This window comes from Pongo pygmaeus, chromosome 5 (genome assembly GCF_028885625.2).
Source record: "Pongo pygmaeus isolate AG05252 chromosome 5, NHGRI_mPonPyg2-v2.0_pri, whole genome shotgun sequence".
Taxonomy (NCBI): Eukaryota; Metazoa; Chordata; class Mammalia; order Primates; family Hominidae; genus Pongo; species Pongo pygmaeus.
The window spans coordinates 96,244,586-96,388,764 of NC_072378.2; the positions used below are offsets into that span (position 1 = coordinate 96,244,586).

The 144,179-nt window shown below is 37.1% G+C and overlaps 1 protein-coding gene, 1 non-coding gene and 1 pseudogene across 3 annotated transcripts; 1 reads left to right on the plus strand and 2 right to left on the minus strand.

Moving 5' to 3' along the window:
- The first annotated feature begins 6,873 nt into the window (after nt 1–6,873).
- Nucleotides 6,874–68,285, plus strand: FHL5 (four and a half LIM domains 5). Of its 2 annotated transcripts, none has more exons than XM_054490850.2 (7): nt 6,874–7,072; nt 7,473–7,698; nt 53,325–53,495; nt 54,462–54,636; nt 55,609–55,778; nt 60,273–60,459; nt 65,285–68,285. In XM_054490850.2, the coding sequence occupies exons 3-7, from the start codon at nt 53,337–53,339 to the stop codon at nt 65,446–65,448; spliced, it is 855 nt and encodes a 284-aa protein (XP_054346825.1). In that variant the 5' UTR covers nt 6,874–7,072; nt 7,473–7,698; nt 53,325–53,336; the 3' UTR covers nt 65,449–68,285. The 2 variants fall into 2 exon arrangements, with proteins under 2 accessions (XP_054346825.1, XP_054346823.1); XM_054490848.2 differs by having other exon boundaries at nt 7,476–7,698.
- A 29,908-nt stretch (nt 68,286–98,193) lies between these two features.
- On the minus strand, nt 98,194–99,348 carry LOC129039088 (small ribosomal subunit protein eS7-like; annotated as a pseudogene).
- On the minus strand, nt 99,155–99,293 carry LOC129039657 (U4 spliceosomal RNA). Its single transcript, XR_008503382.1, has one exon. It is a non-coding gene; the product is annotated as a U4 spliceosomal RNA (small nuclear RNA).
- Nucleotides 99,349–144,179: the final 44,831 nt, after the last annotated feature.

Consider the following 144,179-nt stretch of genomic DNA (forward strand, 5'->3'; position numbering starts at 1 on the left):
ATATAGGATCAAAATCACAGTGTATTTTGTAAAAAGACCTTGATGCTAAATTAGGACAATAAATGTAATAGTTGCTTAACCTGAATGTAGAGCCATCTTGAACTTTTATTAGAGAAATGCTTTAGTTAGACCAAAAAGCATCATGGATAAGGTCAGGGTGCAATGGTGATCTGAAGCTGGAATCAGATTGAAAAGGAATAGTTCATTCCTTCCTCAGAAATGCCACTAGAACCAGAGGGTATTAGTCCGTTTTCATGCTGCTAATAAAAACATAACCTGAGACTGGGCAACTTACAAAAGAAAGAGGTTTATTGGACTTAAATTTCCATGTGGCTGGAGAGGCCTCACAATCATGGCAGAAGGTGAAAGGCAATGTCTCACATGATGCCAGACAAGGGAAGAGGAGCTTGTGCAGGGAAACTCCCCCTTTTAAATTCATCAGATCTCATGAGACTCATTCACTATCACAAGAACAGAGCAGGAAAGACCTGCCCCCATAATTCAATCAATCACCTCCCACCCTGCCCATGACACGTAGAAATTGTGGGAGTCAGAATTCAAGATGAGATTTGAATGGGGACACAGCCAAAACATATCGTTCCATCCCTGGCCCCTCCCAAATCTCATGTCCTCACATTTCAAAACCAGTCAATCATGCCTTCCCGACAGTCCCCAAAATCTTAATTCATTTTAGCATTAACTCAAAAGTCCACAGTCCAATGTCTCATCTGAGACAAGTTAAGTCTCTTCCTCCCATGAAGCTATAAAATCAAAAGCAAGTTAGTTACTTCCTAAATACAATGGGGGTACAGGCATTGGGTAAATACAGCCATTCCAAATGGGATAAATTGGCCAAAACAAAGGGGCTACAATCCCTATGTCAAAGTCCAGCAGGCAGTCAAATCTTAATGCTCCCTTTGACTCCATGTTTTGCATCTGAGTCACACTGATGCTAGAGGTGAGTTCCCATGGTCTTGGGCAGCTCCCCCTCTGTGGCGTTGCAGGGTACAGTCTCCTCCTGGCTGCCTTCATGGGCTGGCATTGAGTGCAGCATTTCCAGGCACATGGTGCAAGCTGTCAGTGGATCTACCATTCTGGGGTCTGGAGGACAGAGGCCCTCTTCTCAGAGCTCCACTAGACAGTGCCCCAGTAGGGACTCTGTGTGGGGGCTCCCACCCCACATTTCCCTTCTGCACTGCTCTAGCAGAGGTTCTCCATGAGGATCCTGCAGCAAACGTCTGCAGGGGCATCCAGATGTTTCCATACATCTTCTGAAATACAGGCAGAGGTTTCCAAACCTCAATTCTTGACTTCCGTGCACTCGCAGACTCAACACCACGTGGAAGCTGCCAAGGCTTGGGCTTGCAACCTCTGAAGCCACGATTGGAGTGGTTGGGATGCAGGGCACCAAGTCCCTAGGCTGCACACAGCACGTGGACCTGGCCCACGAAACCATTTTCTCCTAGGCCTCTGGGCCTGAGATGGGAGAGGCTGCCGTGAAGATCTCTGATACGCCATGGAGACATTTTCCCCCATTGTCTTGGTGATTTAACATTTGGTTCCCTGTTACTTATGCAAATTTCTGCAGCTGGCTTGAGTTTCTCCTCAGAAAATGGGTTTTTCTTTTCTATCACATTGTCAGGCTGCAAATTTTCCAAACCTTTATGCTCTGCTTCCCTTATAAAACTGAATGTCTTTAATAGCACCCAAGTCACCTTGAATGCCTTGCTGCTTAGAAATTTCTTCCACCAGATACCCTAAATCATCTCTCTCAAGTTCAAAGTTGCACAGATCTCTAGGGCAGGGGAGAAATGCCGCCAGTTTCTTTGCTAAAACATAACAAGAGTCACCTTTGCTCCAGTTCCCAACAAGTTCCTTATCTCCATCTGAGATCACCTCAACCTGGACTTTATTGTCCATATTGCTCTCAGCATTTTGGGCAAAGCTATTCAAGTCTCTACGAAGTTTCAAACTTTCCCACATTTTCCTGTCTTCTTCTGAGCCCTCCAAACTGTTCCAACCTCTGCCTGCTACCCAGTTCCAAAGTCACTTCCACATTTTCAGGTATTTTTTCAGCTGCACCCAACTCTACTGGTACTAATTTACCATTTTCATGCTGCTGATAAAGACATACCCAAGACTGGGCAATTTACAAAAGAAAGAGGTTTATTGGACTTACAGTTCCACATGGCTCGGGAGGCCTCACAATCATGGCAGAAGGTGAAAGGCACATCTCACATGGCGGCAGACAAGAGAATTTGTGCAGGGAAACGCCCCTTTTTAAAACCATCAGATCTCGTGAAACTCATTCACTATCACGGGAAGAGCACAGAAAAGACCTGCCCCCATATTTCAATCGCCTCCCACCAGGTTCCTCTCATGACACATGGGAAATGTGGGAGTTCCAATTCAAGATGAGATTTGGGTGGAGGCACAGCCAAACCATTTCACAGAGACAAATGGGATTTTTTCTATCAAGAACTAACTGATGTGAGTTGGGAGGGAGTAGGAGGATGGAAGATTTACTTTCTTTCACTAAGACCAATGAAGAATTTCCCCCAATACATGGGAGATGTAATAAAAGCACACAAAAAAACTCCCCCGGGGTGTACATTTTCCACACAAATCTGGGAGCGCTCTTCAAGTGGCTATTTAAATGACCTGCAAATTCACACAAGTTGCTCTATCTTGAGGACCCTACTAAGCGTACAACAGAATAAACAGATCCAGAAGAGACTTCTTTCAAACCATCTAAGAATGAAACTGACTTTCAGGCTTTCAGAAAAACAATTTGTATTCCACTTACATCATAAAAAAGAAGGAATAACCACCGTAAACATGTATTCAATGTTTATAAGTTCCCAGTGTTGTATTATTTGTTTTATCAAACTTGCCCCTAGTTGCATCTCTATTTCTCTTAAGTGATTAGTAGTAAGACAATCTGGGTGTTTGTTTTAAGGAGCAGGAAAGAGGATTACATTGATGGTGAAATGGAAGAAACGGAGAACATGGTGAATTTATGGACTTGGCCTAATTTACTGGATCGTGTATGACAGCTAAATACTAGGAAGGCACATATCAACTTTAAAGGTATATTTTACTTTCAAAGAAATAACGAGTCAATAATTACAGTTAAATATAGTGTCTTGGTAGAGGTACACAGAGGGTGTTGTGACAAGAAATTTAGACTCTGTTGCACAATGGGGAGGCTGGAAATGACAACTGAACCAAGAGTCCAGAGAGAAAAAAAGAAGGATTAGCCTTGGTGAAAATGAGAGAAGGGAAGAAGAGCATACTGAAGCAGAGAAAAGGAGGTACAGAAGTACTATGATGCTAATTAGAATGAAATAATGAGATGTGGGGAGCCAAGAAGTCTGAGAAATATGATAACTGATCTGGGGAAGTAGTGTAAGATAAAGTAGAGAGAATAGGGGGATTGTGAAATGCCTTAAACACTAAGCTACAAAGTTCAACCACTATCTCAAAAACACGGAAGCCTTTAAAAGATTCAACTAACCAGGGAAATTGAGTAATTAGATTTGTCTTCTAAAAAAAATTATGTTCTGGAAAGCAATTTGGCAATTTACCAAAATTATTTAAAATGTACATATTATTTGTGAAATTAATGTCTTCCTTTTCTGAGAAGTTAAAATGACTAAAAAATGTATATGAGTCTTTTTTCCCAGCCTCTAGTAGAGAGGAACATGGACACCTTATCTTGCACAGAAACAGGCCAATCTTGGCTCTGAAGTAGTCTATTCAGATACTAGTCTGCCAAAGAAAAACTTTGATCTGATTAGTCAACCTAAGACAAAAGTCTCAAAGGTTGTCTCATGTTTTGTGTTATTCAATGTAAAGAAGTAAAAGTGCTTTGTCAAACTGTTTTACTACTGAGCCTGTCTTTACTCATCTAAAATGCAGTCTTTAACCTAATTCTATCATACAGCCTTCAGAGTTGGGTAAGAACTTGAAGACATGACACATAGAACATATAGTTGTTTAAATACAACCTAATAAATGTAAATGTACTTAAAGTCAATGTTCTAGATTTTTCTTCTTTCCTCTTTTCAATCTTAATCTCAGTCCTGTGATTTGTATGTTATAAATGCTGAGTGTATCTTTTGGTGTTGAAAACAGAGAGAAAAAAAAGGAGAGCTATTCCATTATGTATTTTATTATATCGCAACTATTTGTTATAGCCACTTTAAAAATATTTTTTTGGCTTGCCCATCAGTGATAGACTGGATAAAGAAAATGTGGCACATCTACACCATGGAATACTATGCAGCCATAAAAAAGGATGAGTTTGTGTCCTTTGCAGGGACATGGATGAAGCTGGAAACCATCATTCTCAGCAAAGTAACACAAGAAGAGAAAACCAAACACCACATGTTCTCACTGCTAAATGGGAGTTGAACAATGAGAACACATGGACACAGGGAGGGGAACATCACATACTGGGGCCTGTTGGAGGGTGAGGGGCTGGAGGAGGGATAGTATTAGGAGAAATATCTAATGTAAATGACGAGTTGATGGGTGCAGCAAACCAACATGGTACATGTATACATATGTAACAAACCTTTATGTTGTGCACATGTACCCCAGAACTTGAAGTATAATAATAAAATAAAAAATATTTTATTGGCTTGGAAAATTACAGTATATTAAGTGAAAACAAGGATACAGATCTATAATGGGGTTCAGGATGCACTATGCTAAAATATGGCACGTTGGTGTTTGAGAAAACTCCAGAAGCAGGAAGGTCATTCCCACCTTCCCTTTACCCTTCTGTCCCGAGGCAGGTCATAAGACCCTCATTCAAGAGGCCTCACTATGGCTGGAAGAAAGGAACACAAAGAAGAGTCTAAACAAGCAGGCCTTGCTAAGTTCCCCCAAGTGTATAATCATTAGACTATATCCCCTTTGTCCAGTCATACTTTTCCATGACTATCCACTCTTCATCAAATCTAAGCATAAAAATACACACGTTTATCTCTTGCTTTGAGTCTTCATTTCTGAAAGGCTCCCATGTCCCATAAAAACTTACATTAAATAATTTATATACTTTTATTAATTTGCCTTTTGTTATAGGGGCCTCAACCATAAACCTAGCAATGGAAAAGAAAAATATCTCGCACTTTCTACAAGTATATACAATGTGGTCTTGGTTTTCTAACTAAATATATTATAGTTAGAAAATAGTTATTGCATAACTATGTTATGCAATATATTTACAAAAAATGTTAGCATTTCTCTGTATCATTAATATATGAATGATACAAAGTCTAAAGAGGTACACAAAGATTTGGTCTGGGCTGTCTTGGATTGCAAATCATTTTACATTTTACATTTTCTTTATATGTTTTTCAGTTTCTGTTCCAGATTATCTACAAGAAGCATGTATTTTATAATTTGATAAACTTTTTTAAAAATAATTTTGTTCTATAGAGAAGGATAGAAAGGGATCAGGCTGAGGCAGATGCCAGTTATTTTATGGCTGACAGAATAATCTGAGTGAGACATGTGAGACATGGAATGCAGGGATGAGGATAAATTTGAGAAAGATCATTTAACAAACTAGAACCTACAGATGGTGGACAATGATGGGGATGGTGGAGAATAGATGAGGAAAGGGAATACTCTAACATAAGGGGTGGATGATTGTGCCATTCCCTGAAGTAGGAAATACAGCAAACTAACAAGTTTGGAATGGGGAGAAGACAATAAGGATATTTGGGACTGTTGAGTTTGAGATGGCTGGGGACCCCTAGACAAGGTTTTCTAATAGATAGCGGGATACAGGTCTGGAACCTTGAAGAGTGGTATCAGATGAAAGTATACATTTGGAAGTCATGTTGTATAATTGTTCATTGTTTTGATGAAGAACATGATGGAAAGCCTGCAGAGAAGCATATTGAACAGAAGATAAAGCTCTAGGGAAGAGTGAGGTGAATAGAGAGAAAGTGAGGGTGCTAAGAGCAAACAGAAAATCAGAAGAGTGTAACATAGCAAAACCAAGGGAAGATAATTTCAGAAAGAAATAGACATGGCCAGAGGATGAGAATTTTTTGGTAAGACTGAAGACCATACTCTTTGGGTTGCTAATCAAGGTTGTATATGATCTTAATGAAGCTTTTTTGGAGTGGTTCAAGTGAAAGACAGATTGCAATAAGTTGGGAGGCAGGAGGAGGCTCAGAATTTAGTAGGTTTGGAATGACTTGGTGGATGTAGATTACCCTCTCAGGAAGCATGGGAACAAATAAAGAGGGTGATGGTCCCAGGCACTTTTACATCTCAAGGACTGCTTTCCTTGCCCATAAAACAAGGAAAATACAGATAGTACCTGTTTAGCAATGGTGTCCTAAGGATTAAAATCTATTACTAATGAAATATACTTGGGTCCTTTTGCTGAATCCAAATTTATTGTTGTTAGTCGCCATATGTTCATTTTCATAATGTCTTAATCATTAAAGTCAAGTGAATAACAAAACATACAGTTAACTGGCTCTGCATTTCTCTAGCTCAAGTTCTTTGACTGTATATACCCAAGTTTGACCTTAGAAGATATTAACATTTCATTCCTTTAGCAGTTAGAACAAGGACAGTTTAAGTTTAGTCTGGAATTAAGGCAGAATTTCTTCTCTCACCCTGCCTTCCAAACTGAAGAAATGGCCTCAAATGGAGATTCTAAGAGAAAATGTCACTTGCTTTATGAATCAGTGTGCCCCACTGAGGATACCTACTGTGGATTGGTTTAATATCCAAAAATTTCTTCAGATCCAACTCTTGACATCTCTGTCTACTTTTTGTGTTTTGAAGATTTCAAAAGACTCAATGAGTTTATGCTTTATGAAGTCATAGAGCCATGGATGTGACATCACAATTGTGGCCAGCTCACCAGGAAGCAGGCAGAGCAGGGAAGGCTGCGTCCACACTGCAAGTCCAGAGAGCAGGGAACTACCTTGAGTATTCTACTCAAACTTATGTCTCAGAGTTCCCCAGTTTCCCAAGAAGGGAGTGATAGAGGCCACAATCCAGGGGGCCATCTCTCAAGGTACCAATAGCTTTGCAGGTAAGAGCGTGGGACCTCATCCCTTTCCAGATGGCCTCAAATGGAGATTCTAAGAGACAAAGTCCAAAAGAAAAGCTCAGCAGTTCAGACATTTCTAACCTAAAAGAAGGGTTCTGATCACCACCAGAAAACAAAGCCAAAAACAGATTGAGGAAACAGAAAATACATCATCCTTTTAGAGTATTATTTTTATAAATATGCCCTTAATTTAGCCTAGTTAGTGGAAATTTCTCAAGTGTGTATGCATCTGTGTGAACATTGTGTATTTTAAACTTTTTGGAGCTTAGCCAGATACTTCGAATGCTAATCCTGGCAGAATTTCCCTTTAAGGATGTCCTACAGAGAATTTGTTACTCATAGTTTTAAGTAAAAATTGACAAATAGTGCTTTTTCATCCCAGTAGGAGTCATGTACATGGTGTAAGACTTGGAGGAAATGCAGGGACCCTTCTGTTTTCTCCTGCAAAGTTGAAAAAGCTGCCTGCAGTTGGAAGGGATCTTCAGATGGTGCTGGTGACTTTCTGTTCCTTTTGGAGTTGACACGCATGTGGATTGGAGGAAAAATAATCAACATATATTCTCCTTTCGTACTGTTTAAATCACAGGAAGAAACGGCTTTAAGACAAAGTGAGTTCTTTCCCCCAATTGTTTCCTTTGTTTTGTTTTGTGGTATTTTGACTTCTCTAATTTTTTTTTAAGGATGAGAAATTTTTATAAACTTTCCAGTAACTGCTTAAAAGAAAACTTTTGCTTGGCAAAAGTGTATGCCTTTTGAAGTTTCTTAGCCATTTTAGCTAAAGGTTATCAAATTTTATATGCTGAGCTTTTCAGATTTCTCATTCTTATAACTTGCATGTGGAGGTAACACAGGGGCCAGATAACGCCTTGGAATTGCCTCTTGAGTTTTTCTAATGGTCTTAATGTGGGGTATAGCTTTATTGTTGTAAAAAGAGGAAGAAGAGGAGGGCTCTTGAGATTTTATTTGGCTTAATTTATTTGAATGAATAACATTATCACTGAGCATATTTTATGACTAGATTTATATTTCAAGAGCACATTTTGAAGTCACTTACAGGTTTTAAGTAAACGGAGTTAATGAGATTCCTGCTATTTTCAAGAAAAATCTGCCTACTTTCCAGAAGTGGGCATACAAAAATTCATAATCTTTAATTTTCTAAGGTTAAATTAAAATATCTGTGTTTCCAGCCCACAGAAATATATAATAGACTCTATCAATCTAAAGTGCTACTTCTTGAAACAGAGGTAGTGTTATTCAGGCAAAAAGCATACATCCCATATGTGTTAATGCTTTCTCTCTCACTATTTTAGTCATATCCTCTTTGGTACCTATCATTCATTTGAAAACCAAATGCAGCTCCTCAGCTGTCATTTCAGACTTTAGAAAATTGGAAACTAAAAAGAATTATTAACAAATGCATAGCTCTCATACATAAAATGTAAGGAAATCCTTGAGCCATTTTAGCCCTCATTTTATATCCACAATACCATCATGTGTAAATACTAGCATTTTTATTAGCAAAGCATATGGATTAAAATTTAACATAAGTATCGCAAACATATGTATCATACAAGATATTTCTTAGCATATGTGTTATGATATATGCTTAAAGCCATAATACACATTGCTTTAAGGGGAAGGTAAACTCTAGTGCCTGTTTTCTACACTTGTTCTATTTATTCTCACATTATTATTAGTTGCCAAATCTGGGACTGTTCTACCTAAGCAAGAGTAGTAGATTTGTGTTTTAATATAACACCACCTCACTGACAAATTTACCTCTTATTTTTATTACACTTACCAACATTTTAAGTAAAGCTAAATTAATTAGTGTTTCTTACATAAGACTGGGTACACTTTTCTACTATAATATTACAAATAAGAGTTTAGAATATTTAGAGATTTAGAGAATATTTAGAGACAGATATTTAATTTCTCTGTTTTTATTTTCTCAATCGAGGGAACATGATCTCTTTAGAAATGAAAGCTGAATACTTCGGTTCGCATGGGAAGCTCTGAATCAGATATTAGTTAAACCAGCTTGCATTTCCTTGTTCTTGTAATTATCTTTTTCCTCTCCAATTACCATCATTTTTCTTGGTTACTTTTTGGTACCCTGAAAGCTCATTGAAGGAGAGGAAGAGAAGAAAGAGGTAGAGGAAGAGGAGGAGAAGGAGGACTCCTTTTTGCCCAACATGCCTCAAATCCCTGCAAAATAATCAGCTTAAGGCCAGGCATGGTGGTTCACTTCTGTAATCCTAGCTTTGGGAGGCCAAGGTCGTGGGGATCACTTGAGCCCAGAGTTCAAGACCAGCCGGGGCAACATAGGGAGACTCCATTTAAAATAAAAATAAATAATAAGCTTATTGATGACATACCCTAGTATTTTATATGAACTAGTAAAGCATTCTTATGGGTTTGGATTTACCTTATCCTCACCATATGTCTAAACTTTCACATGGGCTAATTACCCTGATTAGAACATACTAGGATATGTCAACAACAAGGTTTACGTTCATTATATAAATAAAGCTAGAGAGTCTGTTTGAAAACAATAGTGTGATGTGGAGACGAGAGTCAAGGTTTTGAAGTGTCATTCATACTGAGTTTTCTATGAATGAGGGCAAGTGAGTTTGCCTCCCTACCTCAAAGATATAATTAAAACAGCTGTGTTATAGAATTTTATATTAGAATAATAATAACAGTAGTCATTTTTATTTTTTGTCTTCTCAAATTCTTCGGTTATACTTCCAGCACCAATGGACCTTAAATTTATCTCACTTGATTTTTAGCAAAGCTTTGAGCTATTCCATTGCATATTCATTTTGCCAAAGGAATACTCACCAAATGGATCCTGAGTAGATTATTTTGATATATTCAGGTTGTCTCCTCACATTTAAAAATATACCTTTTTGTATTTTTCCAATATCATTGCAATTATAATGCTCTAAAGATGGTGGTGTGGAAGTGGAGTGGAGAAATATGCTTCTCGGGCTTGTTCTTCAGCTTGATTTTGTTTAATTATCTCTTACAATAGTTCATAAAACAATTTAAGTAACATGTCATAAGTCACATGACTTCTCAGATTTTTTTCTTCTTAAATTTTTTCTTTTTTGCTTTTATTATTATTACTATAGACATATAACTGTACATATCCATCAGGTACAATGTGATATTTGTATACATGTATACAACAAATGATCAAATCAGGGTAATTAGCATATTTATTACCTTATTTTTCATTTCTTTATGTTGGGAACATTTAAAATCCACTCTTCTAGCTATTTGAAAATATACAATAAATTGCTAATTATAGTTACCCTATAGTGCTATAGAACACTCAAACTTATTCCTCCTATCTAGCTGTATTTTGTATTTCTTAGCCTACCTTTGGCTATCTCTTTCTTCCCCCTACCCTTTTCTGCTTCCAGTAAGCACTATTCTGCTCTCTCCTTCTATGAGATTGACTTTTTTTTAGCTTCTTCATATTCATGAGGACATGCAGTATTTATCTTTCTGTGTCTAGCTTATTTCACTTACAATAATGTCCTCCAAGCTCATTCATGTTGCCGTGAATGACAGAAATTTGTTCTTTTTTACAACTAAATAATATTCCATTGGGATATATAGCACTTTTTTTAATCCATTCACCTATTGATGGAAACTTAGGTAATTTCATATCTTGGCTATGTGTTGTGAGTAGTGCTGCAATAAACATGGGAATACAGATATCTCTTTAACATACTGATTTCCTTTCCTTTGGATATATACCCAGTAGTGGGATTGTTGGATCATATGGTAGTTCTATTTTTAATTTTTTGAGGAACCTTCATACTGTTTTCCATAATGGGCATATATATGTATATATTCCAAATAACATATAAGAGTTTGCTTTTCACCAAATCCTTGTCAGCATTTTTTTTTTTTTTTTGGTCTCTTTGGTAATAGCCATTCTAACTGGGGTGAGATTACATTTTCTTGTGGTTTTGATTTGCATTACCCTGATGATTAATGACATTGACCATTTTTCGTACCTACCTGTTGGCCATTTGCATGTCTTCTTTAGAGAGATGTCTATTCAGCTTATTTGTCTGCTTTCTAATGTGATTTTTTATTTGCTATTGAGCTCATTTTATATTACGAATATTAAACTCTTGTCAGATGAATAGTTTGCAAATACTTTCTCCTATCCTGCAGGTTGTCTTTTTACTCTGTTGACTGTTTCCTTTGCTGTGCACAAGCTCTTTAGTTTGACATAATTTCATTTGTCTATTTTTGCTTTGGTTGTCTGTGCTATTGAGGTCTTATCCATGAAATCTTTGCTCACACCAATATCCTTAAGTATTTCCCCTATGTTTGCTTCTAGTTGCTTCATATATTCAGGTCTTATATTTAAGTTTTTAATCCATTTTGAGTTGATTTTTACATGTTATGTGAGGTAGAAATACAGTTTCATTTTCCTGCATATGAATATTCAGTTTTCCCAGCATCATTTTTCAAAGAGACTGTTCCTTCCCCATTAAATGTTCTTGGCAGCTTTGTTGAAAATCATTTGGCTGTAAATATGTGAATTTATTTCTGGGTTCTCTATTATGTTCCATTGTTCTATGTCTCTATTTATATGCCAATATCATGCTATCTGGGTTACTATAGTTTTGAAATATATTTTGAAGTTCAACAATATGATTTCTCTGGCTTTGTTCATTTTGCTTAGGATTGCTTTGGCTATTCAGGGTCTTTTGTGCTTTCATATAAATTGTAGGAGATTTTTTTCTGTTTCTGTGAAGAACATCATTGGTATTTTGATAGCATTGCATTGAATTGGTAGATCACTTTTAGTAGTATTGTCTTTTTACAATATTAATGTCTACAATTCATGAACATGAGATATCTTTCCATTTTTTGTGTCTTCAATTTTTTTCATCAGTGTTTTGCAGTTTTAATTGTAGAGATCTTTCACCTCCTTGGTTAAATTTATTCCTACATGGCTTTTTTTGTAGCTATTATAAATGCAATTTGTTTCTTGATTTTTTTTCACTAGTTTGTTTTTGGTGTATAGAAAAGCTACTGGTTTTTGTATTTTTTTTTTTGTATCCTCCAACTTTACTGAATCTGTTTAACAGTTCTGAGATTTTTGGTGGAGCTTTTATGATTTTCTATATAAAAGCTCTTGTTATTTGCAAATAAGGACAATTTGACTTCCTTTTCAATTTAGATGCTCCTTATCTCTTTCTCTAGCCTAAGTGCTCTGTCTAGGGCTTCCAGTACTATTTTGAATAAAAGTGATGAAAGTGAGATCATTGTCTTGTTCCAAATCTTAGAAGAAAAGCTTTAAACTTTTTACCATTCAGTGTGATATTGGCTGTGGGTTTGTCATACATGGCTTTAATTATGTGGAAGTACATTCCTTCTATACCTAACTTGCTGAGAATTTTTATCATGAGGGCATGTTGAATTTTTCTCAAATACATTTTCTGTATCTTTTGAGAAGATCAAATGGTTTTTGCCCTTCATTTTGTTGATGTAATGTATCACATTTATTCATTTGTATATTACATCCCTGGGATAAATCTTACCTACATGGTGAATAATCTCTTTAATGTGCTGCCAGATTGGTTCCCAAGTATTCTATTGAGGATTTTTGCATCTATGCTTATCATGTTTATTGGCTTATTGTTTTCTTTTGTTGTTATTGCATCCTTGACTAGTTTTGGTATCAAGGTAACACTGGCCTCGTAGAATGAGTTTTAAAGAATTCCCTTATCTTCAATTTCTGGAAGAATTTGAGGATAATTTGTATTAGTTCTTCTATAAATCTTTGGTAGAATTCCAGAGTGAAGCTGTCATATTCTGAGCTTCTTTTTGATGAGACTTTTTATTACAGACTTAATGCCATTACTTGTAATTGGTGTGTTCAGGTGTTCTCTTTCTTGTTGGTTCACTTTTGATAGATTGTTTGTGTCCAGGAATTTACCCATTTCTGCCAGGTCTTCTAAAGTTTTTGGTATATAGCTGTTTATAATAGTCTCTGATAATTTTTTGTATTTCTATGGTATTAGTTGTAATGTCTCCTTTTCATTCCTGATTTTATTGGGACCTTTATGTTTTTCTTGGGTAGTCAAGCCAATGGAATGTTGATTTTGTTTATCTTTTCAAAAAAACTCAACTTTCCATTTTGTTGATATTTTGTATTTTTTAGTCTTAATTTTATTTATGTATGCTTTTCTTTCTTTCCTTCTAATTTTGGGCTTGGCTTACTCTTCCTTTTCTAGTTTCTTGAAGTGCATCATGAGCTTGTTTATTTGATATCTTTCTACTTTTTTGATATAGGTGTTTGTTGCTGCACACTTATCTTCTAATACTGCTTTTGCTATACCCCAGATGTTTTGGTATTTTGTGTTTCTATTTTCATTTGTTTGAAGATATTTAAAAATCTTCCTCTTAATTTCTTCATTGACTAATTTGTTATTCAGGAACATGTTGTATAATTTCTATGTATTTGTACAATTTTTAAAGTTCCTCTTGTTATTTTGATTTCTAGTTTTATTATATTGTGGTCAAAAATTGATATGATTTCTATTAAATTTGTTAAGATTTGTTTTGTGGTCTGACATGTGGTCTATCCTAAAGAATGTTTCATTTTCTAATGAAAAGAATATGTATTTTGCAGCTGTTGAATGAAATGTTCTGTAAATGTCTGGTAGGTTCATTTGGTCTAAAGTGCGGTTTAAATTAAATGTTTCTTTGTTAATTTTCTGCCTGAATGATCTGTCCAATGCTGAGTGGTGTTGAAGTCCCCAACAATTATTGTACTGAAATCTATTTCTCCTTTGGGTTTAATTATTTGCTTTATAAATCTGGATGTTTTGGTATTGGGTGTGTATGTTTACAATTGTTACATCTTCTTGCTGAAGTGACAATAACCTTGTCTCTTTTTATGGCTTTTTGTTTAAAGTCTGCTTTATCTGAAACAAGTATAGCTATTCTCCCTTGCTTTTGGTTTCCATTTGTATGGATTTCTTTTTCCATCCCTTATTTTTATTCTATATGTGTCTTTTTAAGTGAGGTGAGTTTCTTTTAGGCAGCATATAGTTAGGTCTCTTTTTTTTAATTCATTCAGCTAGTCTATATCTTTTCAGTTGGGAATTTAGTCTGTTTACAGTCAAGGTTATTATTGATAAGTGAGGACTTACACCCACCATTTTGTTGTTTTCCTGTTGTCTTGTATATCTTTTGTTCCTTTCTTTTTCTCTTATAGTTAATCATTGTGGTTTGGTGGTTTTCTGTAGTGACAAGGTTTGATTCTTTTCTCTTTCTCCTCATATATCTGCTCTACCAAGAGCTTTATACTTTTTGTGTGCTTTCATGACAGTGATTTTCACTTCCAGATGTAAGTGGAAATCACTTAAGCATTTCTGGTAAGGCCAGGTGAGTGGTGGTGAATTCCTTCAGTTTTGGGTTGCCTCGAGAAGGCTTTATTTCTTCCTAATTTCTGAAGGATAACTTTGCTGGGTATAGTATTCTTAGCTAGCAATTTTTTTTTTCTTCTTTCATCAATTTGAGTTTATAACTCTATTCTCTCCTCGCCTGTGAGGTTTCTGTAGCAAAATTTATTAGTCTAATGCAGTTCTCTTATGTGACTTGACAATTTTCTCTTGCTGTTTTTGGAACTCTCTGTCTTTGACTTGTGGCAATTTGCCTATAATGTACCTCTAAGAGGACCTTTTTGGGATTGAATCTATTTGGGGAAATTTGAGTTTCCTGGAGCTGGATGTTCAAATATCCCTCCTCCACAACCCCCACCACTAAATTGGGAAGTTTTCAGTTATCATTTTATTAAACAGGCTTTCTATACTTTTTCCTTATCTTCTCCTTCTGGAAATCCCATAATACAAATATCTGTTTGTTTAATGTTTTCCAATAAGTCTTACAGGATTTCTTCACTCATTTTCATTCTTATTTCTTTTTTTCTTTTCTCTGACTGGGTAATTTCAAAAGACCTAGCTTTAAGTTCAGAGATTCTTTTCCCTGCTTGATCAAGTCTGCTGCTGAAGCTCTCTATTGTATTTTATATTTTATTCATTGAATTATTCAACTGCAGGATTCTTGTTTTGTTCTTTTTATGATTTTTATCTCTTTATTGAATTTTTCACTTATATTGTGAATTGTTTTTCTTATTTAATTGTGTATCTGTATTTTCTTGTATCTAATTGAGTTTCCTTACAATCATTATTTTACATTTCTTTTTTTGGCAATTAATTGATTTCCTTTTCATTGGGGTCTGTTACTAGAGAGTTATTATATTCCTTTGTTGGTCTCTTATTTCCTTGCTTTTTCATGTTTCTTGTGTCTCTGCATTGATGTCTATGTATCTAGTGAAATAATCACCTTTTTCAAACTTTGTGGAGTGATTTTCATAAAGAAAGTCTTTCATCCTGCAGTTGAGTTTTACTGTGCAGTTAGAAAAGGTGTAGTGACTATGTTTCCAGATAGGTATAGAGATATAGTCTCTGTGCAGCTTCTTCAGTTGTATTCAAGGTCAGGAATAACTGTGGGTGTCTCATAGCCTATGCTTAGAGGTTTGTGGCAATGGCATTGGCAACATAGGTTTTTAATGTTCTTTGTGTTAAGGGCTTCTGGGATCCTCCTATTCTGGTTTTCTCTAAAATAAGGAGACTTAGCTGAGTGCATCCCATTTGGTTTCAAGTCTGACATGGCCTACAAGCAGCTGCAGTGGCATGGGTTCTACATGCAGTGATCAGGATTCTATGTGCAGTAGGAGTTTTCAGCTCAGTATCTCATAAAGCTATTGAGGCAACTGGGCTTGGGGTGCAGCTTCACCCCTTGTGGCAGGGTTGGATGTAGGTTACCCACAGAGCCAGGATCTATGATTCTGAGGCACCCCCTAGCAGCTCAGGCTCAGGGTGCCAGGTTGTAGCTGTGATTCTACCCCTGGGGGCAGGGCACAGCACTGGCCTGACTCCAGGAAATAAGGAGTGCTCTGGAAATTTGGCCTTGGGAGCACAGTATGGCTGCAATTCAGGAACCTGAGTCAATAGGGCTCAGTGGCAACTCAGGTTCCAAGGGATGAGACACTGGGTAGTAGTGATTGTAGACCCTGGGATGGTGGTGCTCAGCAGTATCCCAGAATGTGTGGGGCCAAGTGTATTTGCTTTCAGTACTCCAGAATGATGGAGGACAGCTGTTGTTTGTTCCCTGGATGACAGGTGGGTAAGAAAAAACACAGCAATGACTCCACTCCCTAGATAGAGGGGTACTTCTGCATCTGCGACTCTAGAGAGCTAGGCCAGCTCCAGGGAATCAAAGTCTAAAGTTGTTCAGTTTATAGAGCAGGCTGTCTCAGCTCAGTTTCTGCTCAGCTCAGCCAGAGCACTAATTCCCCAAGGGACAACGTGCCACTTCAGCTCAGGCTTGAAGGATGTGACTGTTCTGGGCTGCACAAGCACTGTTTTCTTGGGATGCAGGGCATCAGTTAAGCTTAAGTAATGGAGTGCATGACTGCTGTGGATGGCCAAGGCACCATTTCCTAGGATGCAGGGCACCACTTCAACTTAGACACCAGGGAGACATGACTGCTCTGAATAGCCAAGGTACTGTTTTCCCAAGAGACAGGGTGCTGCTTCAGCAGGGGCAGGGGGAGGAGTTGGTAGAGCAATTCCACTTCCACTTGACCCCACAGGAAAAAGTGTTAACAGCTGCTAACAGCACATATTGGGGATGTGGGGCTCTGGGGATGGGGTGGTTCAGGGGTGGTTTAGTCTCAGGGATGAAGGGGAGCCATGACTACTTACTCCTTGAGTAAGGCTCAGTCTAGCTGTAGTTCCTGTTCCAAGATGCCATAGCCAATAGTCACATGGGCCACAGCAGGTGGGGCACAGTGTCAACTCCTTCTCTGGCTAAGCACAGCTATATAGACTCCAGGCAGCTTCACCAGTTGGGCTTGGTGCCTGAGAAGACTGCAGAGAACACCAGTGGGAAGGTCTGTTGGTGTCCAAGGTGTTGATGGAGATTGTTGGAGTCATCCTGCTTACCTCCTCACCATAAGAAGTTCCTCCTGGCTCCCAGCTGATCCCACTTGGGGAAGGGATGGTGAAGGCCTGGCATTTCCTTATTCTCTATGTAGGCATCCTGAGTTTTTGTGCTCAACCAGGTTTCTATTAGTTTTAAAATGCAGCTGCTTTTCCATTGTTCTGGCTGTCTTTGACAGAGGCATAAGCACCAGGGGCTTCTAGTTGGCTATCTTGCTGCTACCTCTCTGACCCTTAATACTTTTAAAAAGAAGATTAACAGTTCTCCTGATCAAGGTATCAAACTATTTATTATTTTTGACAGTACCAAAGTCATACATCCATGTAATTCATTCATTCATATTTTCATTCATTTATTGATCAGTTAGATCAAGCCAGTATAAACCTACTGAAAAAGTCAAGGTGTTCAATTTTCTTTATATCATGAAACTCTCTATTGTGCTAATGAACATTAAAGAGGATCCTATTGACAGGGAACTGTCTATCATCAATTTTGACCAAATGCCTCTTAGTATAGAACTAAAATGCTTCCAATTTTCTTTAAGCTTTTTTGTCACATAAAGATCAACACTTCCTTAGTAGATTCATGGGTATAATTTGCATTTGAAAAAAATCTGACACCAAGCTGTCATGCTATCTAAATTAAGATTTCATTTATAAAAATGATTTCTAGTGTTGTAATTATATTCAGTCTATTCATTTGTTCCCTTGAACATTTTGACATTTTGATAGTTATACTATCACAAAATATTCTAATTTTTTTTTTTTTTTTTTTGAGACGGAGGCCCAGGCTGGAGTGCAGTGGCACAATCTCGGCTCACTGCAAGCTCCACCTCCCGGGTTCACGCCCTTCTCCTGCCTCAGCCTCCCTAGTAGCTGGGACTACAGGTGCCCGCCAACACACCCAACGAATTTTTTGTATTTTTAGTAGAGACGGGGTTTCACCATGTTAGCCAGGCTGGTCTCGATCTCCTGACCTCATGATCCGCCCAACTCAGCCTCCCAAAGTGCTGGGATTACAGGCATGAGCCACCGTGCCCAGCCCAAAATATTCTAATTTTTGACCTATAATTTTTTTTAATTAAACAATTATACTCCCATTTTTTTCAATATTTTTCTTATGTTTCATTATTACCAAAGTGATAGATTACAGTATACAATTTGAAAGGTACTGAAAAGTAAAATTTTAAATACTCCTTAACTTCAATTAAAAGGCTTAACATCTGAGTATATTTTCTTCTAAACTTGTTTCTACTTTTAAAAAAATTATATAATTGAGGTCATACTGATTATTCTATTTCACACTTTTTTCCCACTTAGAGAATTATAAGCATTTCACCATGCCATTAAATACTCTTCCAAACACCATGTTAATGACTTCTAATATTATTTTTTAAACCATTTAGTAAATATATATTCTTTAAAGTAGTGTACAGAAAGGTCTTTTCAAATCCTAATTAAACTTAAGCATACTTCAACAAACACCCAGCAAAATACAATTAAAAGCAGAAAACGTACTTTGAAACTTGAGATTAGGGATCAGCAAAATGTTTTCTACAAAGAGCCAGATAATACTTTAGTCTTCAAAATTACTCAGCTCTACTGTTGTACCTGGAAAGGAGCCATAGATAGTATGATAATGAATGAGTGTGGCTGTGTTCCAATAAAACTTTACTTATGAACATTGATATTTAAATTTCGTATGTCAAAAATATTCCTCTTTTGGTATTTATTTATCATTTAAAAATGTAAAAGCGATGCTTAGGTTTCAGACCATACAAAAACAGGCAGTGGCTAGATCTGGCCCTTGAGCTATATATAGTGGCAGATCTCTACTGTGGAGCCTGATTCAAGAACCCTGCCTTCCCAGGGTTTGAGAAATTTCTGTGAACATATGCATTCATATATATTTTTAAGAAGAGGTAAATAGCTTTTATTATATGCTAAATAGTTATTAAATATAAAATGGTTAAGAATCACTATTCTAAATAATATATATAAAGTCACTTTATAAACCATAATTTCTTATTAAAATATATACTAGTACTTCACTTATAATATTCTTCACTTAGATACCAAATGATCTGAAAAAGATTGATTAGTAGAAATAAATTTATGTTATTATCAGAATTCCACCTGGGAAAATAATATTCAGAATCCAAAAAGCTAATAAACTTTAAAGAGAAAATAGGTGACAAGTTAAATTTTCAAAAACACTTAAAATAGCAAGTAATGGTTATTTCAGTGAAGGTAGTTGGAATATTTATTGCTTTTGAATTTTAAGCTGAGCCAAGAGATTATTTTCATTTAAACTATAATAACTAGCATCATCAGAGAATAAGTCCTGCTGCCTAATTTAACATCTGGTTAACAAAAGTTAATATATGTATGCCTCTCTCATTCCTGTCCTCTCCCTGTATCTCAATACACATACACATACATACAACAAACAGGCCAAGAATAAAACTAGCTTTATTGTAACATTTGTTTAGATTGTAAAGTTCCACTTAATCACGTATGTCTCCTTTCAGAGTTCTAAAGCAAATGAGAAATAGATACAGAAATCACGTATGGATCAATTTATTATCAACCTCATTATTGTTAATGCGGGAGTAGAAAACAAAACATGCATGAGAGACCAAGCCCTTCCCTTCCCAGCCTGAATTGAGCTTCTTCCCAGAGGGAGTGGAGAGCCTGGATCTTACAGTGCTCCCTCATGAGCTGGGACTGAGCAGTTGGAGTGAACTCACTGCAGAGAGAGAACACAGGCCCATGCATTGGCAACTTCCAATGGAGTAAGGGAAAGAATGTGGCTCCACATGAAGTGCCCCTTTCCCCAGTTATTTATCAGTTAAGTCACTCCTCAAGTGGCATAGAATGAGTGAATACTTTCAAAAGAGAGAAACTCCTTTAAAGGGCAAGCACAGAAACCAGGGGGAATGAGAAGTTCTCTCTTACGATCTTTAACTCAAAAAAAATTCTTGATCTATTTTAAATTTAGGATGTCAGTGAAAATTGTTGAAATGCCAAGAGAGACTTTTAGTTAACAGAATACATCATAGATCTACCTTTTCAGTATGGTCTTTAGTTGGCCAAAAAGAAAACAGTGGGCCGAATAAATCCATAGCAATGTGTAGTTAAGTTTTTAAAGCTCTGACATGTAAAAAGAACTAGCTTTATACGTGACCTTTTTGTTATCCAAGTATGGATACCACCCTCCAGTTCTAGTGGTGCTTGTGAGCTTGCAGACCACTCCCCTGATCATGCTAAGTCACCACCTCCACAACTGTGTGGACGGCCCTCAGCTTAGGAACCTCCTCCTACTTTATCTTAGAGACTACCTTTTATTCAACCTTCAAGGCACAGCTCTAAAAAAGCTTTACCTGAAGTTTTCCAGAAACTTCCTAAAATACCCAGAGTACCCTGTGCATACCTTCACACTTTTCCACAGGACCTCTCTCATTCTTCTCTCACTCTCTTCCATCTGCAAATATTTACTGAGCCTTCAGCATATGCTGGTAATAAACTAGACACCAGGAGTCTGCTGGCAAACATAGTATCTTCCCTGTCTTTTCTGTTGAGCAGGAAACACAATTAGCCAGAGATAAAGCATACTATGGGTAGTAAAGTACCAAGAACCATACGAACACACGCAGCCAAGTCCTTATCTTGTAGAAGAGTGATGGAGTAAAGAGAATATTTGAATGTCTCTCTCCCAGGCCACCACGTCAGCTTTTCATAGGTAAAGACCTTTACTTGACTGCCAAACACCATGGATGGCCCAGAGTTGGCCCTCAAGAACTTTTTATGAAACCTACAGAACTAAAGTATATATATTCAGGGAGCTGTTTGAAACCATAGGGTATAAAGTGAAAAAGACAGACAGGATTCTAGAACCAAACATCTGACTTCTTCTTTTCTGCATTCATTCAGCACGTATTTATGCCCGGCTGTCTTGTAGGTGCCATGAACACAACCCTAAACAGATCAGGAAAGGTCTCTGCTCTGTGTGATGCATCGGCATGCCTTAAGAATTCACATATTAAGTGATGTTTAGGATGAAAATTAACACTAAATTGTAACCAATATTTAGCTACTAATACTGTGAACACTTTGGTTTCCAAGGGCATGGTAACAGATTTTCCCCCTTTCCTTACATACAGAATTAGCGTAAAAACCTGAGATCAACATGTTGTGTTTCCAAAGCCTCAAACATACAACTGCTGAGTGAAAGCTCAAAGTATTTTGGCTATAATCATTTTCCTTTGATGGATGCTGAGAATCAACTTTGCCTAAATCTCTGAGAGGGAGAACAGATAAAAATTAAATTAAATTAAAGCTGGCTTTAAATATCAAATGGCTAACCCCCACCACCAACATCATCAACACATTTTAAACTGTCAAAAGAATAGCTCGTAATTATTGATTAGTGTTATCACCAAAGCACAGGATACAGCTTTGCCTTGTACCTTTTAAAATCACATTCTGGCAAGAGGCAGATTATTTTGCTTCAGGTATAGATACTGGAAAAACTAGTTAATATCAACCTCCACGCCTCAACCCCGACTCAAACACCCTCCCAACACACATACACACACACATTCTCACAAATACATACACACAGATACACACATCCCACACAACACACATTCTCACAAATACATACCCATATACCACACATGTACACACATCACTAACCTCATTTTATCAGATGAGAATGCAGAAAATAAACCCAAATATGATTTTGGGCTTATCTTTCCAACTTTCACAGTGATCCAATAATAACTTGAGTTGCTCCGAATGTTACAGGGGATTTGTACTTCCTTTTGAAGATAGCTATTTCATTTTGTACAGCTAGAAGCAGCTTGGTTTTGAGAGGTGACAGCGTTCTGGCAGTCCTCATAGCCCTCGCTCCCTCTCGGCGCCTCCTCTGTCTGGGCTACCACTTTGGCGGCACTTGAGGAGCCCTTCAGCCCACCGCTGCACTGTGGGAGCCCCTTTCTGGGCTGGCCAAGGCTGGAGCCCACTCCCTCAGTTTGCAGGGAGGTGTGGAGGGAGAGGCGCGAGCGGGAACTGGGGTTGCATGCGGCGCTTGCGGGCCAGCTGGAGTTCTGGGTGGGTGTGAGCTTGGCGGGCCCCCGCACTCGGAGCAGCCGGCCGGCCCTGCCGGCCCGGGCAATGAGGGACTTAGCACCCGGGCCAGCGGCTGCGGAGGGTGTACTGGGTCCCCCAGCAGTGCCAGCCCACCGGCGCTGCACCTGCGCCTGCGCCTGCGCCGGGCCTTAGCTGCCTTCTCGCTGGGCAGGCCTCGGGACTGCAGTCCACCATGCCTGAGCCTTCCCCCACCTCTGTGGGTTCCTGTGCAGCCCGAGCCTCCCCGACGAGCGCCGCCCCCTGCTCCACAGCGCCCAGTCCCATCGACCACCCAAGGGCTGAGGAGTGCGAGCGCATGGCGCGGGACTGGCAGGCAGCTCCACCTGCAGCCCCCCTGCGGGATCCACTAGGTGAAGCCAGCTGGGCTCCTGAGTCTGGTGAGGACATGGAGAGTCTTTATATCTAGCTCAGGGATTGTAAACACAGCAATCAGCACTCTGTACTTAGCTCAAGGGTTGTGAGTGCACCAATCGACACTCTGTATCTAGCTGCTCTGGTGGCACCTTGGAGAACCTTTATATCTAGCTCAGGGACTGTAAACACACCAATCGGCACTCTGTGTTTGTAAATACACCAATCAGCACCCTGTGTTTAGCTCAAGGTTTGTGAGTGCACCAATCGACACTCTGTAGCTAGCTGCTCTGGTGGGGCCTTGGATAACCTTTATGTCTAGCTCAGGGATTGTAAATACACCAGTTGGCACTCTGTATCTAGCTCAAGGTTTGTAAACACACCAGTCATCACCCTGTGTTTAGCTCAAGGTTTGTGAGTGCACCACTCCACACTGTATCTAGCTGCTCTGGTGGGGCCTTGGAGAACCTGTATGTCCAAACTCTGTATCTAACTAATCTGATGGGGACATGGAGAACCTTTGTATCTAGCTCAGGGATTGTAAACGCACCAATCAGCACCCTGTCAAAACAGGCCACTCGGCTCTACCAATCAGCAGGATGTGGGTGGGGCCAGATAAGAGAATAAAAACAGGCTGCCGGAGCCAGCAGGGGCAACTACTGGGGTCCCCTTCCACACTGTGGAAGCTTTGTTCTTTCGCTCTTCTCAATAAATCTTGCTACTGCTCACTCTTTGGGTCCACGCTGCTTTTATGAGCTGTAACACCCGAAGATCTTCAGCTGTAATTCTGGTTGAAGCTTTTTTACTAGTTTGTCAGCTTTTTCTTTAAAAAAAAAAAAAAAAAGTCAATTCGCCTCTCTGAACTCAGTTTTTCTCATTTGTTAGATTAGAATAATAAATGAAACTAGAGAATTTCAAAATCCCTCCCAGCTGTTAGATTTAGTGGTTCTGTGAAAATGGACTTGGATCAGAAGTGTAGGAAGTATAACAAAATGACTGCAGCATTAAGAGGCTTTATCTTTAAATATCTTACACCATACCAATGAGGCATTTCTTTTTTCTGAGTTTTCCTACAATTCTCCTCTCTGCTCTTCCCCTCCTTTCCTCTTTCTCCATACTTCTCATTATTCTTGTTCCAATGATTGAGATTTGATTTTTAGTAAACTATTACAGAAAAGACTCATTGGTTGCACAATTAATTTACTGCAATTTTCTTCTTAAGAAAACAAGGTCATAAAGAGCAAAGCTGAGAGATAAATTGTACAAAATAATCAAAATGATAAATGTAAGTTGTCTTTAAATGAGTCACTAAACTGGCATCTAATTTTGGCTGATCTTCTCTTTTACTTCTGTTAACAACGTGGTCCTAAATAAGTCAATCATTGCAAACTGGCAATCTAGTCTAAAAAGAAACTTGTTAAAATTGATTTGGCACTGGGCGCAGTGGCTCACGCCTGTAATCCCAGCACTTTGGGGGGTCGAGGTGGGAGAATCACTTGAGGTCAGGAGTTCAAGACTACCCTGGCCAACATGTGGAAACCCCATCTCTACAAAAAATACAAAAATAAGCCAGGTGTAGTGGCATGCACCTGTAGTCCCAGCTACTCCGGAGGCTGAGACACAAGAATCGCTTGAACCTGGGAGGCAGAGGTTGCAGTGAGCCAAGATTGCACCACTGCACTTCAGCCTCAGCCACAGAGTGAGACCCTGTCTCAAGAAAATAAAAACAAAAATAAAATAAAAATTGATTTGGATTAGTTATGTGGGTATTTTCTACTAAGTATTTGCAAAATTTTATTTTGTAGATGTATTTCATTTTTTCTAATTTTTCTGAAAAGAGAGACTGGCTGTATTAGTACTTTCTTTGGAGCTTAGTTTTCAAACCTGTAAAAGGAGGACTTGAAACTAACCTTTTCTTCTACTTCTTGCATTCTATGATAAAGAACGGGAGACTCAAGTGGAATAAGTTCAGTCTTCTTGTGAAGGTTTTATTTAATATTTGAAATAGGCAACTCATTCATTTGGTACAAAATTCCAAAGGTACAAATTCTGTATCATGAAAAAAATGAATTTTGCTACCTCCCTTAATTGTCTGTTTATCACACTGTTTCATACACTTTCTTCAAGAATGCCTCTTGGTATTTTTACTTTTGATGTCAGTTGATAGGAAGCCACATTTGGTTTTGATCAGTATCAAATGTTATAGTACCATTATGATAACAAATTATATATACAACAAATTTAATAATATATTTTTGTATATTCTAGCTATCATTATTTCCTATACACTTTGTTGACATTTGTATAATTCACAATAGTTTTAAAGACATTTCAATATGTACTATCTAATTTGCTGTAAGGTACCATCTGTGTATATAATTTCCAACATTCGACCTTGCAAGGTAGATTATAAATGTCATGATTTTGCCATGTACCATGTGTGTATTTTGATATTGCCATAATGCCTAATACAATGCTAATAATGGAGTGGTTTTATGAACTGTTACTGTGACCTATGCCCAAAAAGTCATGAAAATTGTCAACTGGTAGTTAAGAATTGGGAGGTAAATTTGAAACTTCGTGTATATGACAAGGGATACATTATGCTTTATGACAAACTCTTAGTGACAGGCTGCTGGGCTCTACAAAAGTGTCTGGGGTTGAGGTCTCCCCAGGTCTGTGAAAGGACAGATAGGACTCCTGTTATCAAAGTCTAGCCCTTCCCTCCCCAGCCTTCTGCAGACTCACTGAGAGTCTAAAGTCTACAGGGACCACTATTTCTGAAAACGGAATAAAAAGGTTTAAAGAGGCACCCACCAGTGAAACTGCTGGTAGACTTACAAAGAGATAGGATACTTGTATCCTTCAACTTGGCCCACCAGTTCAGAGGAAAAGAAACTGGATATTATCTGGAGATTTCTCCTTATAAATCAAAGAAAGGATGCTTACCACACCCTTACCTAGACTGCTTGTAGTTACTATGGAATCATAATGATGTCTCCCAAAAGAAAGCTCTACCTCGTGCTGCAGCATATTTTCTTGGCCTTGAGCCATCATTACTTTCAATTAAGTAGAAATCCTTTACAAATTATCATCAGTTTTATCCAAGACCTTTTTAGAGATCACCCAGTATATGATGGCTATTGCTTGGCTCTAATTGAAGTATAGAAATGAGTAAGACATAATGGTTGCTCTCAATGAGTTTACAATTCAGTTAGAAGGGATACAACAAGCTCCATAACATTTATATGAGAAGGTAGAATATAAAAAATATCTAATAGAAACACAAAGGGCTTTCATTAAACATATCATAATAATACAACTTATAAATGTGCCCTTATGAACCTCAGAATTGAAAAAGGTTTAAGCCAGAAGTGGAACAGAACATGTTGACAGGCTGTTCTTTAAAAAGACCCAGAAATTAACTCTCCTTTTATCACTATGCTTTATACATTTTAAGGAGATCATAAACCAACAGAATCTATAATACACATTAATGTCAGGATAAATGAAAGCCAATATATTATATGGTTAATCTTGGCATAATCTCAGAAAAGAATTATGTGATTGATTTTGAAATCTTATTTATTGCTCTTAGTTGAATAGCTGAAAGCTCTTCCTAACTAATTTGTTTAACTGGAGTTGCTATTTAGGTAAATCATAGATTTTTTTAAACTGCTTTATAGGCTCTATTAGATAAAGAATATATAATCCCATCTATCATTTTGTATTGGCCACCTTCCAAATAAAGTACACTCTTCATTTTATTGGACAGTTTCCAACACTATGCATGTACTACTAGAAGAGAAACTGTTGATTGCTTATATTTGAAAACATATCTGTTTTAAAGAAAATCATAGAAAATAATTTCTTGATTCTCCTATATTATAGGGAGTATAAGTTTTTCAACATTATATAGGGTCAAGATGAACTGACTAGCTGTGGTGATTAGAGTTCCTCTAAATTCCTTGATCCAGGGTTATTAACTGAAACTTCCCTGAAGCCATTGAATTAAATTCAATATATTTGTCCTCCATTTAAGGTGACTTGATTGAATAAGGATTTATTTTTCTCATCACTCATTATTGACAGAAATTAAAATTTATAACATCTAGGGAAATAAAATAGCCATCTTGGCTTCATCGTAACCGATTAACAATCTTTTCATAAATCATGATATTAAACACATGAATGGAAAATAAAAGATGCAAAAGCCATTGTTCTTTCTTTCTGATAAAACACACTCTTCCAGACCATGGCCAAATGTTTATGTTATCTTATGCCACCTAAATACTTGGCTCTGTGGGAGTTATTCAGCTGATCAATGTGTGTTACAGATGGGGCCTGTGTTACAGGTTTCATCCTTCCTCAGGAGACTTAGTTTCTGCAATGGCAGATTATACTTCTTACTAGGTAAGCTTGCACTTGCCATTTCATGCAACAGGAAGCACTTCCCCATCAAATGGCAAGTGAAAGCTGGTAGAAACAATGTTAAGTAGGTGAATCAATGAGGGACCCTCTCTGCACTACTAAAAACAGCTACCAGAATTCAGAGGATAATGAAGGTGATCTTTAAATAGAAAAGCAAATGAAAGTAAAACATTTTTTTAAAACCCTGGCACAATTAATAGCCTTAAAAAAATGTTATAGAATACTTGTTGAATTTTCTAAGGAGCATGAAGAGGTGGAGGGGAACACTTGCTGATTTATATTAGATCTATAGCATCCATCTACAGACTCAATCTCCAGGAAACAGTGTTGATTTGAGGATTCATATACAAGAAACACCCTGCCCCAACCATGTGCTGAGCCTATGCTAAATACTTTTAGATAGATTGTATTTTTAGTCTTGTCCTTATCTGTACTAAACCTTGTCACTAAATCAGATCCTCAAACAAACCTTTGAGGAGACCCTGAGGCAACCCAGCAACTATATTTGCTCTTCCAGAACATCTTTAAAATGAATAACAGAGCAAGTTTGAAGGGAGTAGAAGGGAAGACTTATATCTGCTGAAATGATTGCGGTTTCTTTGGAATTAACATTGCAGAAGCAAGACTAATGATAGATTTAAAAGCACAAGGTTGGGCTCTGGATAGACAGAGTCCTAGACAATCCAATTTTATCTTCAAAGGCAATACTCTTATGGTCTTGAAAATTTTCTTATATCCCAGTGAGAAAAAAAAGGGTGATATTAAACCTACGTATGTTTAAAAAGCCCTTCATTTTTATTTCTTAAAGAATGTTTGTGTCGAGGAATTCATCCATTTCTTCTAGATTTTCTAGTTTATTTGTGTAGAGGTGTTTGTAGTATTCTCTGATGGTAGTTTGTATTTCTGTGGGATCGGTGGTAATATCCCCTTTATCATTTTTTATTGCATCTATTTGATTCTTCTCTCTTTTTTTCTTTATTAGTCTTGCTAGTGGTCTATCAATTTTGTTGATCCTTTCAAAAAACCAGCACCTGGATTCATTAATTTTTTGAAGGGTTTTTTGTGTCTCTATTTCCTTCAGTTCTGCTCTGATTTTAGTTATTTCTTGCCTTCTGCTAGCTTTTGAATGTGTTTGCTCTTGCTTTTCAAGTTCTTTTAATTGTGATGTTAGGGTGTCAATTTTGGATCTTTCCTGCTTTCTCTTGTGGGCATTTAGTGCTATAAATTTCCCTCTACACACTGCTTTGAATGTGTCCCAGAGATTCTGCTATGTTGTGTCTTTGTTCTCGTTGGTTTCAAAGAACATCTTTATTTCTGCCTTCATTTCATTATGTACCCAGTAGTCATTCAGGAGCAGGTTGTTCAGGTTCCATGTACAACTGGTTTTGAGTGAGTTTCTTAATCCTGAGTTCTAGTTTGATTGCACTGTGGTCTGAGAGACAGTTTGTTATAATTTCTGTTCTTTCACATTTGCTGAGGAGAGCTTTACTTCCAAGTATGTGGTCAATTTTGGAATAGGTGTGGTGTGGTGCTGAAAAAAATGTATATTCTGTTGATTTGGGGTGGAGAGTTCTGTAGATGTCTATTAGGTCCACTTGGTGCAGAGCTGAGTTCAATTCCTGGGTATCCTTGTTAACTTTCTGTCTCGTCGATCTGTCTAATGTTGACAGTGGGGTGTTAAAGTCTCCCATTATTATTGTGTGGGAGTCTAAGTCTCTTTGTAGGTCACTCAGGACTTGCTTTATGAATCTGGGTGCTCCTGTATTGGGTGCATATATATTTAGGATAGTTAGCTCTTCTTGTTGAATTGATCCCTTTACCATTATGTAATGGCCTTCTTTGTCTCTTTTGATCTTTGTTTGTTTAAAGTCTGTTTTATCAGAGACTAGGATTGCAACCCCTGCCTTTTTTGTTTTCCATTTGCTTGGTAGATCTTCCTCCATCCTTTTATTTTGAGCCTATGTGTGTCTCTGCACGTGAGATGGGTTTCCTGAATACAGCACACTGATGGGTCTTGACTCTTTATCCAATTTGCCAGTCTGTGTCTTTTAATTGGAGCATTTAGTCAATTTACATTTAAAGTTAATATTGTTATGTATGAATCTGATCCTGTCATTATGATGTTAGCTGGTTATTTTGCTCGTTAGTTGATGCAATTTCTTCCTAGCCTCGATGGTCTTTACAATTTTGCATGATTTTGCAGTGGCTGGTACTGGTTGTTCCTTTCGATGTTTACTGCTTCCCTCAAGAGCTCTTTTAGGGCAGGCCTGGTGGTGACAAAAATTTCTCGACACATACATCCTCCCAAGACTAAACCAGGAAGAAGTTGAATCTCTGAATAGACCAATAACAGGCTCTGAAATTGTGGCAATAATCAATAGCTTACCAACCAAAAAGAGTCCAGGACCAGATGGATTCACAGCCTAATTCTACCAGAGGTACAAGGAGGAACTGGTACCATTCCTTCTGAAACTATTCCAATCAATAGAAAAGAGGGAATCCTCCCTAACTCATTTTATGACACCAGCATCATCCTGATACCAAAGCAGGGAAGAGACACAATCAAAAAAGAGAATTTTAGACCAATATCCTTGATGAACATTGATGCAAAAATCCTCAATAAAATACTGGCAAACCAAATCCAGCAACACATCAAAAAGCTTATCCACCATGATCAAGTGGGCTTCATCCCTGGGATGCAAGGCTGGTTCAATATACGCAAATCAATAAATGTAATCCAGCATATAAATAGAACAAAAGACAAAAACCACATGATTATCTCAATAGATGCAGAAAAGGCCTTTGACAAAATTCAACAACTCTTCATGCTAAAAACTCTCAATAAATTAGGTATTGATGGGACGTATCTCAAAATAATAAGAGCTATCTATGACAAACCCACAGCCAATATCATACTGAATGGGCAAAAACTGGAAGCATTCCCTTTGAAAACTAACACAAGACAGGGATGCCCTCTCTCACCATTCCTATTCAACATAGTGTTGGAAGTTCTGGCCAGGGCAATCAGGCAGGAGAAGGAAATAATGGGTATTCAATTAGGAAAAGAGGAAATCAGATTGTCCCTGTTTGCAGATGACATGATTGCACATCTAGAAAACCCCATTGTCTCAGCCCAAAATCTCCTTAAGCTGATAAGCAACTTCAGCAAAGTCTCAGGATACAAAATCAACGTACAAAAATCACAAGCATTCTCATACAACAATGACAGACAAACAGAGAGCCAAATCATGAGTGAACTCCCATTCACAATTGCTTCAAAGAGAATAAAATACCTAGGAATCCAACTTACAAGGGATGTGAAGGACCTCTTCCAGGAGTACTACAAACCACTGCTCAAGGAAATAAAAGAGAATACAAACAAATGGAAGAACATTCCATGCTCATGGGTAGGAAGAATCAATATCGTGAAAATGGCCATACTGCCCAAGGTAATTTATAGATTCAATGCCATCCCCATCAAGCTACCAATGACTTTCTTCACAGAACTGGAAAAAACTACTTTAAAGTTCATATGGAACCAAAAAAGAGCCCGCATTGCCAAGTCAATCCTAAGCCAAAAGAACAAAGCTGGAGGCATCATGCTACCTGACTTCAAACTATACTACAAGGCTACAGTAACTAAAACAGCATGGTACTGGTACCAAAACAGAGACATAGATCAATGGAACAGAACAGAGCCCTCAGAAATAATGCTGCATATCTACAACTATCTGATCTTTGACAAACCTGAGAAAAACAGGCAATGGGGAAAGAATTCCCTATTTAATAAATGGTGCTGGGAAAACTGGCTAGCCATATGCAGAAAGCTGAAACTGGATTCCTTCCTTACACCTTATACAAAAATCAATTCAAGATGGATTAAAGACTTAAATGTTAGACCTAAAACCATAAAAACCCTAGAAGAAAACCTAGACATTACCATTCAGGACATAGGCATGGGCAAGGACTTCATGTCTAAAACACCAAAGGCAATGGCAACAAAAGCCAAAATTGACAAATGGGATCTCATTAAACTAAAGAGCTTCTGCACAGCAAAAGAAACTACCATCAGAGTGAACAGGCAACCTACAAAATGGGAGAAAATTTTCACAACCTACTCACCTGACAAAGGGTTAATATCCAGAATCTACAATGAATGCAAACAAATTTACAAGAAAAAAACAAACAACCCCATCAAAAAGTGGGCAGACGAGATGTACAGACACTTCTCAAAAGAAGACATTTATGCAGCCAAAAAACACATGAAAAAATGCTCACCATCACTGGCCATCAGAGAAATGCAAATCAAAACCACAATGAGATACCATCTCACACCAGTTAGAATGGCAATCATTAAAAAGTCAGGAAACAACAGGTGCTGGAGAGGATGTGGAGAAATAGGAACACTTTTACACTGTTGGTGGGACTGTAAACTAGTTCAACCATTGTGGAAGTCAGTGTGGCGATTCCTCAGGGATCTAGAACTAGAAATTCCATTTGACTCAGCCATCCCATTACTGGGTATATACCCAAAGGACTAGAAATCATGCTGCTATAAGGACACATGCACACGTATGTTTATTGTGGCACTATTCACAATAGCAAAGACTTGGAACCAACCCAAGTGTCCAACAATGATAGACTGGATTAAGAAAATGTGGTACATATACACCATGGAATACTATGCAGCCATAAAAAATGATGAGTTCATGTCCTTTGTAGGGACATGGATGAAATTGGAAATCATCATTCTCAGTAAACTATCGCAAGGACAAAAAACCAAACACTGCATGTTCACACTCAGGTGGGAACTGAACAATGAGAACACATGGACACAGGAAGGGGAACATCATACTCTGGGGACTGTTGTGGGGTGGGAAGAGTGGGGAGGGATAGCATTAGGAGATATACCTAATGCTAAATGATGAGTTAATGGGTGCAGCACACCAGCATGGCACATGTATACATATGTAACTAATCTGTACATTGTGCACATGTACCCTAAAACTTAAAGTATAATAATCATAAAATTAAAAAAGAATGTTTGATAAAACATTGTTATATGCTATTATATACTGTATTTTACTTCTATTTCAGTAATAGCTACCATAATTACATGATTCTAAATGTAAACTCTCCAAGAAAACCATACAAAGCACTTTTTTTTTCTTTGTTAGTGTTCACAGAACAAATTAGCCAAATGGAAAGCTCTAGTCAGCTGTTTTGTTTCATGGGAGAGTAGTTCATCAGCTCTCTGGAGAATTTGTTTTCAACCTTTCCACACAAGACATTCAGCTTCCAACAAACTGTGCTTGCAAATATGTCCCTAGAGACTAATATCAAACATTCCACCACAATTGTATGATGCTTGTTTTAGGTTATTTTTGATTGATGGCCTGAAGTTATGGCTTAAGTTATTTTTAAGATTGTTTGTTGAGTTTTTTTTAAGTAGCATTTGGGAGGGGGAATGGAAAGAGCCTCCTTCTTCAAAATGCAAATTACAGTTATAATTTAATTGCACATTTTCCATCAAGCCAAGTACACCTACAACCGACTTACCCATGACTTTTCCATTCTTACATCTCACTTGATCCTTGAGTGGGATCATAAGCAATTAATATAATTCTCATTTCAGAGGTAAAGAAAGGGCCAGAAAAGTTACATGGCTTTCATAACTGTGGACAAACTGTATGCTAGGGCTAAAACAACCAGCACGAGAATCTGTAGCTTTTGATTTTTAACCCAATGCTCTTCTTGGTATTTATGTCTTTGGTTTCAAGCAAAAAACAAATAAGGAAGTACACACAGATCTGTTCTACTTGACCCTTAGAAGCAAGTGGAAAAAAATAAAATGAAATTCTAAAAGTAGAGCCTATTTACTAATTATTCTAACTTTTTCGTAGTTTTAAAATATGTGAATTTTAAATTTTTCTACTGTAGAATGTGCACGTATCCCATGTGGCCTAGTTTACACAGACTAATAATAAATGTAGAGGATTTATTTTTCTCATAAAACTAATTTAACTCCCCTAAATTTTGTCAAATTCAGCCACTCATTGCACCAACATTTCAGTTAACATCATAGATGTCAATGGACAATGACTTTGCAGTCCTGTCACGATACAGTAGTGTCCAAAGTTTTACACATAGACCAGAAAGGCTCATGCAGCTCCCAACAGAGAACTGAAGTGTCTGATCGAACAGTTTAAACTGTTAGTGGAAGCTCATTGGTGCCCCAAGTTTAGAGAAAAGCCCTTTAATCTTGTCTACAGATTAACCACCTACTTTTGCTGTTTCTTTGATATCTTCCTTGGCTGATATTCAAAGGGCAATTGAATATCAAAGGCTGCCTTCTTCGGTCACCCTCACAGAAAAAGTAAAAAACTCTCCCTGCCATGGCAGGACCTTAGGGCTTTAACTTTTGTTCCCTAGCTGTTATGCTCCGTCCTTTGACATATTTGCTATACGTATAACAGATATGAATTAATTCACAATTCAAGTAAATATATAACATGCAAATTCTTAACTGTTTTATACTCAAGTTTTTATCCTTTATTCTATTGATAGAATTCTCTTTGTATATGTGTTTTCATTAGTGCTTGCTTTGGATTCCAAGTTCTTAGAGAACAAGAAGTTTCTATTTGTTCAATTATTCAGTCCTAAAACATTTACTGAGATCATGCTACACCTCCTGAGATACAGAGATAAAGTAAGCAGCATCCTTAGCCTTGAGGAGCTAATAGTGGTGTGAGAAAGACATACATAGGACAAAACAACTGTTACAAAATGTGGCAAAAAAAAGATAGACATAAATATGAACTAATGAGAACAACCACTCTGCCCTGAAATATATGAAAATGCTACAGAGAGAAGGATTTTTCACTGGACCTTGACCAATGAGGATAGTCATCAGGTTGGATGGATGAGGTAGACGGGGAGCAAAGAGAAGTGCATTAGAAATAGAAGAGTCATGTGTGATAACTGAAAGGCATAACGGAACAGAGTGTATTTGAAGAATAGGGAGTCACTGGAAGTGGCTGAAGCACAGGTGGGATGTGTATGTGCATGTGTGTGTGTGTGTGTGTGTGTGTGTGTGTGTGTGTTGGAAAGTCTGGGGCTGGGAAAGGGCTGGAGATAGTGAGACAAGTAGAAATGAGAAGATAATCAAAGATCTCTATGCTAAGTAGTTGAGTTTAGATTTTATAGTCGAAGAAGAGCTGTTGGAAGTTTTTCACCAGAGAAAGATGATCAGATGAGGCTGCGCGCAATTTTTATCAAGCATCATGGAGGATGTTCTGGAATTCCCCAGGAAAATTGAATTTATCATTAGAGAACAAAGTCATGTAGTAGACATGTGCTTAGTTCCTCTAAATAAAGAAATATGTAATATTTTCAGTTCAATGTAAGCCAATATGGTCCACCAGATATGTGAGGAAAGCTTAAACTAATATTTAAATAATGCTTCTGAGGTAGAATCAATAAGATGTGGTAACCCATAAATGTGTGGGGAGTGTAGGGAGGAAAAGATAATGAAACATTTGCCTTAGGAGACTAGGTGTATTGTATAACTATGCACTGCAGATGTTTTCTACAACCTTTATAGAGAATAGAGCAGTATACCTTGCTCAATCAGGCTTCAAAAATCCTACTGACTGCCCATCAGTCACCTTTGGCCCTTAAGAGCAATGATTCAAATTAAAACCCTGAACAAGAAAACGACCACAGGTAAATACAGTTAATTGTAGATTAAACTTAGATTCTTCATCCAGTTTCTCTCTCTATTCAAGTTTTGTATGTCAATCACACAAGTTTCAAAGACTTCAACAGTTTGCATTAGCTCTTCCCAAGAGCATTTTAATATTCTTTACACCATTTAAATTTAAATTCTTCCAAGTAATTCCCTAAAGAAAAAAGAAAAAATCTACTTTACAGAATCAAATAAAGACCTGAATAGGCAATTGGGATAAGCATGCGGCAATCCCAGCTGAGCATAGATATATTTATACAGGTAAAACTACTTTGAATAACCAGATGAAAATTAAACCAGAAAGCCCAGCAGACTTTACATTAAAGGGTAGTGCACTTTTGCGTATATGCAAAAGTAATAATTATGGTGCTATTTGCATTTATTTAGTAAAATTTACAGATCATATATTAGAGAAAAAAGTAATCTTAAAAAAAAAACCCTACTGTATATCCTGTATTTTAAGACACATATCAATGTGATTATTTTATATGGTGTTACCTATCTCCATGGGGAACAAAAAGCTGCAATCAAATCAATGCAGTAACTTCTAATTGGTATTTAGAATAAGAATATATGGTAATTCACCTCCCTCAAATTATAGCACAAAAGTAAAATTCCTCAAAAACGCATGAACAGAGAGTCATTATTGGAAACCAGAACACGGTAAATATGTCCTACTGCACTTCAACTTTACCATAAGAAAGTAAAAGCCCTCTTTAAAAACATGTAATGTATAGCAGGAAAGTAATAAGACACATATAAGTAGGATATTTATTTGCACAATGCTGTGTTAACTGAAACTTGTGCATATTGTAAACATATTCTTGCTTTGCACAGTTCCATGGTAGCTGAGTATTGAGAAAGGGAAGAGAAATGAGAGGGGAGAGGGAAGAAAGGAAAAAAAATAAATAACTTCATTGTCTTCCTCTTCCCTCTCTTGCGTCTACAATGGTCTTCCTCACAATTCACTCATCTGCTCAGTTCACAAGCATCCCAGCTCTTCGTGAGCACAACTTCCATGACCACTATGAGCACACAAAGCCCTTTCTTGTTTTATTAAAAATAATCCAAATGGATGTAGAAATATAAAGGCTGGTTTAATACATACTATTACTTATTCATGATCCATTCATTTTTTAAAAAACATTGAATCTGTGAGAGGACTTCAAAGAGTTCATGGAAAATACATATTATTTAAAAACTAAGCATGTGTTTAAAAATTTTTTACACCAAAATAAACTCATACTCATTTGTTATAACATGTCTGAAAAAGATCTAGTTTGAGGCACCAAGAAGGATAAGACATCAGTTTGAGGAGTCTCTATAAGAGCAACATAAATTCTCCTAAAATTGAAGCATGAGCAAACATCAAATTTACAGTGAAGCTTGGGAGGAAGAAAGCTGAAATAATTTATACTTTATGGAAAGATAGTAGGGACAATGCCCCAAAGAAATTAGCAGTTTACAAATGGATAACTTGTCTTAAGAAAGGATGAGATTATGTTAAAAATGAAGCCTGCAGCAGCAGACCATTCACATAAATCTGCAAGGAAAAAATTAATCCCTTGTGCCTTAATTGGAGAGGACTGACAATTAACAGCAGAAACAATAGCCAACACCATAGACATCTCAATTGGTTCAGCTTACACAATTCTGACTAAAAAAAAAAAAAAATAAGGTGAGCAAACTTAACACTTGTGTGCCAAAACTATTGCACAGATCAGCTGCAGACAAGAGTAGAGCTTTCAATGGAAATTTTAGACAAGTGAGATCAAGATCTTGAAGCATTTATTTGAAGAACTGTGACAAGAGATGAAACATGGCTTTGCCAGTCTGATCCTGAAGACAAAGCACAGTCAAAGGAATGGACTCCAAGAGACGGAAGTGGTCCAATCAAAGCCAAAGGAGAACATTCAGGAGCAAAGGTCATGGCAACAGCTTTTTGGGATGCTCAGTGCATTTTGCTTGTTGACTTTCTGGAGGGCCAAAGAACAATAACATCTGCTTATTATCAGAGTGTTTGGAGAAAGTTAGCCAAAGCTTTAGCTGAAAAACGCACAAGAAAACTTCACCAGAGAATTCTTCACAATGCCCCTGCTCATTTCTCTCATCAAACAAGAGCAATTTTGTGAGAATTTCTATGGAAAATTATTAGGCATCCATCTTATGGTCCTAACTTGGCTCCTTCTGACTTATTTTTGTTTCCTAATCTTAAAAAAGTCCTTAAAGGGCACCTGTTTTTCTTCAGTTAATTATGTAAAAAGACTACATTGACATGGTTAAATTCCCAGGATCCTCAGTTCTTTAGGAATGGATTATATGGCTGATATCATCACTTACAAAAGTGTCAAACTTGATGGAGCTTATGTTGAGAAATAAAATTTATATTTTTAATTTTTATCTCTTAATTCCATTTCTGTTAACTTTTTGAAGTCTCCTTATATTGAAAAGAGTATTCATAACATATACACAAACTGTAAGAAATAACAAATTGGCTTAACAAACAAAACATCCCCTTTATATTTGAAACCCATTGTGCAACATCCCAATTCATTTTTATAACTATGAAAATTAGATAATCTTATATTGCATCCTGAATTTTGTGTTAATCATCACCATGCTTTTTAAAAATAACAGCACATATTCGTAATTCCTAATAATAAAGTTTGGCTGTTCTAAACTTTATATAAATGTCATTCTGGTATATTTACTCTCTACAACTTGCTTGTTTACTCAATATTGTAAAGTTCTTCTGCATTAAGGAGGGTACCTGTAAGTCATCTGTTTTTGTGGCCATATGACAATATGTTGTGTGACCTCTCGTCTATTTATTTATCCATTTTTCCCTTGATGGACATTCAGACTTTTTTGCTATGGCTAGTATAAACTATGCGGCTGTGAGCATTGTTCCACATCATCGCTGAAAGTTTCTCTCAAATTTACACACTTAGGGGTGAAATTGTTGAGTTACATGAAAGGTATATGTTCAATTTTACAATGTAATGAAAAATTGTTTTTCAAAGTGATTTTATCCATTCATTTTTGCATTCTTATTTTCAACATGTAAGAGTTCCCGTTATTTCTTTCTTTCTTTTTTTTTTGAGATGAAGTGTCACTCTATTGCCCAGGCTGGAGTGTGATGGCACAATCTTGGCTCACTGCAACCTCCACCTCCTAGGTTCAAGCAATTCTCCTGCCTCAGCCTCCCAAGTGGCTGGGATTACAGGCATGCACCACCACGCCCGGCTAATTTTGTATTTTCAGTAGAGATGGGGTTTCACCATGTTGGTCAGGCTGGTCCTGACCTCGGGTGATCCACCTGCCTCGACCTCCCAAGTGCTGGGATTACAGGCATCAGCCACCGTGTCTGGCCTCCCGTTACTACTTTATCCTCACCAACATTTGATATTGTCAGCATTCTTTTCATATTTTGTGAGTATAAATGCAGTTCATTTTGGTTTGTTGAACAGATCAATTTAAATTTCACTGATTAAGAGTAGGTTGTGCTTTCTTTAAAATAAATATTTTCCAGTTACAAAAGAAAACATTTGCTCACAATAAGTGAATTAAAAACAAGCTAATGGAAAAACACTCTCCATTAGCTTGTTTTTAATTCACTTATTGATTCATAGGAATGTTTTATATATTTTGTATTCTAACTCTCTTTCAGTTACTTGTGTGGCAAATATCATCTGTTATATTGTGGCTTGTCTTTTCCCTCTTTAAATAGTGTCTCTTAATGAGCAATTCTTTTAAAAAAACTAACAACCTTTTCATTTATGGTTTGTGTTTTTCATATTTTTTTAAAAATTTTTCCTAACATACGATCATAAGATCATAGAAATTTACTTCCATATTTTAAAGACTTGCCTTTCATATTGATGATGTTATTGTTTTGAGTACGGTATGAGGTATGGATTCAATTTAATTTTTCCCATGTAAATAACCAATTATTTCAGTATCATTTCTTAAATAATTATTTCCCCCACTAAACTACCATTTTTGATATATCACATTTTCATATATGCATAGATCTGATTTGATTCTCTCCTCTCCTCCATTGGTCTTTGGTTTATCCTGTTTTAATACTATACTGCCTTAATGATGACAAGTTCTTATATTGTTTACAATAAATTCTTCCACTATATTAAAGTTTTAGATACATCTTGTTACATTTAAGACAAGTACAATTTCCATTGCTTTTGAATGTTGTATTTTTTTAACATTGTATTTCTGATGTGTAGGAATTTTGCTGATTTTTTATATTGACCTTGTATCAAGGAACTTGCTAAATTATCTTTCAGTGGTTGTTAATGAGGTTGAGAACATTTTCATGTTTATTAGCCAGCTAGTTATCCTCCTCTGTGTATCTGTTCAAGTCTTTTGTACTTTTATTGGGTGATCCTTTTTTTTTCTTATTGATTTGTAGGACTTCTTCACATGTTTTGGATATGACTTCTTTGTTAATTAATGAATTGCAATACCTTCTTTGGCTCTCTCTTTACTCTTATTTGTGTTTTTTGAGAAACAGAAGTTCTTAAGTTTAATTTAGTCTAGTGTATTAAATTTTCTCTATATGGCCAGCACATTTTCTGGCTTATTTCTGAAACCTCTCACATTACAAGTTTAGAATGACATTCTTTTATATTCTCAAAGGATTATTGCTTTGTCCTAACACTGAGATCTATGGTTCACCTGTAAATAATCTTTATATGTCATGTGAAGTAGTAATCTAGTTTCATTCTTTTTCATATGGAAATAAATACAATTGACCCAACGCCATTTACTAAAAAGACCATTCCTATTCTTCGTTATTCCTCACTGTCCTTTAGGTTATGTGTTATATATGTATAGATTTGCTTTTGAGCTCTCTATTCTGTTCTGGTGATCTAAGTATTTAATCCTATGTTTATACCATACCATCCACTACAGTAGCTTTATAATGTCTTGATATCTGACTTAGCAAGTCTTCCAATCTTGTTCTTGTTCAAAGGTGATTACACTATTCCTGGCCCTCTGCATTTCTTCATAAGTTACGGAATTAGCTTGTAACAAAAATAACCTGATAGAATTTTATTTTGCATCTATAGGGCAAATGAAGGGGAAATAATACCTTTACAATAGTAAGTCTTCAAGTCTGAGAGCATGGTATTATCCTTCCATGTATTTATTTTGGTTTTCTGTTTATTCTTTCAAAGTTTTATAGTTTTCTATGTAGAGATCTCACACATTTTTATTAGGTTTTTCAGGGAATTTAAATATCATAAATGATTTTTTTTCATTTTACTTTCTGTTTGCTATTGTTAAATAGGAATACAATTGATTTTTATATATAGACATTTTATTGAGCAACTCTAATAACTAACTTGTAAATTCTAATCAGGTATTATAGAATTTTTTTTATTTTCTCCACAATTAGATCAGCAAATAATAAGTTTGTTTCCTTTTATCTCTTGTACTTTTTTCCCTCACCTTACTGCAAAATCTATGGCTTCCAGTAGAAAGCTGAATAGAAGTGATTGTGGATATTCTTTTCCTATTTATAATCTGAGTAAAAGCTATCAACATTTATCATTAAGCATAATGTTCACTACAGGTTTTTTTAAACCACATTGAAGAAGTTTCTTTTATTTTTAGTTTGTTAAGAGTTTTTAATCATAAATTGAAGTAAGATTTTATCAAATGCCTTTTCTGCAGCTGCTGAGGTAATTTTACAGCTTTCCCTTTTACTTGGTAAAATTATTGAAACACAGTGATTCTCTTGAATTTTAAACTGAACTTGGCATTCCTAAAATGAAATCAACTTGATCACAATATACTAATCTCTTCATATATCACTGGATTTAGTTGCTTGTTATTTGGGGTTGGGTTTTGTATTTATTGCCAGAAGTATTATGGACCTGTAGTTTTCCTTTCTCATAATGATTTTAGATTTTGATACCAAAGTGTTAATGAGTTCAGAATTAACCAGAGCACGTTCTCTGTTTGTACTTACTTGATTTAGTTTGTGTGAGATGGCTGTTATTTCTTCTTTAAAGCTTGGCAAAATTCACTGGTGAAGCCACTTAGGCTTTATTTCACTCTGTATGTAGCCTTTTTAATTACAAATTCAACTTATCTAATAGTTGTCATAATTTTTTATTTCTTCTTGTGTCAATTTTAATGGTTTTATTTATTTTAGATTTTTCCATTTTACCTAAATTTTCTAATTCTTTGACACAGGGTTGTTGTACATAGTCATATTTACATAGATTCATCTAGATGTTTACAGTTTTTATTTTTTCCCTACTCTTTTCTGCACCTGTGAGCTCCAATGTGTACTTTTGCCCAAAGAACACTCTTTGGTATTTATTTTAACGTGGGTGTATGATTAATAAATTTAGTTTCTGATGGCCTGAAAATGCTTTTACCTTCATTGTCAAAAGATCTTTTACCTAGGCATGGACTTCTAGGTTGGCTGCTAATTTTTTTCAGCAATTTGAATAATCTCTCCATTGTCTAGCTTCCTTTTTTTTTCTGTTGAGAAGTAGGTATCTTCTCAATTTGTTGTTAATCTGAAAGTAATATTTTATTATCAGGGGAAATTCAGCCAGATATTGGGCAAAATTCACCCCCGATATTTCACGTAGGTTCTTTTCTATTTTCCCTAAGTGTCGGTCAGTTTGAGAAATAAAGGGACAGCGTGCAAAAGAGAGAAATTTTAAAGCTGGGCGTCTGGGGGAGACATCACGTGTCGGTAGGTTCTGTGATGCCCCCTAAGCCATAAAACCAGCAAGTTTTTATTAGTGATTTTCAAAGGGGAGGGAGTGTATGAATAGGGTGTGGGTCACAGAGATCATGTACTTCACAAGGTAATAGAATATCACAAGGCAAATGGAGGCAGGGCAAGATCACAGGACCACAGGACCGGGGCAAAATTAAAATTACTAATGAAGTTTCGGGCACCACTGTCATTGATAATATCTTATCAGGAGACAGGGTTTGAGAGCAACCGGTCTGACCAAAATTTATTAGGCGGGAATTTCCTCATCCTAATAAGCCTGGGAGCGCTATGGGAGACTGGGGCTTATTTCATCCCTACAGTCTTGACCATAGAAGACGGCCACACCCAAGGGGGTCATTTTAGAGGCCTACCCTCAGGGGCGCATTCTCTTTCTCAGGGATGTTCCTTGCTGAGGAAAAGAATTCAGTGATATTTCTCCCATTTGCTTCTGAAAGAAGAGAAATATGGCTCTATTCCACCCAGCTCACTGGCAGTCAGAGTTTAAGGTTATCTCTCTTATTTCCTTGAACATTGCTGTTATCCTGTTCTTATTTCAAGGTGCCCAGATTTCATATTGTTCAAACACACATGCTCTACAATTTGTGCAGTTAACACAATCATCACAGGGTCCTGAGGAGGCAACATACAGCCTCCTCAGTTTACGAGATGACAGGATTAAGAGATTAAAGTGAAAACAGGCATAAGAAATCACAAGGGTATATTGACTGGGGAAGTGGTTAAGTGTCCATGAAATCTTCACAATTTATGTTTAGGGATTGCAGTAAAGGCAGGCATAAGAAATTATAAAAGTATTAATTTGGGGATCTAATAAATGTCCATGAAATCTTCACAATTTATGTTCTTCCACCATGGCTTCAGCCAGTCCCTCCATTCGGGGTCCCTGACTTCCCGCAACATTTTATAATCTATTTTTGATATGTTACTTGTCTTTGGTTTTTAGTAATTGTACCCTGATGTGTCCAAGTGTGTTTTTCAGGTCAGTTGAAGTTCATGTTTTCTTGGTTTTTAAAATTTGGGGCATGTATTTTGTCAGTTTTGGAAGACTGGCCATTGTTTCTTCAAATACAACTTGTATATTTTTCTCTTTTCTCATTCTCATTCTATCATCTATGTTTCTTACTTTCTTAATTGTACTTTTCATACCTTTTATCATCATGCTTAATTTTATTTTCTATTTTATCATCTTTTTCATTTCATACAATCTTTTCTAAAATTTCCCATTATGTCCCTAATTTAAATCATTGTTTATTTCTGTACTATAATTTACATTTCATTCTTTTTCATTGTTTTTAATTCTCTGCAAAATTTTTGCTCCTTGTTTTATTTACCCCATTGAACATATTAAGGATAGTTTTATGTTCTGTCTTATAACTCCAAAATCTATGGCTTCCTGAATGTAGTTTCTATTCTTTATATTCCCTTGTCTTCTTCTGAACATGGTCATTTTTGTTTAGTGCTAGACATTGGTGTAGAAGTAATTGAGGCCTAAGATGATGTTTTCTTCCTTCAGACAGGATGTGTATTTATTCTGGTGTTCACCTAGGGATACCAGAATTCCAAGGTTATCTTAATATAATTTTAGAAACTGAGGTAATTCAAAGCTGGGCTCTGTCTCTGAAATACTAGTTTACTTCTAATTTACGTTACTCCGAGGGCATAGCTCTTTGGAAATCTCACCTACACAATGATAAGCTTACCGGGCCTGCTACATTGAAGGTCCACTGACCTCAATCTTTGTCCCCTTAGCCTTTCAAGGCTGTCAGAAGTGCCATACAGCTTCTCATACTATTCATTTTATCTTTCTGGATGTACATATTCTTCCGTGGAAAGCAAATACCAAGCTCATCTATGTTTTTCTCCTTCTTTTGGACTTTCCTATTAATTCTTCACTGTAATATTAATTCTCTGATGCCTCCAAGGTACACTTTTTAAGTATATATTTTTTCCAGCTTCTCTAGTGGTTCACAGCTGCTTCATGGTTTGAATTATACAGAGTACCATTATTGGAATGGAAGTCTTTCAACAATTTTATTTTGGGGAAAAATTATTTCTATTATCTTCATTTAGTGAATTTTCTCTTTATGCATTAGTTTGTTTCATTTCAAGGTTGCTGATTTTTACTTTTGCTTTTTTCAGTCTGCTGATAATCTTATCCATTGAATTCTCTATTACAAATATTTTTAAACATAAGCCCCCACAGGGACTTTATTATACTTATGTTAAATATTTGGAAGGAAATGAACAGAATGAGTGAATGTATAAATGATTTCAGCAGAAAAATGAAAGAACTGGAAAAGGATCCAATAAATATTAGAATTTATATATATATATATATATATATATATATATATATATATATGTATTTACTTCTTGAGGTGTCTTATAATTTTTTGCCTGCCAAACATTGGAACAAAATACACATGTACAATTTTTGTTTCGTTTGGTTTTACTCCCAGAGGATGCACTCCTTTCTTGTCACATGGCTAGGTCAAGGGGCAGAAATTTTAGTTTCTGTCAAGTGTTGTGCTGAGTTACAGTTAACAAAAATATTAAATTAGGCCAATCTGTGGTTTCAAATAGTATTAAAGAAAACTGTATTTCCCTTTCATCTAATCTTTGATTGAAGCTGACAAGAATTTGCTGGGATTTGAACTCAGATTGGTTGCAGATGTGGACAGTTACTTTTGGATCATCTTTGGAATATTTTGGTTTTCAACCAAGACAGTTTAACCACTCCATTTGGTTTGATTTGGGTTTAAAATGTATCATATATCTTCTTCTTTTGTGATGTCTCAGTTTTCTAGTTTTCTTTTTCCTACGTACTTTCTATGAAATAATTTTGTTTTACTTATTTCTATTTCTATGTTTAGAGTTTTCCATTAAAATTTAACAAATCTAATGACATTATTAAAATTTTAACATGAGAATGCTTAATCTTAATGTAACTCAGTTAATGTATTCTTTTCCAACAATACAAGGATTAACAATCAACTCTTTCCTCACTTAACTGCTATTTTCCCCAGTACATTAGTATTATTATGTGTTTTTGAACCCCACAAATTATTATTGTTTTTTCATACAGTCAATGTTTATTTTTATGTAACTGCATGTTAGTCAAGGTCTTTGCTCCTTATTCTTTCATCTTCAGTTTTCCTAAACCTTCCTTTAGAGAGTTTCCTTTTTTTCTTTCTTTTTTTCAAATCACATTCTTTAGAATTGCCTTCAGTGAGGGTTTTTTGGTAGTAAACGTAGCTTTTGTCAACTTAAATATGTTTTTATGCCATCCTATTCTTTAAATTCAGTTTCACTGAGTATATAGGTCTAGGGTTTACTTATTTTCTCTTAGCATTATTTCAGCTTCTTCTGGTTTCTATTGTTGCTGTTTAGAAGTTATCTGCATATCTAATTGTTGGTGTTTTAGACTTTTTTTTCTCTTTGAATGTCTTTAAGATCATCTTTGTCTCTGGAGTATGACATCTTTACTATGATGTGTTTGTTTTTATGATGCCTGAAATTTGTTTTACTTTCTGTGTCTGTACATTAATGTCATTAATTCTTGGACATTCAATTCTATCTCCAACCTTTGCATATTTCTCATTTTCTCTGTTATCTTCTTTTGAAATTCTGTAAAGACTTAGGTCAAATTCTTTTATTCTATCTTCTGCTTTCTTTTTAACTGATATATTTTCTATCTCTTTTTCTTTCTTCATTGTATTTTATAGTATATCTTTAGTTCTCTCTCCAAATTTATTAATTTTCCCTTCAACTGATTCTAATCTGCATTGTAATCTGTTTTAATTTTAATAATAAGTTTTTATCTCTTTTATTTCTATCAGTTCTGTTGCAAATCTACCTAGTCATTTTTATTCTCCTGAATTTTTCTATATAATGCTCTCTGTTATGTCTTTAAATATGTTAAACATTATTTTCCATTTTGCATCTGTTATTTCTCATGTGAAATTGTTTTTTGGTGATCCAAGTATTTTTTTTCTGGATTTTTACTTATACTGCTTGTTTTCATTGCTTATTCTTATTTTAAATATTTTAATTGTGAATTCATGCTCAATGAAAATTTATATGTATGAAATTTTTTAGGCCTAGGATGATGGGACATTCTTTCATAGAGGATTTTCTTGTGTTTCATTTTAAACTAAGCCTTTTAAACTAAAACCTAAGGGTTTTAGACCTTAGAGTTAGTATAAATTCAGGCTGTAAATACTTGGATAACAAGGTCATCATGGCTCAGAAGACATCCTCAGGACAAATGGCTCCTTTAGAGAGTGTTAACCTTTCTAGTTTCCTGCTTTCTTTTTATTTTTAGCCTCTGAGATTTTCCCTTACTTTCTTGCCAGTTCAGCAACACATTTTATTTTGTTTGTTTTTTATTCCTTAGGCGTGTGTTTTTGAACATGCAGTTTTCTAAGCTGTCAGCAATGAGCATCTCGTCACTCACGTTTTAACTCTGAAATCTGACATCAGACAATTTAGTGTCTCCAAACTATTCTTTTGAAGGCATCATTTGCCTTCTTGTTGACACTTTCCTTAAATGTTATTAATATATATTCTCTTCTTGAAGTTCTTTCTTTTGTCTTTCAAAACACTGTGACCTTCACTATATCTGCTTCATCTCTTTCCCATCACATAACATGCATTTATCCATGAGTTTGTATTTTATCTTTTTTTTCACTTTTCTACACTAGGGTTTCTTTGATGGTCTCATTCAGTCTCACAACTTCAGTTACCATTGTAGCTCCTCAACTACCAATTAGCTCATCCAGGAAAATAGTCTAAACTTCTTAATCTAACATGACATTTTGATGCCTAGTATTTTGAACATACAGCTTGATGGCTATCTAGTTTAGTTCCTCAAATTCAATATAACTAAACCTGAGTTAATCTTGTCTTCCAACTAGTTTCTCTTCCTGTACCCCCGTCTTCTATTAGTGGCATACTAATTCTACCAGGAACCGTATACAAAATTTCAGAATGACTCTCTCTCCCTCCCAAATGCATTCACGTTTTTAAGTCCTACTGCACCTTGCTCCCACACATGATCTCAATGCTCTTTTCTAAATCAGGCCATCATTACTTCCAACATGAATACCCCAGATGCTTCCATCCTTTCCTCATTTCCAACTTCATTCTCACCCCTTAAACAAGACTCAGTCTTTGGCTTCTCAGAATTCCAAGACTTCATACGTGGTTGTATTCTTCTGTCACTTGATCTCACAGTCTCTGCAACTCTCTCTTTATATATATAATATATACCAATATATAATTTAATATGTATATACATGTTTAACATTATACATTATATATAATTACTTGTTCATGTAAATTGATTAATATATTTTATTCCTATGATTTGTTTATTTAATGAATTTTCCCTTAGGGGAATAGCTCATTGATTCTCCATATTCCCCTCCAATGCAAAAAAAATCACATTTTGTACAGAAGGCACGACATTTGTTGATTAGGCCACATATTGAAAAACGAGTTTCGAATTGATTTTCCTGTTTATGGTATATCTACCTTTAATCCCTTCTATCACTGTTTCTAAATTAATTCTCATAAGTCTCAGCTCAAAACATGGCACTTACCTGTTCTAAGTAATCAATGATTATATTTTTTCTATAGAAACAATGAGAACACATGGACACAGGAAGGGGAACATCACACTCTGGGGACTGTTGTGGGGTGGGGGGAGCGGGGAGGGATAGCTTTAGGAGATATACCTAATGCTAAATGACGAGTGAATGGGTGCAGCACACCAGCATGGCACATGTATACATATGTAACTAACCTGCACATTGTGCACATGTACCCTAAAACTTAAAGTATAATAATAATAAAAAAAAGAAAAAAGTTCAAATCTAGCATGAAACTTAAGCCATTGATGACCTTGCTCTAGTCTTCCTTTTCAAATCTGTCTTCCAATATTTACCCTCTCATGCTCTGCAAGCCATTTAGAATACAGTACTTACTGTTTTCCATGCAAGTGTCATATACAAGTGTTCACATATACAAGTGTCAGTGCCCTTCCCAGTTCTGCTGCTGCATCTAAATGCCCTTCTCCACATCTCAAGGAAAGGAGAGGTTTACACTGGCTAAGATCCTGGGCTTCAGTTTCTAAAAGGTATAGACTTGCACACTAGACCTAGCATTTTTATCAGCCAAGTGATCTTGGCCTCCTAAGTTTTGGTTTGCTCATCCGTCAAATGAGCATAATAATAATAGACCTCCTCAGGAAACCATTGCAAAGATTTAAAAAGATCCACATACAGTAGTTGACACAGGACTCAGCCTATATGTTCAGGAAACATACAGGAGTATTAAATATTATGGTTAGTATTTCTAAAATTACTCCAAAGGTGGTAGAGACTGCCCTTTGCCTACTTCCACATCCATTCTGCTGGTGACCTAGAGGTCAACTCGCTGCTGCCACCACGAGTACTGCCACAACTGTTTCTCACAGCCAAAACGCTAGTTAGGAAAACTGAACCCTGGCATTCTGAATGGATAGAAACCACTCACATCTCAGCCAGCCAATCTGCCACCATCAACAGCAGCAGGAACATGTCTTTCATTTCATATTCACCTGCAGATTTTCACATGTGTTTGTAGCAGAGCCAAATCTGCATCCTGAACACACACTGTAAGAGGATCCAGGAAATGCCTTTAGCTCCTTGATCCCTCCAACTTGAAGGAGGATAAAGCCAAGTTTGGGAAGGCCAATCCATAATATCTGTTACAAAATTCATTGAGATGCCACTGCTTCAAGTTGTTCCTGAATTTTTCCTAGCTGAAAGTAATTTGTCCTTCCTCCTTCTTTAAGGGGGTGGTTTTCAACCCACACTGGACATTAGAACTACTTGAGAACTGAAAAATACTTCTTTTTAGTGCACTCCCAAAAAGTCTAATTTATTTGGTTTGAAGCAGGGGTGCACCTTGGACATTTTTAAAATTCTAATGTGTACCCAATGTTTAGAACTACTGCTCTAAAACTTATAACCCTTCATTTATTCTCATCACTTCCTAACTTTTGTTTAGTGATTTATGAAATGTCCTTACTCTTCCTGCTAGATCATAAGCTCTCTGCAGACAGTATGTGAGTCTATTTTTATATCCTTTACAACTTGTAGCAAGTTACTTTGCAAATGACATGTATTTTACATGTTTTTCAAATGCATTAATAAATAGATGGTGTGTGATGCCTTGCAAATAATAGTATATTAAAGATACCAGGCATGGCACCTAGTCCTTGCCTCTCTCCCACATGAAATGTTCTCAATACACTTGTGAGTCTATTCATTCTGCACAGCATAGTAAAAATGTTAAGTGGATATATTACTCATAGCATTAGGCTTTTCATCAATAACTCACTATAAAGTACAACTTGACACAAAATTGTTCTCGTTTAAAAAATAGCACCTAAGAAATAACATTCTCAGCTACAGAAACTATTACCAATGAACTTACTTTTTTTTTTTTTTTTTTTTTTTTTTGAGATGGAGTTTCGCTCTTGTTGCCCAGACTGGAGTGCAATGGTGCGATCTAGGCTCACCGCAACCTTCACCTCCTGGGTTCAAGTGATTCTCCAGCCTCAGCCTCCCTCGTAGCTGAAATTACAGGCATGTGCCACCACACCCAGCTAATTTTATATTTTTAGTAGAGCAGGGGTTTCTCCATGTTGGTCAGGCTGCTCTCAAACTCACAACCTCAGGTGATCCACCCACCTCGGCCTCCCAAAGTGCTGGGATTACAGGCGTGAGCCACAGCACAGCCAAACTTACATCTTTTTAGGGAGAAATCTAAAATTTAAAGGAGTAAACTAGAAAAACAAAGCCAAGTCCATTCATGCCATTGAATTTCTGAACTACTCATCTGTCTTCTACTCATTGTCTTCATTATGTTCTTTGATATATCAGTGCATCTCTAAATAAACCTTCTAAAATCCCAATATGCAAAGATAAAAATTCTGGGCTTAAATGTTGTGTTAGTTGCTGAATAACTTTGAAAGAAGTTTGACAAGAATGTCTAAGTGATACATTCCAAGTGAATGACTAGCACTGCTGAGTTCACACCTAGAAAAGTTTAATGCTAACCAATTGGGGTACATGTTTATATTAATAATTCTTACAGCTCATAATTAAGAACAGCTTTGCTCAAGAATTTTTAATCTTTGAAAGCAAAAATTTTCCAATATCTTTGACAATTAGCCCTCAGGTGGGGATTCCTGAGACAAAAATCACGTAGTCCTCATCCTCTTTCCTACAGCTCTACCTGTTAGGGAATGATTAAAACAAGCTATTTGGCTTGCTCTTCTAGACACAGAGTTATTCCCTGAGAATTTTAAACTATTAATGTTAGTGACAAAGAAGAGGAAAAAGTAAAGAATAATGTTTAGAAAAGTGTAAGATAGTAAAAAGTGGTCAGATTGGAAAAATTCACACGCTTACCTTCTGCCTGCTCCATCCCAGTTAGAACTACTTGCATTCAAAGTTCAAATCAAAAGCTTGTTATTCAATTCTGTTTTGTAAAAGCAACATCAGGGAGTTGGGTAGGGTGAGAACAGAAAAAGCTTTAAAGTTAAAAAGCTTAAAAGTTTCAAGATCCTTCTTCATCCTTAATGTACCCAGGTGAAAATTTGTTCTCACGACTCAACATTTCACAACTTCAAATGAGCTCCTACGCCATTCTCTCACTTCTCTTTTCCCTTCCTCAATAAACAGTTTGATCTTTCCTTCCTTGTTTCTTTATTTCCTTCCTTCTTTTCTTCCTTCCTTTCTTCCAACCTTCCTTCCTTCCTAACAGATTTCCAACAGCTTAACTTCCTTAAGATCTTCCTAGGAAGGTCTCTCCTCACTCTCCTTTCTATTATAATAGTTCTCTAAGAATTCTATAGGGTTCTAATAGAGTGTGTATCATTTATATAGTTATAATACCTCTATTTTTAAGAAACACTATTTGGATGTGTTCAAAGATCAACAGTTAAATGATAGACTTCATGAAAATGAGGAATGAATTTCTTAGTGTATTTTTTCTAACCAAGAAGAAGAGAATAAATATTCAGTTTGCTCTCTTACCTCAAATTACATTGACTATTATTAAGATAGGCGCTAAACTAAGAGAATCCAGACTCCTTGAGGGGGCAGGGAGTTCAAATCACTGAGTAAATATTCAAGAAATGTTGACCTGGACCAAATGCTTCCTCCCACTGTATAGTCCTACAAGTATAAAATCACAAGGTTTTGAGATATTAGACTGATTCTGTTCTCACCCTACCCAACTCCCTGATGTTGCTTTTACAAAACAGAATTGAATAAGAAATGAATTTCTTCTTTCAAGAGGCCAGGCGCAGTGGCTCATGCCTGTAATCCCAGCACTTCGGGAGGCCGAGGTGGGCGGATCATGAGGTCAGGAGATTGAGACCATCCTGGCCAACATGGTAAAATCCCATATCTACTAAAAATACAAAAATTAGCCAGGCACGGTGGCATGCACCTGTAGTCCCAGCTACTCAGGAGGCTGAGGCAGGAGAATGGCTTGAACCCAGGAAGTAGAGGTTGCAGTGAGCTGAGATCACACCACAGCACTCCAGCCTGGGCAACAGAGCAAGACTCTGTCTCAAAAAACAAAACAAAACAAAAAATTAAGAAATATGGTCTATATTGTAAGGCATTTTCTGTAGATCCAGGCCGGTTTTGTAGTTAGGACTGGGATGGGAGAAGGACCATCTTGTCTTATATTTAGACTCCTGATCTGATCACTAAATAAGTTACAGGTATTTTGATGTTGTCATGTTTAAAGTGTCATTTAAAATAAACAATTGAAATATTATCAATTTGGTAATCCCTTTTGTGGTTTTATATGTTTTATATATTCATTTTATAATACACTAAAAGCCTCACAAAATGGCAGTAGACTGCAGTTCCTAACCCCTGAGGGGCCATGTTTCATGATGCTATTAAATACATCTAAAACTAAAATAAATATTAATGAAAATGACTTTTTCCATAGTAATTGAAGAGAGTTAAAGGTACATATTTTATTTCTATAAAGTGATAACACTTGATTGCTGTAAATGTGAATAAAACTTATATTTTTAAACCTTTCAAGGGAATTAGATCTATTTTCCTGCTGTTTCCAAGCCTTCGGTAACCCTCTGAGTGTGTTTGTATTCACTAAGAAGGAACATTTCTGTGGAATTAATCAAATGGAGAATTCAGTGTTCCTTTTAGATAATTTTGGCCATGTTCCATTGCGAACTTTCTAGTCTGCATTTCATCTTTCCTGGGAAAAGACCCACATATTCCAAATCCTCTGCCTTTTCTCTACTTGTTAGTGAAGAACAATATAGCAAAACTGCTATGTACAGAATTAATAATCATGTGCATTCAGCAAGGCTCTCTGCTGGGAATTTCATCACTAGAATAAGGCAAAACGCATGAGAATGACAGTTCAAATGTAGTCAATACAAACTAGTATCAAAAACGCTTTTGTGTTATCGTTAATTGCTCCTCTGATTTTGCTAAAATTAAAAAAAAAATTCTGTGGGGGGAGAATTAGAAAATATTCAAAGCTCCTAATATATTCCAGTAAATCCTGAGATGACAAATCTCATTTTTCAAGGAAAAGCAGTGCTAATTTTTTTTTTTTGTAACAACAAAGAATTCATGTTCAATGCCTAATTAAAACCTTTGGAGATCTATATGCGTCGTTTCTTAATGGTTTTCCAAATTTACAAAACAATCAGAGTCCTTATCTATCACTGGCTTTATGTTTCGTATCAGCTTTTTTATTCATCTTACAGAATGAATTTTGCCTTGCAGATAAATTCTAGCTATTTTATCCATAGCTATAATGGAATAGCTGCGGCTATTATTTATGCTCTATACATGTTACTTTGGCCCTAAAGCCTGAACGAACCCATCGTTGTTTTCTACCACTGATGATTTTATCTGCACTTCTGCATCTGGGCAATTGTTCACAATAGTCACAAAGACCTAGCACTTGGTCTGAGAATCCTACCTGCTGAGGAGTTTTATTTGGCCAGCTTGGTAAAGACATTTAAATGAAGATATCTAAAGCTAGCAGAAAACAGAGATTTTGGAGTCATCAGCACATTTGGGATGGTGGAAGCCACAGCCAAGGAGGGGATGTGGTACACGAAGACCTCAGCGTAAATGTGCAAAGCCCTTATTAGGTATTCAATAAAGACTTGAGGAGTAAAAGAATGAACTAGAAAATGACAATGTACTGATTATTAATTTATATTTGAGTAAAAAAGACTGTTATTTCCATCAAAATCTGCCTCTAGAATTTTCCAGCAAGAAAGTAAGTGATGACAGCTATTAAAAGCCCTAGCAACAGTTTATATCCTTGAGGTAAAACCATCCTGTTTCAACAGATACCATATTCTCATTGAATTCCACATTAGCTTATGATAAACACAAGATGTTTTTCATAATCTAGCTGCAGGTTTTATGCATTTTTTTAGCAAAACACACAAGGAACTGCCAAGATGGGAGAGTAATCTTTCCTAAATCACTCCAAATGTCACCATGACTATAAGCATACTTTCCTAAATTGGTGGATTTTTGCATAAGAAAATATAAATTCATTCAAATGCTTCACTCACATTATATTAAGGTTTCATCATTTATCCTATAAACAAAATTCTGCTTTTATATACATGAATCACTTTGTCATTCACAGGATCAAACCAAAATGACAACTGCTCACTTTTACTGTCAATACTGCACAGCATCACTTCTTGGGAAGAAATATGTACTAAAGGATGACAGTCCGTACTGTGTTACATGTTATCATCATGTATTTTCTAACTATTGCGAGGAATGCAAAAAACCAATTGAATCCGATTCTAAGGTAAGTCTCACCTCAATTTACAGAATTACTGCATATGAACAGCAAACAAGTGGGTTGGAGTGCCTCTTTTCATTTAGTGTTGACTTTCAATACTATTTCTCTGCTACTGGGCATATAAGGATCTTAAAAGTTACCAGCAGTCATGCTCCAGCCATTACACTTAGCACTATGAAATACAATATATGCTTAATCCTCACGTGATCTTATAAGGTAGCTGAGAATGCTAAAGATTAAAGAGGTTAAGCTATTTGTCCAAAGTTACACAGCTAGAATTTTCCGGCTGTTTCCAAGCCCTCAGTAACCCTCTGGGTGTGTTTGTTATTTCTGGAATGACAAGGGTATAAATAAATGCATAAATAATTGAAGTTGAAAGGATTCAAAATCTGTTTTCTGATGTAAAATCAGCTTCATTTCTTACTAAACCCTACTGATACCTCTCACACCTACAACCCATTCCTCCGACATGCTTATTCTTTCTCTTTCTTTCTTTCTTCTTTCCTTCCTTCCATCCTCCAATTATCTTCCTCTCTCTTTCTCTCTCTCTCTCTGTCTCTTTCTTCCTTTCTTTCTGTCTTTGTTTTACTTAGGTGATGTTATTTTTTGTCTGTTTAGTTACATCTCAAAGAGTAATAGAACGTTGTACCCTAAAATTTTTAAAAATCATTCCATGAAAAACCTCTATTATAGTTTATAAAAAGAATATAGGCAAATTTTGAAGACATAGCAGAGAATTTATCTGTTTTTTCCCAGCTGTCTTAAGTGACCCACCAAGAAAGCCCTGGGCTCTAGCTCTTAATTACCCCAGAGGGTCTCCTCTCTATGGGTAACAGTTTCAGTAACAACTTTCCCTCAAGCTACTAGCACAACCTACTGACATGAGAGTCCCAGGAGTGTTCAGTTTTGTTTTATAATATGGCCTGTATTGTCACAATGACATTTAATTAACTTTTATTTGCCGCCTCAAAGGATCTTTGTTACAAAGACCGGCACTGGCATGAAGGATGCTTCAAGTGCACCAAATGCAATCACTCTTTGGTGGAAAAGCCTTTTGCTGCCAAGGATGAGCGCCTGCTGTGCACGGAGTGCTATTCTAACGAGTGCTCCTCCAAGTGCTTCCACTGCAAGAGGACCATCATGCCTGGTAGGGTCTCAAGGGGGCTCCTGTCTCTAACTGAAGCTGTGATGTTTTTCATTAAGTCCCAGCACATGAGGAGTGCAGCAGCTCCCAAAACCCTGGTTTTGAGAAAGATATCTTTCTTACTCTCTCAATCTTCTTCCGTGTACTTTAGAAATAAAAAGATTATTCATTCATTATCCTTGAACAGGTAAATTACAGTGTTCTGTGTATTTTCATAAAGTCTAATTCATAGAAACATTTCAAACCAGAACCTCACCCATAAAATAAAGACAAATTGGATGCCAATAACACTACATTAAACACAGTGCCCTAGGCACAATCAATGGCATCAGAAAGAGTGATTCATCATAGGCGATTGGGGCCAACTGCCATTTTGTAGCTTGACACAAACTGTTTTGAGGATCAGTTATTGTTATTCTCTCTTAGGGAAGACAGGGTTCATGTATGTCATTCCACTTTTGGCAAGGACTAATTCTTTATATTTTGATCTCAATCTCTATGGTCAGCAGCATAAGAACATAATTCATTCTCTGTCACTCTTGCTCTCTCATTTTCTTATTATGGATTCAGAGAATTTCTAGAAGGCCATAACTACACAGCATAGTCTCAGTAATTGTGCTCTGGGCATTTTTAATACCCTTGTAATGATTATTATGGCCCAATTTATCCAAACCATGTGAAACCATTAGGAGTCTTCATTCAAAGTACTTTTACATCTCCAGATTATAGGTTATGCAGGGCTTGAAAAAGTTTTCAGTCTAAGAGTGATTCTCCATCATCATGGCTAAACTTTATTAACCTTTTTTTTCCCAGATGAATGGGTTTTTTTGAACCTGAAAAAAATACTATTTTTCTAAAAGGACAATTCATTTATCATCTTAACTTAAAACGTTTTTAAGTAATTTGATCTGTATTTGCTTAAAAAATAAAATTATGGTTGACTTATACTAACATGTCCTTACTTTTGGAGTACAGGTTCCCGCAAAATGGAATTTAAGGGAAACTACTGGCACGAAACCTGTTTTGTGTGTGAGAATTGCCGACAACCTATAGGGACAAAGCCTTTGATCTCCAAAGAGAGTGGCAATTATTGTGTGCCATGTTTTGAGAAGGAGTTTGCTCACTACTGCAACTTTTGTAAGAAGGTAATTTTCTAAAGAGGGTGAAGCTTGTGGAAACTCAGACTATTTCTTTTTAGCTGTATCATATATTTAGAATGAACTGATACTATTATGTTATATCTGTAATCACACACCCATGGTAGTTTGGACTTTCAACATGTCCAAACCACTAGTTGTCACGATGAGGACGACCATCTTTTTTTTTTATTATTAACCATAAAATTCCAGCTACAACAAGAATTTAATATTCCAAACAGCTCAAGTGATTTGGTATTCCAGTTCATTTCACTGCTTTTTTTGTTTGTTTGTTTGTTTGAGACGGAATCTCGCTCTGTCACCCAGGCTGGAGTGCAGTGGTACAATCTCGGCTTACTGCAACCTCTGCCTTCCAGGTCCAAGAGATTCTCACGTCTCAGCCTTCCAAGTAGCTGGGATTACAGGTGCGTGCCACTGCATCCAGCTAATTTTTGTATTTTTAGTAGAGACGGGGTGTCACCATGTTGGCTAGGCTGGTCTCGAACTCCTGACCTCAGGTGATCCACCTGCCTTGGCCTTCCAAAGTGCTGGGATTACAGGCATGAGCCACTACACTCACCCATTCACTGCTTTTATATAAGATCTCATGTATTCTGAGAGAAAGCACAGGTCTCTCTTTGAATACAGATGTTTCTTAAAAAATAATTTTTGATCCATTCAGTATTAACTGTTTCAGAGAAATATGGATTTGCCTCACAAAGTGACTAAGGGAACGAAGTTAAACAGGATGTTTAACTTCTCACATTCTTTCTCAGCAATGCAAATGTCTTCTTGACTTGAAGCTTTTGTATTTCCTAAGAGTAGAGCAATTGGCTCAAGAGAGTGCCAAGATCATGGGGGAAGTTCAGTAGACAAAAGACAGAAAGAAGACTAAGAGCAGCAAATTCCTTCACTCCAGTTCCAGGATCATGTAGGGCCTTCTGACTTGGCTTCCCACTCAAAAAACATTTTCTAAGAGAAAAAAAAGTAATCTTTTTGAAGTAAACTTCATCCAATTCTTTTTTTATCCTCTAAGCTTTTATGTGAAAAAGTAGCTCTAACACCTTGATGAAGCCTGTCTGCATTCCATAAAATATATATGGAGGTTCTCAAAGAAATACTTGACCTGTGAGGCATCATAAGTTTAAAATGACACCATAAATTGTCATGAGAAAGCTGAATCATGAAAATACGTTGGATTAGTATAGTGGTTTCAAAGTATTTTTTATCTGTACGTTACTTTGGCAGAACTCTTAAGCCCATTTGTATATCTGGACAGCTGGAAGTCACACTACCACTTTCTACACACACATATGTGAACACCCATGCACATACACACACGCACACGCAGTTAACTGTTTAACATACATAACCAATACCAGTACTGCATTTAAAGAGGCAGCAATACACTATGCTAAGTTATAATTATTAAGTTACACTATGTTGATGGCTGAGAATTACAACTGATCACATAACATAAAATAATCTTATGACTGAGACCTTCATTACTCTCCCAAAACACTGGCTTAGAAGATGACTTTACAAGCAGCAATCAAGCCATATGACCATATGCCATATGAAGCTCCAAAGAATTACCAGAGTCAATGACAGCATTTAAAAACATGCTGGAGCTGGGCACGGTGGTTCACGTCTGAACTCCCAACACTTTGGAAAGCCAAGGTGGGAAGATTGCCTGAGGCCAGGAGTTCAAGACCAGCCTGGGCGACATAGTGACACCCTGTCTCTATAAAAAAAAAAAAAAAAAAAAAAAGTTTAAAAATTAGCCAAGTATGGTGACACGTGCCTGTAGTCCCAGCTACTTGGGAGGCTGAGCCAGGAGGATCACTGGAGCCCAGAAATTCAAGGCTGCAGTGAGCTATGATTGAGCCACTGTACTCCAGCCTGGGTGACAGTGAGATCCTATCTCTAAAAAATACACAAAACTTAAAAACTAAAGAAAATAAGATCTTGCTGGAAATAAAATGAATAGGTTTATCTCACTGTTTTGAGAGACAACGGAGTTGGCCAATTTTAGGCTTCATTTCTTAAAGACAGACTAAAACAGTAATGATATTTGTGAGAATTATCCTAAAATCATTTATCAGACACAATATGAAGACTCTTTCAATGCTATAACAATTCAAGAGTCAAACTTCTTTAGCACATCCATGCTGAGCACTGTCTGGGCCAAGTGCTGATGTTTCCCAGGTTATTAGAGCCTGTAACTATATTTAGGATATGATTTGAAGTCATCAAAAATTTACAAAATATTTATATTGGGTAGTAGACAGATTATGACATGCCAGATTATTTTTTATTTAGTTTTTAAAACCACAAGTCCTTTTCTAAAAAGCTAGATTTGTTTTTCATCAAGATGATCCAATCTAAACAATTTTTTTAACCCAAACCAAAGACCAAATATTTTCTTAAAAAAAGGAAAAACTACTTGACAACCAGGCCCTTAGAACTTTTAAGCTTTAAAATCCATAGATTTTATTTTGTTACACTAAGATTTCTTTTCTGCCAGAAAGCAAATGATTTTAAACTACAAGTGCTTCAAATTCAAACTCCTCAAGGTTCAAAAGGAGTTAAACGTCTTCTTCGATTTTTCTTCTGTCACGTAATGAGTGCAAAATCATTTTTTCCTCCACTTTTTCAGAGAATAAACTTGTTCTAAATCCTGAGATCAATCAGTGGCAAAAACCAGGCTTAGATATTAGACTTCATCTTAACCTTCCTACCTCTTCAAAAGGAATATAATCACAAGCAAACTATTTTTAATGTTCCAGAATTTCTTCTCTCTAATTAAACAGTCTTTGTTGTATATATCAAGTTTTATTTTGCTGTGAATACATTTTTCAAGTTTCAAATCTTTTAAGCATTGCCTGCGATCATCAGACCAAACAAATCAAAGGAATCATGAATTCTGCTGTGTCTGCTGTAAGGCATTGGAAGTCAGTAAGGGGTATTTTAAATTGCTTTACTTCCATCACAACATTATGCTTCCCATTTATTTATTCAGAATAGTATGCTTTTTTTCCTCTAGGAAAATATCTTTCATATCAAATATCTTTAATTTCTAAGATATTTGTTATAAGATTAAAAATATCTTTAGAATAATTTTTTTACAAGTCTATGTAACAGACAAATAACATTTTTGAGTTTGTAAACAACGAGGTGGCTTAAAATAGGCTCTAAGTTTTTACTACCTAGTTAAACTTAAATTTGATGCAAAGGTTATAGGAACCACTTCAGATACCCCATTGCTTCAGTCATTAAACACATTCCAGTATCTACAGCAATTTTAAGAGCTCATTAGCTGTGAATTCAAAAGGTGATATGGCTTAAAAATAGTTACACGAGAAAAATTGCCCAATATTTATCCATCTGATTTTAAATAAAGATTTCTCAGCCTTTTAAAAAGTAGAATTCATGGATTAAATTGGGTTAGAAAGAAAATATTATCTTACGCGGAACTAATTACATCTCAGGCAAAACACTGCACATCACACCTTAAGGCTCAATGTACAACCAGGGCTTATTCCATTGAGTTCTGATTCCCACAGCACCCCACTGCTAGATATAATATTGGAATTGCTTTCCAACTATTTTTTCCTTTGGTATTTATTCATTCATTCAACAAGGATTTTCAACTGCTTATCTGTGCGAGGTAACCTTGACTCAGTATGGCATTAATGGTGATGCACACAGGCTGTGGAGTCAGACCATGCAGGTTTGAGTCCTAGTTCACTGTGGCCATGGCAAGTGACTTAATGACTGTAATCCTCACTAGTTGCTCATTTTAAAAGAGGGAAAGATAATAGTCTCTAGTATGTAGAGGTGTTGAGAATATTCAGAAGAGATCATCCTTAGCACGGTGCTAAGGACTGAAAAAACACTTAAGAAATGGTAGTCGTTATTAGCAAATAATGGTGCTTACCAATTCCATTGAGAATTACTGCTGTTGGATATTCTTGGACCTGGTGTAAAGCAATCAGGAAAAAGAGGAATTCTTTTAAGCATCCCTAAAGTTAGACAGGTAGTTATAAGAACATAGTATAGAAAATAGCTCTAACGGCAGATCTTTAAAAACCAAAATTAAGAAAATTCAGAGAAGTACGAGGAAGTGAAAAAAGAACCTGTGTGGTTTTTCTCCCCCATCTTCCTGAGTCCAATATGGCCCTGGCTCTGTTCTATTTCATTGTAGGAGAAAAATATACAATAATTTCCATTTCTTTCTACTTCTAATTAATTCCTATAGCCTTTGGCTTCTCATACTATTAATTTTTTAATGACTTTTTGAGGAAAAGAACATTCTAACATAAGGTGAAAATAGAGTAGCCGAAAGCACCAGTTGTGGCATAGAAGACATGAAATGATCTTTTCTTTTTTTCCTTTTTGCTTCCTTTTCTCCCCAGAGATACTAGGATCTCAAAAGAATCATGAAATGATCTGAATTGTAATGGCTCCCATAGTCATTGCCTTTTCTGTGGTCTTTGGCAGGTGATAACTTCAGGTGGGATAACATTTTGTGACCAGTTATGGCATAAAGAGTGTTTTCTGTGTAGTGGCTGTAGGAAAGATCTCTGTGAAGAACAGTTCATGTCCAGAGACGACTATCCATTCTGCGTGGACTGCTACAACCATCTTTATGCCAGCAAGTGTGTAGCCTGTTCCAAACCCATTAGTGGTGAGTTCTTCAGTTCAATATGATCATGCCATGAGGCAGTTATGACTTTATGAAACACTACCTAGTTAATTTAGGAAATGCAATTAAAAAATGGGAAGCTTTTATTTATGTTTCCTTTTGAGATAAACACAAGTGGGTGCATATATATAAGTATAAATATTACATGGATTCCTCAAGGAAAGTACAAGAGTATAATCTGGGTGCCTATATTCTGTGAAGGTAACTACATACTAAACTTAATGGTACTGACTCTAACATTCAAGGAAGGGGGAGAACAGGATGAGCTGAGAGGTTAACTCAGACCTTCACAAGGAGATCTGCTTGCAGCCTCATTAAGTTTTGAGTGGGAGGAGAAGAGTACTAATAAATCAGAATCCTGCTTAATTCCAAAGTAGGACCAAGCATCCTTTAGTTAGGAAGGTTTTAATTAAATTCCACTATTGTATAGAACATCTGAAGCTGTAATAATTAAGGTAGCATAGGTCAGTAATTAATTAAACTTCATTTTAAGATGCTTCTAACAAATGTATTACTCTCTTTTCTCTATTCACTTGCAATTATGAAGTGCATTTATGAGTAGATGAAAGAAAACAAGATAGTATTTTACTGAAGAAAAAAATGTGACATGATTTGAAAATAACATAATGATAAATTGATCCATGTTAAAGAGCTTTTCCAGGTAAAAAGAAATACATCTTTTCCTCAGAGACACTTTTAAAATGCTAATCCTATAATAAAGGAACTGAAACTAGCATCACACTTGAGAAACTCAGCAGCTATTCTTTCTGGCAATTTATAGTCACTTAATAATGTGTCAGAACTGTATATCTATTTCTATTCCTAGTATTCTTAGATCATATTTCAATTTTTAGTTGTTTGTATACCATAGAATTAAAGATCATTTTATCCCTTTCCTCCTTCTTCATCTTCAAATATGTAACAGAATAAAAGTTGAGTCTTCATGCACTTTCCAACCAAAAGAAAAAGTTTCACAGCAAACCAAACCCCACCTTGGCAGGCTTTCACTGACTTGCAAGGGGAGGGAGGGTGTCACCAGAAAAAAACAGCATGGTCTTATTTGTCTATATGGAGCACCATCTGTGTCAGGATCTCACACTGGCTCATGGGCTACATCTGGCCAGCAGGCCTTTGATGTTTGGCCTGAACATGTTTGGAAATAACTAACGTAAAATCCATCTCTGCAGCTAAAAGTAGACGAAGAGCCTGCCATTGGGTGAGCAGACTGCCTCCACACTCCCCATCAGGGTCACCATCATATGGAATTAGTGGCTGTCCAATTGCATGGGGCATGCCCTCTCTGTCCCTTGCACCCTGTCTGCATCACTCAGCTAGGTCACCTCCCTGGCCCTTGCAAGAACTTGCCTTAGGAATCCCACACCATTGGGCTCCAGGGTCCATGCTTTTAACTACCCTGCTCTCCTGCCTTCTACAAATTTGGCAATTCCTACAGCCAAGAGATCTCCACTGATTTTAGTTAGAAAATGGGACTTTCAGATACCCAGCAGTACCTGGAGCTCCAGAATCTCCCTAGTAAAATCTGCAATCACAGTCCATTTATTTTATAACAACACTTTTCTTGAATCGGGACAGAAAAAAAAAAGGGGGACTTCAATGAGAAAATAAGGAAATTAACAACTCAAAATAGGTTTCAAAATTCTCTGGAGATCCAGATGGCTAATACTGATCTGCAAAAAGCCTACACAAGCCCTGAACTTGAGTTTCAATTCTGATATATCACAGATTCATGTGCCTAAGTGATTTTTTCATAGATTGTTCCAGATCAATCACTGGGCCCAGCTTTTTAAAGTTGAGATGGAAAAACAACGTTGTTCTGCACAAAAACATGAGGATGATCAAGAGCAAATAATCTGACCCAAAAGTAATCTAAGTGCAATATTATATATTTAATTTAGACTCATCAGTCCACAGGAAATGTCTAATAACTATTTTAATCTTTTTTTTAACTTTGTGATTGAGACACCAGAGGCTGAAATGCCTGCAAAAACTTATAACTCACTTTAATATTTCTTCATCTAATTGTTAAATATCTATAGGCCCTGAAGCACTGCTTCTTTAAAATGGAGCTATTTGAACTGATGTACCATTGGGAATTCTGACATTGTCACATGTCTTTGGAAAATTGGCATTCATCTGATTATTATGTCACTTTAAGAAGCTAGGTATTCTTGGTCAAAGGATACAAAATTTCAGTTAAACAGGGGAAATAATTTCAAGATCTATTGTACAACATAGTGACTATAGTTAACAACTATGTATTATATACTTGAAAATTGCTAAGAGAATAGATTTTTAAATGTTCTCACCACACACACAAAAAAGTATATGATAAGGTAATAGATATGTTAATTGCCTTGATTTAGCCATCCCACAATGTATACATATACAAAAATGTTATATATGTACAATTTTTGTCAATTAAGATTAATCAATTATTTTTTTAAAAAGTTCTGAGAAATCTACCTATAAATCACCAAGTGTAATTTTTAAAACCCATCACATTGAACTGCTTCATTTGAACAAACTCCAGGTATAGCTACCATATTTTCTCCTCCTTTGAGATAGGATTAACCTCTTAAACTATCAGGGATAAATGAAGCTGCTTGATGCAGTGAAAAGTGCTCTGGACTGAGGAGCAAAAGACTTGGTCCTCCCTGCCCCCACTGCTGTGTCACTGTGGGTGACTAACTCACCTCCGGGGTGGGAGGCCTTCATTTACCTTATTTATAAAACAAGCAGTTGAGCAGGTTGGCTTTCTTCCATCTCTGTTTATTTCAAGGAAAACGAATTTCAAATGTTGTGGCTTCTTCAGAGAGTGATGCTGATGTTCCTGATCATATTCTTTACCAAAGATAAACTCAAACTTAGTTTCATGAGGTTAAAAGCAGAGACTCTAAAGACAGATGGCCCTGGCCTGTGCTTAAATCTTAGATCTGCTGCTTACTAGCTGGGTGACCTGGGGCAAGCGGTTAAACTTCTCATTTCTCAGTTTTTGTCTGCAAAGTGGGGCTGATGCTAATATCTAACCCCATAAAGGTAAGGTGAGGGCTGTATAAGGTAACACACATAAAGGACTTAGAATAGTGATTGGCACACATTCAAGCACTCAACAAATGCCAGCTCTTATTCTACTGACTTGTCAGAAACCTATGAAACCAGATAAAACAGGTGCCAGAGACCTGCTTCATGAATGGCTTTCTTACTGCAAATAACCCTCATGACCTAAGGGAGTAAACATATCCCTTTTAGAACACTTTACATACATCTCACATGTTGGTTCAGCCCTTTCTTAAAGCTGCCAGATGCTTCTACTTTTTCTTATTTGTAAAATTCTGGAAGAATTGCTTTTATATTTGCCACTTGTACAAGGCTTACTAATAAAATTAAGAAAAACTCATGAGCATCAAAATGCTAGACATGTAATAATTAGTTTTATGAACAGCATAATTTATGTATATACAGAACATTACTCTTGCAGTCAGCTTATTAATGTTTTGAATAACATTAAGGGAATTAAGTAGTACATAATTAATTTACATTTATTAGGAAGTAATGTTGATAGCATCATAGATAAGTAAGCTATAAATTTAATCAAGGAAAGTAGAGAAATTTGATGCAAATTTCTCTATGAACTACTAAATTATATATGAAGACATCAAATAAGTTTGTTAGGATGGAAACAAAAGTTCATTATCCTATTTAAAAAGAATGTATCTAAAATAGAATGCTATTCACCCTTTCACTTCACCATTCCAAATGGAGTATTTGGAAATTACACATGAATTATATAACTCTTTTAGCCTCACTCCATGGATGATAAGCAAATAATAGCACTAAGATTACTGGGAGAAAACACAAAATAAATAAATACCCAAGCCTAGGGCATCTCAGCCTCTTCCCAAACCCTAACATTTTCTCCTTTTATGTAACTCTCAAAATCAATTTCTTGAACTATACCCTGGAATCACATTAGGGAGACAGAGATCAGACCCTCACCGAAGATTCAAATTCTACTACTTTTTAAAGAAACAGTGTGGTTCAAGTGAGGCCCAAGTTAAAGTGGAGGAGGCTGACAAAGCACTTAGAAACCAATCACGGGATAACGTGGCTTCATTGGCCAGATTCAACAAAAGCTGAAGTTGTCTCTGAGCAAGGTAATAAGGCCATCACGTTAGGATAGCTGAATGATTAGACAAAATTCTCTATTTAGTCTTTCTAGAAATAGTGTCACAAACCATATAACCCCAGGACGTATTCTAAGTACAACTAAGCACAGAAAAATGAGGGGAAAGAAGAGAACTAAAAGTCATTACAACATTGGACATCAGACTAGGATGCATACATTTATTTCATTTTATCTTCATTTTGCAGCTAAGAAAACTTAAAGTCATATAGAGAAAAAGGGGAAATGTATTCATACTTAGATATCTCTGACTTCACAACCTATACCTTCTTTCCATTATGCTACACTGTATTTTCTTATCTGGCTTAGACAACCTTATCTGTTTCCAAAAATACCTGACTTGCATATCAGCATTCTGCCTTCTTCTGTAGATTATGGCAGAATTTGGCTGTGAATCTGGTTGGGTGGCATAGGTGTAACTTTCCTATAGCGGATAGTTCCAGATGGACACAGGGCCAGGAAGCAGCATTCTTCTTTTGGGTTATTTGCCTCTGCGTTGTCTTGCTCATAGCTCTAACTCCAGTTCCTAGAGACGAATCTGCTAGAATGCTCAATCTATTCCTTGAAAGGATAGATTAATCTTTTTCTCCAATTCCTTTACAGGTCTCACAGGTGCCAAGTTTATCTGCTTTCAAGACAGCCAGTGGCATAGCGAATGCTTTAACTGCGGGAAGTGCTCTGTCTCCTTGGTGGGTAAAGGCTTCCTGACCCAGAACAAGGAAATCTTCTGCCAAAAATGTGGCTCCGGAATGGACACTGACATCTAGGAGACAGTCCTTTCCCACCTAAAATCCACTTTGCCTTCATTGTCACTAAAGCCAGAACTCAGTTGCGGTCTTATTTTTGACTTAAGTTTTAGAAAATATTAATGTAGTTTAGAGTGGAAAAGTTTTTGCACACATTTTGATCGAACTATATTCTAAGGGCACAAAAAGCACAGTAGAACAGAAATGAATATATGCTAAATCACAAAGACAACTCTCCTTGCAAAATACTGCACTCTGCTGTTAGAAACATAGGAAAATATCTCTTCATAATCAAATATATGACATATACCTAGGAGCTGTGGGTGTAATTACTGAAGAATGAGGTTTTTCATACCTGAAGAGTAAAAGAAAAACTAAAAGATCAAACTGAGAGGTATACATGAGGCTAGTGTTTGCATTCCTGGTTATATGTAATGTGATAAATTAGCTATGAATGGTAAAAGAACAAAACTGATCAGAGTAAATTCATTAGCAATTACCACATTTAAGAATTGTTATCATTTAAAAATCATCCTTTTTTTGTTCACACATAGAATTAAAAAACAAAGCTACAATTTGCCCTCATACACACTGCTTCCACAGCTTGCTAGTTCCGTGTTTACTCAATGGAATATGAGAATTGAAGACATTAAGGCTCTCATAATCTGCATAGGTATAAAGGGGATCATTTCTACCTAGGGATAGCCAAAGCATGGGTTTCAACATATTTTGTGTTAAATGTATTTTCAAAGTCCACAGTGATTTTTCTAAACGCTTACAGATTCCATGAAATAAAAGTCTGTTCTTTCAAGTGGAGCTAACCAGGATAATCTTTGTCCCCAAAGGCAAACCTTTAAAATAAATAGATCATTAAATCATCACTTGTGGAAATGAGTTTTAGGGAAGGGATTGAGTGTTGGAACATGACTTTCATCCAGATATCTAAAGACATAATAGAATGCATAATTAGCTCTGTGCCTCATGCATTTTGCCTTCTAAAATTACATAAATGATTAATGGGCAGACATAAAAGTGGGATTTAAAGAAATCTAGTAATAATAAAAACTGAAAAAGAATAATTCACTGCTGATAATTCAGAACCTGCAAAGCAGCACAATAGAGTAATGTGGGCTGTAGGGGAGCCCTCCTCACTCTTCCCCCACACCTGTGCCACCCGCCTTACCCCAAGCCAATTGTGCCCCCAGCTTCAATCTGCTGCATAACCAGGAGGTGCACTCCTAACCCTAAGCAACTGTCCTATAAGTCAATCAGTGTTTATTGATCACACAGGAAGTAAAGAGCCTTAGTGAGAAGTCCATCACCAGGTTTATCTTTATACCAGACTTTAACTGATCATGACTCTATGTTGCTACCCCTGGATATTTTCCACATTACTGGGGACAAATGGAAAGCAACCTCTGCTCTCCATGATCAGTTATCACATTGGTTATAGCATCTCTTGCATGGAATAGAGGGTGGTCAGGAGAAGAAGCCCACATAGATGTATAAGTGTCTTCTCTCAGATTACACATTATAGCATTAAAGGTTTTGATTAAAATCTAATTGTAAGATACTGCTGATTACAATTACCAAAATCACATCACAGGAGATTCAATTAAAATTGTTATGGAAATAATTTTTGAAATAGTTTGAAATGCAAGAATATTCAGGGATGTTAACAATTTCGAGATACTAATAAATGTTCTGCTAGATAGACTACTTGAAAACTATAAATGTATTTTTGGATTAACAATGCCAAGGTATTTTTTCATATTCACATTGAAAAATACAGGCAAAACTATCAATATTTTTTCTGCATTATATGAAATTTCACAGGTAGAACTAAATCTATGATATAGAAAATAATAGCACATTACACATAGAGAAAACCATGCCACTTAGGTTTAGATATATAACATGTAACGTCTTCTCTGTTAACCAATTATAGATACATATACAACATGTAATGTTTTCTTAGTTAAACAATTGGAAATGTTTAGGCATTTTACTGTGTGTGGGGGGGTGAGTATGCACATGATCAGACTTGTATTCTAGCTTTACAATTAAAATTCACAGAATCATTTCCTAAAGATTTTATTATCCTTTCAGAAGTATAAATACATGTACTTTTACATACAAATAGTTATGCATTTAGAAAGTATCCTACACATAAAACATCCATTAAACATGTACTATGCCAAAAGTTAGAGCTTACACTGTTGTGGTTCTGGAGTGGTAGGAGGATGGATTATGGTATGGAAATGCAGAAGTGCCTGACGCAAAGATCCGTGCCTGCAGGTTAAACAAAGCACCACTGTGGACATAGCACACATATGCAAAACAACTAAGAAAAACACCTCGTTAGGTCTTTGTGTAACACACACAAAGATAAACGTAAAAATTATATAGTTGATTTATATGGTCTATGTAACAAAGAGAAAAACTCCTTAATGAACTTATCCAAAGATGAAATGGACTGACTCAGGAAACAGCGGGCTCCCAGTAACTCAAAGGTGACATCTGCATGGGCAGGAAAGAAGTTAAAAGCAAATCCCATGTGCCAATAACAACCAGATGGCTTGGAAGTAGCAGAGACTGTGCCGAAGAGCAGGAGAAAATAAGATTGCTAAAAGAGAAAGAGTCAGAGGAAGGGAGAATATTAAGTCTTAGGATAAGAAGTGATGTAACAGGCCATAGAAAGTTACCAACTGTCCTTAAGTAAAGGAAGAAAATAATTATTGCAGTGTTTGAGGAAAATTATGCTTTTGATTCTTTGTGGAATAGAACCAAAGAAAGCAAGGTTCCAAGGATTAAGTTTCTTACTGCAGTAATAAGTTTGGTTAATGGCTACAAAAGTGCAAAGAAAGAGGAAAAAGGCATTGAAGGCCATGAGTTATATTTGTTGGCAAAGATGAGTATGCAAGTCAACAAGTCAAAATATTTTATTTTGTCATGTTGGGGATTAAAGATGACAAAAGAAGCCAAAATGTATTTCTGATTCAATAATAATGACTAGGATGCCCAAGGGTTTGATTTTAACTTGGCTTTATAAAAGTGTTAAATTGGGACAAACTAGCTCCATTGGTTAAGTAAAATGTGGTTATGTTACCATCTAGGCTTCAAAGCTTACATCGTTGCTATAACTTAAAAAAAAGGAACACTAGATTGTTCATTGGAGTAAAATATTGGCCTACCATTATGAAAAATGCATAACACTAATCACAAATGGTTAAAAAAAACACTGCCAAATTTAATATCACAAATGAAAAGTCAATCCAAAAACACATTTGGTGTTAGCAATACCATTTTTGAATTTAAGAAAAAAATAATTTTTAATCTACTTGGCATATTGTTAATTGTCTGTGTTTTAAATAAGAAAATGGTTGTTTGGCCGGGCGCGGTGGCTCACGCCTGTAATCCCAGAACTTTGGGAGGCCAAGGCGGGTGGATCACGAGGTCAGGAGATCTAGACCAGCCTGGCTAACACGGTGAAACCCCGTCTCTACGAAAAACACAAAAAATTGGCCGGGGGTGGTGGGCGCCTGTAGTCCCAGATACTCGGGAGGCTGAGGCAGGAGAATGGAGTGAACCCGGGACGCGGAGCTTGCATTGAGCCGAGATGGCACCACTGCACTCCAGCCTGGGCGACAGAGCGAGACTCTGTCTCAAAACAAAAAGAAAAAAAAGAAAATAGTTGTTACAGTATGTTTTAGATATATTTAATCAAGCACATAGTCTGTAATGCACCTATAGATAGATGTTTATTATGATAATGATACAGTTTTTGCTAATTTTATACATTGGTTTTTAGAAGTCTCTTATACTGAATAAATTTACATTTTACATAGTCTATATTACTCACATTATTTTTAAAGATTTATTTTTTACATTAACTGTTTAATAAACAGAATAGTTGTGGAATAAATTCTGTAGTGTTTCTACTTCTATTACATAAAGAAACATGATGACTTTTACCTTCTATCACCCATCTGTTTTTATAACATTCAAGTTGTAACTATATATTCAGATACTATTTCAGGGCATTAATAGGTAAAAAACAGAATTGTCTGACCCAAAGAGAATCTCTCTTCTGTTAAATTAGGAGATCCATAGCTATGCTCTTTCTTACAGTAATAAAATGATTAAAATAGTCTAAACTAAAAATACCCTTTAATTATTATTTCTGTGATTCTGAAAATATTTTATGAAAAATATCCCACTTCAATTGAATTTTTCTGCTTTGATGCAGATAGTCTTTTGCTAATTTCTTATTTCTATACGTAAGGAATTTCTAAAACTCTTGGTGGCTTTAAACCCTTATTTATTCTATCTAAAGCAAAATTTATGTCTATTACACAAATCTTCATGAAACTTTAATCCACATTATTAGTATCATTTAGTTACTCTCCAGAATTAATCTTGGAAGCTGAATTCTTTTAACATCCAAAGATGTTCCACAAAGACTATTTGGAAGAACACCCTCATCAAACATTTCTAGTTCGCTTTTTAAATCACATGGTTTTGAAAAGTACTGATCTTATGGGGACCCAAAACATAAACTTTATGTCTTGGAATAGTGTCTCTTCAATGAAAGAGTCAGAATATCACTAGAAATTACAGTTGTTAGGTATTACCTTTATCCTAAACTACTTCTTCCAGGAGTATTAAGTCTTTAGATCTTCATTATCCTACCAGAAACATTGCAGGACTGACTGAGATGAGATCATCATTAAAAAATATATGGGAACTTTGAGGTCCTCTTTTCAGGGAGAGGTAAAGGAGACCTGTCAAGACTTGGGAAAATACATCACCAGGATAGATTTGGCCTTACGACGTCTCAGAATTTACTGAATCTGTATTGTGTTATATCAACATTTTAAAAAGTATATTGAGGAGAGAGGACATCAAGGTTTCATTTGAACCATCCATCTCAAAAGAATTTAGAAATGAATCCATCCATTCAAGTCATCCATGTGCCTTCTTAGATGGTCCCAAAAATGTATCATCCAGAGAGAATTAGAGAAGTTTTGTATGATAATTATAACCATTCTGAATTTTTCTAGCTGATAAGCTTTAGACTAGATACTCTGTTCAATATGGAGGAAATCAAAAAGGAGGGAAAAGAAACGAGATTCAGACTCAAAGTTGGAGTCTATAAAAGAAATAACAGAGTTTACATGTATTTGAAATGACTGGATTTTATATCACTGTGGTTGAGAAAGGGAACAGCTCGCTATGATAGAATTATGATCCCTGTCACCGAGGAGCAAAGAGTATTTGGGTCAAATATTTTCCCACGAATGTTAACAAACTTATGGAGTGGATGTCCATAAAGGGTTCTCTAAATAAGGAACATTCATGAGCTCAGCAGACATTCATCCAGTGACTCAGTGACATTAAATGCTATTCCTGCTACACACAAAAACAAAAAGTTTGATGTTCACGGAATTCCACACACTGAATCCTTAAGGCTTACTCCTTCTTTAATAAATGACATCCTATCCCTTGTTTGCCTCTGTAGCATCACTGATAAGTCTGTTTATTTGAGAGCTTCAACCCAACCTCTCAAACAGGAAATGAATGAAGGAGTACGGATAGAGGAAAAATGGAGAAAAAGAGTGTGGTGATAAAAATTTTGACATTTCTGAAAAAAAAATAAAAAATTAAAATTTTAAAACTTTTGTTTTCCCTATACAATAAAAACTTTCCAAAACTACAAGATAGTTACAAGAGACAAAATACATGAACAAAAAAAGGAAACGTTTGATAAAATTTTGGGCTTGAGGACTACAGTTAGTATCAGTCTTCTCCCCTCCACGGAAATTACTCTCTTAGACACCACCAACTAATATGTAGCCACGAAAGTCCATGATTGCTTCTTCAACTTTCTGTCTGCTATGAGATAGGCACTTGCTATTGTTGGCTTCCTTAAGCTTCTTCAAAATCTTTCTGCCAGTGGCATCCATGACACCATTTTCTCCTGTGTCTCCTAAATCTCTGCCCCCTTCACTGGCACACCATCCTCTATCAATTTCTTAAAAACAAATATTCCTAAATATTCTTGACCTCCTTGCTCTATATTTTCTCTATTGGTGAACTTACCTAATTCCATGATTTCAATTGCTTTCTCTGGATAGCTGAGTTCCAAATATACATCTTCTGCCTTGAATTCTCTTCTGAGTTCCAGACCCAAGTTTCTCATTGCCTTTTGGACATCTCAAACCAATGTCATGCAGACACCTAAAAATAACTTTATTATCCTTCCTCCAAATTCCACTTATCATCCTCTGTTCCTCATCATAGTTAATGCATCAAAAAGCAAATAGAGCTTTTTGAATTCAAGTCTTGGGCACATGAAAAGTAGTCGTTAGGGAAATGCAAATTAAAACCACACTGAGATACCATTTCACACAGACTAGAATGGCTATAATAAGTAAGACAGACAATAACAAGTATTGTTAAGGATGTAGAGGGACAGGAACTTTCATATATTGCTGGCAGTAATGAAAATGAGAGAAAATGATACAGCTACTTTGGAAAACAGTTTGATAGTTTCTCAAAAAGCTAAACATCAAACAACCATAAAACCCAGAAATTTCACTTGTATCTACCCAAGAGAAATGAAAACGTATGTCAACACAAATGTTCATAGCAGCATTATTCATAATAGCCCAAACTTGAAACAATCCAAGTGTTCAACTGACAAATAGATGAAGGAAGTATGATACAGCCATATAATGTAATATAATGCAGCATAAAAAGGAATGAAGTATTGATACATGCTACAACATGAATGAACTTTGGAAATATTATGCTAAGTGAAAGAAGTCAGACAAAAAGGCCACATACTGTATGATTCCATGTATATAAGATGCTCAGAACAGGGAAATTTACAGAGACAATGTCGATTAGTGGTTTCCTGGGGTTAGGGGCATGAATGGTAATTAACTGCAAATGCACATGAGGAAACTTTTTGGAAAGAATGAAAATATTCTAAAACTAATTTATGGTAATGATTGCACCACTTGATAAAATTACTAAAAATCATTGAATTATAGACTTGAAATGAGTGACCTGCATGATATGTAAACTATAGCTCAATAAAGCTGGGGTTTTTTTTTTTAATCTATCTTGGATTTTCCCTCTCCCCAATTCCTTACATCTGAGTCCTGTAAGAAGAGCACAATTTTTTCATTTTCCCTTGCAGACTTATTTTGTTTCCCCAAAATACCATTCACTTTAATTTTTATGTGCTCCCGCCCATGCTCTTTCCTCTGCTTAGGATTCTCTTCCTCTCGCCTGCCTGTCAAAATTTTAATCAACCTCTAAAGCCCAGATCAAAGTTGCCTCCTGTGTGAAACCTTTACTAATATCCCTTAGCAAAATGTAATCATTTCCTGCAACTTCTTTTTTATAATTCTGTGAAAAGTTTAAACAACTTGGTTTATATTACAGTTAGGAGTGATAGGCAACCTGGTTAAACGATGGTTCTTGGAGTCAGAAAAGCTGGTTTCAGATCCCAGCTCTGCCATGGGCTTGTTATGTGACGTTTGGTTAAATTACCAAACTCTGAGCCTTGGTTTCTCAATTTTCCAGTATAAATCTCAAAAAGTTTGATGTGAATATGAAATAAAATATATGCAAACTGCTTTATATCTACCTGGAACATATTCAACATATTATAAAGTTATTAAAATGTCAATTATCTTCACCTTCCTTCCTACCCCTACTCCACCCCTTACCGTATTTATTCATCTTTGATAAACTCAGTGCTTAGTGAAGTGTCTGGCACTTGGTAGACAGCCAATAAATATTTTCTGAATTAAATTCTAGTTGTGAAAATATTATTGCTATAATATTCTCCTAGTGTCAGTTGTCAATAATCATGATTAATATGTAAATCCCTTTTGCTATTGGCCTCAATCATGTTGTATAGAGTTGCCCATGTAAGAAGCAGCTAGATGGCAAATTAATGCTTCTAGTTTCAAGTATCTTCATTAAAGTTTTGATTTTGATACCACTGTTTCCTCTGTCCATATACTATTAATCTGTAGAATATGCCTTTCTCAACCAGCATTCACAGGGTGTCTGGAGACACTTAATTTTCAGGTGCTTTGGAGAATAACTGCCTATATTTGAAGTTTCCTCTAGGGCCCTCAAAGTAGATGTTTTAGGCATTGCATAGCTTTTTGTTAAGCCAGACCATCCTAAACATGCCTGCCAAATTTGGAGTCAATCTGTCCAAGTTTTGTATCATGTGCATACAGACAGCTAGAAATGCAATTGTATTTACTTTGCTTAAATCGCAAAATGCATTCTCCGTGTTCCTCAAAAATGCAGCCAATTTTACTTTAACCTACACTGAGTATGTGTAGCTTTGGACATATTAAGTTATTTTATCATACCAGAACAGCATTTATGGGCTGCCTCAATCCTCCCATGGTACAGCATTTCTCTTGTTCTTCCCTATTAAGCTTCCTTTTTTTTTTTTTTGACACTTTCACCTTTCCTGTTCCAGTGTTCTCCTTCTCTTAATGTGCACTAATTCCTAGTGGATATAAGTTTAGGATATTAACATAATTACTTTGGATGGAATTCTAGAAAATAAACATCTAGGCATTTCTTTATCCATTTACCTGGTCCTTAACTAGCACCCACACTTTTCTTGCCTGATGCCCCAATATTAAACTCAGTATGTATCTTCTAAGAACAGAAATACAAGTCCACAGCTAGAAAATGTTCAGAGACAGATATTAAAACTGGGAGAAATAAAAACTCTCTGGGTATTGAAACTTTAATTCTCATTCTTAGGTTTTTCATAAAATCTCCTATTATCTCTCATAAGAAGTATGTTTCTAGCTGCCAATATGAGGCTTTTGTCAGTTTATGAGGAGAGTCATATCAAAACCCACAACCGCTTTGATTCTCAAAAGAAATATTAAGGACCTTTAGTTTGTAATCATAATGTACAATAATTGTTGAAAATCTTCAGCTAGTTATCTTCTTTGTGAATAATTGTTACCTTAAAGTGACAACAATCTCCCTTTCAAATAGATCCAAAGCAAATGCAGGCAGGTGTAGGTGATGTTGTCTTAGCTTTCTTTACCTCCCCCAGTAAGAACCTCCAGCACTCTCCATGTCCCTAGGAATATGAAATGCACTTGCCTTCATTTTCTACAATAATCTAATAAACTGGTACTTTATTCTCATTGTACTGATGAGGAATTTGAGGTTAAAAGAGGGAAAATAATTGGCTTGACTCATTACAATACATATGGATCTGATTCCAGAGTCTGTGATATCAGTGATGCTAATAATACAAATACATGGTGCCACCACTCTCTGCAGAAAGCCTAGTGTTACCATTTTACCATTTCCCCTTTCCCACATACCTATTTCCTGCTGGTCCCAGGTCTTGTTTCACTTGTTGAATGTCTCTTAAGACTGTTTTCTCCTTTTCACTGCCATGGTTCAAGCTTCATTACCTCTTATCTGGATGCTTTAAATTATCTCCTATTAAAATATGTTTTTGTATCTCCATGGCCTCATCCTTTCATCTATCCTACACCTTTCCTCCACCAGATCAATATTTCTTAAATAGCATCTGATTATGGCTTCATCTTGCTCAGCAGCCTTTACTGGCTCTCCATTAGTTCCCCTCCAAAATCTGGCCTCATGTCTTTTCGTAGGCTACTCTATCAGCATTTTTCCCCACTAGAATAGATACCTTTGAGGATGGAGTCTTTGTCTATTCTATTCACCATCAAATATGCATTGCCTAGAACAAAACCTAGTACAGAGAAGGTGCTGAAATAAGTGTTGGGTGAAAGAATGAAGAAACATTCTGCTTTAGCCATATCTTATTACTCATTGCTCCCAAAATAAATAAATACTGGATTTTCTTCAACTTGGTTCTTTTGCTCAAAATAGTCTCCTACCTGGGTAGTCCTCCCTATCGTCGCCATTTATGCAATTAATTCCACATTAAAATTTAGCCATTTATCACTCACAAGTCAACCTCTCCAGCTGGAAATATTCACCCCCTCCTATGTATTTTATGATAATTCTCATATCATACTCATTATATTTGCTTTGAATTATATAGTTAATTATCCTATAGTCATCTGAAACTATCTATTCAAAACAGGGCAGTGTCTCATTCAGCACTGTATTTCCCATAATGTTGGGTATAAAATAAGCTTAAATAAATGTTGAGTTTTAAAATTGAATTGAGTCACAGGACAAGTCACTTCTGAATTTCTTCCTCAAAACTGGTAAACATTGATACACATGTAAACAATAATGATAAAAGCATTAATAACACTGAACACCAAGGACTGCATGAATTTCATTCCTCCAGTAGCCTTATGCAGTATATACTATCATTACCAGATAGGAAAACTGGAGCACAAAGAAGTTAAGTTCTCCAAGATCCCACAGTTATTACAAGAAGGCCAGAGTTTTAAGTAAGAGGTTTGGCTTTAGGGCCAAACCATGCTCTTAACTTTCAACATTACAACCTCCAAAATTAGAAAGGAGAAACTTTAGAAAGAGCCAAATGTAAGCACAATTGATCTGTATTACAGGCCTCTAAGTAGGCAAACATTTAGAAATGGAGCATGCTGGATTTATATTTTGTGTGTCCACATTTTTTAGCAACTTCTTTTTTTTGAGACGGTCTGGACCCGTCACTCAGGCTGGAGTGAAGTGGTGCTATCTCAGCTCGCTGCAACCTCTGCCAACCGGGTTCAAGCACTTGATCCTCCTACCTCAGCCTCCCAAGTAGCCCAAACCACAGATGTGCACCACCACAGCTGGCTAATTTTTGCATTTTTTGTAGAGATGGGGTTTCACCATGTTGACCACACTTGTCTCCAACTCCTGGGCTCAAGCAACCCATCTGCCTTGGCCTCCCAAAGTGCTGGAATTACAGGTTTGAGCCACTGTGCCCCACCATTTTAGCAACATTTTAAAAGGAGGCATAATTTTATTTACATTAAAAGAATCAATAAATAAAACCAATGAAAGAATAAATTTGAGGAACTGTGGAAAAGTAGTTGTTTTACTAACAAAAAAAAGTGGCAGGATACTTAGAAGTCATAGGTTCGTGAAAATGCGATTTTTTTTAAAAAAGTAAAGGTATGGTTTATTCTTCGAATTATCCACTAGATGGCAGAAAATTGTTACTGTCCAAAGCACTATTACTGGATTAGTCCAGGCTCCTTTCTAAGCTCCAGAAGTTACGCAAATTGCTTTCACCTCTACCCCTGCAATGCTAGCCTTTTCACAAGTGGCATTTTAAAACACATCAGTATTTTTAAGCTGGGAAAGAAAAATCAGAGGTTTCACAGTTATAAATATTAGGTATGAGCATACTAATTATATGTTTGTGTTACTCTGCTCTAACATAGAAGGAACAGATGCACAGACATGTTGGGAGAAGGGCTGAGAGCCCACATAGAATGATCTATCCAGATGCCAGATATTAGAGTTAAGCTGAAAAGCCTCCAGCAGGACAGTTTCCTGTAACTTGTAAGTCATGGTTTTCATCCCTCTTAGCGTATTAGATTTGCCTGGGGGCCCTAACCCAGGCCCAATTCTCTGGTGGTGGAACCTGGACATTGGCATTTTTTTCAAGCTTTTTAACTATAAAATAAGAGAATTAGACTAAGCAATTATAGTCTTTTCTTCTAGCTCTAACATTCTAGGATTGAAGTCTAACAGCATATTTATTACTATAAGCTTCATAAGCACAAGCACAAGAACTAATTCTGTTCTGGATCCTTTATGAAAATAAATTTAGTTAATTTACACACAGTGAAAGACCTTAGGGAAAAACTAGACACAGAAAGGTTTCATAACTTGCCCAAGGCTATGCTGTAAGAGAGAAAGTCAAGACTGAAATTTGACCCAGTAAAGCCTGAATATATAACATTATGCCAAAATTCCCATAAATAGTTGATCAACTTATAAACAATATCCATCTCTCTATCTATAACTAAAATTATACCTGCACTTACCATAATGGTCTCTACCTTATTATTTATCTTGTAGCTGCTGAGCTGGTTGAAAAACTGGCATAACATATCTGTGAACAGTGATGTAACAAAGACCAACTCTAAAACAATCAGTACATTTGGGAGTACTATTGTTTTTCTGGGCAAAATTGCACTTGAACTCAGAAACTCTGGTATTTTGCAAAAAATAAGAGTATTAGAAATGTACTTAATAGAATTTTCAAGATAATTCTAATTGAGTAAATCTTATAAACATCTTTTAACATATATTTTGACTCCAGGGCTCATAGAGACTAATAAAACCAAGTTCTGTCCATAAGCTCTCCTCCCTTTTTAGAGCCTCACCTTTTTTCTGCCATATGAACATATAGGTCTCTTGATCCAGCAGGAAGGGCTTCTGCAGAAATACATAAAAGTTTAGTATAAATTCTTCTACACTCACCCTGTCAAGCTGAATTCCCTGAAGCTTTTCCTTGGAAAGTTAAAACTTTTTGCCAACATTGCTTGCTAAATGAAGACCTAGGGGGTCAGAGGTGAGTAGTGAGTATAATGTACAGTTGGTATGTAGTTCTGAGTGATTTGCCTTTGAGGAAAGTAATAAAGTTGATGAGAACTGACTGACTCTAAGGGTGACCATTATATTACTTTTGAGCTTTTTATGATGGAAAATTTCAAATATATTCAAAAGTAGAGTGAGTGGTATAATACACACACAAGTAGCCATCACCCAGATTCAAACATTATTATCTCCCACTCAATCTTTTTGCTATACTTCCACATATTCCCTCCTACTCACACAAGCATTATTTTGAAGCAAATCCAAGACATATTATTTAATCTATAAAATTTTGGTATGCATCTCTTAAAGTAAAAGTCTCTTTTAAAGAAGAGATAATCATTATATGATATTTAAAGTAATAATTACATTTGAAGAATGCATTTTATCCTGATCCCATTTATTATTGAATGCCCTGACACTGGGGAGTGTGAGCGGCATTGAGGAATTAAATTTTATTTCCAGATAGTAATTTATCAGGCAAATTTTAATCAACAAGAGTATAAAGGGCCTCATGACTACATCAAAGTTTACTCCATTTTCCCCTAGCACTTTTCCCAAACTTTAGACTATGTTTTGTTCTTGTCAAATAGTTGTAATCTCCTTATTAACAATTTAGTTTTAGAAAAAAGTTGTTTCTTCTGATTAAATGTCAGTAGCATATACTGTGTGAAATAAATATGTAGTTATTTAACAAGCCACAGAAGTTTCCTCTATGTCCCAAAGGCTGTAGATTGAGTGGTAATTTTTAACCTGTGGAGAAACTTTCGTCATAACTGGGGACAATGCAATGGAGGAAGACTGACTTTGGAGGAAGGGCACTCAAAAGGAGGAAACCACAACAACAGATACAACAGATACTTGGACTTGGACTTTCCCTCTCGAAGAAAATTGGATCAGCATTAAGTCTGTCTCCCTAGACAAAGTTTTTTAATCTGTAGCTAACTGGTCTGTGAAGTCCTGGAAGTAAGGGCCACAGCAAGTAGTATTTCTTCTGTGGTATGTGTAGACTTTCTGAAATCAGTAAGAGGCTTTTTCTAAACCATTGTCTCAACTAGGGCTAGCAGCCACCCAGCAATTATCTGGGAAAGCCAGGCATAAATACTGGCCTCACCATGTGTAGGGGCACAGAAAGGAAAGGAGGTAATTTAAAATTGAAGACTATCTTGGAGATTCCTAAAGAGCCATAATGGTTAATTTTATTATTGGAATGGGGCTTGGCACTTGGTTATAGCTCTGGTCCCTGGAGTGCACTTTCAGTAGCAGAAATCCAAACATGAGGAGAAGTCAGATACAGCAGACCACGTGAAAGTGATATTTCCATCAGTCAAAAATTAACTGAAAATTATGCAGTGATCTAATTTAGCACAGTGAAAAGTTCTATCCTAAACAGTTGCACAGTTTGATAGTACACATCTGATGTCTTCTTTCAAAGACCTATTTCAAATCCATCAATCTATCATTGAACTGATTCATGGTCAACTTTCTCTTTACTTCTTCTTTTTCTTTAATTTAGGAGTCTGGTTTTCTGATCTTTGTCTGACACTGTCCTTCTCTTTCCAAGTATGCTGTCAAAACAGGCTTAGCCATCCTAATTGTCTTGAGTAATGATTTCCAATATACTTCACACCAACATCTTCTCCTCTTTTGTCCAATAGCCACTCCCCTTCCTTGTTCTATGTCTGCATAACAGCCTATCACATCTTGCAGAGCCAGTGATAGAAGTATTGCTTTTTTTGCCTTTTTTTTTTTTTTTTTTTCTGAGGTAGAGTCTCACTCTGTCACTAAGGCTGGAGTGCAGTGGCGCAATCTCGGCTTACTGCAACCTGTGCCTCCCAAGTTCAAGCAATTATCTGCCTGAGCCTCCCAAGTAGGTGGGATTACAGGTGCCTACCACCACACCCAGCTAATTTTTGTATTTTTTTAGTAGAGATGGGGTTTCACCATGTTGGCCAGGCTGGTCTTGAACTCCAGACCTCGCGATCCACCCACTTTGGCCTACCAAAGTGTTGGGATTACAGGCATGAGCCACTGCGCCTGCCACTTATTTTTTTTTAACCAAGATAGCTCTACTACCATTTTCCCCATGAATAGGTACAATCATATTCTTTTCCCTAGTACAAAACATCAAATCCTTTGTTCATTCTTTTCTCCCACATTCAACTTTTTGACAAAATAATTTTCATTTTGTGAGATGGGTCCTTTAACATATTTTTCATCTCAGTGATCTATCACAGAAATTCCCATAGAGATATTGCCTCATTCTTGTGTATTTTTTTCTTATTTATTTTAATTGACATATAAAATTGTATATATTTATAGCATAGAACATGATGTTTATAAATATATATACATTCTGGCATAGCTAAATAAAGCTAATTAACATATGCATTATCTCACATACTTACCGTTTATTTGTGGTGAAAACACTTAAAATATAGAATTTTCAAGTATATAATACATACTTTTAACTATAGTCACTAAGTTGTACAATAGATTTCTTGAGTTTATTCGTCCTTCTAACTGATATTTTGTAGCCTTTGACCAACCTCTCCTCAGTCCCTCATTCTTCCTGCAAAGCATGTATTTTCTTCAAGATGACCTAAGCACCTATGAGCTCTCAGCATTTCATATACTGATCGCTATAATCTGGCCAATTTATGACCCATTTCTTAGCTCTTTCCCCGTTAACGCCTCCGGAGATATGTTCTATGTGAACCGCATCCACATCTGCTCTCCTAAAGTTCATACTAAAACTCCTTAAACAAGGAGAGCAGCAAAGAGCATTGACTTTGGTGTCAGACAGACCTGGATTTGAATCTTGATTCTATCCCTTAGTAGCTATGTGACCTTGGGGAAGCTTTTCACCTTACTCAGCTTTATTTTCCTTATCTATATCATAGGTATGATAGTAATACAACTTTCCTCCTGGCATTGTTACAAAGATTAACTAATGTATAAAGCACTTATCTAGTGCCTGGCATGTAAATGTTTAACTGTGGGGGCTTTTTGGGATATAAACTGAACTGAAAAATAAATAGAAGCCCAAAGACAAATATGTCCTTTTTCCTTCTTCTTTACTGCCCATCCACCCCTCACGCAGACACACCCACACACACAGTAATAGAGATAAAAGTTGAGTCAACAAAGCAGACAGAGAAAATGGACACTGATTCAAGAGTTAAGAACTATAGTTACCCAGCAGCTGGAGCTGACAGAAGAAGTCATTTCCAAAATGATAAAAGTTAATGTCAAATGAATAAAATGAGAGTGAAAAAAATACATAATTAAATTTGTTAAGAGGTCACAAGTATGTTTCTTTCTTATATTTCTTATTGTCTTCTATATCACCACCAAACTTCCAGTTTTATTTATTTTATTAATGTTTTTATTTTTGTGGGTGCATAGTAGGTGTATATATTCAAAGGGTACATGAGATGTTTTGATACTGGCATGCAATGAATACTAAAAACATCGTGGTAAATGGGGTATCCATTTAATCCGTTCTCCATGCTCCATATTTTTATCCAAATACATTTGCCTTCCAGAAAACCATGTAATCATCATCATATGAAAATCTTCATATTTATAGACTAGTTATCAAGCATTAAACAAATTACTAAATAATTCCATAGGGCACTGTGCAGGTATGGTCAAAATAACACACATACTTGATCCATGGGAGTTTACAATCTAAAATGGAAAAACACACAAATTGGAAAGTTTAAAAGAGTGTACAGTGATCTCCTTTCTATTCTTGTCCCCATTTTTCTCCATCCCTTCTTCCATAGGTGATCACATTTTTAAGTTTTAAATTTCTTGTGTATCTTTCCAGCATTCCATTATTCACTTAGAATAAAACAATTACAGATTTTTTCTCACAATTTCACACATAAAGTCATAAGTTTTGCTATTCTGAACATCAACTTTTAAAAATTAAATCTATTTTGAGATAATTGTAGAGTCACATGTAGTTGTAAGAAATAATACAGACAGATCCCATGTATCTTTTACCAGTTTCTCCCAAAGGCAATAGCTTACAGAACTATAGTACAATATCACAACCAGGATAATAACATTGATAACACTCTGGCTTCACTGCAAGAATCCCTCAAGCTGTTCATTTTATAGCCACACCCCCTTTCTAGCCACTCCCACTCCCTCCTAACCCCTGGCAACCAAAATTGTATTGCTATTTCTAAATTTCTGTCATTTCAAGAACATTATATAAATGAAATTCTGTACTATATAATCTTTTGAGACAGATTTTCATCACTCAACATGATTCTGTGAAGGTTATTTCACATCGTTGCATATGTTAATACCTCCTTACTTTTTAATTGCTGAGTAGTATTCTATGATAGTAATGTCGTAATGTACCACAGTTAAGTTTTCACCCAGTGGGCGGTTTCTAATTTTTGCCTATTATGAATGAAGCCACCACAAACCTTCAGATACAAGTTTCTGGGTGAACGTAAGTTTTCATTTCCCTGGCATAAATGCCCAGGCATGTAATTGTTTGGTCATAAGATAGTGATGTTTACTTTTATGAGAAAATATCAAAATGTTTTCTGCAGCAGCTTTACCATTTAACATTCCCATGAGCAATGCTTGAGTAATTCAGTTTCTCCATATTTTTACCACCATTTGGTGTTTTAATTAGTTTTGATTTTATATTTTATGTTGATAGTTGTACAGTGATATCTTATTGTGGTTTTTATTTGCATTTCCCTAATGGCTAATGATGCTGAACAAATTTTCAACTGTTTATTTACCACCTGTATATCCTCTTTGATAAAATGTCTCCATGTCTTTTTCCTATTTTCTACTTGGATTGCTTGTTTTTGTTATTGTTTGTTTGTTACTCTTGACTTTTAAGAGTACTGTATATATTTTAGATACTAGTCCTTGTTGGATATGTGGCTTACAAATATTTTCTTTCAGTTTGTAGCTTATCTTTTCATCCACTAACATGGTCTTTCAAAAAGAAAATTTTAAAATTTTGACTGAGTCCAATTTATCCCCGAATGTGGATCAAAGTTTAAGATTCCTACTTAGTGTATGTTCTCTGACACCAGGGCTCCAGGAGGGGCAAGTGGAGGGATGGAAGTCTAGTTTTACACTCAGTCTTTGCTCATACGGTTGGGAATAAGGCCATAATTTTTTTCTGTGGTATTTTGTTGGAGTAGTTATTGTCTAAAACTTTTCTGTCATGCTAGCCTGCCCATTTTCTGGCCCTTTCGCTAGAGAGAGTAGGCTTTTGTTGAGGGTTTTTTGTTTGTTTTTTGTTTTTTGTTTTTTGTTTGCTCTCATCGGTGTTTCCAGGATGCCAGCTTTTTTAGCAACAAGTCTTGGGTATATAAGGCAGAAAGAAAACCCACAGCACTCACCACCTTGTTTTTCTTGGGTCCTGAGATTTGTAGCTGGTCTGCTACCTTCTCTCTACCTTTCAGAGTCTTCTTACATTTTCTTTGTTTTGTTTTTAATGCATGTATAATGTCCAAGATTTTTATTTGTAATTAGAGAGAGGAATAGGGAAAATTACTTCTACTCTACCTTCCTGGAAACTGTGCCTTATTTTTTCACTTAATTAAGAGAGTTATCTATGTCAACATATAGAGACTTTCCCATTTTTACAGCTACACAGTATTCCATTACATGGATGTACCATAATTCATTTAGCCAGTCCCCTATTTTTGGACACTTAAGGAATCATATGCAATTATTAACAATTCTACAGGTAATAAGATCATACAAATGTCATTTTGCCCGCATGTAGTATATCTGTTGGACAAATTCCCCAAAAGCAGGATTACTGGATCAAAAGAGATATATGCATTTGTTTTTGTTAATTGTTGCCAAACTGCCCTCCATAGGAATGGTACCAATTTATACTTCAACAAGGCAAATATGAGAGTATCTATTTTCCCATACAATGTGTTTGTTATCAATCATTTTCCCCAAATTTATAGATGAAAAATATATCTCAAGTTATTTTAATTTGCTTTGAGAGGAATCTAGCACCTATATATGTATATATACATATACACACACATATGCGTATATATATGCATATATATATACGCATATGTGTATATATATATGTGTATATATTTTTTTTTCAGAGCCATCTGTGTTTCCTTTTCTCTGACTTGATTGCACATATCCTTTGAACAATATTCTATCAGTTAGTTGGGCTTTATATTCATTTCTCGGATGGCTTTTTAAATTAAAGGTAAGGTATTATTTAAATATATTAAAATACATGCATTTTAAATAGTAGTTTGATGTGTTTTGACGAATATGTTCACTCATATAGCCACCAATACGGCCAACACATAGGACACTTCCATCACCAAAAATGTTCCCTTGTGCCCACTGGTAATAAATTGCCCCTTCCCAAAACATTCTCAGATATAACCTACTTAACAAAAAGCTGACTTAATTAAGAAGGACTAGGCAAGGCATTGTTTTATTGGCAGCCTAATTACCCCTCTCCTTTGAGTCTAATTTTTAAGTACGGCAGAAGGGTGAATATATGACTACTTTATCATCTTAAATTATGAGCCATTCGAGGACAGGAAACATGGCTTTAATGTATTTTATACTGCATTTAGCATTTGCAAGTGTTTAACGGACTTTATTGTCAATCAGCATTTGCTTCTAACTTGAAACTAGTGATCAATTGGTCATTAAAAATGAAGAAATAATTGACTTGTGGTTTATAATATAAAACAGCCTCTTCTTACCTGATGTTTTATTCCTGACTAAACAATTGTGAGTAAATACTTATATTCTTCTGATGAAAAAAGGATGACAGCAATAGTATACAGACCTTTTCAACAAAATTACAGTGAGCAATGCATCCTCATATTGAAGTGCTCTACTGCGGAGCTGATGTGTAATCACTGAGCCCCAGCCAGCTTCGCAGGGCTGAAGAGGAAAGCCATTTTGCCCCTGTAGACCAGAGGATCAGCTTTCAATTACTGCAATTTGACTTATTTTTTACATTGTTTTTATCAGTGTGGGAAGAATGAAAGTAATAGAATCTGGAGATAGATGGAGGTTATCTGAATTAATTTTCAATTTATTACTCTAGGTAGCATGGAGATCTTTAACCTTTTGTATCAGCCATTCCAGCAAATAAATGTGAGTCTACTATAAAATGTCAAGTTCTCAACACCAACATTTTAGATAGGTTGAATGGGGCTGTTGCTAAGCAAGTAGCATTCCTCTAAAACTAAAATCAAACAGAAAATCCTTTTTCATTGGAAGTATCTAAATATGATTAAGAGTAGGTGCTAGTTAAGATCATATTTATGGTGAAGTTCTACATAAATGTGGCTTTTACCATTCAAAATAACAACTTGCATATTCAAGTAAATCTCCTTGTAATGAAGAATGAAGTCTCTTTTTCTAAAAACCTGACAAATATTTTCACTCTTGCAGCCACCAACAAAATAAGGACTTAGAATATTTTAGAGAAAACACTTCCCCAAGCAGCAGAATGCTTTACTTGTGCTAGCCACAAAACTAACGTAAGCCCTAAATAACCTCATAAATGGATAGCTTAATCCCATTTCAATGCCTCTCACCCTCACCCAGTAGACTCTTTCAAATTCAAATAACTCCACTTGTTTTCCTAAATGCAAAAAGAGGCCTAGTCAAAAAGTTGCTACATTCATATTTTCTATACTTATAAACTAAATCTGAAGTCCTTCCAAACTCTAATTTTGCTCCAGGTCAGGTAATTTTTCTCTAGAAAGTTTCACAATTATTAAATTTCTTATTTAGTCTCTGAACAATTCTACATATAGTTTTTGGGTACGATATCATTGAAACCTTTCCAAGCTATTCTTGTTCAATGACAATATGAGAAGCAATGGTAAGCAATAGGTTCACACTTAAGTTTATAGCCACAGTTCCACTTTGGGGCATAAGTTCATTGATGTGCAAATATGATCCAATTTTGAAAATACTATAGTGTGGGGGTTTGAAGAGAGATATCCCAAACAAAACAGACTTACGAAGAACTCAAATGAATAATACTATTGAATTAAACTACACAGAAAAAGATTAATCAATAATTAATAATTAGGAGTAACTTTTATATATATATATAATATTTTAATCCATTCCTGACATATATTTTAATCCATTCCTGACCCCTCAGGCTTGTTCTTCCTTTGGGTCAAAAGAGTGTCTAAACAGAGAAAACAGAAAAATCTTACAGAAAATGAAACAAATGTGAATATGCCAAAACCTAAAATCTAAGAGGCAGAGTCATCCTGTGGATGTAGCGAACTTTATAAAATACTAACAACGAAAAAATAATACTTGTAGATTGTTTTTTAGAAGTCATAACAAAGCTCTCTTCAAAATTATTAATTTTTCATTATTCATTTTGTCTGTATTAAATAGAATGAAATTCCATGTCAGGAGAATATATTATTTGTTGAAATAAGCCAGAAGTTATCAAATGCAGGTCATGTGACTAAAGTATGTGACAAAGCTGGTTAATGCCATTTTTTAAAATTCAAACACAAAGGGGGCAACTTGGCATCAAAATAAGTAATGATGGTAAAATATTACAACCTATTGAACAAAAAAATTCATGAGTCTTAACTGATCTAAACACATAATACATACAAACATGCACAATGAGGGAGAAAAGAAAGTTCTTCTTTGCAATGGAATGTTAATAGCTACAGAAAGAACAAGAGAAAATTGTCATTTTGCAACATCATAGTAATAGTTGATCCAGGCAAGAGTCAACAGTGAATGTCCCACAGATTGTTTATTAATTCAAAGACAAAAATGGTAACTTTCCAGAAGAAAAATTTGGTAGACAGCACCTTCAATGAGTGATGAAGGTTGAGATCATCAGTAACGGAGCTAACTCAATCTCAAACCACCTGCTATAAACCACCAAGAAGGACACAGCAACATTTGTTTGGCATTCTTGGTAAAAAGGCATAATCTAATTTCTAATTATGAGTTAACATCAAACAAACCCAAACTGGGGAGCACTCTATCAAATAACTAGCCTGTACCTTTTTAAAATGTCAAGATATGACTCACAAAGAAAGACTGGGGAACAGTCCCAAATTTTTAAGATATAACTAAATTCAGTACATGATCCTGGAATGGATCCTGGCCTGGGAAAAAAATAACTATACAGAATATCGTTGGGAAAATTGATAAAATCTGAATATGGACCATGGATAATAGTAATGTTTCAATGTTAACTTTTCTGATTTTATCATTGCATTGTGGTTATGCAGGAGAATATCCTTGTTCCTGGGAAAAACACATTGATGACTTTAGTACAAATGAGCATGATATCGAAAATTTACTCTCAAGTGTTTCAGAGAAAAATACAAACATACATTTAAAAAGCATAAGTTGGGTGGAGCCAAGATGGCCAAATAGGGACAGCTCCAGTCTACAGCTCCCAGCGTGAGCGACGCAGAAGACAGCTGATTTCTGCATTTCCAACCAAGGTACCAGGTTCATCTCACTGGGGAGTGTTGGACAGTGGGTGAAGGACAGTGGGTGCAGTGCACCGAGTGTGAGCTGAAGCAGGGCGAGGCATCACCTCACCTGGGAAGTGCAAGGGGTCAGGGAATTCCCTTTCCTAGTCAAAGAAAGGGGTGACAGACAGCACCTGGAAAATCGGGTCACTCCCACCCTAATACTGTGCTATTCCAACGGTCTTAGCAAATGGCACACCAGAAGATTATATCCCACACCTGGCTTGGAGGGTCCTACGCTCACGGAGCCTCGCTCATTGCTAGCACAGCAGTCTGAGATCAAACTGCAAGGCAGCAGCAAGGTTGGGGGAGGGGCGTCCGCCATTGCCAAGGCTTGAGTAGGTAAACAAAGCTGCCAGGAATCTCGAACTGGGTGGAGCCCACGACAGCTCAAGGAGGCCTGCCTGCCTCTGTAGACTCCACCTCTGGGGGCAGGGCCTAGCCAAACAAAAGGCAGCAGAAACCTCTGCAGACAAATGTCCCTGTCTGACAACTTTGAAGAGAGTAGTGGTTCTCTCAGCACACAGCTGGAGATCTGAGAACAGACAGATTGCCTCCTCAAGTGGGTCCCTGACCCCTGAGCACCCTAACTGGGAGGCACCCCCCAGTAGGGGCAGACTGACACCTCACACGGCCATGTACTCCTCTGAGACAAAACTTCCAGAGGAACGATCAGGCAGCAACATTTGCTGTTCACCAGTATCTACTGTTCTGCAGCCTCCACTGCTGATACCCAGGCAAACAGGGTCTGGAGTAGACCTCCAGCAAATGCCAACAGACCTGCAGCTGAGGGTCCTGACTACTAGAAGGAAAACTAACAAACAGAAAGGACATCCATACCAAAACTCCATCTGTACGTCACCATCGTCAAAGACCAAAGGTAGATAAAACCACAAAGATGGGGACAAAACAGAGCAGAAAAACTGGAAACTCTAAAAATCAGTGCCTCTCCTCCTCCAAAGGAACGCAGCTCCTCACCAGCAACGGAACAAAGCTGGACGGAGAATGCTTTGACGAGTTGAGAGAAGAAGGCTTCAGACGATCAAACTACTCCAAGCTAAAGGAGGAAGTTCAAACCCATGGAAAAGAAGTTAAAAACCTTGAAAAAAAAATTAGACAAATGGCTAACTAGAATAACCAATGCAGAGAAGTCCTTGAAGGACCTGATGGAGCTGAAAACCAAGGCATGAGAACTACATGAAGAATGCACAAGCCTCAGTAGCCGATTCGATCAACTGGAAGAAAGTGTATCAGTGATGGAAGACCAAATGAATGAAATGAAGTGAGAAGAGAAGTTTAGAGAAAAAAAGAATAAAAAGAAGCAAACAAAGCCTCCAAGAAATATGGGACTATGTGAAAAGACCAAATCTATGTCTGATTGGTGTACCTGAAAGTGATGGGGAGAATGGAACCAAGTTGGAAAACACTCTGCAGGATATTATCCAGGAGAACTTTCCCAATCTAGCAAGGCAGGCCAATATTCAAATTCAGGAAATACAGAGAATGCCACAAAGATACTCCTCGAGAAGAGCAACTCCAAGACACATAACTGTCAGATTCACCAAAGTTGAAATGAAGGAAAAAATGTTAAGGGCAGCCAGAGAGAAAGGTCGGGTTACCCACAAATGGAAGCCCATCAGACTAACAGCTGATCTCTCAGCAGAAACTCCACAAGCCAGAAGAGAGTGGGGGCCAATGTTCAACATTCTTAAAGAAAAGAATTTTCAACCCAGAATTTCATATCCAGCCAAACTAAGCTTGATAAGTGAAGGAGAAATAAAATCCTTTACAGACAAGCAAATGCTGAGAGATTTTGTCACCACCAGGCCTGCCCTAAAAAAGCTACTGAAGGAAGCACTAAACATGGAAAGGAACAACCAGTAACAGCCACTGCAAAAACATGCCAAATTGTAAAGACCATCAAGGCTAGGAAGAAACTGCCTCAACTACCAAGCAAAATAACCAGCTAACATCATAATGACAGGATCAAATTCACACATAACAATATTAACTTTAAATGTAAATGGGCTAAATGCTCCAATTAAAAGACACAGACTGGCAAATTGGATAAAGAGTCAACACCCATCAGTGTTCTGTATTCAGGAAACCCATCTCATGTGCAGAGACACACATAGCCTCAAAATAAAGGGATGAAGGAAGATCTACCAAGCAAATAGAAAACAAAAAAAGGCAGGGGTTGCACTCCTAGTCTCTGATAAAGCAGACTTTAAATCAACAAAGATCAAAAGAGACAAAGAAGACCATTACATAACAGTAAAGGGATCAATTCAACAAGAAGAGCTAACTATCTTAAATATATATGCACCCAATACAGGAGCACCCAGATTCATAAAGCAAGTCCTGCGTGACCTACAAAGAGACTTAGACTCCCACACAATAATAATGGGAGACTTTAACACGCCACTGTCAACATTAGACAGATCAACAAGACAGAAAGTCAACAAGGACATCCAGGAACTGAACTCAGCTCCGCACCAAGCAGACCTAATAGACATCTACAGAACTCTCCACCCCAAATCAACAGAATATACATTCTTCTCAGCACCACACCACACCTATTCCAAAATTGACCACATAGTTGGAAGTAAAGCTCTCCTCAGCAAATGTAAAAGAACAGAAATTATAACAAACTGTCTCTCAGACCACAGTGCAATCAAACTAGAACTCAGGATTAAGAAACTCACTCAAAACCGCTCAACTACATGGAAACTGAACAACCTGCTCCTGAATGACTACTGGGTACATAACGAAATGAAGGCAGAAATAAAGATGTTCTTTGAAACCAACGAGAACAAAAACACAACATACCAGAATCCCTGGGACACAATCAAAGCAGTGTGCAGAGGGAAATTTATAGCACTAAATGCCCACAAGAGAAAGCAGGAAAGATCTAAAATTGACACCCTAACATCACAATTAAAAGAACTAGAGAAGCAAGAGCAAACACATTCAAAAGCTAGCAGAAGGCAAGAAATAACGAAGATCAGAGCAGAACTGACGAAATAGAGACACAAAAAACCCTTCAAAAAATCAATGAATCTAGGAGCTGGTTTTTTGAAAGGATCAACAAAATTGATAGACCACTAGCAAGACTAATAAAGAAGAAAAGAGAGAAGAATCAAATAGACACAATAAAAAATGATAAAGGGGATATCACTACTGATCCCACAGAAATACAAACTACCATCAGAGAATACTATAGACACCTCTACACAAATAAACTAGAAAATCTAGAAGAAATGGATAAATTCCTCAACACATACATCCTCCCAAGACTAAACCAGGAAGAAGTTGAATCTCTGAATAGACCAATAACAGACTCTGAAATTGAGGCAATAATTAATAGCTTACCAACCCCAAAAAGTCCAGGACCAGATGGATTCACAGCCAGATTCTACCACAGGTACAAGGAGGAGCTAGTACCATTGCTTCTGAAACTATTCCAATTAATAGGAAAAGAAGGAATCCTCCCTAACTCATTTTATGAAGCCAGCATCATCCTGATACCAAAGCCTGGCAGAGAGACACAACCAAAAAAGAGAATTTTAGACCAATATCCCTGATGAACATCGATGCAAAAGTCCTCAATAAAATACTGGCAAACCGAATCCAGCAGCACATCAAAGAGCTTATCCACCATGATTAAGTGGGCTTCATTCCTGGGATGCAAGGCTGGCTCAACATACGCAAATCAATAAACACAATCCAGCATATAAACAGAACCAAAGACAAAAACCACATGATTATCTCAACAGATGCAGAAAAGGCCTTTGACAAAATTCAACAATGCTTCATGCTAAAAACTCTCAAGAAATTAGGTATTGATGGGACGTATCTCAAAATAATAAGAGCTATCTATGACAAACCTACAGCCAATATCATACTGAATGGGCAAAAACTGGAAGCATTCCCTTTGAAAACTGGAACAAGACAGGGATGCCCTCTCTCACCACTCCTATTCAACATAATGTTGGAAGTTCTGGCCAGGGCAATCAGGCAGGAGAAGGAAATAAAGGGTATTCAATTAGGAAAAGAGGAAGTCAAATTATCCCTGTTTGCAGATGACATGATTGTATATCTAGAAAACTCCATCATCTCAGCCCAAAATCTCCTTAAGCTGATAGACAACTTCAGCAAAGTCTCTGGATACAAAATCAATGTGCAAAAATCACAAGCATTCCTATACACCAATAACAGACAAACAGAGAGCCAAATCATGAGTGAACTCCCATTCACAATTGCTTCAAAGAGAATAAAATACCTAGGAATCCAACTTACAAGGGATGTGAAGGACCTCTTCAAGGAGAACTACAAACCACTGCTCAATGAAATAAAAGATACAAACAAATGGAAGAACATTCCATGCTCATGGGTAGGAAGAATCAATATCATGAAAATGGCCATACTGCCCAAGGTAATTTATACATTAAATGCCATCCCCATCAAGCTACTTCCTTACACCTTATACAAAAATTAATTCGAGATGAATTAAAGACTTAAATGTTAGACCTAAAACCATAAAAACCCTAGAAGAAAACCTAGGCAATACCACTCAAGACATAGGCATGGGCAAGGACTTCATGTCTAAAACACCAAAAGCAATGGCAACAAAAGCCAAAATTGACAAATGGGATCTAATTAAACTAAAGAGCTTCTGCACAGCAAAAGAAACTACCATCAGAATGAACAGGCAACCTACACAATGGAAGAAAATTTTGGCAATCTACTCATATGACAAAGGGCTAATATCCAGAATCTACATTGAACTCAAACAAATTTACAAGAAAAAAACAAACAACCCCATCAAAAAGTGGGCAAAGGATATGAACAGACACTTCTCAAAAGAAGACATTTATGCAGCCAAAAGACACATGAAAAAATGCTCATCATCACTGGCCATCAGAGAAATGCAAATCAAAACCACAATGAGATACCATCTCACACCAGTTAGAATGGCAATCATTAAAAAGTCAGGAAACAACAGGTGCTGGACAGGATGTGGAGAAATAGGAACACTTTCACACTGTTGGTGGGACTGTAAACTAGTTCAACCATTGTGGAAGTCAGTGTGGCGATTCCTCAGGGATCTAGAGCTAGAAATACCATTTGACCCAGCAATCTCATTACTGGATATTTACCCAAAGGATTATAAAACATGCTGCTATAAAGACACATGCACACATATGTTTATTGCGGCACTATTCACAATAGTAAAGACTTGGAACCAACCCAAGTGTCCAACAATGATAGACTGGATTAAGAAAATGTGGCACATAGACACCATAGAATACTATGCAGCCATAAAAAATGATGAGTTCATGTCCTTTGTAGGGACATGGATGAAATTGGAAATCATCATTCTCAGTAAACTATCCCAAGGACAAAAAACCAAACACCGCATGTTCTCACTCATAGGTGGGAACTGAACAATGAGAACACACGGACACAGGAAGGGGAACATTCGCACACTGGGGCCTGTTGTGGGGTGGGGGTAGTGGGGAGGGATAGCATTAGGAGATATGCCTAATGTTAAATGACAAGTTAATGGGTGCAGCACACCAACATGGCACATGTATACATATGTAACAAACCTGCACGTTGTGCACATGTACCCTAAAACTTAAAGTATAATAAAAAATAAATAAAATAAAATAAAAAAATAAAAAGCATAAGTTAAAATAAGATAGTAAATGGGGTCAAGATTTAAGCAATTTGTGTATCTGGGTAAAAGTACATATAACAGAAATTGTGTGTGCTGTTCTCATCTTTTTGTAAGTTTGAAATAATGCAAAAATAACATGTAAGAAATAAAAGAGAATATAGTCATTAAACTTTCTTAGGAGACCATAGGAAGTGTATAAAAATATTCTTTAAAAGGTTTGGAATCATGGAAACATAGTAGGAATCATACAAATCTATGCTAAATAATCCTTAGCAAGAAGAGCTCATGAGATTGCATGCCTCTAGGCTGTGAACACCCTGGGCACATGCTGGCTCCACCCTCTTGCCAGAGAGTGGTCCCATCTCTAGTGGTACCATGTGCCATAGTACTCTCTTTAGTTCGTATCTTAGTCACATGGTTTGGAACACTCAGTTCCCTATTTGTACAGCTAGTTAAATGTAAGTGTGTTTATTTGGGAATAATCATTTGTCCTCTTTGATAATATAAAACAATTATTTACCCCATGTTTACAGATAGGACCCTTTGCAAATAAAGCTATAAACAACTAGCAAAAAAAAAAAAATAGCCTACAACTCTTGAGGCACACATCAATTTCATAAAATGAAAGACATTTCAAAAATACTAACAGAGTTCAGTCAAACAGTATATATATATATATATATATATATACATATATGTATATATGCATATATGTGGCTGCAAATACAGTCAGAATAGCAGCACTTTGCTGAGTATTTTAGTCAAGATGAAAATTTCTTAGACATAAGAATTCCCTTTTAATAAGTGACTAGTGCCTCTAAATATTTTCTTCATATCTTACTTGTTTTACCCCCAAAATATCATTCAATTCTCAAACTAGAGGAAGACTGCTCTCTCCAGTAGTAGCTTTAAATCTCACATACCAAATCTCAAAACATAAGAAGTCATTTAACTGAGTCTAAAATTATTCCCCTGCTAAATGGGGTAATACTAGTATTTATGGCATAGGATCATAAATATTTAAAATGTTAAATGCTTTTCAAAGGGCATAGCATAATGCTTGGAGCATAATCAGAACTCATACAAGAAACACAGATCACAGTATTTTTGCCTAGAAAGACACGTGCTTGGTGATCATGATGATCATTTTTTAATTGATACGTAATAGTTACATGTATTTATAAGGTACATGAGGGTTTTCTTTAGATATGTGCACACAATACGTAAAGATCAAATCAGGGTAATTGGGATATCCACCACCTCAAACAATTATTTTTTGTGTGTGTTGGGAACATTCCAGGTTGTCTCTTCTATCTATTTTCAAATATACAATAAATTCTTGTTAACTATAGTCTCCCTACAGTGCTATTGAACACTAGAACTTATTTCTTGTATCTTACTGTATTTTTGTACCCCTTAACCAAGTGTTCTTCATCCGTGCTACCCTTCCCAGCCTCTGTAACCACCATTGTACTCTTTACCTTTATGTGATTCCTTTCTTTTAGCTCCCACATATGAGTGAGAACATGCAAATAAACTGAGCTTGGCTTATTTTACTTAACATAATGACCTCCAGTTCGATCCCTGTTGCGGCAAATTTCTTATTGAGCTTTTCTTCAGTTCTCTCAAAGTGATACATGTAAACAACCATTCCCTTACATGTCGAGCAGTATATGCATTGAAAATCATTTAAGAATAATTATTCAGTTCTTATGCTCAGCTACATTGGCCATTCAATTCCTGGGAGCAGTCTGATGCTGATGTACAAAAGTGCATCTGTTCTCCTATGCCCGCACTGTTTCTATTTATAGTGGCTACTAAACAAGCCTGCAGGAACAGAGACCACAGCACAGCAGCCACCTTCCAGTGGCTGTCTGCCTTTACTTCTTGCTATAAGAAACGCCTTTTGTCACATCCTGAGATCAAAAAACTCATTTTATTCCATTATTTGTGATTGTTTTCTATTGAAAGGTCACAAAATTTCTGATTATATAAAGACTTATTTTGACCTCCGGGACTTTTTAAACATACACATACACGCACATCTAGTTTTGTAGACAGATGAAATTACTCATTACCTTTTTGAAGGAGTTAAAATAGAAAGCAGTTTTCTGACTGTGAAGCGCAGCACTTTCCTATTTTTCCTAAAAGTGGCATGTTAATAGGAAAAGCTATCAAAAAGAGCTATTTCTGTTTGGGCATAGAAAATAATCTCTAGACATGTGATGTCATTTCAGATTGATTTCTCTCTTTCTTTGCACATGTTGTTATTACTTTTTAGGAAAGCATACTGAAAAAGAATATATAACAGGACAAAACACTCTCCCATGAGGCTTTGAAACAGATCTTACATAATTAAGTGCCAAGAATAATAATTCGTCTTTTTGTTGTCACACATTCTACTTATCCGAGAAGGCATAATGGAAAATCAGAAAAGAACAGATCTCAGGGTCCCTGCTTTCTCATGTGTGCTATTTATTTTATGTTTTTTTCCTTCCTCTCTGAAGTCTTATTTATTTACATGTGCAAACACTGTCAAATCTCTTCCAGTTTTCTCATTCCCAGACAAGCTTCTAGAAAGAATAGTCTGCTCCCAGTGGCTCAGTTTGCTTTCATCATGTTTGGCAGCACCTCTGCTTTCTGCCCTCTGACTCCTGAGCTCCTCGGACCACCGACATGGTGATCACCCACTTAGTTGCTAAAGCCAAGGGACCTGTCTACATCCCGTTCCAGTTTGGGCACGCCGAAACACTCCTGGAAATTGTTATTTCCCAATGTTCCCCATTTGCCCTTCTCCCAAATCTCTGGTTTGTTATTCTTAATTTCCTTGGAAGCCTCCCTTTTCCTTAAATATTGGTGTTTGTATTTTTTTTCCTCTCTCTCCTCACTCTACATACTCCTCTTAGATGTAGAACGAATTCATTCCCATAGCTTCAAGTTCTACCTGAGTCCCAATGAATCCTATTTGTAGTACAACTTCTGTCCTGTCAATCTTCTTTATCAGACAGATCCTCTTAGATCTAGCCAGTACCTCAAATGCCACATTCCAGAATACAGTTTAGTGTCTTCCTACTGCCCAGGCTGTGCCTTCTCCTGAGCTTCCTCCAATGGATGAAGCAACCTATAGTAATAATAGTAGCTCACATTTATTCAGTATTTATTCTGCACCAGGCAGTTTGTTACTTTTCCTTTTTTTCCGACTTCTGTTTTAGGTTTGGGGGGTACATGTGCAGGTTTGTTACATGGTAAATTGCGTGCCACTGGGGTTTGTTGTATGAATAATCCCATTACCGAGGTAGTGAATATAGTACATGGCAGTTAGTTTTTCAACCCTTGCCTCCATGCTGCCCTCCCTCCTCTAATAGTCCCCCGGTGTCTCTTGTTCTCATCTTTGTGTCCATGTATACTCAAGAATCATCTATGACAAGCCCACAGCCAACATCATACTGAATTAGAAAAGCTGGAAGCATTCCCCCTGAGAAGCAGAAAAAGACAAGAATGTGCACTCTCACCACTTCTGTATGATTTTCGTATGTGCTCTTGCATGTAATGTTCACCACAAGTCTAAAAAGGAGGTACAATTGTTATTCCCATTCTATAAATGAGAAGGGGAAGCACAGCATGATTACAGAACCTTGCCAAAGCCACACACAGGGTAACAGACAGTCCAAGGGACTTCAGATTCAGATTCTTAACCACTTTGCCAGACTGGCTCTCTTCCATCTCCTGCCCTCTTTCTCTAATTGGTAACATATTTCTTAACCTCATCCTCTCTGCAACAGCCTTAGTTTAGTTTTCATTATTTGTTGCCTTGATTGCTTTATAAAGGCTTCTTTTAAAATTATTTAATATAGCTACTATATAATGGAGCTATACTAAAAGTATATTCTCCATTTTACTTTGGGAATCATCTTCAAAACACCAATCTGATCACGTTAAACCACAGACCCTCTCTATGACATAGTAGGTCTTTCAAGATTAGATTCCTGTCTGCTTACCCAGTCTCCTCTTTCTTTCTTTTGTATTCAAAGATGTTTTAATCATACCAATACATGCACCTGGTTTAAAATATATATATTAGATTGAAGCATAGTAAATCACTGATATTTAACCAATTTCAGTCTACTAAATAGCAATTTCATATTCGGCTTATTATTACTGAAATTTATAATGGAAAAAACAGTAGCTCCTTCCTTTGTCCTTCTTTAGTGCCAAATATACTCTCCAGAGACAACCATTTTTTATCATTTCAGTTGGTTCCTGATGTTCCCTTCATATTTCTCATACTATGCTAAAAGAGTTTAGGTTTGGCTCTGACAGGCTCAAAGCCATGCCTCAAATAAGAGAAACAGGGTTTTTGTTTTTGAGTTTTTCTCTTACATAAAAGACTCGCAGTATAAAGAGCCAGACTTCTCCCAGTTCACATTCCACTGCCACTAGAATGTGGCCTCTGTCCTCATGGTCTGAGGTAGAATCTGTGTTTTAGAAATCAAGATAGGGAAAATAAAGACAAAAAGGCAAAGGGCACATGGACATGCTGTTCCTTGAAGGATTTCAAGTGCTGTCACTTGAAACATGTATATACAACTCATGAGCCAAAACTTCATCTCAGCCTGGAGGGTGGAGAAGTATTGCTTGCACTGGCCAGCCATGTGCCAAATCCTCCTGTTGGACAAGGGGAGACAGCTTCTGGGTGACCTCTAGAAGTCTCTGCTACCTAGGTATATACTTCTCTATCTAGATTTATCAATACTTCAGACTTTATCTTTAAATTTCCATATATGACACACGTGCATTTAACTTCTATACTCTCACCTCCTCTCTCTTATTTCTTAAATATAGTTAAAAGCTACTTTTAGTTGAATCCATATAATCTGATTCAGAAAATGTAACTTGCTGCAAATAAAAAGTTATCACAACATTATTATTATTTTCTTTTTTTCTTACTGTGGAAATATTTTATTTAGTCATTTTTGTTTACAATTGAAACTCTGGGAATTCAAAATTAACATCCTTGCCTGTGAGCTTCTTATAGACACCAGAAAATATTTTAACTTTGTGTTCCACATTGTTCTGTTGTGCTTTGTACAAATGAACCTTTACGAGCAGGCCACCATCCAGTTTCATGCAGATTCTCTTGCCCACAATTTCACTTGGGAAGACCAAGTCCTCAAGGATTGCGTCTTGCACAGCTGTCAGGGCACGGCTCCTGGGATGCTTTTGCTTATTTTTCGTACAGCTTTTTCAAGTTGGCTTAGGCAGAATTCTCCTCTGAGTGATAAAGACAACATGCTTCCCACTGAACTTTTTCTCCAATTCGCTACTAGCTGGACTTGGATTTTCTGGAAAGATTTCAGTTTAGGAGCGGGAACAAAGATTATGATAGCTTTCCGACCACTACCAACTTCAGTTTCCTTGGCTGCCGTAATATTCAGCTCCCTTAGCTGAGCGTTGAGGTCTGAGATCATCTCCAGCTCCAGAAGAGCCTGGGAAATGCCGGACTTGAACTCGTCCGGCTTCTCGTCATTGGGCTTCACAATCTTGGCGCTGGAACTGAATATGGCCTTTTCCTTGCTGAGCGCCAGCTCAGGAAGAGGATCAATACATTATTTTTTATAGAGCTTTTTGTTCATTATTGTGTCACCTTTTAAAAAATTATTTTTTTGCTTGCGTAATTTTCATTTAAATGTTGTTAATACTTTCCTTCATCTCTAAGTTACCACCGACAATTTCATCCATTCCATTGGGTCTACTTTTTTTCTGGATGGAGCTCTGCATCATGGGGGCCTTCATTCTCCTGCTCTGAACAAGGATGGTTGCTCTCTAGGCCTTCTGAATGGTTTTCAGCCAGGCACTTCTTTTGCTACTCTCCTTTGTTAGAGACATGGTTCCCTAGATTCTATGTTTGCCTCTTTCTTTTTCTTTTTTTAAATCTTGGTCACTAGAGACTGTCAAAAATTGCCAATACCGACTATGTTTCAAGTTGTCACGGTGGGATATTGGGAAACGTTATCAATTAGCAATAATCGCACCTGGAATAAACCTCACTGGCTACCATACTCCCACTGTGCAAAGCTTATGCTTTCCTCTTACTTGATTTATTCCCGCATTTTGCTGGAACACATCCTCCATTAATCGCTTAACAAAGGTTCCATGAGGAGGTCTTCATCTGTTCTTTTCATTGTTAAGTATCAAGTTCTCAGTAAGATACATAAAGATAGATAGATGATAGATGATAGACCAATAGACAGACAGACAGAGGATGGCAGGATGGATAGATGATAGATAGATAGATAGATAGATAGACAGATAGACAGACAGACATAATGAAATGGATTGTTGGATGGATTAATATATAGAGAGAGGGATGGATGGAGGCATAGATAGATAGATAGATAGATAGGAGTGAGCTTTTCCTCAGAATTTTGAAAACTATCTTCTACTCTCTCATTGCTCCTAGACTTTCTTTGAGATGTCTGGTGCTATTCTGATTCCTAGTCCTTTACATGTGTCTTTTTTTTCTAACACTCAGAAGGTATTTATATCTGTGTTCTGAAATTTTCTTTATGTCTGTGCTCTGCAGTTTCACTATGAAGTGTCCTCGTGTGGGTCATTTCCATTCTTGGCACTGGCAACTTGGTAAGGCTTCTACATCTGGATATTAATATACTTCAATTCTAAGATATTTTACTGTATTTCATTTTTATCATTTCCTTTCTTCCATTTTCATTATTTTTTCTTTCTTTTTGGAGCTTAGTCAGATGTGGAACTTCCTATATGTATCTTCTAAGTATCTTCTTTTTTCTAATATTTTCCACCTCTGTTTTATTTATTCATTTTTCCTTTTTTGAGACACAGTCTCGCTCTGTTGCCAGGCTGGCATGCAGTGGCATGATCTCAGTTCACTGCAACCTCTGCCTCCCAAGTTCGAGTGATTCTCCTACCTCAGCCTCCCAAGTAGCTGGGACTACAGGCACATGCCACCATGCCTGGATAATTTTTTGTATTTTTAGTAGAGTCAGGGTTTCACCATGTTAGCCAGAATGGTCTTGATCTCTTGACCTCATGATCCGCCTGCCTCGGCCTCCCAAAGTGCTGAGATTACAAGTGTGAGCCACAGCGCCCAGCCTTCTACCTCTGTTTTTTGTTTGTTTGTTGTTTTTTAATTGAGACAGAGTCTCACTCTTTCACCCAGGCTGGAGTACAGTGGTGTGATCTCGGCTCACTGCAACCTCCACCTCCACCTCCATGATTCTCGTGCCTCAGCCTCCTGAGTAGCTGGGACTGCAGGTGTGCACCACCACACCCAATTACTTTTTTTTTTTTTTTTAAGTAGAGATGGGGTTTCGTCATGTTGGCCAGGCTTGTCTCAAACTCCTGACCTCAGGTGATCCGCCCGCCATAGCCTCCCAAAGTGCTAGGATTATAGGTGTGAGCCACCATGCCTGGCCTCCACCTCTGTTTTTATTGTATTTTGAGAAATTTTCTTGACTTTATGTTCCAAACCTTCTTTTTTATAATTCTAGCCACCTGATTTTTTAACTTACCTGTATGTTAATTTTTAAAGTTGTTGTCTGGGACTTTTAAATAGTTACAACATGTTCTCACAAGCCTTAAAGTTTTAGTTGGAGCTGCGAAATTTTTATTTGGGAGAGGTCAATTCTGATTTATGCATTTTTTTGCTGTGGGCACTTTCTCTGTATGTTTATTTTATTTGTTTGTCTTTAGCTTTACTTTTATGCCAAGAGATCTTTGGTTTGAGTACATATTAAAAATGAAAGCTTAAAAAGCTAACAGGCAGCTTTCTAATACGGATGAAGTATGTCAATTCACATGTTTCACTATGGATTGACCCTGTGGGAACCACATTTTCACTGGCGATTTCTAAACATCAGTATGCGAAGAACTTTTCCCTGAAGCCATTCTATTTTCTAGAAGAGTTCTCCAGTCTCCTGATTGGAATATGTGCAACAAAGGACGGATGGGAACAAAGGAATAGAGATCAACCATCCTTGAGTGCAGCTCTTCAATCAATATTACTAAATTTTCCCTTAATTTCAAGTATTCACTATTTAATTCCTATAGAAAAAGAACCTACAATCTTTTGTCTGAAAGCTACACATCTAGTTATTGGTCCAACTAGTTATTGGATAGAAATAAGAGCTGAGATTCCAGTTCTGTATTCAGATGTGTAAGCCATTCCTTTGTTTGTACCATTTTTAGTTCTGGACTTTACTTCTTATATTCTGAAATATATACCATCCTGACCCTTTGTGCATTTGGGGGGACCAAAAAAAAGCCCTTCTTCTTCTGTATAAACTTCTACACTGATAAGTACATAGTTTTTATCCTATCCAGAACTGATACCTAACTGACATTCACCAGGTTAGCCATGAGAGTTCACGAAATAGAAATACTATTGTCCTTCTTGGTTATCAGCTACCTCTCCAGAATCCCTCACACACACCACCCCCCACCACATCCTCCCCCTGGGAAACCCCCTTTTCACATGCACCCACAGGACTCTTCACAGGAAGCAGATGGTGCACAGAAAATGGGAGCATTGAAGGATTTAATGAAGACACCATTTACAGCAGCATGAAGAGGGTTAAGGGAAACCAACAAACAAGGGATGGGACAAGACACCAGAATCATCAAGATTAGAAAGCTATTACCTCCTCTAAGCCTGAAGAGGCAAGAAAGGAAACTGCTGGTGCAGCCAAGCAGAGCTATAGCTATAGAATGGATTACCCTACAGAAACTGGTCCTAGGTAGAGGATAGCAGGCACACAAAACCATGGCTCAGCAGGGAAAGAACCAGTAGAATAATGATCCTGATACCCCTGATGCCTCCTTTAGCTGAACCATCAGGTAGTCAAAAAGCAAGGGAGTCCTCTCAGCTCTAAAAGTTTAGTGGAGAGTACATCTAGATAAGCCAAGGGGTGACAGAGACTGTGCAGCACACAACTGGCTCAGCAGAGGGTCTCCAGGAAACTCTTCTGCACGACAACAGGCAGTTCTTTCTGATTGCTTGGGCCCTGCATCGTACTTATTTTTAAACATTTTAAATAACATTTTTGCTTCTATGAACTTCCTAAATTCACAAACTATAACAATCTTTCATCTACCAACATCCCCTCTTTCATTCCCTTTTTCTCTGTGGATTTACACCGACTGTACATGGGAGTCAGAGGAAAGGGGAAACGATTTATTTCATTTTAATGGAGTCTCAGGAGGCAGGAGAAATAATTGCCTGTGAACAACCTGGCATCTTATCCAATCAAAACACTACTGTTTCCCTTGATTCAAGTGCTTCATCCATTTGTAGATCTTTATAAATGCTATGCCATCTCACACCACCAAGGCATTTTTCATCTAACTAGAATAACCCTCATTTACCTAGATAACTCCAAATCTTTCTATAGGTCAGCTCAAAAATCACCTCCCCTAGGGAGCCCTGACTGGCCCTTCCCCAATTCATCCTAAGTGCCCTCCTGTGTGCTTTTACAGCACTGTGTGCTTACCACTATTGCCACACTTTTCCCATTTTGCTGCAATTGTCTATGTCTACTCTTCAATGAACTATTAGCAGAAATAGCATATCTATGTTCAGTGGTTCTCAATCTTATCAGAGCAAGCCCTCCTATTTATAAGTATATTTAGTCCTTTTACTCTCCTAAAATGAAATCCATAGTTAATATATCCTACATAAAAACACGTTCAAAATATCAAGAGGCCTGATGGCTTTTGCAGCAAGAGTGTAGCACAGATTCCTGACATTCACCTTCTTGGGCCAGAAGCCAGGGCTGCATCTCTGAGGCCAACTGCAGTACCCAGAGGAGATCAAGCACGTTCTGCCCTGGCTTCAGAAGGAGGACTCACCAACACCCTGTGCGTGTTCAGCATGCAGTGCCTTGAAAAGAAGAGTTTTCTTTGCTGGCAACCAAACATGTATCCTGCAGAGGTGTTTGGAGGAGTTACTGTGGTACTATGTTATATATACGATTTATCCACAGATGCTAAGTAATTGTCTCCAAGGGAGTAAAAATCTGGAATGCCAATGGATCTCAAAATCTTTTTGGGCAGTCTCAGATTCCCCACCAGGAGACGCATATTTGGAACCAGCTTATGGAAGACATCAGTGGAGACATTACAGACAGAACGCAAAGAGATTAATCCTGATTATTCAGGTTAAGGAGTAGACCAACTGCCAAAAGTTATTGACACAATGAAAACCAACCACAATGACAAAAGAATCATCAAGTGTGCTTAGAAGTCAAAAAAATCTCCCTTTGATCGCTCTGGTGTCATGTCAGTTGCCAGTTTAATGGTGGGTAGTGAACTTTACCAGGGGTCAGGAAACGTGGGGCCCTGGTGCTTTTTAGCATCACATGATCCCATACATCACAGCCCTGAAGCCAAGTGACTGTACATATTTTGGAAGATGCTCATATATACCTAAATCTCACTGAGCCACTGAAAATTAATTAGACATTTCTACAAGTTCAGAACATTCAAAAAGTTAAGATAATTAGTGATGTTGAAGCTGAAGATATTCAGATTAAAGGTCATAGCATTCATCTAACTATTAAAATTAGAAACGTTTGTCTGAAATGCCTTTGCATGTTTTCAGGGTTTGATCAGTCTTTTGGAGATGGTCTGACTGCCCCGGTGAGTTTTTTATTTGTGCTTCAAATGAAAAAAGAACTAGGTCAAAACCCCATTAGTATCCTATCAGTTACTATGCATCATTAAGAACAGCTTCCACTGGGGATAATTCTTTTAGTAAAAAAGGCTCACCTTTTCAGAAAAACAATACCATTAATGTGATTAAGAATGTATAAAAATTCTAGCAGTGTGAAAAAGATAACAAGATTGAAAGTTTATATACCCTTAAAAAATGCATGCATTTCAAACCTACACATGTGTGAAGAAGGTGAGTGAATTTCAAGTGTTGTATAAACAATATCACTATAGCAGTATTTAAATACTATCAATCACAATATACAATGTAGCTATAGTCTTTTGAAATATGTTTTATATATTTCTATGAATATTATAAATCAGCATTCTGTTGTCAAATAAACCAATAAAATGCCCTCAGTATAACATAAGAGCAATAAGAAAATTATGTATAATAAATGAGACTAAATCATTGATGAAGACAAGTCTTAGTCAGATGTTTGCAACTATATGAAGAATCATATTGAATATAGTAGCTCCTAATGCAGTTATAGGTATGTGACCTAAGAGACTCAAATACTGTATCACGAATAGCCTTTCCAGAAGGATGAATAACCTCGGTAAGTTCTGAACAAAGCAAAGGGTAATCTTATTGCGATTTACGTAGTATATTTGCATTCTTGAAAAAAATCAGCATATTTGAGTTAAATGGAGTTAGACTCTGGACTCAAATAACTACAAAAACAAATCTTTCATCTATTGTCTGTAGACACATTTTAATCTTTTTGAAATTAGAAAATTCATCTTACAGTCAATGGCTTCTTACAGTCTCTTTCAATCAATCAGGTTGCAGCCAAGATGAGGAAACTTGATCAGTTGTGCATATTCTCATCACTTCAATTGGGTTATCTGCTTTGCAGGTATTACACGTGTTGAGTTTAATTGCTATATAAAATGTCATTTAAAGAGATTATATTATGAAGCAGCATCAATACAAATAATTATTCACAAGCATGGAAGCAGGAAAGTGGACATCATTTTGATATTACAAAGTATTTGTCATTGGAAGAATAACTATCATTCAATATTTTTTCCCAGAGGAACCTCGAACTGCTAGAGCACATTTTTTTTTTTTTTTTTTTTTTTGAGACGGAGTCTTGCTCTGTCACCCAGGCTGGAGTGCAGTGGCGCGATCTCGGCTCACTGCAAGCTCCACCTCCCGGGTTCACGCCATCCTCCTGCTTTAGCCTCTCCAGTAGCTGGGACTACAGGCACCCACCACCATGACTGGCTAATTTTTTTGTATTTTTAGTAGAGACAGGGTTTCACAGTGTTAGCCAGGATGGTCTCGATCTCCTGACCTTGTGATCCACCCACCTTGGCCTCCCAAAGTGCTGGGATTACAGGCGTGAGCCACCACACCTGGCCGATCACATTTTTTTAATTAAAAAAAGACGACACCATGAATAAATGTCTTACATTTTCATAATGAAATATATGCAAAGATTAACTATCATATGCCATTCACTGCAACAGAAGGCAGAAGAATTTGTAGATCCATCTGAGGAGGGCTCTACGAAAAGGAGGAGAATTTGTAGGTTGCTCAGAATAGTTAAAAGAAATTTCAGAAGAGCAAGAGCGGTTGAGACTGATGTGTGTGTTGTGCAGAACTATACTGAAGGAATTGTGTCACAGTATAATTTGCAGTGTTCCTCCTTCTCAGTTATATATATACAATTATAGTACATCTTAAAATCAATGATATCTTATATTGAGTGAAATATGGCATTTAAATGTCTTGCAAAATATTTCAAAATCCTGTGGAACTTGGAATAATTCTTCATTGTGAAGGACTATCCTACAAATTGTAAGATATCTAGAATGTTTGGCTCCTGGCCACCAAATATCATGATAGACAGCAAAAAGAAAAGTCAAATAAATTGCAAAACACAACCGGGGATGGGAGTGGGAGTTGAGTGCTGTTTCTGTTAGAAACTACTATCCTAGAGCTTATCCCAGGAACTGGTACATAATTAGTGTTCAATAAGTGCTTTTTGAAGGATGATTAATTAATTACTAAACTTTAAAATTTCCCAATAGGTTAAATATTGCTTGCTCAGTCATTGACCATCGTTTGAAAGTGGATCATTTGATTATTCATATTGCGGGCTTTAGTTCTCTGTGTAAAATTTTTGCCTTCCATTTAATAGTGCATTGTTTTAGCAACTGAGATCATGGTATGATTCATTTTATTATTCACTCACACACACATTCAACAAATACTGATTAACAGTTTACCATGAACCAGACATTGTACTAAATACTGTGAAAACAATGTAAAATAATGTATATATAGACTGTTCCCTTGCTTAGCTTACAATGTCAAAGGCAGGAAATTTATAAAGCAATAACAATAAAATTAGATAAGTACTCTGGAAGAGAGGAGGGGGTAGAAATGGGATTCATTTGAGTTTTAGTCATACTAATTCATTTTGCCAGTGGTAGATACATTCCTATTTGGGTTGCAGATAGCACTGTAACTTCAGTGTCTCTAGAGGCTACTATAAAAATCCCATTTCTGTGAGTCTTTAGCTCAGTAGGGAAAATGATTGGCAGCACGACTGTGGGTATGGCATTTTCACTTTATATTGATAATAATGAGGGATACTTTAAATGACAAATATTGAAATGAGAATGTCAATTCAAGCTTTTAGCCCACATTTATTTTCTCAAAACCTCTACAATTTCAGTCTCAAAATGGGCCCAGTAGAAATGCTCAGCAGTGTGCTTTGAAGAGCTGTCCAGCAAAATATGTCCTAAACATTCTTCAAATTGAACACAAAGTGACCAACTAGATGCAGTCCCAAAAATGCCACTCCTACTGAGAAAGACCGAATTATCGAGTAAACCACCATAATTTGGGCAGATCTTCAGAGAGAAAATGCTGAGAGTGGATGGAGAAGTCATGCAGGAACCAAGGCAGAAGAGTGATGGAGCTGGGAATCCTGTGTAGGATACCTGAATGCCAGGGCTAGTGCCAGCTCCAGTTGCTTCTGAGAAAGGGGTGAGTGAGGGAACTGAGGAACAGCTCAATTTTGCTGCAGACCTCTGGAATCCTAGCTACAGGGGACTCTGTATCCTCCACGGACATGGACTTCTAGTAGGGGATCTCCCTAGAGAGCATGCAGAGACAGGCCATTGGACGGCATGGAGCCTGGGAGCTTTTGTACACTGGGCTCTCCAGCAGAGATTGAGGACAGAGGCCCATCCCCCAGGGCTCGCCATTCCCCTCCAGGAGGTGCAGGCCCCAGCTGACCTCTAAGCCAGGAGAAGGGGGGCCAGCTTCACCACAGGACTGGGGGCATCTGCTCTGCAAGCTCTTCTGCCCGCTGTTCCCTCAAAGGGTCTATGCCTAGCTTCCCTGCAGGAGTGGGTGCACAGTGCAGCCCCTGCAGCACACACTTAGTGAGTCGCTGAACCTGAGTACTTTTCTGAGGACCCTGGAATACACTGGATCCCTCACCACTACCACAACCCAGACCCAAGCCAGCATCCCAGTGCCCCCAGGACTGTAGCGGGCAGCTCAAGAGTACAAAGCCAAGATCTGTGGCTGGCACTCAAATGGAGAAGGAGCCCCCATCCTCAGAACACTGAGAAGGGTGAGATGCATGGGTTCCTGGGACAGAGAGGGAACAGAGTGTGCCTTCCTCCTCAAGGCCATTTCAGAGACTATGTTCATATCTCCCTACCACAGCCTCTGCCCAAGGGGGCCCCACCACATGGAGCACCTAACAAAAAAATGTGGGTACAGCACCAGCCATCAGAGGGGCTCCCCCAAGGCCCAAGAGTGGACTGGTGAGGGGGCTGTCTCTCTCCCCTGCCACCACAGAGCATGCCTGTGAATACAAGGTAGTACAAAAGAGTCACATGACTGGGTATTAGCTTAGCTACTGGCCATTATTCTTAAGTGCCATCTACTGGATTCCAGCCCAACCTACAACACCAAAAATTTATCCCACTAACATATACACCTGTGGAACCAAGGGCAAGAATTGACCCAAATATAAAGTTCCTTTACAGAACCCTGGCCCATCTAGAAGCATCCAGAAATGAAGCCAACTGAATATACTCAACTTAAACCACAGTTAAAGGAACATCAATTCTCCCAGATAAGAAAGAATCAGCACAAGAAATTTCAGACAATCTAAAAAGCCAGAGTGTCCCCTTACCTCCAGATGAGTCCACTAGCTCCCCAGCAATGATTCTTAGCCATTCTAAAAGGGGTGAAATGACAGGCATAAAATTCAAATGCTGGATGGCAAGGAAAGTCATCAAGATTCAGGAGAAAGTTGAAACCAATCAAAAGAATCCACAGAATCCAGTAAGATGATCCAAGAGCTGAAAGACAAAATAGCCATCTTTTTTGTTTGTTTGTTTGTTTGTTTGTTTGTTTGAGACAGAGTGAGACTCTGTCACCCAGGCTGGAGTGTGGTCACACAATCAGGGCTCACTGCATCCTCAACCTGCCAGGCTCAGGTACACGTGACCGCACCCGGCTGATTTTTTGTATTTTTTTGTAGAGAAAGGATTTTGCCATGTTACCCAGGCTATAAAATAATAATCTTAAGAAAGAACCAAACTGAACTTCTAGAGCTGAAAAACTCACTATAATAATTTCATAATACAATTGGAAGTATTAACAACAGAATAGAACATGCTGAAGAAAGAATCTAGAGCTTGAAGACTGGTTATTTGAGTCAACTCAGAGAAATAATGAGAAAGGAAATAAGAAGAATAAACAAAACCTCTGAGAAATATAAGATTAAGTAAGGAGACCAAATCTATGACTCACTAGCATTCCTGAGCAAGAATGAGAGAAAATAAGCAACTTGGAAATTATACTTGAGGATACAGTTCGTGAAAATTTCCCTCATCTCACTAAGAGATTGGCAGGCAAATCCAACATACACAGAGAACCCCAGCTAGATATTATACAAGAGGACCAATCCCCAAGGCACATAGTCATCTGATTCACTGAAGTCAACACAGAAGAAAAAATCTTAAAGGTAGCTAGAGAGAAAGGTCAAGTTATGTACAGGTAGCCCCATTAGGCTAGTACTAGACCTCCCAGCAGAAACCTTACAAGCCAAAAGATATTGGGGGCCTATTTTCAGTGTCCTTAGAGAAAAGAAATTCCAACCAAGAATTTCATATCCTGCCAAGCCAAGCTAAGTGAAAGAGAAATGAAATCCTTCCCAAATAAGCAAATGCTGAGGGAATATGTTTCAACTAGACCAGCCTTATAAGAGGTTCTGAAGGGAGTGCTAAACATAAAATCAAAAGAACACCTGCTACCACAAAAATACACTTACGCACATAGCCCACAGGCACTACAAAGCAACTAGACAATCAAGTCTACATAACAGCCAGTTAACAACACGGTGACAGGATCAAAATCATACATATCAATAGTTAACCTTGAATGTAAATTGGCTAAACATCCCATTTAAAAGACACAGAGTGGCAGTCTTGGTAAACAGAAATGACTCAGCCATCTGTTGTTCAAGAGACTCATCTCACATATAATGACACCCACATGCTCAAAATAAAAGGATAGAAAAAGGTCTACCATGCAAATGGAAAACAAAAGAGAGCAGCAGTCACTATTCTTATATCAGAAAAAAAAACAAGCTTTAAACCAATAAAAATTAAGAAGGACAATGAAGGGCATTACATAATTATAAAGGGTACAATCCAACAAGAAGCCTTAACTATCCTAAATATATATGCACCTAACAATTGAATACCCAGATTCATAAAACAAGTTCTTATTGACCTAAAAAAAAAAAGGCTTAGCCAAAAATACAATAATAGTGGGAGACTTCAACACCCCATTGACAGCATCAGATAGATTATCAAGGCAGAAAACTAACAAAGAAATTCTGTATTTAAACTCAACATTTGATTAATTAAACCTAATAGACATCTACAGAACACTCCACCCAACAACCACAGAATATACGTTCTCATCTGCACACAGAATGTATTCTAAGATCAACCACCTGCTTGATCATAAAGAAAATCTCAATAAATCAAAAAACTTGAAATCATAGCAAGCATACTTGTGGACCATAGTAAAATAAAAATAGAATTCAATATCAAGATTTCTCAAAACTACACAAATACATAGAAATTAAACAATTTGATTTAAATAACTTGTGTGTGAGCATTGAAATTAAGTCAGAAATCAAAAACTTCTTTGAAATTAATGAAAATAGGGATGCAACTTAACAAAATCCCTGGGATGCACCCAAAGCAATGTTAGGAGGAAAATTTATACCCCTGAAGACTTTCAGCAAGAAGTTAGAAAGATCCCAAATTAACAAACTAACTTTTAGCCTAAACAAACTAGAAAAAAAAGAGAGAAAACCAACCCCAAAGCTAGCATAAGAAAATAAATAACTAAAATTAGACAAAAACATAATGATATTAAGACGGGAAAATCCATACAAAAGATCTATGAGGTCGAGTATGGTGGCTCATGCCTATAATCCCAGCACTTTGGGTGGCTGAGGTGGGAGGATAGCTTAAAACCAGGAGTTTGAGACCAGCCTGGGCAACATAGCAAGACTCCAACACTATGAAAAGAAAAAAATAAGTTTAAATTAAAAAGATCAATAAAGCCATAAATAGGTTCATCAGAAATATAAACAGGACTGATAGACTGCTAGCTGGATTAACAAAGACAAACAAAAAAAAAAAAGAGAGAAAATCCAAATAAGTACAATCAGAAATGACAAAAATGAGCGCCTGTAGTCCTGGCTACTCAGGAAGCCGAGGCAGGAGAATGGCCTGAACCCGGGAGGCGGAGCTTGCAGTGACCTGAGATTGCACCACTGCACTCCAGCCTGGGCAACAGAGCGACACTCCATTTCAAAAAAAAAAGAAAAAGTAAAAAAGAAATGACAAAAATGACATTAAAATTGACCCCTCAGAAATACAAAAGATCCTCAGAGGATACTATTCAACTTTTTGCACACAAATTAGAAAACCTAAAGAAAATGGATAAATTCCTGGAAACACACAACCTTGTAAAATTGAATGAGGAAGAGACTGAAACTCTGAATAGACCAATATCAAGCTCTGAAATTGAATCAGTAATAAAGAATCTACCAACAAAAAAAACAACCCTGGACCAGATGGATTCACAGCCTAATTCTACCAGATTTACAAAGAATAACTGTTATCAATCCTACTCAATCTGTTCCCAAAAAATTGAGGAGAGACTCCTCCCTAACTACCTCTTTGAAGCCAGCATCAGCTAAATACCAAAATCTAGCAGAGACACAACACAGAAAGAAAACCTCAGGAAAATATCCCTGAGGAACATAGATTAAAAATTGCCTAAACAAAAGCAAATCCAGCAGAACATCAAAAAGTTAGTTTACCATGATCAAATAAGCTTTATTCCTGGGATGCAAGGTTGGTTCGATATACACAAATCAATAAATGTGATTCACCACATAAACAGAATTAAAAGCAAAAACCATATGATCATCTCGACAGACGCAGAAAAAGCTTTCAGTAAAATCCAATATCTCTTCGTGAGAAAAACTCTCAACAAACAAGACATCGAAGGAACATACCTCAAAATAATAAGAGCTGTCTATGATAAACTCACAGCCAAAATCATACTGAAAAGGCAAAGCCTAGAAGCATTCCCCTTGAGAAATAGAACAAGGCAAGGATACCAACTTTCACCACTCCTATTCATCACAATACTGGAAGTCCTAGAGAAAAAAATTAGACAAAAGAAAGAAATAAAAAGTATCCAAATAGGAAAAGGAGAAGTTAAACCATCTCTCTTTGCTGATGACATTATTCTATACTTAGAAAACCCCAAAGACTGCCAAAAGGCTACCAGAACTGATAAACTATTTCAGCAAGGTTTCAGGATACAAACTCAATGGACAAAAATCAGTAGCATTTCTGTAGAATGAGAAAATCCAGGCTGAGAGTCAAATCCAGAACACGGTCTCTTTTTCCTTTTTTTTTTCTTTCTGAGATGGAGTCTCACTCTGTCTCCCAGGCTGGAGTGCAGTGGCCCGATCTTGGCTCACTGCAAGCTCCGCCGCCCAGGTTCACGCCATTCTCCTGCCTCAGACTCCCAAGTAGCTGGGACTACAGGCACCGCCTGGCTAATTTTTTTGTATTTTTTAGTGGAGATAGGGTTTCACCGTGTTAGCCAGCATGGTCTCGATCTCCTGACCTCGTGATCTGCCCGCCTCGGGCTCCCAAAGTGCTGGGATTACAGGCGTGAGCCACTGCGCCTGGCCCAGAACACAGTCTCTTTTGCAATAGCCACAAACAAAATGAAATACCTAGGAATACAGCTAACTAAGGAGGTGAAAGATCCATATAGGGAGAACTATGAAACACTACTGAAAAAACGACATGTGACACAAATAAATGGGAAAATACGCAATGCTCATGGATTAGAAGAGTAGATATCATTAAAATGGCCATACTGCCCAAAGCATTTCACAGACTCAATGCTCTTCCTATCAAACTACCAATGAAATTCTTCACAGAATTAGAAAAGACTTTTAAAATTCATGTGGAACCAAAAAAGAGCTCAAATAGACAAGGCAATCCTAAGCAAAAAGAGCAAAGCTGGAGGCATCACATTACCCAACTTCAAACTATACTACAAAGCTACAGTAACCAAAAGAGCAAGGTACTATTACAAAAACAGACACAGACCAATGAAACAAAATAGAGAGCCCAGAAATAATGTCACACATCTACAATCATCTGATCTTCACCACAGTCAACAAAAACAAGCAATGGGGAAAGGATTCCCTATTAAATAAATGGTGCTACGATAGCTGCCTAACCATATGAAGAAGACTGAAACTAGACCCTTATATTTCACCATATACAAAAATTAAAGCAAGATGGATTAAATACTTAAATCTAAGACCTTGAACTATAAAAATCTTAGGTGAAAACATAGGAAATACTGCTCTTGACATTGGTCTTGGCAAAGGATTTTTGGCTAATTCTCCAAAAACAATTGCAACAATGACAAAAAAATGCAGTTGACAAATGGTACCTAATTAAATCGAGAACTGAAATTTGAGAAACTAGTTGGCAAGAAACTAACTAATTCATGAGAAATTTCAGTTCTTTAATTTAATTAGGTCCCATTTGCCAATTTCATTTTTTTTTTTTTGCAATGCTTTTGGGGAATTAGCTAGTTCCTCAAATTTCAGTTCTTTAATTAGGTCCCATTTACCAATTTCATTTTTGTTGCAAAGGACCTAATTAAACTAAAGAACTGAAATTTAACATTCATTCTGCATGGCAAAATAAACCATCAACAGAATAAACAGACCACCTACAGAATGGGAGAAAATATTTACAAACTATGCAAAGGTCTAATAATATCCAGAATCTATAAGGAACTTAAACAAATCAACAAGAAAAAAAATAACTAAAAAATGTGCAGAGAACATGAACAGATGCTTCTCAGAGAAGACATACAATAGCCAACAAACATATTACAAAATGCTCATCATCACTAATCATCAGAGAAATGCAAATCAAAACCACAATGAGATACCATCTCATACCAGTCAAAATAGCTATATTAAAAAGTCAAAAAACAACCAATGCTTATACACTGTTGGTGGGAATGTAAATTAGGTCAACTGCTGTGAAAAGAAATTTGGAAGTTTCTCAAATAACTTAAAACACAGGCAGTAATCCCATTACTGGACATGTACCTAAAGGAAAATAGATCATTATACCAAAAAGAACCACACACTCATATGTTCATCATCACACTATTCACAGTGGAAAGACATGGATTCAACCTAGGTATCCATCAATGGTGGATTGAATAAAGAAAATGTGCATATATACTATGAAACACTATGCAACCATAGAAATAATGAAATCATGTCCTTTGCAGCAATATGGATTGAGCTGGAGGCCATAATCTTAAGTGAATTAACTCAGGAACAGAAAACCAAATACCACATGTTGTCTCTTATAAGTGGAAGCTAAACATTGAGCACACATGGTCATAAACATGGGAATAATAAACACCATGGACTACTAGAGAAGAGAGGGAGGGTGGGGGGCATGGGTTGAAAAACTACCTATTGGGTACTATACTTTTGACCTGGGGACAATATGCCTATCTAACAATCCTACATATGTATCTCCTGTATCAAAAATAAAAGCTGAAATTTAAAACTATATATAAATTTACCATTTTAACCATTTTTAAGTGTACAGTTCAGTGGCATTAAGTACGTTCACATTGTTGTGCCCATCACCACCATTCATCTTGAGAACTTTCTCATCTTCCCAAACAGAAAACCCCATTAACCAATAACTCCCTATTCCTCCTTCCCCCAGCCCCTGAGAACCACTATTCTACTTTATGTTTCCATGAATTTGACTACTTTAGGCACCTCATACAAGTGGAACCATACAGTATTTGTCATTTTTTGGCTGGCTTATTTCAGTTAGCATGTTTTCAAGGGTCATCCATGGTATACTATGTGTCAGAACTTTATACTTTTTGATGACTGGATATATCATTGTATGTATAAACCACATTTTGTCATTCATTTATCTGTTGATGGTCATTTGGGCTGTCCCACCTTTTGGTTATTGTGAATAATGCTGCTATTGCTGCCGAATGCCAGGTATTTGGCCTAGGTCCTGTTACTTCCTGTACAGAAAGCCAATAACTGAAACAAGGAGTATTGTAAGAGAACAAAGGCATTATGATGTGTGATGTCAGCCAGAGAGATGGAAGACCAGTCTCTAATCCGTCTCTCTCCCCTGACTAAAGTTGGAGCTTTATTAATATATAGCATGGAAGGAAAACAGTAGGGTTAAGGAAGAGGAGTCAGTCAACAGGCATCAGGTAGTCAAATGAGGGGATCTAGCATCTCTGTGTAATCACATGTGGAAAATGGAAATTAGGGAGAGGTAAGAAAGACAAGCCAATTAACAGGCAGCAGGTATATCTCACTGTCTGGTGTGGTGATCTGGAAAGGCTCAGTTCCCCACTACCACCCAGGAGACCTGGCAGTCAAAGGAACTCAGATAAGACAAATTTAAGTTTCTCAAATTTCAGTTCTATGGAAAAAATTGGACCAGTTTCACGATGAACATTGGTGTGATCACTGTTTCTTAATCATTTTAAAAATTCACTTTTCTTCTTAAAAAAAATAAACACAGAAAGAGTTTACACATGCCATCTATTCTGTTAAGTGTAATATAAAATGGAAGAATAATCCAAACTTCTCACTTCCCCAATTTAATAAACAAATTGGTGATATAATTGTTATATATAATTGTTAACTGATATTGTTAACTGATATTGTTACTTTTAGACATATTTGAATGTACTTTTTTTTACTAATGTTATTGAATTGCAAAAAGAAACTATTTTACAGGTTATGATCGCTTTTAAACATTAAACAGATTCTTTCTTTCACATACACAAACATCTATCCCAAATGTCAGCATTTTGAAAAGAAGAAGCTGAAAAAATGGTGACATGAGAAATAGAAAATTAAATTAATAAGTGGAGTAGGTTTGCCCATGCCTTCCTGTTGATTGAATTAAGTTGTGTCTAAAGAGATTGCCCTAAAAGTCACCAAATGTAGTTTTCGTGTTTAACATTTTTATCATTCTATCATAATGTTTCTCTTTTCACAGAAATGAGAGAAAATACACTAATCAAAACTAAAGTCCTAGGTCAAAAGGCGTGATTATTAATCCTTCAGTGATCTTAGACATATCCATTTCTTTAAATAAAGAGGCAAATGCACCCTTTTAAGGTATAATCTTTGAGAAACATATCTCAATTTTTGAGAAACATCTCAATCTTTGAGAAATATATTTCTAATACAGTTGGAAATTTTTTTCTTCTTTGAAATAATTGTGTAATTTAACACAGTGAATTAAATATCTTGTGCCCCAATCACTGGTGTCTTTTGTGATTTTTATTTCCCCAAATTTCTGATTCATGTCTGACCACTGAAATCTTTTCCTGTTGATACTTGAACATTAATATTGGACCTTTTCCCTCAGTATCATTTTTTTCTTGCCTTCTCCCCATCCGCATGCCAAATCTTTTGTTCCACATTACTGAGTTGTAAAGACCACTTTACAAGTTCAGTGCTTGTCAGGGTGTTAGCAAGAGCATCCAAAATAAACCTAGTGGGTAGCATTTACAGATAAACTACATCATCACGAATATGGATGTGAAAATAATAGAGTTTGAAAACTTAGAAATTCACAAGTGCTACAGTTAAATCTTTTAAAAAGATATTTAGTATTTTACTGTTTCTGCCTTTTAATGAGCTAAATACTGTCCAAATCTTCTATGCCTTTTAATGAGCTAAAAACGCTCCCATTCTTCTATAGTGACATTTCTCATACATTTAAAAATGACAGTTGAAAAATCTCTACAAATGATAACCTGGTACATTACTATAAAACCCACAAACACTGGTGCATCTATATATTCTCAGAATTAAAAGTTTGTAATAAGGGTTACTTAAAAGACAATTTTGTTATTCTCTTCTTTACCTCTTGACTGATAAGTAATTGGAAATGTGGTTCTGATTATATTATTCTGACAGATGCCTCTTCTATTTCCAGTATAAAGTGAGGACAATCCTATGAGGTACTTTCATAGGTGTGAAGTTATAAAGTTACTAGACCTTAAAATTTTTGTTGATAAGACAACCAAGAGCTCAAGGAGTCAGTACACTTGCCCAATAAAAAAACAGCAAGCTTGTGGCTAAATATTTTTTCAGAATTGACTTTACTTAATCAACCTCTCCTTAAGTCCTTATTCTACTCTCATGTAAGCACATTATCTCAAAATAAAGGATTTTGGCTTGAATTTGGTGGACTAATATAAATACTCTGTAATCCAGACATGCCAAAGTTAAGATAGACTAGAAAACAAACAAACAAGAAAATATTTTTCATCTCTGAAATTGCATAAATTGATGGTGATCTACATTTATCACTATTTTAAGGTTATGATTTTTATACTTAGAAAAATGATTACAAAGCTAAGTAGTTAAATCATAAGTTTCTTTTCACCCCTTTCTACACAAATGTCAAATTTCTTATTTTGAATCACAGAGCAATCTATGATATTTTTCCAGTTAAAACTGGATTTACTTCTTTCAATTTCAAACTGGTTATCTGTTCCAGCTATAAGGTTGTCTCAAGCCCATATTTTATTGCCTCTCAGAGCCAAACCCACTTGCCTTTTCCTTACTTTGTGGTGCTAGATCTAAATTCTGCAAACTCCTTTGTTTCTTTGCCAGCTGATTTGATACTAGGCTCTGCCAATAGAAGGTGTCTGAGGGAAAAGCCTCAATTTGAGGAGAAAGAGATGATTTTTCAGTAGTATCTGCCCTGTAACTTCAAGAAATTAGGAATCTTTTAGGAATGCTGTGGGATTCTCCGGCTCTCAAACTGTGATTTGAGACAAGCTTATTTTTCTCTAAGTACTCAAGTGCACTCTAATAGAATCTATCACACTCTGCGGTCAGTGTTGTCATCATCGCTACCATAATGTTAATCTCCTAACTGGACTCTTACAAGTACTTTATCTTCAAGTCAATGTTTTATCAAACATTTCTGTAGCCTTCAGTCTACATCAAATAAAAATGATATAAAAAGACTGGGCTCAGGCAGTGGTGGATCAATCTCCTTTTACACTGACTTCTTCATTGCCTCCTGTCCTTCAATCTACTCCTATAACCTCATGTGTAGTTTCTTATTACCAGTTGACTGAGGAAGAAAAACTCAATCCTGGTTTGAAAATGGGAAAGATAACTACAGAATTAATTGGACCTAATTGGCAGTGATAAAATAAAAAAAAAAATTATAGAAATTCAGTGGGACATTTGATTGTCTACTGAGTTGAAAGAAAGCCAAAAGTAAAAAGCTACACTGGTGCGTAAGTTGTTGCTAATTGTTTAAATGGATGAACCAGAGACTTTGAAAGAACAGGGTTGGAATATCAATAACAAAAATTCTGGGAAAATGTTTTGTGAATAGACCACTCAGAATGGCCTCAAAGAGAAAAAATGGCTGTGTCCCATTTAAAAAAATATTCACCAAAGGGCATCCACTGCAAAAGAAGCAATCAGCAATTAAGTGAACAAAATAACACATTCTGTGACTGTCAATCACTCCTTTCCCCAGATACCCCAGAGCATGCTTAATAGGCCTAAGAAAAAGGTAGCCACGCTGCAAGAAATAGACACTATACGTGGTCTTAACAACATGGACTTATTTTTGCCAAAGGTGACCTGGCTACATTTGCTGTTGAATGTTGAATCCAACGACAGAGATCAATACTGAGCCCTCAATATATCATCTTTCCTTGGGAGGAACAGCCAGCCATTTGATGGCATGTTGATTACATTAGGCCCCTTTTATTTTGAAGAGGTAGAGATTCATCCTCATGGGAATAGACAAAAATCTTGGGGACGGATTTTCTTTCCCTGTCCACAATGTTTCTGCCAACATCACCACCTGTGAATTCACAGAATGCCTTATTCTCCATCATGGCATTCTGCAAAGTATTGCTTCAAATTATTCTACAGTAAAGAACTGCAGCAATGGGTTTATGCCCAAGGAATTAACTGGTCATATAACATACTTCATCTTCCAGAAGTGGTTGGACTCAGAGAAAGATGAATTGGCTTATTAAAAATAGCTTCAGTTGGAAGACCACACCCTCTTTGTCTTACAGGAGACAATTACATGGTGTTTTCTCCCCTATATTCAAAATATATGGTCCGAGAATCAACGAGTGAAAGTAGAGTGAACCTTCTCACTAATATGCCACAGAACATCAGAACTGCAGGTCTGGGGGGAATGGTTCCACTGGGAACAAAAAAATGAATCCACTGATGTCAAAGCTGAGACTTTTACCTGGCCATTTAGCATGTCTTATGCCACTGAAGCAATAAACAAAAAGGGGAATTACCCTAATGGCTGAAATGATTGAACTGAACTACCAGGGAGAAATTGAGTTTCTCATGGACTTCACTCCTTCTACTTTTTCCCTTTGCTAATTTTAACCTGTATCCTTTGTCTCTAGTACAAAGTAACTGTAAACACCACAGTTTTTTTGAGTTCTGTGATTCTTTCTAGTGAATCATCAAGCCTGAGAGGGGTCTTGGGGTCCCTTGACTCAGTCCTGTAGTTCAATGTTGATTAGATGTGGTGTAGTGAGTGTCTGTCCCTGTGCTATCTATTACCATACAAAAGATTCTTACAACTTTTCTCCCTTAAGTATCTTATGTGCTATAGTCTTATTTTTTATTATTTTGTAGATACTCTTTGTACCCCTTACAGAACTATAGAAAATTCCCTTCTATTCCTAGTTTGCTAAGAACTACATCATAATTGTTAAATTTTAGAAATTTTTTTCTCCATCTACCAAAAGGAACATGCTTTCTTTTGCCTTAATCTGAGAGTCTAGTCCTTTGGTTTCAGTTAGCTGTTATAGTAATAATGCTTCAAAAAGATCCTAACTCAATGTCTTCAAACAACAATCTTTTATGTAGTTCACCCATTTGTAGGGCTGCTTAAATGGCTCTTCCAAACTCATCTATACTTGGCTCCCGACTGTGGGATTGATTTAAGTGTGTTCCAAGTTGTTCTCATTTTTCTGGGACCAACAGACTGCACAGGGCATAATCTTCTCCTGGCAATGATAGAAGCACAAAAAGGTAAGTGGAAATACACAGTGCCTCTTAAGATTTGGCATCGGAACTGGGCATATTTTATTCTTGTCCATATTCTATTGGCGAAAGTCACATATCCAATGGGCCATGGAAATATATTCCACTTCTATTTTGAGAAACCACAAAATCCCATATCACAAGATATGGATACAGGGAAGGATGAGAAATCTGGAACAATAATTCCATGAACCAAAAGATTCTTAGCTGTATGTAACAGTAACATTTTCAACTCACTCCTATTCCTTGCATCTTATTCCAGTAATCCATTAAGCCCAAGCTCATTAATAAACACATTGTATTCAAGTACCTATTTCGTATAAGAAATGTTGCTCTCTAGTTGTCACTATTTGTATATAAGCTATCTTTTCTCTCTTGTTGATTTTAAGATATTTTTCTGTCATTGATATTCTCTAGTTTAATAATGGCTAATTATTTTCTGAAATTTGCAGCAAGCAAAAAACTAAAGATCCAGAAAGCTCAGAGAATACTAAGCAGGATAAATACAAAAATATCTACACCTCAGCATATTACATTCAAATTCAACAACCAAAGATCAAGAAACATGTTAGAAAAGAACCCGAAGAAGAAAATTACCTAATCTGTAAAGGAATAAACATAAGAATGACCTTCAGATTAATCTTCAGAAATCATGCAAGCAAGAAAAGAGGCAAATGAAATATTTAATGTGTTGAAAGAAAAAATCATTAACGTAGAATATTTAATCTATAAAATTACCCTTCAAAAGTAAAGAAAAAATAACTTTCTCAGAGAAGCAAAAATTGAGAAAATTTGTCGACAGTACACCTGCCTTGCAAGAAATCTTAAAAGTTCTTCAGAGAGAAGAAAAATTATACAGGTCAAATTTGTATCTACATAAAGAAAGGAAGAGTATCAGATAAAAATAAATGAAAATAAAATATTTTTATTCTTAATTGATCTAACAGATAAAAATTTTCTCAAAATAACAATAGCAACAATATATTCAGTGATTATAGCTTAAAGATAAATGAAATTAATGACAACTATATTATAAGGGATGGAGGGAAGTACATGCATTACTCATAAAATGTTATAGTTTTATTTCAAAGTGGACTTAGATTTGTTGTAAATTTATAATTTATATGCTAAGACAGGAGAAAAAAATAGAATCATAAAATGCTAAATTAAAACTGGAGATTAAAGGAAAAGACTGGAAGATGAAAAAACAAAGAGTAGATCACCTAATTGAAAACAGTTACAAATACGATATATACTAAACCAACTATATCAATACTCACTTTAAATGTGAATGATGTAAATATACCAATTAAAAGGCAAAGGCTATGTAAGAGTAGATTTTAAAAAACAAGATCCAACTATATGTTGTCTATAAGAAAACCACTTTAAATGCAAAGACATGGATTAAAAAGTAAGGGATGGAGAAAGAGATACCTTACTACACATTTATCAAGAGAAAGCTGGAATAGTTACATCAATTTCAGACAAAGTAAACTTCCAGAGTGAAGAAAATTATGAGGGATAAGAAGGGGGATTGCATAATGATAAAATATCAATTATTCCAGAACACACAACTATCCTTAAAGTGTAGCATCTAACAACACTGCATCAAAACACATAAGGCAAAAAATAATAGAACTCGAAGGAGAAATAGATGAATCACTATTATAATTGGATTTCCACATCTGTCTATCAATAATTGACAAATAAAGTAGGCAAAAAATCAGTGAGGATGTACTTGAACTAAATCAATCAACTGGATATAATTAACATTTATAGAATGCTTCATCAAACAGCGAAATACACATTCTTCTCAAAGTCACATAGAATAGTCATTAAGATAGACCACATGTTGGGCTAATACAACTTAACAAACTTTAAAGAATAAAAGTAAATTCAACATGGTTTTTGTAGGATGTATGCATCTTTTGACATACACAAATTAGTATTAAGCATCCACAAACTAGGGAAAAAGGAGTTTTGAATTAATAATGAGTTGCACTGAATTTAAAGATGAAAGAAAACCAATTATATATTTACCTCTTGGAGAGTACAGCTGTAATCTTTCAGAAAATAAAGTTGTTTACAAATGGAATAGACAATTTGATTTGATAAGAAATGTTATATTTGAGAATGGAGAAAATCTTTTATTTGCATGTGATAACCAGTAACTGCCATTTATCAAATGAAAAATATGGAAAGGAGCACAAAAAAACTAGTATACATCACAGTTCTTAAAATGAAAGTTAGACATTTTGTATTAAAAGTCCCAACTAAGCAGTGTTAAATTGACCTTTTTGTTTATCACCTGGTGTTTGATTACACCAAGTATTATGAAACTACTGAAATTTGGCTTTATTTTTCCCGAAACTTTAAAAATACAGAAAGAATAGAAACAAGCATTTCTTTCACATTTATCATGGCACCTGAATTATCAAATTCTCCACAATAGTTTGGGGAAATTCATAAACATCTTTAATCGATTGAAAAGCTTTCTGTGTAAGTTCAAATCTTTTGTATGGAAATGTTTTGCAGCTACTTCTGATCTAAATAGAAAAGATATTCCTCATCATTTTCACCCCAGACTGAGACATCTTTCTAGGAACAATTCACAAAATATCACAAAAAAGAGTTTGCTCTGGTATATAAGTTGGTCTTACAATTTGTTGAAGTTGCTCCATAGATTTGTAAAGATTTGGGGATTAAAAATTTCATGATATTGGAATGTCTCATCTATGATACCTACACTTGTAAAAAGTTACTCTGGAAATTATTCATAATTGAATAGTGTGTCTTCTTTTATATTCATCATAAAATCCATTAGTTCTCCTGATATTCATAATTTCCTTTCTGAAGAAAAAACTGTCTGAATAGTTGGTTTTTTTAGGCCAACAATACACTGATAGTCTCTAGTAAATAAACCATGTATTTCTCCATCTTCTATTCTCCAAGAAACAGTAGCTGTTTTTCAAGGCAAACCATCATACTCAAAAAAGGCCAAAAATTAAAAAATAAATAAAAATTTAAGATATATAATAGATAGACCACAAATATCACCACATATTTTGAATAGCATTCAAGCCCTAGTGAAATATTTTGACTGACAGATTTCTTCAGACTTCAAGCATAGGCCTCTGATTTTTGTTTTAATTCTCGCCGGGCTCTGGCCCCTTCACTTCCAGTAGCCAAGGGATGCTGCTGCTGACATTGCCGAGTTTATCCTGATCTGCCATCACCCAACTGCCACTCATCTCCAAGGTTCTGCCACTCATCTCCAAGACTCACTCCTCTGTATCTCCCCATTCCAGCTCAGAGAATCGGCAAAGCAGCAGTGACACAGCATGGTAGGGGCCCCAACCCCTGATTTCTCCTTAGCTCCCTCTTCCTTGCTGAAGTCACAGGAAGCCCTTTATTTCTATAATCTGCTTAAATATACTGATATGGTTTGACCGTGTCTCCACCAAAATCTCATCTTGAATTGTAGCTCCCATGATTCACACATATTGTGGGAGGGACAAGGTGGGAGGTAATTGAATCACAGAGATGGGTCTTTCCCATGCTATTCTCATGATAGTGAATAAGTCTCCTGAGATCTGATGATTTTATAAAGGGCAGTTCCCCTGCACACGCTCTCTTGCCTGACACCATGTAAGATGTGTCTTGCTTCCCCTTCACCCTCTGCCATGATTGTGACACCTCCCCAGCCATGAGGAACTGTGAGTCCACTAAACCTCTTTTCTTTATAAATTACCCAGTCTCAGGTATGTCTTTGTAGCAGCGTGAGAACAGACTAACACATATATTTATTTTATAGTTTCATTCATATTATTCAATAATTTCAAAACTCTCTGTTTCTTTCTTAGGTTTATTTTCTCATGCAATTTGCTGTTTCATATTGAGAGTTCATCTTTCATGGAGCTAAAACATTCTTGGGTCATTTTCACTCATGTAAGCACATGATATGTGCAATATAAACATGGTTCTGCAGACCTGAAACTTCATGACTGAGGGAAAGACAAGAGAAGCTGGGGACAGCTAGACAGAAGTATAGATAAATTCAAAGACAAAGTAGAGTGGCTGTCTGAGTCCATTTTGGCTACTATAACAAAATACTAGACTAGTTAATTTATGAACAACACAACTATTGCTCACAATTCTGGAGGCTAGAAAGTTTATGATCAAGGTGCCAGGAGATGCAGCATCTGGTGAGGGTCCATTCTTCACAGATGGCACCTTCTATTGTGCTCAGCTGGTGAAAAGGGCAGTCTCCCTCAAGCCTATTTTGTGAGGGCACTAATCCTAACATTCATGAGGGCTCTGTCCTCACAGCCTAATCACTTCCAATTCTGTCACATTGGGAATTAAGTTCCAACATATAAATTTTAGAGGATCACATACATTCAGACCATGGCTATAGTACAAAAAACTTTTATAGAAGAATGAGATTTCAAAAGAAAATGAGGAGCACAAGTTCTTGTTTATACCTTAATAAATAAATCACTGTAATTTAAAAGCAATTTGGGAACAGAAAGTATTAGCCTGAGCACAGTTTGGTGAAAATTATTTTGGCAACTGTGTCCAATACCAATTATAGCAGGGAGACGGTGACTGTAGAAAGTCCAACAAGAAGATAATGGACATGCTCTAAAGAAATATGATGAATGCAAGACAATTTGATAGTATGGGTAGAAAAGTGGAGAAATCAGAGCATGGAGTATTATTTCACAATTATTTTTTGTGTGTCTAAAACGTGCCAGATTCTCTATTGAGTGCTGAGAATACTATGTTAAACAAAATCATCATGGTCTTTGTACTCATAATGCTTACCAGCAAGATGAAGAACATGAAAGAAGGCTTCCCTGAGAAACTCATTTATCTAAAGGATAAATTGGAGTTAGCCAAGAGCAGGTTGGAGGTGGGTGGAACATGTGAAAAATACTAATTTTAATCAGGTTAACTCTGTAAAGTCTTGGCTACATTACTATCATTCATGTTCCAGTACCTCATTCACTCATGCAACAAATATTTGTTGAACAGTTTACTCTGTACCAGTCATAATTCCAAGTGCTGGGGATACAACGAAAAAAAAAAATCTTAAAATATGGTGGAGAGGAGAGAAAAGTAAATTTACCATTTAAACATATTATGATAAGTGCTGTAGTTCCAGGAAAGAAATAGAATTAACAGTAGTAACAATATCTCTAATTACAAAATTAATACTATTATTACCAAGTTCCTGAGAATCATCTTCACAGTAGATTTTTACATTACATTAAACATCATATACAAGAAAATACAGTTACAGGGATGTAAAAGATGATTAGAGCAGTTTGCACTAATTCCTGGTGGGAGTCCATAGGCACAGTGATTCCATGGGCACTATCATCTCAAGCACAAAGAGGCCCAGGTAGGGTGAGAAGTTTCAATTCTTGTTTCGGCTTTGAGACTAACTCCTGCTGCCTTCATTTCAAACACAGAATACAAATCACATAAGAAGCCCTTTCATAAACAGCAGGAGAAAAAGTAAGGCGGGACTAAAAACTAAATGTAAATCTGATGCTACCCAAGGCACTAAATTTAAGCTGCTTATCCTCTGAGAGAAGGGGTTGTTTTGCCAGCAATATTCCTTGTCATGGTGAGTGGCCATGCTGAATAACCACAGGCCTTGGGAATAATTGATGGCAGGAGGCTGGAGACTACTATAAATCCACCCTCCTGGTCATCACCAGAGCTCAGCAGAGAATTTTTACATCTTTATAACACTTATTTGGCTATCTCCTACCACCAAAATTGGATACATAATGTCTCACCTTCTATTTATTTAGCACTAACACATTTAGGGTGCCAACTGCAGAATTCTCAGGAAACTGTAGTGCTCATGGAATTCTGCCAACAGTCTAAGAAGGTTCTAAAGGGCTTGGCTGAGAAAAAGAATCATCTGACTGTAATTCCATCCAGCATGAAAGGTCACACGAGTCAAGATCTGTTGCCAAAATGCTGCTACTGAGGATTAATTAATATCAATTGAGCATCCAAGAGTGTCTGGCATTTTACCAAGGCTGCCTTTCTCAGTCCTCCCCTGCTAAAACAGTTGTGAAGATTAAAGCTAGCAGCGCCAATGGATGCTCACTTCTCTGGCCATAATAGAATGGAAAAGAGCTGATGTATATGGGGGTAAGCCCTTCTCTGCTTTCAGGCTGACAAAATCAGTTTTGCAGCCTTTTATTTAGGACCAGTTTCACTTTTCCACTCAGAGATAAACAAAATAACTAAAATTTATTGAGTTCTAACTGTGTGCCAGACCGTGGGTCAGGTACATTTTATATGTTTAATCATAGAGCCTTCACAATAGCCCCACAAAGTAATATTATCCTCATTTTACACATAAGGGAACTGATACTTTAAGTGTTGGCCTAAGTCACAAATCATGAATTGTCTACCTCCACTGCCAATTCTATGCTCTTTCCGCATGCCTCACATGTCTTACTGAATCTAAGTAATGCATTTTTTACTGTGGAAAACTTTGCATTATACATAAAATATTGCCTAGCACTGGAGGCCACTCTGATCCTGTTGACTAACTTTGGCTGGGCCACATCTCTTCCACATATAAAACCTCAAGGATCATTAGTATGTACTGAGAATCGGTTTAACCCTAATCAATTTATCTAGAATCAGCTGAATTCCTACCAGTAGAATGAAACTTAAAGCATAAAATGGAACATAAGTCCCACAGCTTCATATTATACTGTGGTTTACCGGAAACAGACAAATGCAGAATTTAGCTTTTGGTGGACAGTGAAGCAATTTTAAGTACCTCTCTTTTTCTGCATCTCTCTTCCTCTAAGTTTGGTTTGTTTAATGTGACATCCTGTAGAACATGAAGGATTTTCCTTTTTTTTTTTTCCATTTCTTCAAAGACATGATTTCAAAGGCCAAAGTTATGATTACACAGATACTTTGGAGGGCATAATTCATAGTCTGTGAGTTGCATTAGATTCCTTGCATACGTATTTTTCAAAATGTAAAAATATTATAACACTTTTTGAAGAAGCATGAAATACTCAAATAGAAAAGATAGTGATTACAATGATACAACAACTCTGCCATAATACTAATTAATGTCAGATCCTAACTTGTAGTTAGTTATGCCTGTCAACCTAACCCAGGGACTATGTTTTATTTTGTTGTCATTTAAACTTTTTTTTCTTTTTTTCCAGCACACAGACCAATGCTTTGGGTTGTAAAGAGATTGGGCATTCAATGAAACAAATGTGTTGAGCTCCTACTTTTACCCTTTTAATTTTGCAACCAACCCCTGGTGATTTCATATCTTGCCTATTAAAACTGACTGTTTTCTGGGCTTTCTTAGTTACTGGATATAACTATAGAAAGTCAGCTTATACTTTTCTCCAGGATTTAAGTTTCCTTCATTATTCCAACAAACAAACCAAAGGACTCCCAAATCTAATCATGTTCCCGAGAGTGTAAAGATAGCACTGGCATTGACCCAGTATGCAGATGCAAAATACTATGCCTACTTTATAAATATTACATTGGACCTGGTCATGGCTCTGTGAACTAGGTCATTAGTTCACCTCACTTACAGAGTAGACATTGATTAAGGGCACTTATCAGAAAGTTATGGCTGCACAGGGACTCTAAGAGGATGAAAACCTGACTGATAGAAGAGGAAACCTAGGAAAGAGATTGACCCCTGGAAAACAGCTCACCTTTCAGATGGCATGGACATGGCTGTACCTCCAGGTGTACACAGGCTCATGGTCATAGTCAACCCCAATTATGTGTGTAAACCATCTCTAGTCAATGGAACATTCAAATGCCTATTCTATAATATGCACTGTGTTGAGCACATTGTGCATATTATGTACTTTAATTTATATATAACTGTTGTGGGTTTTCTAGCTAAGGAAGAATGGTTCTAGGTAGGAGACACAAATTTCCCCAGTTTACAAGGCTTGAGAATTAAGACTCAACCCCTGATTTGTTCAGGTTCAAGGCTCAAGTTCTTGCCATGATCTGTTTATGGCACCTAGTGTTTACCTGGAGAAATTCTACTGATCCTTCCACTTGGCCTCTGTATTAGTCCATTCTCACACTGCTATAAAGAACTGCTTGAGAATGGGTAAATTATAAAGGAAAGAGGTTTGACTCACAGTTCTGCAGGGCTGGGGAGGCCTCAGGAAACTTACAATCATGGTGGAAGGGGAAGCAAACACGTCTTCACATGGTGGCAGGAAGGAGAAGGATGAGAGCTGGATCTCGTCATCAGCTCTCATGAGAACTTACTCACTATCATGAGAATAGCATGATGAAAACTACCCCCATGATTCAATTACCTCCCACTGAGTCCTTCCCACCACATGCGGGGATTATGGGAACTACAATTCAAGATGAGATTTGGGTGGGGACACAGCCAAACCATATCAGCCTCTTATTTTTCAAGTTTAGTCCACATATGCTTGATCAGGTGTTTTATTTATTTTTATTTGTTTTCTATTGTTAAACAATACAATTCACTTTCATTTAATTCTCCCAACAATATATGATGATATATAGGATACTATTATCTCCATTTTACAGGTGAGGAAACTGAGGCATACAAAAGTTAGATGAATGGTCTAAACCACATACATGGCTAGTAAATAGGGCCAGAGAATGGTGTTGGCTGATATTTGCACCTGGGAAATCTAGTTCCAGAGCCTGTGTTCTTCACCACTGTGCTCCCCTGACTCCCCTGCTCTATAGGTAAGGACACTGCAGCTCACAGAGGTGAGGTGGTCTGCTCAAGGCCACATGGACAAGGTGGCAGAATCAGCCCTGGAAGCTGGATCTTTACACTCTGAGCCATTATATTTCTATTATATTCCATTGTCTCTCTTCATCCGCCTCACATGTCTTCTTTAGATTTCCTAATTCTGTTAGTGACTTCATTGTGCTCTTAGCTACTCTGGCTGAAACCCCTGTCATTTTTTTCCTGCTTTCTTTATCCAACCAATTGCCCAGTCCTATTTTGATTTAATTTTACCACATCTCTCTCATCTAGTCCTACCTATTCTTTCTTTGCTGCTGCTGCCCCATATCTCTCATCCTTTTTTTTTTTTTTTTTTTTTTTTTGGAGACAGCGTCTCACTCTGTTGCCGAGGCTGGAATACAGTGGTGCAATCTCATTTCACTCCAACCTCTGCCTCCTTGGTTCAAGTGATCATCATGCCTCAGCCACCTGAGTAGCTGGGACTACAGGTGTGCACCACAACACCCGTATAATTTTGGTATTTTTAGTAGAGACAGTGTTTCAGCCATGTTGGCCAAGCTGGTTTTGAAGAACTCCTGGCCTCAAGTGATTTGTCTGCCTCAGACTCCCAAAGTGCTGAGTCAGCTGATATTTAAGAATGGCCCCCGAATGGGCAGTTTGGAAACCATGAATGAATAGGTGACACTGTCAGTGAGGGGTCTGAATAAAGGGTAATTCCAGAGGGCCAGAAGAGATTTGGGGGAAAACAGCTGATGACATCTATGTCTTCAAAATTTTTCTTTTTGCTGGTCACATTCCAACCAGGGAATAATCTCCAGTTTTTACCTGAATGATATAAGCCTCCCTAACAGCATTATAATAAATGAGAGGAGAAAGAAGGCTGAACATCTCAGATTCAGAGTAAATTTTCACTTAATGGCCCAATTTCAACCAGTAATCTTGTCATCAAATCTGCCTGCCACTCCCCATTCCAAAGACCCTCTGTTTTACCATTCTCAGAGAATAAATCTCTGTTCTTTTGCATGGTTAAGAGAGGGGGATGCAATAAAGGAAAGAATAGAGAGGACCATCTTCTTTCTAAACAAACTTTAAATTAATTCTTCTGTTTATAGCCTCAAATTCACCCATGTTCTTGGTGCCAAGAATTCTGCTATATAACTCAAATTATTTTTCACACTTCATTCATCCCAGATCGTTTTTTGTTTATCCACCTACTTTGACAGCTTCCAAATCTTTATTATCAGTTTCTTTCCACTTCCCTTGTCCTTGTTGGTTCATATTTTTAAAAAATTTTTGATGCAACCAAATTTAATTTTTGCCACCAAAGAAACCAAAAAGTGGGGGAACGGGGACTATTTCCTCTAAAAATTATAGTCTGCAGTCTGTGTTGAAAAACTGAAGACTTGTGTAAATCCTCAGAATAAACAATGATTGGTTCATACTTTAAACATGGCTCAGGGAAATTTGTGAATACTTGGTCATCTTTCTGAAGTACCCCTTTACTGTCATTTTAGTGTGCTTTGAGGAGAGGACAGAGGTTCTATTCATGGGTTCAACTTGCATATTTTACAAGATACTGGCCTTCATTTATTTCTGTCTAGTGAATTACAATAGTCTCCTAACTCCCTGATCACGTCAATCCTCTGCTCAGAAGCAATCAGCCTTTCTGTGGAATAAAGCTATCCTTTTCCATTACCTAGAGCAGTTACTCTCAACCTATTTGCTGTCCTCATCACTATTCATGATCCCCTCTCAGTACAATGAGTCATTTGCCTACAACTTAAAGGATATGATACTTCACATATGGCACTACTCTAACATTTCAACTTATTATGTATGATTCCCTGTACCCTGTGCTTTAGCCAAAATTGGCTATTTTTTGTTTCCTTAATCTGCCATGTGTTTCCTTCTCTGTGTCTTTGCATATGCCTTTTCTGACAAGTGGAATGTCCACTTCTAGCATGCAAATTTTACTGAACCTCCAAAGCCCAGGTCAACTATACCTCCTCAATGAAGCATCGTCTTGCCTCCAGCACCATAATGTTTTGTATTTCACATATGGTGCTTTGCACATCTCATTTGATTTGTTACTGAAGATATTGCTTGTGTTATTATTTCTGTCCTGTACTGTGTTACTGGCTCCTTGAGAGCAAGAATTATGTCTTATTGTTACATATTAGCCAATCCAATAAACACATGGATTAATTTAATTGAATTAAACCTATTCAAATCATTATAAACAAGGGTATATAATTTCTAAAACCTTAAAATGTTTTTCCTAGTTCTTATATTTTAATAACTTATTTGCAAAGACAATAAGATTTGAAACAAATAAAGAAATAAAACCCCACTCACTTCTTCATCTCTGCCAGTTTAATTGATTCACAGCAATTGTGTAATTCTAAGCATGGTCTGAAATTTTGTTCCAAACTGTATATCTATGTGGAAAAGATTTATTATCCAGAAGTGCAATTTCTCCCATAAAATATATTGATCAAAATTTCTGTGTGGCTTACTCTTGAGAATTTTTACATGATTCACTAAAGCAATTTCCTCAGATCAGAGAACAGTGCTGGCTTGAGGGGTTTATGGGTACTGTTACAGTAACTTCAGAAAAATGACCAAGTATTCACAAATTTCCCTGAACCATGTTGAAAAGCTACTTCATCATTTAAAATATCACGTGCCAGCAGGAGGAAAACGCAGTAGGTAGTCTCACATGCTGCGGTAGAAATATCTACAGTGTTGTTCAAAAGAAATCCAGTTAATTTTGACTCAACTCCTCCTCAGTTCTTATTTTCAGGACTATATTTCAATAACTTGTTTCTGATTACCACTAGTCAGTCCATATTATTCTATTTAACATGAATGGCTCCTATTTGTTAAGCATTTATTCTGTGCTAAATACTTTATATACATTCTCTTACTAAATAGTTACAAAATCCCTTTGAGTGTTATTCTTCCCATTTCTACAGATATGAACTGAGGCTTAACAGGCAGCTAATTAAATCGTCTAGGTTCTTTGAGCATTATTTTTAGATGCTCGTTATCAATTTGTCTACATAACTTTACTAAAAAGTTTTTCTACTTTGACCTTTATCCAAGAATCAGTGGAAAAAGAATTTTTGAATGAAGGATTTGTTTGTTACCTGGGGTAAACAGTTAAAAGGAAAAATTACCTATGTAGATAGTCTCTGAAGTGTATATTCTTTCCAAGTACTTGTGTATTTGGTTCCATTTGTCATCATTTGTCATCTGTGTGCACCCTAAAGTGATGAAAACTGGGTTCTTTGGGGTTATCTGTCTTCCTTCCTTACACTTACTGACAAAGGCCAGTGTCTCAAGCCATCTGTACAACTGGCAGAATAGCCCTATAATTCACATAAATTTTGATCAGCTGATCACAGTCTGTCTAAGCTCTCTGCTTTCTACAAGATGCATTTTAAGAGTATATGTTGCAATGGGAATCTTTTCTTTTTCCTTAAGACTAAAGCTTAAGGGACCCAAACTTGATTTTTTATTGATTATGCACACAGCACCGTGCTTTTTGGTTTTAAAAGCTATCTTGTTTCATGTTAACCACAATCATTTGTTTACAAAGTTTGAGTCCCTTTCTTTATACCACACTATCTATTCAGCAACATATGTGGAGGTTATATTCATGATTGACCACTCAACATGAAATAAATGACAAACATAACAAACAGCATGCATTCACTCACAAATTATTCATTGAACACCTAATGTTCACGTAGGATAAGTACTGAACTTATAAGTAATGCATATGTGAATAAAATGAATATTAATGTTCTATATGTGTGCAGATAATCTTGATATTCCCTAGCATATATACAACACATACAATCAATAACCTCTACTCTAACTTTCATCTGAAACAAATATAATTCTTCTATAAACAACAAATAAATCATCCTTGGCAATTTTGTCAGGCACCAGTGTTTGAGACCATTTTCTCTGTCAGATTGCCTTGTAATGAATTCTTTCTCCATCAAAGTTGCCCTTAAAGGTGTGTTCAAGGATGTGTGAAGGCATAAGAACATGCAGAGGTTGCTGGCAGAGAAGGAACAAGAAAGTTTGATGAAATAGGACAAAATTCAAGATTCCTTCATGGTATCTTCATGTGACGCTTAATTTTGTGTTTTAACTTGAAAGGTGTTTTAGATGAGATTAACATTTAAGTCAGTGGACTCTGAGTAAAGCAGATTGTCCTCTGTGATGTGGATGGGCCTTATCCAATCAGTTGAAGGCCTGAGGATATCATGAAAAAGGGACTTTGAATTTTCTTCTATTTCATCCAACTTTCTTCCTCCTTCCCTAAAATTGCCCCCAAACATTTCTCCACTCTCACATACACTTTAAGGGCAACTTTGATGGACAAAGAACTCACTACCAGGCAATCTTAGAGAGAAAATAGGGTAGATTCATACCCAATCCTTAGCAATTGTTCTTAAACACCTGTGCCTGATAAAACTGCCTAGAGTGCTTTCTAAATATGTAGTTTCAGATCTCCATACCTTGGAGATATGGTGTGTCTGGCAAGACACAGAAGTCTACATTTAACAAGCATTCCCAAGGAAATTCTAATGCATACAGTTCTGGGGAAAACCACAATTTGAGAAACCCCATTTTAGAAATAGGGAAAGGGTTTTTTTTTTTCTTGCTTTATTAATAAAGTCACAGTGATTTAAGCCAACTAGAGATTAGAACCGCCCTAGTTGCATCTACCTCCTGCAGAATTTACTGCATTGGTGGAAAGATTCATCAAGGAGAAATTTGTAGATATTAGGCACTACAGGAACTGGCTGAAGGAAGAAGTATTGGTTTTGATGAGGATGTGATATCCAGGGAAAGGCTGGAAAAGAGATTTCACAGGCTTGCTTAGAGAATACCCAACCAAGTGCCTGGGAATGCTGGGATGCTGCAGTCTTTTCAAATGCACATTCCAAGTGCCAGTGATCACTTCAATCATTCAAATAACTAAACTCTTCTTTCCAAATATTTCCTTGATTGGTATCTACATTTACAGATTATAGATTCCATGACAAAGACTGACCCAGAGAAAAATAATAATCTTCCTCAATAGAATAGCTCAGGACATCTCAAATATAAGGTCCTTCAGCTATTTGCAATCTGAATCTAAATTTAAACTTTTTTCCTTCAGTTTGTAGGTTCTCATTTACTGGATCTGTATCCCTAGTTTGCATGTAATTGTGGCTTGGTTTTGCAAGTTCCACTGAGGAAAGGCCTAGAAATAAAAATAGACATGTCTGATCTGCCCAAATGTGAGCCTGGATCCAATAAGACATTTATTAGGTGCCAAAAGACCCCTCTGGGGATAGGTTTGCCAAGCTCTGCAGCCTCTCAGTCTGCATGGCTTGCAATTGTCTCTCAGCCCCAGTTGGCAGGCCTGCACTAGGAAGGAGTCAGGCAAGCAGCATCTGATTTACGCAAGGAAAAAAATGTGTCAGGCAAGGTTAGGTAAAGAAAGGAGACCTCTAACTTTATTGAGTTTTTAAATAAATCATCAGAAGTATGAGGTTTCAGAAGATTTTAGGTAGTAAACAACATAGAGAAAAATAAGCTTACTTGCTAAGCTGTTTAGAGAAATAGTCAAGTCAGTGTTTTTCTGTTCTGTTTTCTCAAACTGCTAATATGCAGTGAATCAGTGACAGCATAGAATGTATCTTCTGAGGCCATTAGTACCCAAATGTGCTTCTGTGAGTGTCCATTCAGATTGCAGTGGTGTGCTTAGATGGAACCAGGCTGCAGTTTCTTCCCTTGATAATCTTTTGAGAGTTCAACCCCAAGACGTCAACCATGGTCTCTGATATGGTTTGGCTGTGTCCTGACCCAAATCTCATCTTGAATTCCCACTTGTTGTGGGAGGGACTCAGGGGGAGGTAACTGAATCATGGAGCAGATCTTTCCCGTGCTCTTCTCATGATAGTGAATAAGTCTCACAAGATCTGATGGTTTTAAAAAGAGGAGTTTCCCTGCACAAACTCTCTTCTCTTGTCTGCCACCATGTGAGATGTGCCTTTCACCTTCTGCCATGATTGTGAGGCCTCCCCAGCCAAGTGGAACTGTAAGTCCAATAAACCACTTTCTTTTGTAAATTGCCCAGTCGAGCATGTCTTTATCAGAGTGTGAAAACGTAATAATACAGTAAATTGGTACCAGTAGAGTGGGGCACTGCTGAAAAGATACCCAAAAATGCAGAAGTGACTGGAACTGGGTAACAGGCAGAGGTTGAAACAGTTTGGAGGGCTCAGAAGAAGACAGGAAAATGTGGGAAAGTTTGGAACTTCCCAGAGATTTGTTGAATGGTTTTGACAAAAATGCCATTTTTGACCAAAAAAAAAAAAAAAAAGTGATAAGAACAATAAGGTCCAGGCTGAGGTAGGCTTAGATGGAGGTGAGGAACTTGGGAATTGGAGCAAAGGTGACTCTTCATATGTTTTAGCAAAAAGACTGGTGGTATTTTGCCCCTGCCCTAGAGATTTGTGGAACTTTGAACTTAAAAGAGATGATTTGGGGTATCTGGTGGAAGAAATTTTTTTTTTTTTTTGAAGTGGAGTCTGGCTCTGTCTCCCAGGCTGGAGTGCAGTGGTGCAATCCTGGCTCACTGCAACCTCCACCTCCCAGGTTCAAGAGATTCTCCTGCCTCAGCCTCCAGAGTAGCTGGGTTACAGGTGCCTGCTACCACACCCAGCTAATTTTTGTATTTTTTAGTAGAGATTGGATTTCACCATGTTGGCCAGGCTGGTCTTGAACTCCTGACCTCAGGTGATCCACTCACCTTGGCCTACCAAAGTGCTGGGATTACAGGTGTGAGCCACCACACCCAGCCTGGTGGAAGAAATTTCTAAGCAACAAGGTATTCAAAAGGTGACTTGGGTACTGTTAAAGGCATTCAATTTTATAAGGAAAGCAGAGCATAAAAGTTAAGAAAATTTGCAGCCTGACAATGTGATAGAAAAGAAAATCCCACTTTCTGAGGAGAAATTCAAGCCAGCTACAGAAATTTGCATAAGTAATGAGGAGCTGAATGTTAATCCCCAAGACAACGGAGAAAATGTCTCCATGACATGTCAGAGGTCTTCATGACAGCCCCTCACATCACAGGCCCAGAGGCCTAGGAGAAAAATGTGGTTTCATGGGCTGGGCCCAGGGTACCCATACTGTGTGCAGCCTAGGGACTTGGTGCCCTGCATCCCAGCCACTCTAGCTGTGGCTGAAAGGGGAAAACATAGAGCTCAGGCTGTGGCTTCAGAGGGTGTAAGCCTCAGGCATTGGTGGCTTTCACATGGTTTTGAGCCTGTGAGTGCACAGAAGTCAATAACTGGGGTTTGGGGACCTCCACCTAGATTTCAGATGTATAGAAATGCCTGGATGTATAGAAGATGTATAGAAATGCCTGGATACCCAGGCAGAAGTTTGCTTCAGGGGCAAGGTTCCCATGGAGAACCTCTGCTAGGGCAATGCAGAAGGAAAATGTGGGTTCAGAGCCCCCACACAGAGTCCCTACTGGGGAACTGCCTAGTAGAGCAACTGTCTCCAGACCACTGTCCTCCAGACTCCAGAATGGTAGAGCCACTGACAGTTTGCACCATGCACCTGGAAAAGCCACAGACACTCAATGCCAGCCCATGAAGGCAGCTAGAAGAGAGACTGTACCCTGCAAAGCCACAGGGGTGGAGCTGCCCAAGACCATAGGAAACCACCTCTTACATCAGCATGACCTGGATATGAGACACAGAGTCAAAGGAGATTATTTTGGAGCTTTAAGATTTGACTGCCCCTCTGGATTTCTGACTTGCATGGGGCCTGTAGCCCCATTTATTTTAGCCAATTTGTCCCATTTGGAATGGCTGTATTTACCCAATGTCTGTACCCCCATTGTATCTAGGAAGTAACTAACTTGCTTTTGATTTTACAGGCTCATAGGCAGAGAAGGGACTTGCCTTGACTCAGATGAGACGTTGGACTGTGGACTTTTGAGTTAATGCTGAAATGAGTTAAGACTTTGGGAGACTGTTGGGAAGGCATATTGGTTTTGAAATGTGAGGACATGAGATTTGGGAGGGACCAGGGCAAAATGATATGGTTTAGCTGTGTCGTCACCCAAATCTCATCTTGAATTCCCACCTGTTGTGGGAGGGATCTGGTGGGAGATAACTGAATCATGGGAGCAGATCTTTCCTGTGCTCTTCTTGTGATAGTGAATAAGTCTCACAAGATCTGATGGTTTAAAAAAGAAGAGTTTCCCTGCACAAGCTCTCTTCTCCTGTCTGCCACCATGTGAGACATGCCTTCCATCTTCTGACAGGATTGTGATGCCTCCCCAGCCATGTGGAACTGTAAGTCCAATAAACCTCTTTCTTTTGTAAATTGCCCAGTCTTAGGTATGTCTTTATCAGCAGTGTGAAAATGGACTAATAATACAGTCTCTTTGTCTGCAAGCTGCATACTTTCCTGTGGGAAATGCTGCCTCTCCATCTGGTCTTTGTGGATGCTCTGCTATTTTTTCTGCTATCCCTATAGTGCTCTGCTACAAGTTCTTTGGGACAGGCACTCTAGTTGGTGAACATGTAATACCACTTCAAGCTGTCGCTGTTCTACTCCTCAGACTAATTTTCATCTTACTTCTGCATCTGTTGAAATACCTCAAGGTCTGTGTCAGTCATCTTTTCCAAAACCCTTTCATAAATCCCCAGCTGTTTCCCCTTCTGCTGTACTCCTATGGCACTTGGCTTATATAATTGTACTTGGCCTATGTACAAATGTCTCTGTCTGTCCCATCAGAGTGTGGATACGGGTCATTTTTGCCTTTATTCTTTTCCAATGATGTTATCATATCTGTCACCATACCATCACATAATAGAAACAAATATCTTGTTGAATGCATGTCTACTGAGAATATATTCTCAAAATGTTTTTAGTTTAAAGCCCATAAATTGTTATTAAAGTGTTTTAATAGTTTTTTATATAAGAAATATATATCATTGCAACGAAAATTTAAATATACAGACAGTGTAAAGAAAATGAAAGTAATTTACAATTTCAGTTCCCAGAGATTACCACTATTAATATGTTGGAATGGAAGAAAGGCAAGAAGCAAGATGGCAGAATAGAAGGCCCCAGATTGTGCCCCACTATGGGAAAACCAAATTCAACAACTAGCTAGACAAAAATAGCAACTTCATAAGAACCAAAAATCAGATGAGCACTAACACTACCTGCCTTTAACTTTATATTGCTCAGAAAGGCACTGAATAGGGTAGAAAAGACCATATTGAATTGCTAACACCACCACCCCAATGCTCCTGCAGCGGCCACATGTCACAGAGAAATCGTTGCACTTGGGAGAGGGACAGTGCAGCAATTGGGACACTTTGCATGGAAATCAGTGCAGCCTTGTCACAGGGGAAAACAAAACCAGGTTGAGCTCAGTTGACACCCGCCTATAGAGGAAGCATTCAGACCAGCCCTAGACAGAGGGGAGTTGCCCATTACAGCAGTTGGAACTTAACTTCCAGCAAGCCTTGCCACCATGGGCTGAAGTGCTCTGGAGCCATAAATAAACTTAGAAGGTGGTCTGAGCCACAAGGACTTCAAGTCCTAGTGCTAAGCTGAGCTAGGAGCCAGTGGACTTGGGGGCACACAACATACTGAGACACCAGCCAGGGCAGCTAAGAAAATGCTTGCACCATCCCTCCCCCAACCCCAAGCAGTAAAACTCACAGCCCCAAAAGAGGGCCCTTCCTTCTGCTTGAGGAGGGGAGAGGGAAGAGTAAAGAGGACTTTTGTCTTGCAACTTGGATACCAGCTCAGCCATAGAAGAATAGGGTTCTGATCAGAGTTGTAAAGCTCCCATTCCAGGCCCTACCTCCCAGATTACATTTCTACATACGTCATGGGCCAGAAGAGAACCAGCTACCTTGAAGAGAAGGACCCAACACAGGATCTATTACCTGCTGACTAAAGAGCCCTTGGGCCCTGAATAATAAGCAGCGATACTCAGGCAGTACACTACGGGCCTTGGGTGAGACTCTGAGACATGCTGGTATCAGGTGAGACCCAGCACATTCCCAGCCATGATGACTATGGTGAGAGACTCCTTCTGCTTGAGAACAGTACAGGGCAAAGTAAAGGGGACTTTGACTTCACCTTAGGTACCAGCTTGGCCACAGTGGGGTAAAGCAACAAGTAGGCTCTTGGGGTCCAATTCCACGCGTTGGTTCTTGAATGGCATTGGTGGAACTACCAGAAATGTGGTAGTTCCACAAAGGTGAGCCCACTGCCCTAAAGGGTGAGTCCCAGGCCTGGTAACATTTACCACAATACAATTGAAGAACACTTAGGTCTTAAGGGAACATTGGTGGTGGACAGGCAATGCTTGCCATAGGCTTGGGGCAGGAGAGGCTCCTCTGCCTGTGGAAAGGGGAGGGAAGAATGAGAAGTACTGGGTCTTGTGGTTTGAGAACAAGTTCAACCGTAGTAGACTAGAATACCAGGTAGACATATAAGGCTTCTGACCCTAGTCCCTAGCTCTCAGACAGCATCTCTGGACCTGTCCAGGGCCTGGAGAATGTCAGTACCCTGAAGGGAAGGACATAAGCCTGGCTGGCATTGCCAGTTGCTGATTGTAAACCACTAGGGCATTGAGGGCATTGAGCAAATATAGGCAGTCACCAGGTAGTGGCCACCGTTGGCACTGAGTGAGACCCAGTACTGGGCTGGCTTCAGGTATGACCCAGCACAGTCTCAGTGGTGGTGACCACAGGGGTGCTTATGTCACCATATCCCCAGCCCCAAGCAGCTCAGCATAGAAAGAGAGACAGACTTTTGTTTTGGAGAAAGTAAGGGAAGAGAAGAAGAGTCTCTTCCTAGTAATCCAGAGAACTCTTCTGGATCCTATCCAAGACCACCAAGGCAATAAGTCTATGAGTCTTCAAGAAGCACAGCGTTACTGCACTTGTGGTGCCCCCAGTGCAGACATAGTTTAGATCATAGTACCCAAGACCTTTTGAATACCCGGAAAGCCTTCCCAAGAACAGGTACAAACAAGCCCGGACAGTGAAGACTATAATAAATACCTAACTTTTTAAGGCGCAGACACTGGTGAACATCAACAAGCATCAAGACCATCCAGGAAAACACAACCTTAGCAAGCAAACTTAATAAGGAACTGGGAACCAATCCTGGAGAAACAGAGATGACACAGATAATTCAAAATAGCTGTTTTGAGGAAACTCAAAGAAATTCCAGATAACACATAGAAGAAATTCAGAATTCTATCAGATAAATTTAACAAAGAGACTGAAATAATTTAAAGGAATCAAGCAGAGATTCTAGAGTTGGCACATGCAATTAACAGACTGAAGAATACATCAGAGTTCTCTTAATAGAAGAATTGATCCAGCAGAAAAAAGAATTAGTGACCCTGAAGACAGCTATTTGAAAATACATGGTCAGAAAACAAAAAAGTAAAAAGAATAAAAAACAATGAAGCACACCTACAAGATCTAGAAAATAGCCTCAAAAAGGCAAATTTAAGAGTTATTGGCCTTGAAGAGGAGGTAGAGAAATAGATAAAGGTAGAAAGTTTATTCAAAGGGATAATAACAGAGAACTTCCCAAACCTAGAGAAAGACAGTCCAGTACTGGGTCTCACTCAGTGTCCACGGCGGCCACTACCTTGATCCTATGTAAGAATAATATGTAAGAATAAGAATTCTATGTAAGAATAAGAAGGTTATAAAAAACTGATATGGTTTTGATCTGTGTCCCCACCAAAACTCATGTAAAATTTTAATCCCCAGTGTTAGAGATGGGGCCTAGTGGGAGGTGACTGGATCACGGGAGCAGAGTTCTCATGAATGGTCTAGCACCATCCCCCCTGGTACTGTGTAGTGAGTGAGTTCTCATGAGATCTGGTTGTTTAAAAGTGTGTGGCACCTCTCCCACTCTCTCGGTCTTGTTTCTGCCATGTAAGATGCTTGCTTCCACTTTGCCTTCTCCCATGAGTAAAAGCTCCCTAAGGCCTCCCCAGAAGGAGAAGCCACTATGCTTTCTGTACAGTATGCAGAACCATGAGCGAATTAAACCTCTTTTCTTTATAAATTACCCAGTCTCAGGTATTTCTTTGTAGCAGTATGAGAATGGACCAATATAAACACCAAATAGATTTCACCCAAAGAGATTACCTCAAGGCATTTAATAATCAAACTCCCAAAGGTCAATAAAAAAGAAAGGATCCTAAAAGCAGCAAGGGAAAAGAAGCAAACAACATAAAATGGAGCTCCAACATGTCTGGCAGCAGACGTTCCAGTGGAAACCTTACAGGCCAGAAGAGAGTAGCGTGACATATTTAAATTATTGAAGAAAAAATACTTTTATCCTAGGATAGCGTATCTGATAAAAATATCCTTCAAACATGAAGGACAAATAAAGACTTTCCCAGATAAACAAAAGCTGAGGGATTTTACCAACACCAGACCTGTCCTACAAGAAGTGCTAAAAGGGAGCACTTCAATCAGAAAGAAAAGGATGTTAGTGAGTAATAGGACATCATCTGAAGGTATAAAACTCACTGGTAATAGTAACTACATAGAAAAACACAGAATATTGTAACACTGTAACCGTGGTATATAAACTACTCTTTTTCTAAATAGAAAGTACAAGATGAACCAATCACAAATCATAACTACAACAACTTTTCAAGACATGAACAATACAATAAGATATAAATAGAACCAACAAAAAGTTAAAAAGCAGGGGGACAAAGTTAAAGTGTAGTTTTTATTCATTTTCTTTTTGCTAGTTTGTTCATGCAAGTAGTGTTACATTCTTAACAGCTTTAACTAATGAGTTATAAGAATATTTGCAAGCCTTATGGTAGTCTCATCAGAAAACATACACAGGATATATAAAAAGCAATAAATGAAATAATACTTCCAGAGAAAATCACCTTCACTAAAAGAAAGACAAGAAGGAAGGAAAGAAGGAAAAGAAGACCACAAAATAACCAGAAAACAAATAATATAATGGCAGAAGTCCTTAATAATAATAACATTGAATGAAAATGGACTAAACTCACCAATCAAAAGACATAGAGTGGCTGGCTGAATGGATTATTTAAAAAAAAAAAAAAAAAAAAAAAAACAGACTCAACAATCTGTTGCCTACAAAAAACACACTTCACCTATAAAGATGCAGATAGAATGAAAATAAAGGAATAGAAAACGATATTCTATGTCAATGGAAACCAAAAAAGTGCAAGAGTAGTTATATTTATATCAGACAAAATAGATTTCAAAACAAGAACTATAAGAAGAGACAAATAAGGTCATTATATAATGATAAAGGAATAAATTCCGCAAGAGAATATGACAATCATAAATATATATGCACCCAACACTGGAGCACCCAGATATATAAAGCAAACATTATTAGAGCTAAAGATACAGATAGACCCCAGTGTAATCATAGCCGGAGACTTCAGCACTCAACTTCCAGCATTGATTGATCTTCCGGACAGAAAATCAACAAAGAAACATTGAACTGAATCCACACTATGGACCAAATTGGCCTAATAGATATTTACAGAATATTTTATCCACTGGCTACAGAATGTACATTCTTCTCAGCACATGGATGATTGTCAAGGATAGACCATACGTTAGGTCACCAAACAAGTATTAAAACATTCCAAAATATTGAAATAATAAGTATCTTCTCTGATCACAGTGGAACAAAACTAGAAATCAATAACAAGAGACATTTTGGAAACCCTACAAACACATGAAAATTAAATAATATGCTCCCAAATTATCAGTGAGTTAATGAAGAAATTAAGAAGGAAATTTAGACATTTCTTAAAACAAATGATAATTAAAATATAACATGCCAAACCTATGGGATATTGTGAAAGCTGTATTAAGAGGAAAGTTTATAGCTATAAGCACCCACATCAAAACAGTAGAAAAACCTCAAATACAACGAAATTATGCATCTTACAAAACTAGAAAAACAAGAGCAAACCAAACCCCAAATTAGTAGAAGAAGAGAAATAATAAAGATCAGAGCAGAAATAAATGAAATGGAAATGAAGAAAATAATACAAATGAAACAAAAAGTTAGTTTTTGGAAAAGATAAACAAAACTGACATACCTTTAGCCAGACTAAGAAAGAAAGAGGGAAGACCCAAATAAATAAAATCAGAGATAAAAAGGGAGACATTACAAACAATACTGCAGATATTCAAAGGATCATTAGTGGTTACTAGGAGCAACTACATGCCAATAAATTGGAAAAATCTAAAGGAAATGGATAAATTCCTAGACACATACAAGCTACCCAGATTGAACCATGAAGAAATCCAAAGCCTGAATAGGCCAATAACAAATAATGAAATCAAAGACATAACAAAAATTCTTACAGCAAACAAAAGCTAGGGACCCAATGGCTTCGCTGCTAAACTCTACCAAACATTTAAAGAAGAATGCCAATCCTACTCAAACTATTCTAAAAAATAGAGGAGGACGGAATACTTCCAATTTCATTTTATGAGGCCATTATTACCCTGATATGAAAATCAGACAAAGATGCAGCAAAAAAAAAAAAAGAAAGAAAGAAAACTATAGGCCAATATCACCAATGAATATTGATGCAAAAATCCTCAACAAAATAATGGCAAACTGAATTGAACAACAGATTACAGAGATCATTCACCATGAGCAAGTGGGATTTATCCCAGGGATGCAAGAATGGTTCAACATACATAAATCGATCAATATAGTACATCATATCAACAGAATGAAGGACAAAAACAATACGATCATTTCAATTGATGCTGAAAAAGCATTTGATAATGTTCAACATCCCTTCATAATAAAAACCATCAAAAACCTGGGGATAGAAGGAACATACCCTGACTTTTTCAACCAGGGGATTATGGCAGACAGGAGGCAGGACTACATTGCAGCTCCGACTCGGACGGACAGAGCAGCGTGTGGGGGCTCATCATGAACTTTTGCTCCAGAACGACTGCAGGAATAAATCAGGAAACCTGAGAAGACCCACAGACACCCCTGAAGGAAGCAGATTGTTCCTGCAGGACCCAGGAAACAACACAAATACTGTGGAAGTGGGAAAGGGAGATTGTCCACCCTGGAACACACACCCCCACTGGGCAAACTGAAGGCCTACATTACAGGAGAAGATTTTGACCTTACCTGGAGCTGAGTCAATTTAGAGAGCTGAGTGAAATACAGGGTAGAGGAAGCAGCAGGAAAAGCCCTGGGAGCTCACTGGATCTCCTAGCAAGTCTTTTTTCCTGGCCTCACAGGGGTCCTTCAGGAGGGCAGCCAGAGGTGCTGGGAAAAGCCACAGGGAGAAGAAAACCTCCAGCTGAACTTTGTAACAATTTGAGCTGATTGAGAAGACTCCTGGTGAGAACTCAGGGAAGGGCGTGAATCCGGTGTGCAGTCTCCACAGGTGCGGGAAGAAGGAAAGCCATATTTGCTTTCACAGCGGGGAGGCAGATTGCCTGGGGAAAGTTCTCAGCCCTGCTTACCCACTGCCTGGAAACAGACTCAGTGCTGTTGGGTCAGGGGGCACAGTGGGAGTGAGAACGGCCCTTTGGATTGCATGGAAGCCGGGTGAG

Coding starts and splice junctions, on each gene's coding strand:
- FHL5 (XM_054490850.2), top strand. CDS start 53,337: ATGACAACTGCTCACTTTTACTGTCAATACTGCACAGCATCACTTCTT. Junction 53,496..54,461: donor CAATTGAATCCGATTCTAAG/GTAAGTCTCACC, acceptor GCCGCCTCAAAG/GATCTTTGTTACAAAGACCG. Junction 55,779..60,272: donor ACTGCAACTTTTGTAAGAAG/GTAATTTTCTAA, acceptor GGTCTTTGGCAG/GTGATAACTTCAGGTGGGAT.